This window comes from Hetaerina americana, unplaced genomic scaffold (assembly GCF_022747635.1).
Source record: "Hetaerina americana unplaced genomic scaffold, ioHetAmer1.1.p SCAF_2, whole genome shotgun sequence".
Classification (NCBI taxonomy): Eukaryota; Metazoa; Arthropoda; class Insecta; order Odonata; family Calopterygidae; genus Hetaerina; species Hetaerina americana.
The window spans coordinates 10,401,690-10,545,868 of NW_027286763.1; the positions used below are offsets into that span (position 1 = coordinate 10,401,690).

A 144,179-nucleotide genomic window follows, 5' to 3' on the forward strand; every position below is an offset into this window, starting at 1 on the left:
GTTATAATGGACAGCCTTGTGTTACTCCTCTTCCTAATACTTCCCATTCAGACCCTCCATCCGCCACTCATACCTGAGCAGTCTGAGACTTAGACTTACACATTGTGTAACAGGCTGCTGTTACATATCGTTTAAGTTCCCTATCTCTACAATCTACACCTATTTTCTGAAACACAATCATTAAGTCGATACAACTTACTCTAATAAAAAGCTTTTTAAAATCTACAAAACAGACATATATATCCTAATTGTATTCTATGTTCCTCTCTATTATTGATCTTGTTACTACAATGGCATCATGCGTGCTTCTCTCCTTCCTGAACCCAAACTGATCAGCCCCCTAGTAATCATTTGCTCTGCTCTCCATCCACTTGTTGATGATCCTGATAAACACTTTAGGTCCTTGTGGAATCAGACTTATCATTCTAAAGTCCTCACATATTGCTACTTTTTCCTTTTTGGAATAGGAGCAAACACTGATCTAACTAAGTCTTCCAGCCAAATTCTTCTATTAAAAATGCTACAAATTAGTTCATAAAAACTCTTCCTCCCACATTTGCCTAAACTTTTAAGTTGTTCTGCAGGAATTTTGTCAATCCCTATGACCTTATTTGGTTTTCATTCTCTCAATGTCCTTTTATCTCACCATCGAGTAAGCCTGGACCTAAGCTATCCTTATCTGCATCATATCCTCTGATCTCACCTTGCACATATTTATTTCCTCTTTCAATCTCTTACTTAATATTCTCTAATTTTCCTGTCCTCAGCATTGTCCATAACATTCCAAGTTCCTGTGCTAACTAATTTGGTCTTCTTCTTCTGCATCTTCAGTGCTGCTGCTGTTGATTTTGCTTTGAAAGGATTTTCGAAGATGACGACCATGGATGCCTTGCCTCTCCCGCTGCCAGGCATGAAAAAGGCCAATTGGGCTGAGTCTCTTAGTTGTAAGGACTCATTTTCTCTATAATGCCCATCATAAAAATCTTAAGATCAATAATTAAAGAAGTTTCCTGTTGCCTTCCTCAAGAGTGTTTTTATGTGACACCATCACTCAATGGCTGCCCCACTGGGGTCAGATGCCTTTTTTGCAGCCACCTTACTGAGAAACATGCTGGGTGGACTATGATTCATCTGGCCCCTTCCCTCCAACCTATCTGGCATCGATGACCCTACGAGGAGCAAATATCATTGCTCCTGCAAGTCCTAGAAGCCATCAGAATACACAAACCCTCCCACCACATCAAGGTTGTAGTTCATGGGGAGGGATTATTTACAAAATAAATAATATTAACAATCATAAACTTTCTTTTGCAATCATAGCACATTATATGGGTGATTTTTTCATAAATATAATATGTTTTGCAGCTCTTAGAAAAGGTAGGGGGCCATTTAATGAAAGGAGCAACACGAGGAACTGTTATGACAAATCCTCACTTTTTTACAAATTTCAAGCACAAAAACTTCCATTCTTAAGGTATGATAAACACAATTTATTTTTTGCTGTATTACTCTTTAAACCATCCTTAAAATTTCATTCTTAGATATAACTAATGCTTGGGTGAACTGATCTCTCTGAAATCTTGACCCTCAAGGATCATCTCGGACCCTCCCTCGGGCATGGATGTGCTCTCTAGATTTCCGAGAGAATTCATATTTTGAAATAATTGGTAAGGGGGAAGGGATTGTCAGGGTTGTCACATAAAAAGTCATTTCAATGATTTCGTTTAAACTCATTCAATCAACACCTAGCACATAAACAGGTAACAGACATGGCAGGTACATTTTTAATAGTATTGTCATTAACAACATGCTTTATTTCAAAGGAGAGAATACTTCAGGCGCAAAGTGTTCCTCTGCACCTGATATTTGGGAAATATTTGGCAGTGATGTCACAATTAGGACCAATGACACAGGGTTGGTGGGAAGAAAGATTGGGTGAAGAACGTCCACCTCCTTTAAATGAACTATACCTGGCCTCCAAGAGAAGTATTGCTTGGCACTGTAACAAATTAATTCCTTGGGTTTCCAGAATCATATTAACACATTACTTTTTGTCCTTCCATAGGACAATTGAGCATTTTTTCTGTCCCAGTTCTGGTGATATGGAGCCATACAAATATTTTTTGTCATATCTATGAGAATAACTCAGTTCATATTCAGCAGAGGCACATGTTTATCACAGGTTTTGGTTTTACAGTCTATCTGAGAGGCAAGGCTGTGCAAATGACACTATCGGAGGCAACCAGAGTTAGACAAACGACACAATACAGGATTTAAACCCTTGTCATTTGAGCCGGCCTGAATCAGGGGAATTGCTCACCATGCTAACTTCTTCAGCTTCATCAGTCACACTCACAGTTGGGTCAGTTTATTCCACATTTTGAAATTCTCCATTTATTGACTCCGCACCATTCTTTGGAGATCAAGAGATGGGCATTAGCTTCCCAGGTGCTGCATGAGCAACGACATCCAGTGTGAAACAGGAGGACGACATGACCTCCTCTCCCCCCCTCACTTGATCAGAGGCCTTCTCCACTCCCTCCTCCTGCTTCTTCTCCGTCGGCTCCTTCTCCTCTAGGTCACGTACGTAGAGGAAACGGGCAAGGAAGCACAGCGCTGCCATCTCAGCTATCATCATTGTGTTGTAGATTACTGTGAAATTTAAAAAAAAATCATTGATTCCAAATAATAGCAAGAGTTAATCCTTTTCCAAAATTCATCTGCTTTTGGAGTAATTAACAACCTTTGGACTATATCACTACTTTAGGCTTCACTGGACAGGAGTTCTGAATGTACACAAGAGAGTGATTTCACTATTCTATGGAATTAATGGCAAGGTGATGGATATTTTCACTGAAGAGTGTGAGAACATGTGGTGGTTCTCTTTTGGGATTTCAGCATTCCCTTGAGCGGAGAAGATATTGATAGGATTGAGGATAGGAAGTAGATGTGGAGGTGGTGTCATTGTTGCTTGAGTTCAAGGGGTAAGAGTGATGCAGGTACCAATAGAATTGTGAGCCTGAGAAAAGTGCAATACACACACGTACACATGTGGGTCATTCAATAAGTCCATAGAAAAAACTAGAAAACTAATTATTTTGAGTAAATTTTTTTCTATTTTTCAACATATTCTCCTTTTAGCTTGATACACTCTTCCTTGCATTTCTCCAACTTTTCTAAGTCGTCCAAAAAGTAGACTTTCAGGTCTTCAAAATTGGCATTGATTGGTATAGGTAATGGTAAGGGATGACCTCCTCGTTTAATATGATTCATTTTCTACTGAACCATTTTTTCCCTCTTGGAAATAAAAAAATATTACTGGGTGCCAAATGTGGTGAATACAGTGGATGTTGTAATGATTCGAACTTTAATTCATAATTTTTGTCATCAAAACTGCGGAGGTACACACCCGTGCATTGTCTCGATGGAATTTAATTTTTTCTTTGCCAAATGACATTTTTTCTAGACTTCTTCACTTAATCCATTCAATAAAGATGCATAATACTCTTCAGTTATCATTTGCCATTTTTGCAAGTAATTGATGCAGATGCTGATAATGTAAACCACCTGAAACCCAAACAACTGTGGCCACCACCTTGTCAGCTGATTCCATAGTCTTCACTTCCTTTGGAGCTGGATCATCTTTGTAAACCAACCGTTTCAACTGTTTCCTTTGTCTCTGGAGTGTAGAAGTGCATCCACATTTATGTATTGAGGCAGGAATTCTTCAGGATTGTGATGCAAAGGTATCAAACCAGCCTCCAAATCGACCTCATGGTTGAGTTTATTCTCCACAGAGAGCAAATGCAGCACCCATTTTTCCGAGATTCTTTTCACACCCAATCATTCATGCATGCAAAATTGAAAACACTTTGCTTTGTGATATGACTGTGCCCTCCACTATTTTTAAAACATTAATTCATCGATGACTCTAAGCCATATCTCGGGCATTGACAACTAATGCGGATGAAGTTACTTTCACTAGACATCCAAACAATTTTCATTTGTGGATGTATAGCCACATTTTAACTCATTTACCCAATTGTAAACAGCAGAAAACACAGGAGCAGATGTGCCATGAACTTCATTTAACTTCCCACTTTTATTTTGCTGGTAAGCCTTTTAAATGGAAGTGTTTAATCCCAGCATGAAACTCATTTTTTTTCCATTTTTCTAAGTAAACATAAGTTTGTAACTTCAATTGACTATGAAAGTAAAACCATGAAATGGATATGGCTGAAACTTTAACAGCAGTTGAGTGACAGATGAGGCTCACTAAAAGCAAACCTTTTCCAATACTATGACTGCCATCTCTTGGATTTTCTATGGACTCATTGACGAAACCGCAAATGACCTTATTTATACAAGAACACTTAGAATGCAGAATTTAAGTACACATGTATCAAGAGATAACTTCTTTATGTGTATCTAATAAATAAATCCACTTACACATCACCGCAATGAATATTACAATCCTATTGGTGACCTCAATTCCAGAGGATATCCACAAATGGAGGGAGAGATAGTATCAGAATAAGATTAATGAGGCCTTAGGACTATAGCTATGGGAACCTCATTTATATTGCAATTTGACAATGAGGGGTAAAATATCCCTACGATGACATGAACTGTTAGTATATTGCTATGCCAAGTGCTTCCTCAAAAATTTTTGAAAAAGTCATTTATACATAGCTGGTATGTTATCTTGGGAAATACAATCTATTTTCCACTTCCCAGCAGAGTTTTCTTTAAGGAAAGTCCACCTCATCTGTTGTTTATTGAGCACTGAATATGATATTAAAGTCTCTTAATAGGAGAAAGGAAACGCTTGAACTATTTTCTGACCTGTCAAAAGCATTTGATGAAGTCAATGATGACAGGCCAATCGCCTAACCTGAAAGAGTGGCAGTTAGAAAACTTCCACTAGAATATTTTAAGTCGTATTTCACCTTATTCCCAAGTTGTTATGCTTGTTATTGATGGATTAAAATACGATTTTCCTTCAAAGTAAAAATAAAAGAATACTTAACACAGAAAATGTATTATTCTGTGCAGAAATTCTTCACAGTGAGTTGTCATTGTTAATATCACATCTGATGTATTTTGTAAAATGTGTTCTGCTCTACAGCGTGTTAGGAGCTTTGAAATTTAAGTGCAATAATTGACTTTTTCTGATTCTTTCCATTATTTGACACCCATTATTTCAAATGTAATTGTGACAAGGTTACCAAGCAAATTAATATTATTATCTACAGTGTATAATAGCCAAAAGTTGTCCACAACTTGGTTTTGCAGCTGCCAAAACAACAAAATAAATAAAAAACAAAAGTTATGTAGCACCTACCATTTACATAAACAGTCGGACTGATCGGAGGCTTGCAAGGGAGAATATTTGACCAGAGAATAATTCTTGTGATAAGTCCCTGCAGCTTGGACAGCAAAAGCACCATTTGCAAGACCAAGAATTTTAAATTCAGCTTGTGTGAGGTCAAAAACGTAGACAGCATTTTAATCATCATGGTCATTCCCCACATGCCACAGAGAATTGATACTGCTATCAAAGGCTGAAAATACATATAGTTCACGTGGTACAGACTCTGAAACAGAGAAAGCAGAGAAATTAAATTAATGAATGGGCCACTACCTCAGCCAATCTAAAAAAATATCAATTCCAATGCTAATGAAATTCATTAGATAAATTTGCAGATGAACTTGATAGGTAGGTATATCAGTGAAGGAAAATTACCTCTTCCTCGGCCCACATGACAAGCAACACCATATGCACTAATGCTTGAATGACTGGAAGCTGAAGAACCAGTATCCTTAGCATCTGTATGTGTCTTCTAAATAAATAAAAAAATGCAACATTTATTGTCAGGTCAAACAATACTATTAACAATGTAAAATAACAATTTTAATTTACGAGGATTTGAAACTGACTCTAAAAAGTGTTGATTGTGAGTATTCCCTCTTTCAATTGCATATTTACATACTTCAACTCTTTCCATCCCATTTTTATCTAAAACAATTACTCTGGGTGTGATTGGGCAGAAACCTTACCATTGATGCAAGAATTAGAGAGGGGCAGAGAGTGGGGAAAGATGTTAACAGCCAGTGTGCTTTGGCGTAGAGGGCTGAGGCATGGGTGCTGTCTCTCCTGAACACTGATCAATAGTTGCACACTTAAGGGTTTTTTTTGGAAGACTTTGAATAGAAAAAGAAGGACATGCAAAGGGAGAAGATTTATGAATGGAAAAATGAAGGGTATTTACTGGTGGAAGGAAGATGGAATGCATTAGATTTGCCTATGACATGGTGACACAGAAAGGGAACAAATAATTAAGATAATGTATTATTATTTGGCAGTGTACTGCTTAAGGCAGGTTTTGGATGGACACAGGCTAAACACATTGGCATTTCTTGACACTGCCTAATAAGACACAACCTGTCATCCCACCCCTAAAATGAACCGTTTCTCAATTCCACATACATATGTTCTATCTCCCTTAATTCCACCCAGTGTGCCTCTCCATTTATTCTGGTCTCCAGCATCTTCCACAGTGATCCCCATCCAGCCTATGTCTTTCCTTTCTAGACTTGCTTTTTCAAGATGTTGTCCTCACTCATTATTATGAGGTCCACCCATCCTTACTCCACTTCCTGCTATGTGTGGCACTCTCCAAAACTCCCTCATCTCTCCGTACTTCATTTAATCCTCCTCATGTGCTCTTCCTTTTCTGGTCACAAATTATTCCTCAAGAATTCTTTTTCCTGAGTCATTATATATTCTCCACTCTTCTATACTTTACCCATGTTTTGGCTCCACACAAAAAAGAACTGGTGTGGCGATGGTTCTTGTTGACAGTTTATTATGACATTGTAATAGAATTAGTTTTAGCAAACTGCTTAGAGCATAGATACTTTTATTTTCTGAGCCAATTCTATCCAGTGTCTCAGAGATGTATCTGCTATGTGGGCCAGTTAGCTCTCCGAAGATATTTTAACACTTCAACTTTTTCCAAAAACGTAATCTAAAACATTGAGTGCCTCCCATTCATCATTGCTGCATCCCAAATAATTTTGTTTTTGTGTTATCGATGATTAATTATACTGGCTGGGTTTCTCCACCATGTGTTATTTGGCATTTATTTCAGTATTTTTTGGTTTCTATCTGTATTATTATGTCATTTTCACAGTCAGGATTTATTTATCTTTTGTCCAATTTTTATACCAAAGACAGTTATTCTAATTTCCTTCACTGCACCCTCTAGTTCAAGGACGTGCAAGAGGGGCAGTCTACCTGTCTTACCACAGTTTATACTTTAAAAGATGAAGAATATTCGTTTTCTCCTGTAATGTTGCAATTAGCCTCCAAGACTGTTAATTTTGCTCGTGTAATTAGTATTTTTGGCATGCCATTGCTCTCAAATTTTTCCGATTATTTATTCCTTAATGGACCACAGAATTTCTTGACGAATTCCCAGTATCTTTTGTTGGCTTTTTAATTAAGTATACAAGGTTTGTACAAAAAGTAACGGGAAAAGTTCCGGAAAAATACATTTATTATAGATATTAGTACAATTCCTCAAAAGTCTTCAAAGGACATCCTGTGAGTATCAACACACTTTTTTCTGTGCCTTTTCCATGACTCAAAGGCTCCCTAGTAGGTGGATTCCAGAAGGTCCATAAGGGTATGCATGGAAGCTTCTTTGATGGCACTTAAGGTAGTTTCCTTTTAGGGAGGATTTCACTTTTGGGAATGGGATATAGTCTGCTGGTGCCAAATCGGAGCTGTCAGGGTATTCTTCAATATGTTGCAGAAGGTCTTCGCAAGCAGGCGATATACTCAGCTTCTGGTCATCCATCAAGACCTTCAGGACGAGTCTAGGGCGGCTCTTCCACATTGCCAAATTTTCAGTGATAATGGTGTGCACTGTAACCGTCTCATCAATGCCAATAGGATCCGCGATCATGGGGGCACTTAACTGATGGTCTGAATTCAGCACTTGACTCACACACATTAAATGTTTTTGACGGTTCTTGACATTGACCACTATCCAGCTCAGGTCTCGTCCTTCACACTCTTTTGGGCATCTTAAAAGAGCATATGCCACTTTAAAATTGCAGTTTGTGACATGCTTTCATCCTTGAACACTTGGCAAAATATGCATAGCATCTCCATATCTGATTTCCCCAGTCTAACATAAATTTAATGGTATACTTCTGCCCAATTGTTCGCTGCATTTTGCACTTGCACCAAGTCAATCAATAGGGATCCACTAAAAACACAATCTAGCCTAAACGAAAGCTCGCAGGCGATTGGCACTTGACGCGTGTTGGGGGTCAGACCCCCCACCTCCAAGAAAGCATGGTACGAGCACACTACGATGTACAGTGATGTCCAGAAAACATTTTTCCAGATACTTTTTATCCATACAATGTATTTCATCTGTTGGCGGCTTACCTTTTTAAGAACCCAATTGATGATCTTCTGTTATTTCCTCAGTGTAGGTTTCTGGCCTTATATGCACTATTTTTCACCAAATTTTAAACATCAAGTTCCACATTGCAATCTTTTGATAGTTACTGGAGCTCTGTCTACTTCCTTTTTTGTGAAGTGATGAAATTAATTATTGCTTCTATCCATCCTTTTAGCATTTCTTCTTTTTCCCAAACTAGTAGAAAAAGCTTGCATATATTTGTGTGAATATTTCTTTGCCTGCAGCCTTTAGTGCATTACTACTGATCAGTAGCCCCCCTCCCTCTCTCTCAGAGCCATGCTGGGCTTTTTCACTTTGAATTGCACATTAATATATACTTGTATATGGACATCAATTGTTTCCATAAATCCATCTTCTTCATTTAACAGCAGCTTGGAATACTTTTTCCATATTTCAAAGTCTTATGGCTTCTTCATTACAAATTTTTCATTCTGTTTAATACCAAAACAGTTTGGATTATAGTATCTTTTAAAAATATAAATCAGTCCTATTACAAGTCTTTTGGGTTGCTATTAGATTCTGATTTATGAATTTCCTCTTTGAAGATAATGTATATTATACAGTTTGGAAATTAAGGCCAAGATACAGTTAGCTAAGGAAGCCTTCAATAAGAATGAAAGAGAAGATTACTTTGCGGACTGCTGGAAAGAGGATTAAAGACAAGAATGTTAAAATTTAGAGTTTGGAGTATGGCATTCTATGGATCAGAAACATGGGCTCTTAGAAAGCCAGGGGAAACATTTGAAAGGTGTAAGGAATATTATTTGAGCAGAAAGAGTGAGGAATACGGATATAAGTACTAGAGAGAAATGTTGGAATAGGAAGAACCAGATAAAAAGCAGTAGAAAAGAGTAAGAGGAACTGGATTGGTAATGGCTAAGATGGAAATTCAAACTGCCCTGGAGGAGAAAGGGGTCAAAGGGGAAAGAGAGGGAGGATTCAGGATTTGCAAGGTGTTGCTTCCAGGAGGAAGGGGTATGTGGGAACTTTGCCTCTGCAGAATGGGCCAAACACTCACCATAATCAGCATCATTAGCATATATTAAATGGTTGCCAAAAATCTTTTCAGTGCTTAAGTCAATTTCAAAATCCCAGGCAGTACAGTTCCCCTTGGAGGATCTCCACCGAGCCCCTCCCCCCTGTTGTTCTCCCCCCCTTACATGCTGGCACACTCACTTGTTAACCTGGAGGTTGGGGAGGCAGCAGCAGGGCCAGCAGCAGCAAGGCCCCACACGGAGCGAGAGGGAGTCACTGGACATTGCGGATATCATATGTGCCTCACCCCCTCCATATGACATGCAGAGGCAGAACAGCTGGTAGAGTGCTGCCGTGAATATACCCTGGGTCACCGCCTCAGCCAAGAGGTGTGCCCTGGGAACAACCATGGCACAGTAGGTGGACATGGCTACCACCTGCACAGAAAAACACAAACTATCAACCTTGTAAGGCCATGGGGGCACATCCCTGGAGTATATGTTTGAGGGACCAAGGGAAGATTGGGCTACTATGCAGCATATTATGTGGTAGGCTCCAATTTATGAAAATTAATCCTCAAATGAAAACAGAAATTTTATTACTCCACTCACCTCTTTATAGCTATGTTAGAATACATTTCAACATTCAAGATGTCACCCTCAGGAACAATACAAGCTTGAGTTTGGGTACTAGTAGAGTACTTAAACAGTAAATGGTCCTTAGCCCTTCGACAAGATGATAAACAAGCAATTGACAAAGAAAACTATTTCTGATACCCCTTCAATCCCTCCATCTGCAAAGTACATACGTTTACATTAATTTAACCAATGCTGTAATGTATCCTTCCACAGAAAAAATTCTTCTACTCATATCATATTCATTGCTAACCATTTCTCTAAATAAAGTTTGAAAGCAACTTTCTCTGAATGCTTAGGTATCTGATCACCATCAAGGATCCCCTTCAAAGCAACTTGGAGCAGTGAGAGGGCAGTAGTGGTTGAATGGTAGGGATGCCCAGAGCTATGCCTATTACTACTGATAGGGCCTTCCCTGTGGGACAGGTCAAAGATAGAGACTTGAGACAAAGAGAGTGAGTGGCTATGGTTCTCCAGAGGATTGGATTTGGTAGAAAATGGGCTGAATCTCCTTACTCATACCATAAAAAATGTCAGAAAATAATCAGCACCTTTCGAACATATAATGGCCAAGGTATAACACAGGAAATAAATTAAGTACTAAATGAAATCAACATATTACTGCTAGATAGTGCCATCATCACAAAAGTAATAGAAAAGGAAAAGGCTTAGAAGACCCTGGCAAATATTAAAATTTCTACAGCAGAGTATATTTAGCATATTCAAGCTAAATTTGGGGTTACATCTTAGTCTGTTGATCCTAGGTCGTCCAACCAGTGTTGGGATAGAGGTGGTACACTACATTGATAGATGAAGGTGTCATTGTTCTCAGGCCAGTCAACAATTGAGAGAGAGAGAGGGATCTGGAGTATGTGGTAAATAAAAGCAAAGGAGAGAACAAACCTGTAACTGAGAACCAGAAGAAGGGAGTGGCAGAGGAAGTCGCAGGTTATTGGGAGCAGCTTCACAAACTTCCAACTCCTGGATGGGAAACATAACACAGGCTATAACTGACAAGGGTGGAGTTGAAGATGGGAGGTGCCTACTATGGTTTTATATAGCAGACTTATGCATGGAAAAAATATTATGCATGTTTTTTGAGCTTCCATCTGATCCCAGGAACTGATTGGAAGGGGAGGGAGGACAATGAGGGACTCGAGACCACCATTGCCACCTGGTTCAATTCCCAGACAGCAAACTTCTATGCAGTGAGAGATCAAAGAAGCTGGTGCAGCATAAAGAAAAGTGTTTAGAAGTGAACGGCGATTACGTAGAAAAGTGAAGGATTGCAGGAAACTGAAACCATCAATAAAAACTTTTTATAATTAATGTATTTTTAATGACCAAATGGACATAAGATAAAAAATAACTCTTGTTCAAGAAAGAGCAATCTGATGTTTGTTATATTGTTGAGAAGATGCCTGAACAAACAGACAAAACTGGAAAGATTTCTTGTGTTTTCCCTTTTCGAGTTAGGCAAAAACTACATAATGCACCTGCCTTTTAACCCAAAAGTCATGGGTTTGAGTCCTAACTCTGGAATGGGGTTCCTCAACCATGGTAGTTGAGATGCTGGTAAACTTGAAGATAACCTGAAAGTGGTATTTAGGATTCCAGGGGTACACCAGGGGCTGCCTACCAGAGGCATTGGGAGAAGACACAACATATTTTCAACTAAATAGATCAAAAGCAGAAATTAATATCTAACTTTGCTAAATGCAGAATATCTCATGTGTAGACACAAAAGATATTCTGCTGGGCAACAAAACATTTGTAATAATTTTCCCACATCCTTGAGTTTTATTTAGATTCACTGCTAGAGATAATGTGGGTAAGTAGTTATATATTAAGTTTTTGTTCATCATTTACTTCTATTTAATCGTTAATGTATATTGTTCAGTACTTGAATGTTGAAATAAACTCTTAAGGGTTTAAAAAGGTGTCAAAATGGACAAGTAATTTTACACCAGAACATTTGATTTTGGATTCCAGGACATTACCCGTTGATGGCACAACTCTACAAATATTCATCTAATTGTTTTCATTATGTCTTTATTTCATGTATATTTACAAACACGTGAAGGCAGGTGCCAGGTACTTACAGGATAAACACTTAGGACAAATGCTGAATTAGTTTTTGCTGAAGATGGTGCCTTCCTCATAATGTGCTTCAGAGTGTCAGCATACAACAACACCACGCAAACAACAGCAACCCCACAAACTGCGAAGAGTGTAACTCCAGCTATATTTATGGCTGTGGAAAAAGAATCAGCTTATTAAAAAGTTAGCAAATGACAATCTCCTTAATTTGAATATAGCACATCTATTGAAAATGTATATTTTTAGTTAGAGAATACTTTTACTCACAATAAGAAATAATATCCAAACATCATACAATATATTATATTCTAGTAACTATAAGAAATATTACTAAATTAACTATTGCTACAATAACTATTATTGTGAAAATATTGGAACTTCTGTGATAATAATCAAGTTTGATGGAAAGACCATTTGCATAAAATTAGCTCTATTGTTTATAAAATAAATGAGAATTTTCAAAAAACATGTGAAACCTCAAACAGAAGTAGTGATCACTGAAAGCATGATTCTGTGGCATGGATGTATCATATTTCGTCAATACAAGTCTACACCAGGTAAATGACATAATTATGGAGTCAAACTTTATAACCTTTGCCTTTGAAGTAAAAGCTGAAAGAAAGAACTTGGCCATTCTTAGGGTCTACACCCTACCAAGCAAAATGTGCAGTAGGGGACTATGGTTTACAAAATGGATTAACCGCAAGGAGTAAGCAATGGTATTATGATGGAGACAGGGTAAGAAACAATTGGCTTGAACTCCACAACAGGCATGTATACATATGGAAAATGCCCAAGGATTCAGGGAAATATCAGTTAGACAACATTATGGTTAGGCACAGATTTAGGAACAGCATGATAAATTTTTACTGTTTTCTGGGAGTTGATGTAAACTCATATCACATTTTAATAATTATGTGGTGTAGCATTGAATCCAAAAAGATAAAAAAGGCAAGACTGTTTAGGAAAGGGAATTTGGACACATCAACAGGAACAACAAGAAAGGAGTATTGGCAGGCTTTGGGGAAAATTATGCATGAGGAAAGGGAGCTGGTGATATGGAGGAAAAATGGGAACATACCAAGAAACAGATATCTGAAGTCACAAACAACTTTATATGAACTATAAACAGGAAAAGAACAAGGAAACCACTGATTACAAACATGTTTGAGGAATTCCATAATTAATTCCATAGAAATACCACTTATATCTTCATACATCCGATGGTGTCACTTTATTTCTTTATACCGGGAGATTTAGTCAGACCAATGGTAGGTTGGATTTTACTTTTTTGGCTAAATATGTATGTACGTTGGTAGGTCTCCTTTTCAGTCTTCTGCGACCAGACTCCAAAATGCTAGTGAATTTGTGGCTCTTGGGCCCCCATAACACCACGTTGGAGAGAATGGTGTGGGGGCTTTGATCGGAGATCAAAGGTGGAGAGGCTGCTGCCAAGGGGAATAGGGCTCACTCAGGGTGGGCATTTGAAAGCTTACCATGCCACTAATTAGGTTGCGCGGGTCCATCCGAATGCTATAAGTGGCAGGGTGATCGCAGACCTACCTCATGTTCCATCCCCAAAGGAAGGAGTGTGGACTCTCCAAACGACTGAAGGGTAAAAGGGAAGGTCACACTGTGACAGGGATTGGAATCTAATGTGGGCAGTTTCCACCCATGCCTCCAACAGGTGCTGCCCTGTAAGAGCACCATCGCATCTGCCACCCCAACCTTTACTCCAAGGCCTCTGCCTCGGTGAAGACGTCAGCAAATGGGGAGGGAGGGAATTATTATTTTACTAAAAAATTGTGCAGCAATGAAATTTTGGAAAAATGGGCAATACCCTCCTGAATGCCTACTGCATCAGGAACACCGAAATGGAATGTGTAGACTCGATCAAATACCTCAGCATTACCCTCACTCGTGACCTCTCCTGATTGATACACAAACAGGAATATGTGGACAAGCTAACAATAAATTAGAATTTATTAGAAGAGTCCTGGGTAAATGTGATGAAAAGGGTAAAGAGAAATATTACCTTTCACAGGATAGGCCTGATTTAGAATATGCTGCTGGTATATGGGATACTTATTAAGTTGGAATTATTGCTGAGCTGGATCGCTTGCAGTGAAGAGGAGCTGGATTCGTAAAGCATTGTTATGATAAACTGAGTAGCAAATCAAAATTATTAGAGAAGCTAGTTTGGGAATCACTCACAGGGTGAAGGTTGAATTACAGATTAAATCTCCTGCATAAATTGGAAGGAAGTTTCTGTCGCAGTGATTTTGAAATATTATTACCCCCATCGTACTATGGTAGGAGAGGTAATGTTAATAAAGTATATAGATTAAGTGTATAACAGATAGATTTAAGATGTCATTTTATCCACGAACGATAAGGTAATAGAATAACTTTGTCCGACCGCGGCAGGGGTCATATTCGGGTGAAAATTAGTCTGGTGTGTATTCACCCCCACCTTGGCGGTGGCTTGCAGGGTAATAACAATTACGAAAAACGACGCTACGCACCGCGGATCCGAAGAAATTCCGTGTTCCTTCGAGAAATTGAATTTAGAGGAGAAGTGGGCTGAGTGCAGTTTAAACTCTCTTGAAATTAAAGAATTTGTCCAATTGTTCCACGAGTTGACCGTGGTAGCATGATTTGGAGGCGAATAGTAGGGTTACATAATAGATTTGGAAATGTTTGTTGCGAATTTAGAGATTTGTATCGGTGAGTTAAGAAGAACTTCAAGGCAAAAAACAAATTTCAATTCGTCCCGTCGGTCGTTTCAGATCTTCAGGCTTAGGAAGTCGTTTTGTGCGAGCGTTGCTAACGGGCGAGCAAGGTCTCCTCTTCCGCGATCATTTTAATTGATGACTAAGTCAACTGCGGAATGCTCCAGTGTTTTTCCTTGTACTAATGGGAAAGGTGGACACTTCAACTTTAAGTTGGAGATCGATTTCAAGACTAACCTTGGTTCGTTGGAGTGCCTCATGGAGAGGGATGGAATTGCACTCAAGGGTGTTTCATGCGGTTAAGGGGTCCAGTGATTTGACATACGGGTGTGTAACTTAAGCCTTGCCGAATATACTTGGAGATTTTTCTGCAAGGGGCATTTTTAAGTTATTTCCTCAGAAGAAGACCTACACTCTTTAACTACCAACTAAACTAAAATAGGACAGGCCCATTAGTCAATACATCCAAATACAAATCTCTAAATTCGCAACAAACATTTCCCAATCTATTATGTAACCCTACTATTCGCCTCCAAATCATGCTACCACGGTCAACTCGTTGAACAATTGGACAAATTCTTTAATTTCAAGAGAGTTTACACTGCACTCAGCCCACTTCTCCTCTAAATTCAATTTCTCGAAGGAACACGGAATTTCTTCGGATCCGCGGTGCGTAGCGTCGTTTTTCGTAATTGTTATTACCCTGTAAGCCACCGCCAAGGTGGGGGTGAATACACACCAGACTAATTTTCACCCGAATATGACCCCTGCCGCGGTCGGACAAAGTTATTCTATTACCTTATCGTTCGTGGATAAAATGACATCTTAAATCTATCTGTTATCACTTAATCTATATACTTTATTAACATTACCTCTCCTACCATATTACGATGGGGGTAATAATATTTCAAAATCACTGCGACACAGACTTCCTTCCAATTTATGCAGGAAATTTAATCTGTAATTCAACCTTCACCCTGTGAGTGATTCCCAAACTAGCTTCTCTAATAATTTTGATATTGATACTCAGTTTATCATAACAACTTTTTACAAATGTAGCTCCTCTACGCTCCACGCAATCCAATTCGGCAATCAATCCAACTTTATGAAGATCCTGTATACTAACAGCATGAGGCTTAATTAGTGAAACATTACGCTGCTATTTGACCTTTTCATCGCATTTACAAGGTAATCTTCTAATAAATCCTAATTTTTGTTAGCTTTTCCACATGTGTTTTAGTCAGTAGAGGTTGTGAGTGAGGGTAACGCCTAGGTATTTAATCGAGTCTACACATTCCATTTCGGTGTTCCCGATGCAGTCGACGTTCGGGAGGGCATTGCTCTTTTTACGAAAAATCATCACTACTCACCTTTTTAAGTTTAATTCTAATTGCCGAGTGTCGCGCCATCATTGCATAGCATTAAGATCATCTGATAAAGCTGCTGCTTTAACATCAGGATTACGGATATCACGGTAAACCGTCGGCAAATAAATGTATCTTACTAGTGACTACGGAGTCGTCGTTAAGTAAGAATAAAAGAGGTCCGATGACACTTCCCTGGGGCACACCTGAGGTAACTTCTATTGCATTTGAGCAAACTCCATCTACGACTACTCTTTGTACCCGACCATTCAAAAAGTCTGGATTCTCTTTCAAAATTTGCGCTAATCTTATCCTTTAGGATTCCCTTAACGCTTTCCGAAATGCCTATAGGCATTTGGCCAAGACATTTTGTAATCATAAGCGATCTCATTCCTTTTTTCGCTAGAGATATCATCCCTAATATTTTTTTATCTTGGCGTGACATAGCCTTTGACGTCACAATGCTTTTCTAACATCCGCGTTGTGCCATCTAGATTCCGTGTTATCTTTTATAAATTTAATGGGAAAGAACTTGCTGACTGCTGAGCGCGTGATTTTAAGGAAGTGATTCCACGCATCCTCAGTATTTCGGTGATTACTATATTTCTTATAACTTGTAAATTGACTCAGTTACACGGATTTCAGGCCATAATAGTCCCCTTCTTTAAACAAGTAAAATTTTCTTTTCGGCTTCTTATTTCTGACCCCAAATAGCGAAAACTTAGCATTTATTGCCCTGTGGCCACTAATTCCTTATATAGTTTCTATAGTTCCGACTTTTTTCCGGTATATTCGTGGCTAACAAATGAAGAGATTATCGCCCATACTTGGAGAAGTGACAAGTTGATGCGAATGAGTTCGACGTAAAAGAATTCAATGGCGATTTGCAGCTATATTTGTCTTTATCCCCCCCCCCCCGTTTTAAAACTGTATGTGCTTTAGTCAATAGATGGGAGATAGAAATCTCCAGCGATTATAAAGCCACGATCATTGTCTTGTGATAAGAAACCTTGGATTTGCTCATCTAATTCTATTATGGAATTATCCTTATCGTTTGGCGGCCAGTAAAATGCGCACACATAAATTCTTTTAAATTTTGGACATTTAATTGAGCACCAAATGCTTTCGAAAGCATTACCTGGAATCACCTCAGCCCTGATGACGTAAGAATTTTTTACTGCAATAAAGACACCGCCCCGCTTCTGTTTGCTCAGTCATTTCTGTAAACGGAAAAGGAATATGACGCTTTTCATTCTTTCAAGTTAACATAGCACAAATCAGGCGCCCCTTCTCTGTGAATTGTTCAATTCTGTAATTGTTACGTCAGCCAAGGATACTATACCTGCAAGGTTTGTATAAAAAGTATCGGGAACATTTTTTTCCTGACGTGACTGTGTGTCGCAGCGCGTAGGCTCGGCGGAGTGAGATCAGACTTTAAACACCCGCCAAGCGCCAATCGCCTACGATCGGTTGTTCAGGCTAGATCGTGTTTTTATTGGACCCCTGTCGAGTGACTCGATGCAAGTGCAAAACGCAGCGAACGATTAGACAGCGGTACGCCATTAAATGTATTGTTTGACTGGGGAGTTCGGGTACAGAGACGATGAGCATGATTCGCCAAGTGCTTAAGGATGAAATAATGTCACAAACTGCAGTTCTTAAGGAGAGCATGCTCTTCAAAGATGCCCGAGAGAAGGATGAGACCTGCGCTAGACAGCGGTCAGCGTCAAGAACCGACGACAGCGTTCAATGTGTGCGTGAAGTGCTGATTCAGACCGTTGGCTCCCATGATCGCAGACCCTATTGGCACTGATGAGACGGTTACAGCGCAAACACCATTATCACCATTACCAAAAGAGCTGCACTTCAATCGTCCCGGAGGTCTTGACGGACGATCAAACGAATTGCCAAGTGTCTGCTTGCGAAGAACTGCAACCTGCTGAAGAAGACCCTGACTTTTTGGACAGTCCCAACTTGGCACCAGCAGACTATATACTATTCCCAGAAGTGAAATCCTCCCTCAAACCACCATGGGACCCTAAGTGCCGTCAAAGAAGCTTGCACGCGTACCCTTATGGATCTTACGGAATCCGCCTACCAGGGAGCCTTCGAGTAGTAGTAGTAGTATTGAGGGGAGGCGACCGACTGCTGAGGTCATTTGCGCCATAGGGGATGGACAGGAAAGGATGAAGGGTGGAGATAAACCCGGCGTCGGCATTAGCCTACTCTTAACGAAAGGCGCCAAGGGGTCAACAGCTTAACGTCCCATCCGACGGACGGCGTACTCACTCAAAGTGCCCTCCACAAAGCACCTCAAGTAGGGATCGAGATACCTCCGAAAAATATTCAACACCGCCGGGATTTGAACCCGGGCTCTCTGGGTGGAAAGACAGTACGTTAGCCCCCGCACCATCTCGATCCCCGGGAGCCTTCGAGTCATGGAAAAGCCGTAAGGGCAAAAGTGTATGTTGACGCTCAAGGGATGTCCTTAGAAGAATTTTGAGGCATTGTAGCAATATCTGAAGTAAATGTATTTTTTACGAAACTTTTCCCGGTACTTTGGTACAAACCTTGTAGGTCTGATGAATGCCAGCTTCTTTCGGGTCACTCCACAATTGGTGCGTATGTTATTTCCCACCGTTATACACACGTATTTTTACATGTCGGCAACGTTAATCCGAGTGCGTAAGTTGGTCAAGCCAGCTGGTGTTTATTTTTTAAGAAATGCATTACCGTATTTTTTTATTATTAAAACCGAACCCTATTCTGTGCATCATCTTTGACTGATGTATAAGTCAATGTTTAGCATTTAAAAATCTCTATCGTTTGCAATTTCCCTGTATATTTCAGTGTCGTCGGTAGGTTAATGGTCGCTCAAGCCCTCGTCAAAAGCAACAACACTCAGCATATGCTCTGGAGTGTTTGCCGGGAATAAGTCTAACGTATTTTTTCACATGTTGACATGCGAACAGCTTGATGAATTGAGTTTCTCGGCGCTAGCTCTAAAAATGCACGTCATATCACCTTTTTTCCATGCCAGAATGATGATTTCGTCATACTTTGAACGAGTAATCTGATAATCTAGACAATAGCTGCAATGTACGACGTCGGAGAGAAATTGATAAATATCAGGTGAGGCATGATAAATATTTTCTCTCTCTAAGTCACTCACCCAAGTGGCTAGCAGGTCATAGTCTTGATATTGTGGTAGCAAGTGGTGTCGCAGTGTTCCATGTTGTTGTGGCCAATGTTGTTTAAACCCCGAGGCAGGATGAATGCTAAGTTGGGTGAAATTTTGACAGCGCTCGTACGCAATCTAAAACTAATTCCCAATAAAACTATTTCATCTACGCAAATATCCCGCAATCCACCGAAAAGGTGTGCGGTAGGGATAGGTGCAAGCATCACGGTAAAGGTAAAGAATGAGGGAGGCGGGGGCTGTTCCAAGGGTCAGAGAATGGGCAAAAAATCATGGTAACATCTCTGAGAAGAACGTGCATGGTGGTTCGCGCATATCTGCATACATGCTAAAGGGAAACGTAATCCCACACAAATGTTATTCCCAACCACTGCAGAAGTTCTCAGATACGCGTATATCAAACAGGAGGGGATAAACATGAACCAGGGCCCACGGCTTTGGCTTTATAACCACGGCCACGGCTTATATAAACTTATATGGCACCCCACCATCGTACCAAGATAGGTCATGCCGAACAGGAGAGCAAGAAGGGGAAAATTCTATTAACCCAACGGCCATATCCGACTTACGATCCCCACCCCTGACGCCACCGATAGAAATTGTGCCGCTCTGCTGACGGCAGCGGACGCCGCAGTGGTTTGGAGGTATCAGGAGTCTAGCCAACATAAGAAAAAGTGTTGCGATTTGGATTAGAATGTGTATATCTACATCTTTGGGGTCGTACATTACAAATATGTACTGAAGATTTGTCAAAGTATTGTGCAAATAAGAATATTTGCGATTTTATTTGCAAAAATGGCTAAATAGTGTATTAATATAACTGCAAATGAGATAAAACATGTTGTTCAAATCAGTAATAAAGAGTGATAATTCATATTCGTACAAATGTTTGGAAAAATGTGTACATTTTTGCTTATCTTTAGAAATATTGCATTGGTTGAATTGAAACTGAGAAAATATATTTTCTTTTTGTATCTGACGATAAATCTGCCTTAAGATTTGTAAAATTCACTCTGCAAATCAATATATCCGTGAATTTGATTCCTTATTCTGCGATTATGTAATTTACTAATAAAACTTATAATCAGCACAATATGAATTTGAATATACAAAAGAAATTTGCGAATGAATTCTTTTAACTTATTTTAAATATTAATGCTCAAATAACGCTGTAAATATGCATACAGGGTTCGTCCGGAAAATAAGTGTACTGATTTTTTCCCGCCGCTCCAGGCGCGCCCAGCACCGCTCTGACGGGCTGCGATTGGAGGGGGGTATGTTGGCAAGCGACGCTGAAAAATGCAGTCGGCTCTGAGCTGTGGTGTAGTGAGGAGCTCTGTTAACGCGAACCTCCACGCTCGACCCACGTCACGGAACGCGATGCCGAAGTTTTTGGAGCAGCGTTATTCCATCAAATTTGCGGTAAAGCTTGGGAAATCGTCTACCGAAACTGTCGGTATGATTAACCAGGCTTACGGGGAGTCAGCCATGTCCAGAAACATGATCTTTAGGTGGCACAAGATGTTCGTGGAGGGCAGAGAAGAGGTCGACGACGAACCACGGCCTGGACGCCCATCAACGATACTCACCGACGAAAATGTGCGAAAAGTTCGCGATGTACTGAACTCTGATCGTCGTCTTAGTGTTCGGATGATAGCAGGCTTCGAAAACGAGTCGCCCGCGTCCGGCCAGCGATCAAAAACATCTGGCGGCTGCATCACGACAATGCGCCGTCTCACACCGCGCTTGTCGTGTCGGACTTCTTGGCCAAGCACGGCGTGGCAACGCTGCCGCACCCGCCCTACAGCCCGGACTTGGCACCACCGGACTTCTTTCTGTTCCCGAAGATAAAGAGGAGTTTGAAAGGAACGCGATACGGGACTTTGGACGCCGTCAAAGAGGCCGTGACGACGTGTCTTCGAGAGGTTCCCGATGATGCCTTCGCGGGAGAGTTCCAGGAATGGGAACGCCGCTGGAACAAGTGTATCGACTCACAAGGGTCCTATTTTGAGGAATATTAGCTTAAGATATGTAAAAGTGTAATAAATTTTTTTTCCTGAGCTCAGTACACTTATTTTCCGGACGAACCCTGTATATATGCCTTTGAATTCGAATAACAAATACCAAAACGAAACTCATATTTTATAAATTTATTCTGCTAAAAAAGTTCTGAATTATTTTGAGGCGTCCGCATATATATGTATATCTATATACATATAATATAATATATAGCATATTATAACATAATAAAGCAATTACAACATATGGATAACAAAATGTAACATAATAGAACAATTGTTGATTGGAACAGTTTACCTGTAAAACTATTCGAGCCCCTTCCTAACAGGGTAAATACTTTTAAAGAAAAGATGCAAACAATTTATATAATAATTTGATTGATGTGTTGTGTAAAATTGTATGTAACAGCTTAGTTTTAATTTTTTCTTGTTGATTGGGAAACTGACCTTGATGAGGAGGGGATTTTTTGTGTGTTAGAGATTGGTGTTCGGAAGTTTCCTTTAAGTGTATTTTTTATGACTGATTTTATTTATTATCTTTTGTGATATTGATTGGATTTGAGATGTCATGTTATTTTTCCAAGGCAAGTTTGATTGTAATACTTGGGACTCATGTGGCACCTGACATTGTCTATCTGCACACATGAATTTTAATAATGAAATAATATGTATGCATGTATGTATATCGTATATCTATGCATATACTCGCACAGACTCGTCTTCTCCTTGTTCGGAGCACCGTGAGGCAACGGGCCCCACGGAGAGGAACCAAGTGTGGAAGGATGAGCTTGAAAGTACAACAAAAGACGGTCAGGGAGGGTTTGACCCTACTTTTGATGTATTTCAGTAATAATCGGTAATGCGGAAAGGGATTTGACAACAAAACATGCGAGATAAGTGTAAAATTCATGAATCGTATTTTTTCATTAGGCATTTCGGGTGGCAAACGTCATTCTCGTTATCGCTAACCCTACAGTTACTATCCCGCGCTGCCCTTGGTTCTGCTGGTTATTACTTCTTTTTTTCGAACTTCATATTCACGATCCAAACGAAAATGAGTTTGAATTCCGAATAATTGACGAGACCTCGGTGCTGAAACATGCGGCTTTGAATTGATTTAATAAGTTCAACCTAGCATTAAACCGTCTTTGTTCTAATGATTCCAAACCAAACCATAGAAAGAAGTAATTATGAAAGAAGAGTTGTCACATTTAATGTTATTCGAAGTTTCAACTCGTGGTGTTGATGCGTAGAATACGCTTGGTACGATATTCTAAAAGTTTGACGCACCTTGAAACAAACTTGTTCGTTTAGCAAACTTCAATGTTTTGAAAATACCGTAGGTCTCATTGGCCGCTTAGAGAGTGATCCAGGAATCTAACGCTATACACCTCGCGAGTTCACCTAAGGACGAGTGGCAGGAGTTGTTAGGTCCCCAGGTATAATACATTCACCGTACGGGCAATCGCATTTGAATTTTCAGTAGAAGAATTCCCAGTTTTAAACTCTTCATTGCATGATTCACGGCATATATCTGTTAACTAGACACGATACCGTTACTGCCAAATGACGTATCATTCTACTCCACTATACATATAAGGTGCTTGACAACTTTTCCGGTACGTTAAAGATTTGTTGAACTGCTCGAGCTTATCATAAAATTTCTTGAAGAAAAGGACAAATATTATTCGCAACTCCTGGCTGTATAAATATATTGTTACAGGATTTAAAGTTGCCAACTGATATAATGGAACACTTGCAGTTTTTTAATCGTGGCGATGCGATGCGATGCACGGAATGAGAAAAAAATCTTCTGGTTCGAATGAAAAAATATTTAGTTTTCTGGAGAATATTGCAAACTCTTCAGAATGACATGATCATACACAAATCAAGCATTTTCCGTCTACATCTGCATGTATATCGCAAGCCGACGCAAGGACATGGAGGCGGTGTTAGGTCACCAGCCACACTGCACCTAGTCCAATACTACATCCACAAATACATGACACCCTGTGATCCACCGAAAGGTAACGTGGAAGGGAAGGGCCGCTCATACCATTCATGAGTTATTCATATGAATTGTCAAGTAACTACTCCAATAACTATACAAAGACAAAAATGAAACCCATTGAAGAGTGCGGACTAGCATACAATGCCGTCGCCAACTATCAGGTAGCATTCCATTCTTGCAGGACGTAAAATTCGAATGCAAAATACAAAATGAATTAGATCGACAAATTTATTCGGCCTCGGCCAAAGGGAGCGAGGTGGGGGGTGTTAGGGCTCCAGATTAGACGAGAGTAGTGCGGGAAAAACGAATCCTCGAATCTAACCGTTCGGCAGTCTATTATTATACGTCTTATTTTGAGACATTGTCTGTCCCACCGATGTGAGTGGGGGGGGGAGAGAATAATTATTTCTTCCAAGTGCAAAGGATGAAAAATCGTATGATTTATTGATTCGTTTCAATAAAACAATAATCAATATGCTAGGCCATAATTAATACACATTTTTAACATTCGGGAAACCTGGAAAATATATTCGTATTTTCCGAGGGATTGGTACGTGATTATTTCAAATGTGGACGCGCATTCGTGCATCTCGAAGAGTCTCTTCGCTTTCTTTACAGATTCCTTGATTTTTTTATCATCGCAAATCAATATGTCCTTTAAAGTTTTGATCAAATTAAAAAAACAAGGATATTTCTTAAAATAGCAGATGTGGAATGGATTCACCACACGGAGCTAATATTAATTTGTCCCGATGCAATTTCGGCATTCGTCTCGCTATTCAATTGGGAAAATCTGGAACCTCTGTCTTCATCCGAGGTATAGAAAAACAGCGTTCTTAGCGGCTAAAATCAGCGAAGTTATCAAATAATAATAAAAAACATGTAATGTGTAACTTGTGCATAAATCAATACTTAAATTCCCACTAAATTATGCCAGCGGTCATGACAGTCTTTGGATGGTCTCTTGAGAACTATGTACGGCGTTTCTATGCCTCGCCTAACAAGTAACTAAATATCTTGAAAATACGCATCAAAATTACCATCCCTCAAGCTCCAAATCATTCCTGTATCCCTTCATTCCGTCCAATATGCATATAATTCGTTTCCCTGCGTTTCCATATTCTTCCAGTCTTCCAAATCCCATTATCACTCCATTATCCCCGCATCGACCTTCTTCGAAATTCCTCGAAACCTTTCTCCTCAGTTACGGCCGGCATCAACTCTTTTTTCTTTTCCTCTTGGCCCACTTAAGTTTAACACGCAATCTAATCTCAAATTTCTTCAATCGACGACCATCTTCTTGCTTCAATGGCCAACTTGCAGTCATGCAAAGCCACGCTCCACACCAAAGTTACGCAAATCTTTTCTTTGTGACTCCACTTAAAAGTCTACGTCAGCAACTCCCTTCTTTTTCTTAGAGCCACTGTAAATAATGCAATTAATCATATAATTTAACGTCATCATTAATTACTTGTTCTCGTCTAATTTACTCCCAAAAGAGTAACGTAAGTCATCACAAGATTTGTAAAAATGTGAATGGTTCAACAACTCCACGAAAATTACCGCGACATTTAGAAAATTCCGCAGTTTATTTAGGCAACTTAGGCGTACACATACATAGAGTTAACAGAAATTGTTGTAATTGAGGAAGGAGTGACCGGCAGCTAAGGTTATTGTGGCACTCACCTGCCAAGTACTCATGGATGGTGGGCAGGGAGTCCTCCTGACAGGAATGGACGGCGGTCTCGCTTCCGTTGTGACTTCCTGTGGTGGCGGCGGCCAGGCCCCAGGGTTTGGTAGCGGGTCGGACCAACGGGGGCAGGGCCCCCGGCAGTGAGGCATCCGTGAGGGCCATCATCTAAGTCCAGAGTCCTCCTACTTTCGGGAGATCGATCGCCATCGGCAGGTCGTTAGGGCGACCCCTCCGCCGAATGCGGTGCGCTCCATCGGCAGCGATGCTCGCGGCAACTGAAATCGATCTCCGGTGCACGAGACGATTGCCCTCGCCGGCCACAAAAGCGGAAGATTAGTGCGCGTGCTGCGCTGCCCTCCGGCTGTGCGGTATCACCGCGTGGGGAGGGACGGGACGAAGCCTTGCTCTGCCCCCACCCCGAACTGGGGCGCCGGCGCCTACCCCTCTTCGGCTAACACTCTGGATGGGTCAGTGATCTGGTGTTATTGAAACCACCTCAATGTTTGTCATTCGGGAACACTAAATAATTAGGAATTTCCGAGGTCGCGGCCGCAATAATGTCGAGGAACGACTAATTGCAGACCATGCAAGTGAAAGGGCGTCTCAGCTCCTCCCGTGTCCCACCAGCTTTCGCAAGTGATACGATGGAGTGACCGAAAACGACGTCTGCGAGTCCCTTCGACGCGGCGTGTTGGGTGAAAGAAAGCGAGAGGGAGATGGAGCAGGTGATATGAATAGACCTCTGTGTTGGTCAAGCGTCCACTCCTTATCTCGACGATTCGCCCTGCTAGCCCGACACCACTCTCTCTCTCTCTCAAACCCTGTCTGCAGCCGGGGAGGAGGTGGTGGGGGGTGGGCCCGAGGAGAAGAAAGTGGTGACGGCGAGCGTGGTGGGTCGAAAGGCCCCCCCTGCTTCCCCGGAATGAGGAAAGAGGCGCCGCCCGCCCGCCGCTGAAAAGGAAAGTAGTCGTAGCTGCGCACTCTCCATTTCACTTCCGAGAGAGCTTGCGTGTGTATGCGTGTGTGTGCTGCACCGTTGAGGCGCCCTCATTCCAAATACTAGCTTTGCCCCGGAGGAGAAATCGACAGGGAATTCTTCTATGAATCACTCCGCCCATTGAGGGAACGGGAATGTGACACTGAACCGCGGGGCGGACGAAAGCACGGAAGTTTCCGATCCATTGACGGTGATCTGCTATTAAGTAAAGTTTTGATGTCCTCGGTGACTGAGCACTGCACAGCTTCCAAACCCCGAAAAGCAAAACACTAAACATCTTAAAACCAAATGCCAACCAACTATTCTTCAGCGACCCATCATCCTTCCAGCTTCCCTTCATCTTGCCCGTCTTTTCCTCCTTCCACATCTCCAACCCAGGACAGCCTCTCCTCAGCGTCACAGTATTCAACATTTCATTACCTAGCTCCATGAGACCTGAATCCACTTCTTTTTCCTTCTCAGAATTCCTCCCAACAACCTTCCCTTTTCCCCTTCATCAGGAAGAGCACCTCCGTTTGTTTTTTTTCAACCGTACGTTTCATGTTAAAGGGCGCCCATTGTTGTCGAATGTCGCACCTCATTGCTTTTCGCTCGAGGTGGTGAATTGAAGATTTTTTTCAGCACTGGCTGCAATTTAACCGGTACCATACCACCACAGTGCAAGAAACTCTTACAGTTAGTAAGTTAATTTCATGAGGGAGAGAGTAAAGCTGAATTTATACTCAAGGCATATATGACGAAATTCACACATCAATAGGATGGTAAGGGGGCTCTTGGTTCATATGTGGACTAAGATTTCCACGAAAAATCTGACATCCACTTGGGTGGACCGGAAGGAAATCGGAATGTAACCCAGCCAGCAGATCCAGTCGGGCAAGTGTGTCTGCCCACTGAACTACCACACCTCCAAAAATACTACCAATATGGGTGCACAGGCAACATCATTGCTGCTGTCTGCCGTTGTGCGCCGTTTTTTTGCGATCGAGGAAGCGCACACGGTTTTCGGAGTCAGAAGACGACGCACGGCATCAATTGAAAATTAAAGATTCCGATGCCGCCGTCCGAAAGTAAATATTATGGATTACCTTATCAATCGTGAGAAAATATCTGGCCACCGTTTTGAAGCGTGATTGCTACCGCTTGGGAAACAAATATCAGCGTAACTATTTCACTTCAAGGTGAACCACTGACTGGGAGGAAAATTCTAGGATTAGGGAAATTGTTCGGACGACCAATCACGCGCGAAATAAAACTAGTGATCACATTCCGATGGTTCGAGACGATTTCACTATTTCGCAAGTGTTTCTAATTCGACGTAAACTAAAGAAACGAAAACCAATAACCAGTTCCTAAAATAAAAACAGTGTGCATATAACATAAGACGTGCCGGCAGAAAAGGCGTTCAAAGGCATCTATAAATGTCTTTGAACGTCAATTTGGGTCACGGTTGGAAGCCGAAAAAATATGGAATTTTTATGATCTTAAAGTAAAATACGTAATACTCGAGTTACTTTTGGCAACATGAACTAATATGACATCGCCTTATGTTCTTCTGCTTACGCGACATTATTCTTTATTAATTACAAGTTGTAAAATGTTCACAAAGAAGCAATTATTTTTGCTTAAAACCACGAGGCATGACTGTATTATGAAACACACATCAACTACACCTAACGAGATAAAAACAAATCTTTACGAAAGATATTGATAACATGAAACTAATATAAGTATTTTGGGGCAAAAAGAGTGTTTTCTGGAGGGTTCACTATTCATCAATATTTTTTATATAAGGTCACCACGTCATCCACCAAAAAGGAATTTCTTCCGATTAATTACCACTGCCTTTGCATCCATCCCCTGATTCCTGTCCAAGCGATCAGAATATTTACGGGCAGTGCCTGATGGGTGCGTCTTTTGGTTGAAGACATATTGGGATCCAAACTCTTGGCACCCAATTCCATCTAGGGCACGGATTTCGTGGCAGTCTGGAATGTATTCCCTCCTGGACATTTTCAATGGAATTGCATATAAACTGTCGCAGACTTCATTTGTTTCCATGTAAATTACAATTTCCTCCGGAATACCATGAGGTCATCGAGACGATTTCCAGGTTGGAAAACTGAAGGCGAAACATGCAAAAGGACTTGCCACTTCCCTTTCGTGATGCGTAATACCCTTTCATCGTGCATAGCACCCCGCGGCGTGTGAAACTGTGTCCGCGAGACGAGTTGTATGCTTGCCAACACAATCCAACGCTAGATCAGGTCGATTGCTATCGTGGTTCCGAGGACTATTCTATTATCAGCTCTAATACCCATCGCTTCTGTTCGAAATCCTATGAGCATGGACAGTCGCGATGAATTCATGAAATTTCTCCCAAGTAACTCATCAGATATTCAAGTTTTAAAAAGCTTTAGAAATGGTAATTATATCCCTTAGAAGCCAAAAACACGGTGTAATAGTTTTCTCATTCATGTAAATCGACCTCTGATTAGTCAAATAACCGCGATCAAAGAAGAGAATTCCGTCCCGAAAACATTGATCCTCACTCCCCTCGAGCTTAAGGCCGTGTAGTACACGTAGTCGTGGCTTATACTAAATCCATTTCCTACCATCTAAGGAACGCATCTACAAAACGAGTAAAGGGGGCGTTAGGTGAGGGAGAGAAATTCGAAAGTATCAACTCGGGGAAATTACCGTGCACGGTGAAGAGAGGAGTAACATTGGGAATACTTGGCGGAGAGAATTGAGGTCACAATCAACTATTGCGTAAACATCTCATTGTTGAAGCGGTGACACCCGCTATTCACGATACTATAATTATTACGCGCGAACTACTAAAAATTGATTATATTTGGCTTGCCTTTAAGCATAACATGGTCCCACTAAAATTTGCGGAAGCGATTTAGGAGTTCGTACATTCGGGAAAATTAATGAAGTGGTTTGTCTGCAAGGTTCGCCCTAATTGCCGCAAAATTAACCTGCTGAACCAATTCCTATGAAGCAAAAAATGAGGTTTAATCATGAGAACGAGATAGCCGAGACTGTAAACTTGATTGGCACTAGGTTGTAAAGGGGGGGGGGGTAATAAAACAAAGTAAGTGGAAGGATAGGGAACACACGCTAGGTCATGTGGGTGTGTTTGGGAAACAGTGACCCACGCATACCTCAATCACACACCAAAAAGGCAAAATAAATAATAAAAAATTTAAACAAACTTAGAACCACTCGATCACTATGGTGTGTGTTAAGGAATAACAGCCACTCTCGTGAATGGCATTCACACACACACTCAGGGTTTACAAGGATTCCTCCTATGCTAGGGACCCGTCAATCACACAAACAAAACATATGGAAATAAGTATCGGGCTTAGGTAAGTACCTAGAGGAAACCTGACACCACGTGTTTCACCTGCTAAGCAGGCCTCTTCAGAGAAGAATTTCTCTGAAGAGGCCTGCCCGGCCTGATGTGATTTCCAGAGAATTATTGGGCATGCAACAAAATCTGATTAATACCTGTTTATGATGGGTCGGGACCTCATCCCAGGACCTGGATGGGCACATGAATAATAATACCCGACGACATTTCACATAGTTCAAATAGTCTTTGCAAATAAGTTAATTCTGAATACAATAACCATGAATCACCTAAGAGTATGTACATTTGCACACCTTAATGGGTGAGGAGGATCCTTACAGCAGGAACATACTTACATCTCATTTCTCTCCAGTGTGCGTACAGACTCAAGTCCTGATATTCTTCACAAATAAAATCTTTCTATTCATACAGGGTCGCACCCAAATGTGGTAGGACTGATTTTTTTACAAGAATTTTATTGACGATATACTTACATCGACTTAATAATCTTCAAAGTATGCTCCTTGAGCTGCTACACACTTATTATAACGTTGCTCCCATTCCCCGTACGCCCGCTGGAAATTTTCTTTAGGGATGCCGTTGATGACCTTCGTCGAAGCCTCTTGAACGGCCTTCATCGAGTCAAAACGTCGTCCCTTGAGCTGTCTTTTCATCAGGGGGAAGATGAAGAAGTCCGGTGGTGCCAGATCGGGAGAATAGGGCGGGTGCGGCAACGTGGCAACGCCGTATTTGGCCAGGAGCTGTCTGACGACGAGCGCGCCAGGGCAGAATTTTCGGCACCATCATGGCGCACACCTTGCGCATGGCCAAATCCTGTGAAATAATGCGTTGGACGTTGGATGCAGACAGACCCAACTGGCCTGCAATTTCTTCACTGGTTAAGCGTCGGTCTGTGTTCAGCAGTGTCCTCACTCTGTCCACATTAGCGTCGGTTCTTGCCATCGTCGGCCGTCCGGAGCGATGGTCGTCTTCAACGAGCTCCCTACCCTCTTTAAACAACTTGTGCCACTCAAATACTGTGGAACGGCTTAAGGCAGTGTCCCCATAAGCCTGCTTGATCATATCGAGGGTCTCAGTTGCCGTCTTCCCGAGTTTCGCACAAAACTTCACGGAATAACGTTGCTCTAAATTCAGATTCATTTTGAAATGTAATGAAATATTTGACTTTGTAATTCCACACACTTTATTTAAAAACACACGACCCAGGTTTCGACGTTGAACGTCATCATCAGGTGGTCCTCATAGAAGCACGCTGGCTATATATACCTTCTGATCATAGGAGGGGGGGGGTTGGTCAGAGAGGGAGGTCGGAGGGGTAAAAAGGTTACAATGTAGCTGGGAACACCCCCTCCACTGCTCCGTTCGCGCCAGAGAAAATCAGTTCTACCACTTTTGGGTGCGACCCTGTATTAATTTTGGTTCTTCACCAAATACAGTGAAATAAATTGAGAAAAAACTGATATGCCTTACCTAAGATATAGATGGGATGGAGTCTTAATGATGTACAAGCTTTCATTAGCAGCAGTCTGGTGGGTTAGGGTATGTTTTTGATTGACTCCAGCACTACACAAGACTCAAGGTCAGCAAATCAAATGAATTCCTGGCAATTTTGACGTACGCGAGGAGTCACAGCACACCCTGATGAAGGTGGCCGGGAACTCAAAATAGTGATGCAAGTTGTTTTCCTTTTGGTTCATCTCGTTTAAAAATACCACTTTTTCTTAGAATAGATTAGAAAAAGAGAGTATGATGTAGATGAGGATAGCTTAGATCTAGGCTTACTCGATGCCGAGATGGTAAGGGCATTAAGGGAAATGAAATCAAATAAGGCCATGCAGATATAAAACATTCCCATGGAACAACTTAGAAGTTTAGGATGAGGTGAGTGGAAAAGATACTATGGACTAGAATAAGGCCATGCAGATATAAAACATTCCCATGGAACAACTTAGAAGTTTAGGATGAGGTGAGTGGAAAAGATACTATGGACGTAGCAGTGATGAGGGAGGGATTTGATTAGAAGAATCTGTCACATCAGTTTTAGTTCAAATCTACAAAAAAAAGGTAAAGGCTAAATTATGTGAGAACTACAGAACAATAGGTTCCATTTTGCATGCAGATAAATTGGTTCTCAGGACCATCAACAAAAGGTTGGAGAGTAGGACAAATAAATACTAAGTGGATGATCAGTTCAGGTTCAAGAAGGGGAGAGAGGAATATAGAATACAATCAGAATGTATTTGCCTATTTCGTAGTTTTCAAAAAGGCATGAAATAGTGTGCATTGGGTAGAATTAATAAATTCATTGCACAAAATAGGAGTAGATTGGAGGGATAGGAGACTTCTCCATAACCTGTACGTGTCTCAGATAGCTCAGGTACGAGTAACGGATGGAGAGTCCAGATGGGCTGTGTTAGGAAGAGGATTAAGGCAGGGTTGTCCATTATCACTTCTGATGTTCTACGTATATCTGGAGGAAATGGTTAAAGATGCAAGAGAAGAACTGAAGACAGGAATGAAAGTCGGTGGGGAGTTCATAAAATCAGGTTTGCAGATGACCAATTTTTAGTTGGTCAGTCAGCAAAGGGGCAGCAAGCATTGATGAGTGAATTGAAGAGTCGATGTGATAGGGACGAGAATCAATAAATAAAACAAAGGCTATGAGGTTTTATAGGAAGAGGTAAGCTAATTTAAACATTAAAATAGAAGGCAAAAACTAGAGCAGGTGGAACCATTTAGCTATCTTGCAGGTGTTTTGGAGCAAAATGGTCAAAGTAATAGGGACATGAGGAGAATAATTATGCTAGGCAAAGAAGTTATCTCGAGGAAAAAATTGATGACAGGGATTTTGAGTAAGGATAATAAGAAAAGGCTTGTTCAAACTTTGATATGGAGCATATTTATGTACAGTGCGCAAACATGGCCACTAAAGCAGGATGATAGGTGTAGATTGGAGGCTTTTGAAATGAGGATAAGGATGGAGAAGGTGAAGTGGACAGAGAGACGAAAAAATAAGGAAGTGCTACCCATTATGTGAGAGGAGACGGTATTGTTGGGGGAAATCAAAAGGAGGTGGGAAAGATAGATTTAGAGTGTTTTGATTGCGATGGGACATAGAAGACTGTGATATAGGGGAGAAAATTCTGCAAACGAGGAAGGGGTAGGAATAAGATGGGAATGTTGGATGGAATGAAGGGAGGAAGGAAGTAAGCCAAATTGAGCAGGGACTTACTGTTGTGCCTGATATTAGGTTGTGTTTTTGGCTAGGAGAAATGTATGCATAGCATGTGGAGTAACTACGGTTACTCCCTGTAATCTGATTAAGGTGGGTAGGACCACTGAACTGGAAAAAAATCTATTTATTTTTCAACAGAATCTCTTATCAGCTCTATACACTTTTCCCAGCGATGCTCAATAATTTTGATACCCTTTTTATGATAAGAACTGTCTTGCTCCTCAAAATAGCCATTAACTGCTGACATCACTTCTTCACGGTTGGAGAATCTTTGACCACTGAGCCATTTTCTCAAGTTTGCGAACAGAAAATAATCCGAGGGGGCTAAATCTGGTGAAAAGGGTGAGGCATGAGCAATTCAAACTTAAATTCATGAATTTTGGCCATTACAATAGTGGATTTGTGAGCTGGTGCATTGTCTTCATGAAACAACACTTTCTTCTTAGCCAAATGCAGCCACTTTTGCTTGATTTCTTTGTTGAAACGCTGCAATAAGTTTGCATAATACTCGCCGTTGATAGTTTTTCCTTTTTCAAGATAGCCAATGAAAATTATCCCACTCGCATCCCAAAAAACCAACTCCATGACCTCGCTTGCAGATGAAATGGTCTTTGCCTTCTTTGGAGCTGGTTCTCCCTTTTGAGTCCATTGTTTTGATTGGTCTTTGGTCTTGGGTGTGTCTGGACCCATGTTGTGACTCCTACTGAGATTCATAGTCATTAAAAGGCTGTTTATGGTGATGATGCTGTTGATATGTATATTGTAAATCTTTGGGTAGTAAAATTTCGTGGTTGTTAGCCTGGAAAAGCCATTTTTGTTGATGATACTTCTTTTGAATGTGTTTTGGGATGCTCAAAGAGTTTACATGACCAATTTTCTGGAACGAGGGGCAACGGTAAATTCTTCTCAGTATATACAGACTATAGTCAGAGTATATAGTGAACATAGAACAGGTAACGGATAGAATATTATTAGAAGAGATAAAAGCAGAACCGACGAACTTGGTTATTATTCAGGTATACATGCCACCGAGCAACCATACGGAGGAAGAGATCGATAGGATATACGACCAGTTAGAGGACATAATAGTGTGTGTTCCCAGAGGGAATCATTTGATTGTGTTGGGGGACTGGAATGCGACGTTAGGCAAAGGAAGAGATGGTGATGAGGTTTAGGCACGAGGAATGACCACGGGGAGAAAGCAGTTGAGTTCTGCAGGAGTCAGGGTTTAGTCATCAACAAAACTTGGTTTGACACCACAAAAGACGCAGGTATACATGGAAAATGCCAGATGACTCAGAAAGGTATCAGCTAGATTATATCCTGGTTAGACACAGGTTTAGGAACAGTGTGATAAATTCGCACAGCTTCCCAGGGGCGGATGCAGACTCTGACCACAATTTAGTTGTTATGAAATGTAGCGTTCGTTTCAAAAAGATAAGGCAGGGGCGGCGAGCTAAAAAATGGAACGTAGAAGCATTAAATGGATTAAAAAGGAAGGAGTACCAACATGCTGTAGAGGAAATTATGGAGGATGGTAAAGGGCTAAGTACTTCAGAAGAAAAATGGGAATGTATCAAGAAAGGGTTATCTAAAGCCGCAAAAGACACTATTGGAACCATTAATGCGAAAAGGACTAGGAAACCATGGATCACGGATGAGATGATTACAAAGATGGATGAGAGGAGAAAATGGAAGAATGTAAATACAGAGATAGGCAAAATAAAGTACAAAGAGTTAAACAATAAATTGAGGCGTAATAGTTGACACAGGAAAGATCCGAGATAGATGGAAGGAATATATAGAAGAACTGTATAGTAAAGAACTTAGACCAACAAAGTTAGACATAGAAAAGGAACATGACGTAGAGAAAGATAGCTTCGGTCCAGGCATACTCGACGATGAGATGGAAAGGGCATTAAGGGAGATGAAACTAAATAAGGCCGTGGGGGTGGATAACATTCCTGCGGAACTAATGAAATATTTAGGAAAATGTGGGAGGAAGAGGCTATAGGGGCTGATTCGTAGTATCTATGAGGAAGGAATCTGGCCGGAAGACTTTGTGAGATCAGTTTTAGTTCCTATTCCGAAAAAGGTAAAGGCTACATCATGTGAGGACTACAGGGCAATAAGTTTGATATCCCACGTAGCTTAAGTTGTCCTCAGGATCATAAACAAAAGGATAGAGAGTAGGGCAAATGATTATTTAGGGGATGATCAGTTTCTGTTTAGGAAAGGGAGAGGTACGCGTGATGCCATTGCAGTAATGAGATAATTAATCGAGAGGAATATAGAATACAACCAGGAGGTATTTGCCTGTTTCGTAGATTTCGAAAAAGCATTTGATGGATTGAATTGAGGAAAACTAATGAGTATATTGAAGAAAATAAGAATAGATTGGAGGGAAAGGAGGCTAATCCGCAACCTGTACATATCTCAGACTGCTCAGGTGCGAGTGGGGAACGGGGAGTCCAGATGGGCAGTGTTAGGAAGAGATGTAAGGCAGGGTTGCCCATTATCGCCGTTGCTGTTCAACCTGTATGCAGAGGAAATGATTAAAGAGGCATGGGAAGAACTGGAAGTAGGAATGAAAGTGGTTGGGGAATTCATGAAATCAGTTATGTTCGCTGATGACTAAGCTTTAGTTTGTCAGTCAGCCAAGGAGTTGCAAGCATTGCTGAGTGAATTGGAAATTCAGTGCGACAGGTATGGGATGAGAATCAATATTAATAAAACAAAGGTTATGCGATTTTCTAGAAAGAAAAAGGCTAAGTTTAACATTAAAATAGGAGGGCAAAAACTAGAGAAGGTAGAACAGCTTATGTATCTTGGTAGTGTTTTGGACCAACACGGTCAAAGTAGTACGGACGTAAGGAGAAGAATTGCACTAGGCAAAGAGGCCTTCACAAGGAGGAGAGTGTTGATAACAGGGACCTTGAGTAAGGATATTAACAAAGGACTCGTAAAAACTTTGATATGGAGCGTAGCTATGTACGGCGTGGAAACGTGGTCATTGAAGCAGGAGGATAGACTTAGACTGGAGGCTTTTGAAATGTGGGTGTGGAGAAGAATGGAGAAGGTGAAATGGACCGAGAAGAAAACAAATGAGGAAGTACTTGGGATGGTGGATGAAGAGAGAGGTTTGTTGGGAGAAATCCTATGGAGGCAGGAAAAGTGGATGAAGGGGGTATTGACTGGCAGCGGGATGTTGAAGACTGTAATAGAGGGGAGAATGTTAGGCAAACGAGGAAAGGGAAGGAACAGGATAGGGTTGTTGGACGGGATGAAGGGTGGAAGAAGGTTCTTCGAGATGAAGAGGGACCTGATATAGAGTAGGATGCTGGATTTTGTATTGTGTTAGGAGTCACAAAATGTTTTGTTTAGTAGATGTGTCCATCCAAAAACCTACCTTAACCGGTAGATTACCTAATAATAAATAATATACAGACTATTAATAACCTCTGACGTCGAGTTTGTCGTGTAAAAGGCCGCCAAGCGCCAATAATCTTGCAACATGACAACGCTCGTCCACACATCTCGCGTGTAACTGGAGAGGCTCTGCGAAACCTGATAATTGAACCAATTCCACACCATCCTTATTCCCCCGATCTTGCGCCTTGCGATTTTAATTTTTTTCCTCAACTCAAGAGACACTTCAAGGGTAATAATTACACCTCAGACGATGAGGTGAAGGCAGCTGTAGAGTCCTGGATTCGAGAATCGTCGGAAGAGTTGTTCAGTGACGAAATGATAAAAACTTGTTACATGTTGGGAGAAATGTGTTAGCCTTAATGGTGACTATGTTGAAAAATAAATATATGATTTTGAAACTTAAGCATTGTACTTTTTGCCCGATCTTGCCATTTGTTTCTGTTCCCGCTCCACAAGCATGTGCGCCTAACTTTTCAACCAACCCTCATTTGTGCATCAAACATTGGTGAATGCCATAAAGGTGTTATCTGTTCACCTGTGGTTTGGATGTTTGCAATTTTGTGTTATTTTCAAATTTCAAAATCTCATAAAAAGGCCAAATAATGTCTTTTTTGGATAAATGATAAATAAATAGCTATAAATATATATATATATAATTTTTTTATTGCTCATCACCTTAGCTAAATAATTTCAACACTGCATTTATATTGCACAAGGAAAATTAGAGGGCTCCAGTCAACCGATCAATGGATTGAAGAATTAATCATGATGATGCCTAACAGTATTGTTTCATTACAAATAATTAAGAATGGATAAAATCACTTTATGATTATTAGTAGTCTTGGATGGAAGCCACTTTCTCCATTAAGATTGTGCAATAATGATCGACACTGTCTGAACTGCGTCTAACGTCAATGTCGATCATTTGAAAAAAATATACAATGCCTATGTTTCAAGATATAATTGTAATTTTCAACATTATTTCACTACACTGTCAACCACTGTTCATTATTAAGTCAATGTTGGAGAAATGCGTGGAGAAAAAAACGAAGCATCATTCATTCAACTTTATGGAGTTCCAAAAAGAAAAGTCAAATACCACAGCCAAAACAAATCTAATGCTTCACCTTGACAATGAATGAATAATTACTGACTGCCAAATCTTGTATGGTTACATTAAAAATGGATGCGAGTAAATATGAGGAAATAGACTGTTTATTTAAATAAAATTTTTCCAACCACAAGTCACAATCAAACAGCAGAAAATATTTGATAAAACTACTCAAACCACTCATTTACTATACAACTATTTTCCTTTGTAATCACAAGATTAAACCAGCAAATTTTCCTAAATGGTAGGCGTCCTCATGAACCCCTAGCCACACCAACCTGTGGCAGCTTGTGCACAGAGTACTATGTAAATGGTGATAGAGACCCACAACAGGGATTTTGAAAGGGTTCTCTCCTCCTATCCCAATCAGGTCCCTCTCCTTGATGAATACCCACAACCTGAGATCATCACCGATTAGCTGCATTGTTCTGATAAGAAAACTCCTGCTTTTTTAGAGATTTGGATTGATAAGACTTCATTACATTTCTATTTTCCTGAATTATGTATTATATCAGTATCAGGAAAAAAATCCATTTATTTCAGACTGCAGTAAAATTTCATTTTAAAAATCTGTAACCTGAAATGATTTTAATATTTAAATTCCTAACAACCTTCTCAGGTTATAGCAACAATGAATGAACCACAATTACATAAACATTACCATTGTCACTAGAAACCAACCGAGGAAATTTTTTTGTGCTATGCATATGCACCCATAAAATGGCTCATTGTATTGAAATTTCAACACATATTCTATGATTATTTAATAACAGTCTCTAAAGAATGAGAATGCAATGAGACGATAAACCCCTGCTAGGTCTTCAGTTCTGTTTTCCATGCCTTTTGTTTGAGTTCATTATCCAAACAATGGATAAACCAAGAATATATGACTCTCAGTTCTGACTTTCTCCATGAGTCCCTTTGAGATCACAAGCAGGCTAGAGATGAAGCTAGATGATACCAGGGCCATTCATTCATCAGTGCCAGTTCACAAACACAGAGGAGGTGGTCTCCACCTCACATTTGTCTACACACAACTCACATTCTATTCACGCGACTCACTTTATCCAACCATTACTGCTTTCTTCACTGCAAAATCTTCATATGTTCTAGAGGCAAAAATGTTTAAACAGCAGTATCACAAAACTATAGAAACCTGGCCCAAATACATATGTATAGGATGATTAGATTCATACTTCAAAAACAATCAGTGGACCTAAATCATATATGCACCTCTCAAGACAGGAAAGAGACATGTGGATCCTAAGAGCAAAATTCATCACGAAACCCAAAGATTTGAGTTAAACGTAAAAAACAGCGAATAATCTTGCATGCAATAGCCACAGGCCATTAGTATGTCCATTATTGCGAGGATGATTGGAAATGATGAATTGAACACCTCTGATCACATTCGAAACTGCTGGCATAAAGAACATGAACAGCACCAGTCAAATGGAATGTAAACACAACTTGAGATTTTATGATTATGTGCAACGAATGAGGGCATTAGCCTCACATCTCCCCATGCCACGATCATCCATGGTTCAACAAATAAGCCAGAGAGTCATCACGGCAGCCGAGCAAATGGTGTTCCTTGGGAGAGGGGGCGGTGGTGAGGCATCCCCCTCCTGCCAAGCCCCAATGCCCCAATCACCTCCGCCTCTTCTTGTTGGGCAAGGAGTCCACTGCCAAGGATGCCGTTGCCTCGACAGGAGCAGCCAACACGACGTCACTCACCACCGGGCTCCCCCGCTCCCCATCCCCCTCACCCTCCAAAAACGAATCCTCTGCAAGAGAGAATCAATGGGGGGCACACATCAAGAGCTGCATCCAAATGACGTTCCATTCAGAATACCCACCCCACAAAAACAACCATGGGTGCACACAGTGGAGGGTACAATCAGCTAAACGTGGAAGGCTTTAGAGGAAGGGAGTGGAAGTCTTGAGGCTTGATTGATTGAAACTACAATTTGAGGATTGAACAATTCATGTGTGAAAAAGGTTCCCTGAATTTCCTCGACATATCCATTTCTAAAGGAAAAGATGGGTTACAGTACTCAATTTTTTGGAAGGAAATGTATACAAACCAAATAATTAACTCTACTTCTAGGCATTGCTTTGCCCAAAAGTTTTTGGCATTTCATGCAATGATACATGATTAACCCCCATGCCAGATTCAAATATAAATAAGGAACTGAACATTATTAAAACGATGCTAGTTAACAATGGCTATCCAGAAGAACTAATAAATAAACTTAAGCGGAAGAAACTTGCCAAATGTTGCTTGAAACTTGAAGAATGTTACTTATGGCTAAAATAGTCATAAGCAACATTTGCAACCTGGAATATATAAAAGATCCCACTGCCAAATGGCGACAAATTCTCTGTTTAGGGAATATTTCTCAAAAAGTAAACAATAATTTGCCATAAGAAAAAATTAAATTTATGCCTTAAGAACCTGATCTCACGTACTAAAGACAAAGTTCCCAAAGACGAGAGGAGTAGGGCGTATGAATGGAAGTACTTCGACATTTAAAGAAAGAATTGAAGATCGCATAATGTGTAAAGAATAGAAACATAACATTCTTCTTTGCAAATCACCACAAAAGTGACTTTGAGACTGAAATTCTCCATTTTGAAAATAAATACCATTGATTTGATGAATTGGAGCCATTAGAAATTTTAAAGTGTCCTTTGCAAGGATGACTTGCTAATGAAATTTCGTATCTCTCCCACTCCACCACTCGTTTACGCCCAGGGCTCCCCACAGGAGGTATCCCCCTCCCAAACAAGCTCCCAATAACAGCCAATGATTAACAATGAAAGCTGTACTCCCCTTTCCCTCCCATCCAGATTTGAACCTTTTTACCCCTTCCCTTCCCCTCCCACTCTGACCAACTCCTCCACCACTCTGAAGGTATACAAAGTTGTCTCCTGTGAGAACCACCTGATGAAGACGTCCAATGACAAATCTAAGACATGATCTAAACCAAGTGTGCATGGAATTACGAAGTTACCCATTTTATTTCAATAAAAGAGGCTTTTTTTCTTTTCAGGCACTCCAAGGGATTGGAATAATGCAGTGGCTAGCATACCGGCTTCCCAACCAGCTTCATATCCTGGAGATAGCAGATCTTTTTCAATGGCATCCTGATCACTACTTGAGGTGCTTTGTGGAGAGCAAAAAGCTGCTGCTACTACTACTACTACTGAGACTGCAACATCGGCTGTAAACTTAAATTAATATTTGTATTGATTAGGGTGATGCAAAAATGTAAAATTAAACGGATTTAATGCAGGCCAAAAATTATAATAGCTAAGGCTATAAGTCATTTTAAAAATAATTATTTTATTTTGCAGTTATTTATACCTTCCACAGGGGGCCCATTTGTACAGCTACAAGTATTTTATAAATCTTCTGAAAACAATTGTAAATGTAATTTGAAGCATTATAAACCATGCATTTTCTAAAAATTAGCCATGTTAAGTGTTTGAGCATATTAATTTCCATTAGAAGGCCCTTTCTGAATGAGCTACGATGACTTATAAATTAAATGGTAGCTTTGAGAAATCCAGCTCAGATGTTTCACTGTCAATATTTCTTCAGAGGCTAAGTTTTGCCTTTGCCCACAGGGCTCTCAAGAGTCTTCAGGTCACTCACCACTTTATAGGCAGTAGGGAGCTCATGCTCTTACCACCTATAAAGTGATATTAGACCTTAGATAAACACCACTTATAATATGTGAGGACTATAGAAAAAAAGTTTGATTTCACAAGCAGCGAAAGCAGTTCTCCCGATCATCAATAAGAGGATGAAGTACATGGACAAATGACTACTCACGGGATGATCAATCTGGTTTTAGGAAGGGGAGAGGTATGCATTATTCCATTGCAGTAATCAGATAAATAATAGAGAGGAACATAGAATACAGGCAATGGGAGGGGCATGGGGTGAATGGGTGCAGGAGAGGGAGGTTTTAGGGTAGAGATCGACAAGGTTGGGGGTCAATGTGAAGAAGGGTATATCCAATAGAGGGTTAGGGCTCTCAGAACGGTGTCCGCGCAGGCTTCCAGAAGCCAAATCCGTGGTTACCCATCTAAGATGGAAAGTATTTTGGAATAATCAAACCCAGCCTCAATTACTATCCGTACCCAAATAAATTATGTACTCCTTGTACAATGCACTCTGGCACTTATGCACTCCTTATATTCTCAGACCCCTGCCATCATCTCATGCTCCTAAACCACTTCCCTTGAATCACCCTGCTTAAATCTTTTCCTCTCTTAGGTCTCTGGTTCCTCTTTCCTTAACTCTCCAGAACACAAATCCAAAAATTTGGAGGGCAGCCTTGAAAAACTCACCCACAATTCTAAAGTGGTTGTCACTTTGGGTGAATAGAGGCTTATTGTAGTCAGCCTGTCACGAATGACAACTATGGGGTGGTCATTCTTAACACGGTGACATTAAAAAAGCAAAGAAACTATTATCTGACACCTCCTCTTACAAGCCCATACCTAACAATCCAAATGCATAAGTCCAGGCAGAGATTATATCCTTTCTCAGAGATTGTTTCCCCTCAAGAGGGCCTTTCCTCCATAGACATCCCAAACCGACCAATTCTTTCATCCCGTAACTCACAACAGAGAGAATCTCCTCCTTTATCAACCACTACCTCCAACTGCTGGTCTACTCCCTACATCCCATATAAAAGACATCACTTTCTCAACTGTCTCCACTCAATCTCTTTCCCTCCAACCACCCAAATCATAATGGCCACAATGGACATCGCACCCCTTTACACTGCAACCCCTCACTCTGAGGGTCTCCATCTTTCAGCTTCCATTTATACAAACCCCCCATACCACATGGTTGGAGAACTGAGTTTTTCCTGAATCTCTTTCACCTCATCCTAACCCACAAATCTTTCATTCATGATAAACATTACCTGCAGGTCTAAGGCAGTACAATGGCAAAATAATTCAGTCCCTCATGCGCAAACCTCCACCTTAGCCTCCTTGAAAGGAACTTCTTTTCCGTTTACCCCCTGCAACCTCCTTTGAGGGCTAGTTATATAGATGATATATTCATTCCAAGGCCACATTGTACGGATACCCTCATAAAACATTCATTTCCTCCCTTAATACTTTCTCTTCTCTATCCGTCACCTCCATCAACTCTTCCTCACATAAGACTTTCCTCGATGTTAACTTTTCTCTCACTAATCAATAATTCTACACCTGTATAATTTTCTTTGATGAGTCATATATTTGTAAAACAAATCCTTGGACAAAATAAATTGATTGATTGATATGTCTACTTCAATTCCACTAACACATGACAATACCTCTACTATACCTCCAGCTGCCACCAATCACACACTAAACACTCTCTCCCAAACTCACTCTCCATATCTGTAATAACCCTAACTCCCTGGACACATTCCCTCACAATTTTTCTAAATCTTTTGCTTTCCACAAATCCACACCAGGACCCTGCAATAGACCAAAATGTAAAAACATGTCCCTTCTTCACCATTCCTACCTTGCCTCCCCTACGTGGTTTAAATTGTATGAGTATATGATGGGAATGGAGAAGAATCACTTCTTTGGAGGTATGAAGAATGGAGATGGAGGAGGAAGCAGCCCAACTGCATGGGAGGGAGTGCAGGGTGGGAAGATGGCCTTCTTGATGAAAGCAGAGAACTAGAGGGGTGGGAGGATGCTAAGGGCAGAGGTAACTGTGATTGCCAGCAAGCACTGAGCTCACCTTGTGATGGTGAGTTCTTGCCACGATTTCGCCGTCCAAGCGTGATGTTGGGCCGCGGCTTGTAAAGGTCATCGCTGCTGTACCGCTGCTGGACTCGGCTCGAAGATCTGGTGCCCCGCATGCGGCGTGTCCCCAAGGAGGCAGGAGACTCATCGTGTCTTCTCTGCTCCCCATCATCCAATCGACAGCTGGGATGCCCTCCGACCCTGCAGAGAGTATCGGCTGTTACACAATGCAAACAAATAAACCGCAATCCCTCACCCACATGCCGGATACCTTTTCTCAGAATGGCCTACTATAACACTAAAATTTATATGGAAATAAGAAACTAATCTAAGACTTAATGCTATAGAACTAAAAATATATTCCGTCTTGTAAAAATAGCTACATACATAATTGCTGAAGCCTGGTATATTCAACTACCAGCAGGGTATGAAATATCATTGTATTGACCAATGAAAATAAACAGTACGCCAGCTAGACAGAGTAGAAAAAGACACAGTGCATACATGGTGTTGTCAGACAAAATTAATAAGAAATTCCTGCTGCTTTATACCACATGTAGCTGCGGTTTATGGTACCCAATTAAGTTTCATGTATATACTGAAGTCATAACCTCAAAACGGTGACAATGGTGAGAACAAGTGCAGAGTATACCTGCAGATTATTAATGATTATTATTGGAAGTGTGCGCGCTGTAGCTTGGCTACAGAAATTACTTGGTTCTCAAATTTTCAGAAATTATTCGTTTTGGTACCCAAGGGGGACAGTTTATGATGTCGTCAGAGAGTATAATGAGTCGAAAAAGTCTGACAATGGTTTTGCTACACCGGCAAGAAAAACGTACTCCTGGGATGCCCCAAAGGACTCATTTTCCAGGATCCAGGGAAACCAATTCCAAAATTGTGATTGGTTGCCAATCTGAGTGAAGGATTATGCATTGAATCATCGAGGAGGACCTCCGTCACAAGTCTTATTTCACCATTACAATAAGGCATATGCTTTTCGAAGCTGCCAGGGCAAAAGCAAGTTGAACATTGCAACCTGCTTTTGTGTTACTTAAAAAAAAGGCTGCGGGACAAATCAAATTTTTTCTGGCAAAAAGCTTTCACTATGGATGATAAAACAAATGGTGGAAACAATCGCTGGCTTGCCCACGACGACTAATGATGTCCCCATTGTTTCCAGAACAAAATTTCAGGCAAATGTTTACATGCTAGGAGTTAGTGTCCAGTGAGGGTGATGTCATGCTGCTGCATTTCTTCAACAAAGAGAAAAAATCAACAAAGAAGTTTATTTGTATGATCTGACAAATCTAATAAAGCCATGGATGGATATTGTGTCATTTGGAAGGCTGTATGTTTTACAGAAGTATGGTGCGCCAGCCCATATGAGTCATTTGGTGCATAATTGGTTGACGGACAACGCCGATACGTTTTGGTCCAAAGAATTCTGGCCTCCCAATAGCCCAGATTAAATCCTTTGAACTACTATGAGAGGGGCATGGTCAAAAGAATCACCAACAAGTCCAGACATTCAAACGTAGTATCATTGAGTCTTTATTGAAATGACATTTGCCAATATGGACTGCAAACACGTTAAAGTGGGCCTGTGAATGCTTCAGATGAATAATGGAGACCATCTTTCAAGCAAGTAGGGGTTGCCAGACCATCAATAGCAAATAGTACATTGAATAAGTTTGTTGTTTATGATCATACAAACAATTTAGTACAAAAAATTTTGTAAATATTGTCATTTCTTGCAATGGAAAAATGTTTGGAAAAATTGTTTAATTTGTCTGGATTTTCCCTCCACAACCTGTACATAAACAATTTAAACCACAGTTATCAATTCATTCCACCAAATTATTCACTAATAGACTATTTCTACATGTGGTGAGTAAAGAGGACTTGACTCAAGAAATAACCAGTGAGTGGCATGGCATATAGTAACTCACCCGCCCATGATGCCCTCAGCTGGGGCCTTGTCGCATTCTGCAGCCGGGTGCTGGTATCCATCACCGACTCCCATCACCATGAGGAGTGGGGGCGGTTGGGGGTGCCTACTCTCCGACTCAAAGTCCTCCAGCACTAGCTCAGCATCTGCATGGCTTTCTGTCACTCAAGTGAAAGAGATAAGTTGAGCATGGGGGTGTCACACATGCACGTGTACTTGGAAATTTCACAAATATAATATTCACAATAAAAGCTTTTTAGCACACTAAGTAAATACAGTAAACTCTCGATTATGCACGTGCGGATTATCCATTTTGCAGATTATCCGTACTACTCTTCCCAGCCCCTTTAAATTTTAATAAAATTAAAATATTATAATAATTAAATGTTTTGAAACTGTCACGCATGAGGGGCATATCTTGTACTTACAAAATACATGTTTGAAATACCTTGGCTTTCCTAAAACCTTTTAATTTTGATGAAATCAAAAGTAGTGATAGTATTCAATGCTTTTATTTAAACATTTTGGTACCATCCATACCTTCCCATTATTGTTACCCTCACATTCATTAGCCCCGAGAATTCCATATTCTTCTTAATGGCAAGAAAATCTTTATAGTTTTACTAAGTAACAAATAAGTCATTAATAATCTACTCAGCATTATTTTAATAGATGTCACACGATGAATATGAATCTGCATTATCAATCCTTTGCAAAATTCATTCTTTGCAAGTCCTTTGTTTTTTCCTGGCTATGTGATTGGTGTAACTTTCTGAGGAAAATATGTTCAGCTATTCGTTTGATCAGATAGTTTTGCACTCTGTGAAACCCAAATTTCCACCTTTATAAAATGGCTGAAAATTGAAAAATGTGCTTACCATTGCCAAAAGACAAGAATTAATATAACAATGAAAAAAGGTCTTTCCATTGAAATGGTGTTCATATCACAATAATATTTTGCAATTATTTTGGTTAACAGTGCTTTTCAATTACCCTTGCATCATCATGAATTTATTTGCATGGATAATTGAGAGTTTACTGCATTAACAAAAAGACTAAGTAGCAATAATTTAAAATTTCAGCCACACTATTTGTACATCAATTAAAATTCTGTACATGGTATTCAGTCAATCAGCATCAGTTATTATTGACTGCTTTACAAGAACAATGTGAGAGGTATGGGATGAGAATCAACTGCAAGATTATTATAAACCAATTAGATTCATAGGGATAGTACTGTAAAGAAGCGAAACTTGGCCTTTGAGGTCTGAGAATGACTGCAAGTTGGAGGCTTTTGAAATGTGGGTATGCCAGAGAAGGAAGAAAATTAGTTTGGCTTAAAGGAAGGACAACAGTGAGTGTTCAAGTACATAGATAGATAAATATTTTTCTTTATTTTGGGGCAAGATTGACACTACTCTTCTACGAGCTAACCCATAAGCTTGGATGGAGAGATGCATAAGTAGCTTGGATGAAGAGGAGCAGTTGTTGGGGGACATTTAAAAAGGCAGAGATCGTAATGGAGGTAATATTGAACGGCAGAGGTATGTTGAAGGCCATGATAGAAGGGAAAGGAAGAGAGCACACATTTTTGAGGGAATGGAAGCTAATAGTAGTTATGGAGATAAAAAAAGGACCATTCCACAACCTATTTGCTTGCTTGCTGCATTATGAGCCACTGAAAGTTGTTAGATACAGAACATTATGATAAATCATTGTTATTAGTTCCCTGGATCCAAATATTCCTTACACTTGTCATATAACACCCATAGATATGATTATACTATCCTCTAAGTTACAGGAATTACCTAATAAGTGATTAAATGATCACAATTGGCAAATAAGAACTTGATACAGTTGGTGGTGTAAGATAGATTATGAAATATCATTATATCAAGATTTCCTTCCATTGCCATTCAAATCACCTTTGCTGACTGGCAGAGCTTTCCTACCAGCTTCTCCAGAGGCTGTGGAGACATCACTCTCAGGGCTCAGCGGCATCACAAATGCATCTGGGGTGACCACCCTCCGCAGGGGACCCCTGACACCCAGGCGACGGCCCACCACTGGCCCCCTTCTCCGCCTCTGGCCCCCCGACAGCCCTCCTGCCTCCCCTCCATCCGGGCCCATGTCGATTGGGGGATGGCCCTCAACTAAAGAGGAGGGTACTGACTCCTGTGGCTGACGGCCCAAATCATCCTCCTCCTCTTCCCCCTCGGATTCCTGCTCCCCTTCCAGCAGCCCTCCTTCTTCATCCGAGTATGTACTGTACTCCCCACTGTTGTACCTTGGGTTGGGGCGGCGGGGGCGCTTCCCACTGCTGCTGCCTTCCTCCTCCACCTGGCTCTTGGCCACCAAAGGAACGGGAGATGCCTTAATGGCCTCAATCTTGGCCTCCTCCCTCTGCTTCCTCTCCACGCAGGCACCTAGCCTCGTGAGGGTCTCCTGCTCCTCCCGGGAGAGATCAACGTCTGAGAGTTCCAGGTAGTCTGCAGAAGAGGACCCCTCCTCACCACTGTCCTGAGGAGGGACCCCAACAATGAGTACTCTGGAATAATCACCCCCTTCCGCATCCTGGGTGAGGCCATGCACGTATGACACGAATCCATTATCTGCCGATTCCTTCAAATACAGCACCTCCCCCATGGAGTCTGTGCTGCTCTCGGATAGGCACTCATCACCTCCCAGAAGGCATGCCCCCTCCTGCTTCTGCTCCCCCCCCTCAGCTGCCGCCTTCACCGCCGCCGCGGCCGCCTCCTCTGCCTCAGCCTTCTCCCGCTCAAGCCTCTTCCGCTCCTGGATGATCTTCTTCACCTCAAAGACATTAGCCGCAATCTTCGGCTTTTTCATCTTGGTGAGGGGAGGCGGCACCCCCGTGGCAATGCCGCCTCCGGTGCTTTCCTGGCCGGCCGCCTTCTCCACCGGGGGCGGCTTTCGCTCTCCCTCGCTCCCCGCCTCCCTCTTCCGGCTCCTCTCCCCCTCGCCACACTCGGATGCCCCGCCGCCCCCGTCGCCCTTGCCCGTCCCCCCTCCCGATGATGACGACGAAGCCCCTGATGCCATGGGCTGCTTGCTCCCGCTTCCCTGCTCGCCACAGCCCCCTCTGCCCTCCCTGGACCTCTCCCGGTCCCACCTTCGGTGCCCATCTCGCCCCTTCTTGTCCCTTTCGTACCGGTGGTCATCCGTGCTCTTCTTCTTGCTGCCACTCCTCTCCTTTCCCTCATCTTTCCTCTCGCCACTGTGGCGGTGCCCCCCGCCGCTGCTGCTGCTGCGATGGCTGCTGCTGCCACTGCCTCCGTGGTGGTGATGGTGGCTGCCGTGGTGCGAAGCCTTCTCCCCGCCGGGGCGGCGTGCCGTGGACGTGGGCACGGTGACACCGGCCTTGTCCTTCGAGCCGGATGATGATGAATGCCCGCGCTCCTTGCTCTTCTTCTGCTTCCAATGCTCATCCTCCTTGCCGCTGCCCTCTGCCCTACGGCTGCCTTCTGTCCTCTTGCTGCTACTGCTGCTGTGGTGGTGGTGGTGCTCATCCCGCCTCTCGCGCCTCTTGTCCTCGCTGCTGCGCGACTTGTCCCTTCGGCTGGACGAAGACGACTGGCTACCACCTCCGCCCTCCTTCCGCTCCCCCCTGCTTCCCTCCTCCCGCCTCTTCCCCTCCTTCTCCCTCCGCCCCACCTCGCCCCCCCTGGCCTTCTCCTCGCCCCCCTTGCCTCCGGCCTCCTCCCTTATCCCACCCTCCTCCCTCCGCCTCTTCTCCTCCCTACGCTCCTCCTCCTTCTCGGCAGGCGCCACGGGTGGAGACGGCCCCCTCCGATCCTCGCCCTTGGGCGACCCCACCACTTTAGGCACCTCCACAAATGGCGGTGGCACCCCCCTCGGGGCCTCTGCGAACTGCAGCGGCACCTCCTTTGCCTCGGACGCAGAGGAGGAGGAGGAAGAAGAGGAGGACGTGATGTTGTCCAGCATGTCAGAAGCCACAGCGGCCAGTGACACCGTGGGCTTGGGCTCTGCGTCCAGGCTCTCAAATGGCGGTGAGGCTTCATCTTCCTCCTCCTCTTCTTCCTCATCCTCCTCCTCTTCCTCCAGCGCACCATTTCCTTCCGCCGTGCTGTTTACCCGGGGCCCCCACTCCACCCCAACTTCCTCCTCCTTTTTCGGCCTCGGAGCGACCACCTCCGCTACCTTGGCGGTGGCATCGAAGTCCTCCTGCGAGGTGTGCTGCGCTTCCTCCATCTCCCCTTCATCGCTCTCCAACTTCTCTGGGGATATTGGGTCCAGGTCGGTCGGCAGGAGATCCTTGAGGCTGACGAACTTCTTCTCCGGTTTCGATTCATCTGGCTTTGGAATGCCATAATGAAGACCTGGAAATCGAGGGCCTCATTAAACAACATCAAAGGAAGGATGAAAGTATAATCAATGAAGTGCATGGTCGAATCAATAAACACTAATATTCACAGAAAGATTATCTATTTCAGAGGCATTTTTAAGCATCAGGATAGATTGAAACAGAGGAATATGTAGTGGGTGAGCTTTGAACAAGACAAGAGAGGATTTTCTGAGGACTTGGTCATCATAGGCAGAAAGAGTAATGAAACTTATGCATACACTTCATGTCATTCATTTTTGGGGTGTGCAAAGTCTAGAGCCCCTGATTTCAATCTATCCCAGCGGACTTACTCACTTTCACCATACTGCTCTGCGCCATATTGTGTACTATGTACTTCTTTCCCCTCTGGGACAATTGTACATAGATTTGGAAACTCTCCTCCTTGTGAAAGCTTCTCAGACTAATGCAATTATTCTTATTATGTCCCTGCTCCTCTAACAATTTTGATCGTGAACATTACCGAGATAGGTAAACTGTTCCTACCAGTTCTAGTTTATGAATTCCTATTGTTATATTAAGCTTAACCTTTCTCTTTCCTAAAAACCCACATTACCTTTGTTTTGTTTGTATTTAATCCCATCCCATACCCATCGCACTGACTTCCCAATGCATTAAGCAATGCCTGCAACCCCTTGACTAACTAAAACTTGATCATTCACAAACATAACTCATTTTATGAATTCTTTACCAACATCCATTTCTATCTCCTGTTCATCCTATGCCTCTTTAACCATTTCCTCCACAAGTAACTTAAACCCTCTAGGCGATATTGGAAACCCTTGTCTTACCCCTGTTTCTAACACTGCCCATCTGTACTCTCCATCCCTCATCCGCACTTAAAAAGTCTGAAACATGTACAGCATGCAGATAAGTCTCCTATCCCTCCAATCTAATACAATTTTCTGAAATGGATCTGTTCTTGACATGCACCTCCAAGTTGCTCCTTTCCCCTAAAAGGCAAGTCATGAGTACCACAAAACATGACTGCCCCTCGTTATATCAAAAAGGAGAGTATCAACAGCAAGATGTTCTTGTGTTCTTCTATTAGTTTCTTGTAACTGTATACCATCTGAACATTGACAAACACTTCTTCCATGAATGCTTTGCTGGCACTGACTTAAGCCTTGTGCCAGTGGCTGGAACTACGATTTTTGCAATACTCATGTAAATGCCAGTATTATGTGAAATGCCTTGTATAAAACGAGCCTAGGACACCCCAACTGCTGGTAGTTGGTTGACACAAAACCCAAAATTTGGAGAGTCCATCTTTTAGCCACTTTGAATGTGGTAGCCAAGGGAAGTAAGCCTATAGCCAACAACGATTCAATTTTCTTTTTGACAGACTCACATCATTAGCAAAGTCATGGGTACCAGGTGCAGCCAACATGCTTCAACAACTTTGACAGCTGTCTCCCCTGCATACACACCCATGCATCTCTAACCTAATGAACTGTAAGCAAATTGTTAAATAAAAATGCCGTATGAGAATAAACTTTTAAATCTATTAAACTTGAATCAAATGGTGGTGTTCAATTTTAGGATCTCTGTTATTCATACTTTTAATAAGTAATCTCCTTTATTTGCTTGATTGCAATGCAATTTTGTAGACAGATGATACTTCCTCTTTAAATTTTGAAAGGATTTAAGCTAAGCTCTAAGAGAAAGCAAAACCATTAGCACAAAGCTTATCTTAACAAATATGTCAAATTGGTGCCCAAGATTACTTGAATTGGAACAACAAAAAAACTTTCATGCAATTTCACAGTCAAATATCTCCTCCTCCAACCAAATTCTTACTTAAAATCAACAATGAAACCATAAAATGTTCCCTTTCATTAAAATTCTTCAACCTACACCTTAGAGAGGATCTTGACTGGTCTCTTAGTGTGAACAATATTATTCTTAAAATGTTCACAGGCATTTATATGATAAGGAACTTTCACCAATCACTTCAAATTAAACATTAAATATTTTCTACTAGGATTCACTACCACCTTTCTAAAGGGATAATTCTCTGGGGAAACAAGTGCAGCAAATAATGCACAAATTCTTCCCAAAATAATTAGTACAGGCCATAATGAAACTATCCACCAGATGACCTTGAGGACCAATATTCAAATCATTAAGAGTACTCCCTCTCCTCAACTATACATCAGCACTCAAAATCATTTTGTAGTTGAACTTATATGAATTAATACCCATCTAAACTGCTATGGTTTGACAACTATTAAGCATAGACCACATAATTCTCTCTCTCTCACACATGTAATACATGATGATTTGATACTACTGATATTATCTTAATTCTGCTGGCTTTTAAAACTAACTTTCCAAAGTCCACCATTGGCCAATCACCACCTTCCAACCTTTGTAGCCACTCAATTGGGTACTCCAACAGGTTTGCGTTATATGTTTGTGCATATTGAAATAATTTCTGTATAGCCTCTATCTTTTACTAAGTAGTATTAAGAGTTATATACGTACTGTGCAAGACATCAGTGCCTTTCTTTGGTTTTTCCAGTCGAAGAAAATCATATACGACATCTTCAACTTTAGGGAAGAATACTGTATACATTTTTGGATTCACCACTTGATCAACTATTCTTTCCACTCCAATATCCAGAAATCCAGACCTAAAACAGGTTTCAGAGTAAATACAATTCAGTCATTAAAGCCAAGCATGAATCACCCTCCAGACACCATTGTACGTACTCATGGATGTGCTTCCTTAAACTGTCACGAAGCTGATTTTTATTTAGGTCTGGTTTCCATTCCTGGTTTGAAAGAAAACTGGACACCGAACCTTCAACTCTTTGCCTCAAGTTTTGATAGGCGGGCTAGAAAAAAAAAGACTAATTATCAACAAACTCTCTGAAGTTTCACCTGATTAAACACAAGATTTTTTTTAATACAGTGAACATGTTTACCATGCATCAAATATATGAGTGACAGTTTATAACTTTGTAATATTAATAAGAAAAGCTGCTTTTAACTGACTAAACACCATATGCATTCTATAGCAAAACCTACTGGCAATGGCAGGTTTCAATGTCCCCAGGGTCTAAGCACTACTACACTTTTAAATGCTGCCCTATGCAACGACAAATACCCTCACCACCTATATAAAGATAAACCATTCTTGAACACCACAGACGTCCTGCCTATTTTTATTTAATTCAAATTGACTACTTTTTTCCTTGCTTCACCATATCTGCCCATTAAAATCTCCCCTCTATTTGTCAGTCTTCAACATTCTATTATCACTCAATATATTCTGCGATCACTTTACCTTCAATCTTTGAACATTTCTCAAAACCCTTCTCTTGTCCCTAATCATGTATATTTTCATTTTCTTTTCTGTTCATTTTATTTTTTCTATTCTTCTCCACCTCAACATATCAAAAACCTACAATTTATTCTTGTGTTCTTGCCTAAACAACTATATTTTAAAGTGGAAAAGAATTTGAAATTTTCCTGGCACATGATGTACATCGTCTTCTTGAATTTTTTTTTAGGTAAGATATTCTGCTGCCTACATTTAAAATGCCAACTCTACCATCATTCTAAGAGTATTGTGTTAATGGCACCGACAAAGTTAGCCTTCCAAATTACAGATGACATGAAATATCTTACCAGGTGAAAAGCTCCAGAAGACTTCAAGTACAAGTTTTTGAGTATCCAATAGCAGTTTATATTCTTCTTGTGAATGGAAAAATTTCTAATTCCTCTATTAGCCCTATAAAACTTACTTTTGTCTCATTAACAGTTTTCACACTCCAAGGGATTCATATTAAACCTTAACCAATACCTTAATTAACATTTTCTTACATGCATTATACATAACTTCAGCATATTTTACAGATGGTCTAAATACCATCAAATTATGCCTCTTTTTTCATTCTTTAATCTGCCATCCATCCAATGAATTCATGCATGAATAACTGATCTTAACACTTTTCCGCTTGATAAACATTTTTATTTTACGACCGGGTTTCGATGAATTACATCATCATCACCTGAGCTACTCAATTTGAATTCATGTATTTTGAGGTGAACCTAAATTCTTCGAATGCATGCCACCCATAACATCCTGAAGGGTAGGAGTGACTACTTAGCTTTGAAACAGCTGGAGTTATGAATCAAAATCCATATTTTTTTATATAATGTCAATATTTTTTTTAACTTCAAGACATCATTAATGTGAATTTGACAAGATTAGGAAGTTGGAATTGAAAATATATTTCAATAAACACCGGAATGAGCACTCAAACATCATGGGCAATAAGGATGTTTATAAATCTAAATTGGATACAAAAACATCTTAGGGGAAGACCATAGACCAAGCCATGAAACCACTCAACTGTGGATTCCATGGTATTTGCTCTGGACAGACACCTTGCTCACGATAGGCACGCAGTCAAATTTTATCCTTTAACACGAAATGATTTCTGAAGCAACTTTGGGTTCAATACCATAGACATCATATACTGCATGTGCAACGAATTAAAGATTTCAACAATAATTAACTTTTATTGAATTAAAACATTCGGAAACTTCATAATAAAAAAATGATGACACAAACCGTCTAAACATGGTTTTTTGATTTAAAATAATAGCATGACAAATTTAAATTGCAGTTTTTAATCATGGATATCACAAATGTTCACCTAGTGATGAATTATTTCTTATCTTTCATTCTGAAACTTTTTCCCATTGTTAATTTTGAGCGCAGATCTTAGAATTGTCTTTTGTTTTCTTTGGGGTGAATTTTTAACATTGCACTAAATTTGTTTCTGTAAACAATTCAGGACTGCAAGTTTCACTTTATGTCATACACTGAAAAGGTATTGTGTTCTCACCTTACAACATTGATTCAAATAATCCTCAATTCTTTAGCAACCATTCCAGAAAAAAGCTTACAAGTCCAGCGGTGCTTTGGGGAAAAATAATAAACATGCCAATATTCATGCTACAAGTTAGCATTTCATGGTCATTTGTGGATTAAAACAATTCTCTAGGGATTGGAACTACATGATTCATACTGCATTACTTAAATTTTGCTAAAGAAATTTAAATTAGGAATCTTGTATTTATATCAATGTATTGTTATTATTGCTCCTTAGGTTGATACATCGCATTCAAATTGCATAGTTTCAGCCGTGATGTCGTGGAAATCAAGCATAATAATGAACAAAGAGTAGCACCTTTCCACTAGATATTTATTTAAACCACATTCAGCTTCAAAGTCCTACATCATCCTAATGTCTCCATCCATATTCACCTCAAGATGATGAACTATAACGAAACCGGTCATGGTTTAAATAAATATCTAGTGCAAAAATTCACCTATTTGTTCATTATTACCTTGCATTCAGTGATGACGAAAAGGAAAAATTTAAACTGAAAAAGGCATTAATGCCACAGTTTGAAATGCAAGATTTAAGTAAGGTGAAATATTGTGTTGGCATGAGAATTCGAGGTATATAAACAAATACTTGATTTAAATTGATAAGAAAAAGTATACCGAGGAATTTTTTTCCAAATTCAAGATTTCTTAATGCATACCAACAGTAACTCTTCTTGATTCAAATGTAAAACTTTTTAGAAAAAAATCTAAGGGAATTCACACAAAATTATTATGGAAACTAAATGTTTCTTATCAGAGTTTGATATAATGTTTAAAGCATCTTTCAGTTAATAAGCATCCTCATACAGCCAGAGCTACTGGCGCATTAAGGGAATTAAGCAACAATTTCAATGGTGAGCAATGCCTTCATGCTCAAAGAGTACTAAGATATCTGAAAGGTTATAAAGTCATTTCATCAACAAAGCAAAGATAGCCAATGCACTTCCAAAAACAAATTCAGGATCTCATTCTACACACCCTTAAACATGTCCAAAATATTATGTGAAAACAAAGATGCCATCAACAAGATAGGTACATAGTACATAATAGTGGTGTTTATGAAGTATCCTGTGCATGCAAAGCTACCTAAATTGGGCAGATGGGGAAACATTTTTCCAACCTGAGTGAAAGAACATAAGAAATGCACAACACTAGAGAACACCAAATCAAAGGTCACCAAAACGTATTAGAGATAGACCATGTCAGGGACTTAAAATTGCAAAAGCAATATCTGTAAAAAAATAAGATGCACTGGAAAAGTTGGAAACTGGCCAACAAGAAAAGAACATCTCCCTCCTTTATATGACAAGCAGTTCACCTCCAGCTCACTCCTCATTTCCATTAACTTCCCTAAGTGCATAACAAACGAATCATGCACCACCATTTTTTCATTTGTGAAGCTTGGATTTTCGCATGTTTTTCACACTTCTGCCAATCCTTCCCTCTCAATCAAAATATGCGTAAGACGGCAGTCATTCTCTTTCTGTACCCGAAGGGAAATGTAGTAAATTGAAATCAGGTTAGTAATAAGATTTTACTGAATGGCAAACTGCCATTGTTAGTTATATTTTTAAGTTGGTAGAGACTTCATTACCATTGGAAAGTAAAATACTGTATCTTTGAGTACTGCAGATGCAGAATACATGGCACTATCAGACTCAGCTAAAGAGAGCATAACCTTGCCAAATTTAATGGTAGAGTTAACTGATAAAAAGAAATGTGCTGTACTTAAGGAATATAAAGATACTCCAAAACTTGCAATAAATATTTTGTTCCACGACAAGAGTAAACAAATGTCATTTTGGGTGTGCAGTTATGAATAGAAAGGGGATAATGTTGAATAATGTACCTAAGGAGTAGTTGGTGGCAGATATTTTATCTAAGAACCATAATGACCCGAGCACAAGAGATACGTGAATGGTATTGGTTCTGGGAATATTTTCAGAAGTGATTTTGATTTAGGGTACAAGTTGGTTATATTATATTAAATTATTGCATTGGTTTGAATTTGTTCTTGTTTTTTGTTTCACTTTTTTTTAAGATTCTCATGACTCAGTATATCTAAGTCTCCCTACACATTTTGCCTGTCTCTGTAAGATAGCTGATCAAGTTGGTTGTCTGCAATTAATCTGTTCCTTGCAATTACGTTCATTTTTGTTAATATTTCTAACTTCACCACTTAAAATAAGTGCAACTGTAAATATTTTGCAGCAAAAATTGTGTAACTGCAACAATACTTGAGGGTTGTCAAAAGGATTTATTTTTCAATTTCTATGTCTTTTCTTCGACTGTGTGCCTGATGCTGCATGGGTTTTGGTGCTCCACCACGCATGCTGCCTTTTAGGTATCTCATCCATGACTTTCATCCCAAGGAATATCCTCAAAGGTCAACAGAACTGTTGCTCTTATAGGACAACATACTTGGTGGCTCACCAGGCAGCATCAAGCAATGAAGTACCATGGAAACTAACATTACAACTTATACTCACTGAAAATTTCCATTACTTCAAATAACAAGGCTTTAAGCTCAGAGATAAGAATGATGCAAATAACTAAAAGAAATGTACAACTCTACATTTCAAATTGCAATTAGGGGAATTCCGGAAAATTCTTCTTATAACTAAGGAATACAAGAAATAACACTTTAACATTGTACTATTATGAATAACTGATAGTGGCACTATTATAGCTGGTAAAAACACCTGATGATCATGTGATACATCGATATTCGATCCTATAATAAATTTTACCCAGGGGAATAGTGCTAATATCGGTAATGAGGGCCGGTCATTCCTCATTATGAAGGAATTCCACAACGTTTCACCTGAAACTGTTATGTCTACTATCGGTTAGTCAATGTTCGATTTCCACCACATCACACATGAAACTACTCAATTTGATTGTAATATTAGTATGTAAGATTTAATTCTTTCGCGACAAGCTGTAAAATCAAAATGCTTGGGCTTATAGTGATATTTTGGATTAGCAACAAATATACAATAACAAAAGTTTGCCGCACCACATAAAAAAATTGAGTAAATAAATGATGGAATAAGTTCTAGGATGGCAAATTTCAGTGCTGGGGATGATAAAACGTTTCTTGGGACATTATTAACTGTTCCGACTTTGTTTAAATCATAATTCTCCTTTCACCATACATATAAACAGATGAATGTAATATTTTACTACTAAACATTTCATTTGTATGGTACGCAAAGGACCCAACAACAATCTCACAAGATTTAATGAAGTAATAAGATTTTCAGCAGTGAGCGTATATAAACATATATATATATATATATATATATATATATATATATATATATATATATATATATATACACACACACACACACAAACCTACCTTAATCGGTATTTTACCTAACAATATAGACACACATTAATTACGAATCATGTGGTGGGCACTGGATTAGAAGATACATTTTTGATATCAGTAATAGTTGTTTCTGCAGAACATTTTCGTTCATCGTTTTTAAAATTAATGAGCATTACTACATGCACCTCAATTTGCATTTCTGTCAAATTTGAACAAGATTAATATAAGAGTTGAAAACTAAACTGGCATAGCAAAAAAGGACCCAAAGAAAGGAATATCAATGATTCATTGCATCTGGCCCCTTCTAATGAATATGAAGTCATCGTTATTTTATAAAACTTTTAAATAATAGCTTTAAAGAAATTACTGAATGACACCATTTCTGAAGTTATTTTTTTTCGCTGCTCAGTTGCTAAAATTATTTTAAACTAAACCGTCTTCTTACCTTTGTATCAACATCAGCTATACATTCCTTCCTAAATTGATCAAATATGCCATTGGATTTCAGCTGGCAAACTATTTTATCAATAAGTCCGGGATCTCCAGGTGGCAAATGTATCATTGAAACATCCATATTTTGCTGCTTTAAACGAATCTGACAAGTAGCAAATAAAATGTAATATCTTACGATACAACGATCAAATTATACAATAAGTCACTTCATTTCCTCATGTGTACAATTTTCCTATCGCCACAGAGTATTCATCATTATCGCTTTTCGTTCATAACAACTGCACACTTCCGTGAAGCACGTACAACCCAAACACAAAATAGCTACCTTAGAATTGGGTTGGAATGATTGGAACGGAACTGATTGGAATAAAACAATGTTTAGAACTTCGGTTCCAGTAGTACCTCAAAGTGATGAATAAAATGTAAACTATCGTACGGTTCTTAAGGCTATGAAATAACGAATAATGTAACTGCTCGAGTCCGTAATCTTCGGTCTCGAAAGATTACGGACGTTCGATGTAAATGCATTTTGGAATCATTGGAACGTTGACCCTGGAGGAACGTATGAATGAATAGCTAAGACTTGGGTTAGATTGTTGGTTGGAAAATGCGTAAATTCATTCATGAGAAATATGTGGGTCACTTATTTTCAGTTTGAAAGATATTTTTGTTGATTCTTGACACAGAACTGTAGGACAAATCCGAATCCATATGTAGGCTGAGTCATTCATTGTAGCTCGTCATAAGAATCGGTCGCTGTAGCGAGCCATATAAGAGAGAAAACATCTTTTGATTAGCTGTGGATAAGGAAAGACCTTTAATACGCATCTTATACGATGTAGGGTGCCAATTATTTATAAAGACGTACATATCTGCCTTGAAATTCATGTCTTCCATGCCAGTCTCATTTGGAGAAAGTGTTGCCCGACCCATTTCTCATCATTACTGAGTCGTTCCTTAGTAGTGATTCATAAGGCCTCCTCACTCATCATAAGATATTTAGATGGTTGGAACGGTGTGGAGTTGGTGTTGTTTAATGCGTTATTGTGAGGGCAACGATTGCCCCTATAACAACAAAGTTTCCTTTTTGCAATGTGCTTTTTAAATATGTTTTACTTGAAATATTCCTGACATACTGAAGTTTCATATTCATCAACATGAATCGACGAAGGACTCCCAACAACTTCACCTATGTCAGCCCTTGTGTGAAGTACATGATATTTCTCCTGAATTTCATTTTTTGGGTAATTATCATTGAGTATTTTCCTTTTGTATATACTTTATGATTGGTTTATAATGTCTCAGTTTGTAATCAAAAGTATTTCCGCATTGTTGAATACTGTTTCCCTGTTTTTTTACGCGTATGGCGATGGACTATTAAGAGCAATCGAGAGTAGGTTTGGGATTATAGTTATTTTACTATATTCAGTACGAGGAGGACTGAGCATAACCCTAAATTCTACTGGTATTACTGTTGTTTTTAAGTTGTCGTATTTCCTTTAAATTAAGATTCAATTGGCATTCAATTACGTATTATCATTACGTACCCATATGCGCTTTGAAGGTGATATTGGAGGCCGAAATTCAGGTTCTAGGTAGTAGTAAATTGATTGGTTCATTTTGCAAGCAATTAGTTGAGACTTATTTCTTCATAGAAGATCTTAAGCATTGGTTTATTTGTAATAATGTACACTACAAATCTGTAAGTCTAATAAAAAAATAACCAACATTTCCTACTGTTACAAGTCAACTATTAGCATAGGTAGGCGGTATCCATAGGGTTTAATATCTTATTAACTGTTCATCTGAGTTCAAGTACCCAGTGAGTACCAAATAACGTTCCCTTAATGATAGATAATTTGAATTAAATAGGGCAGTTTTCTTTGTATGATAATTCCAATCAGCTTATCTTTTACCAATAATTTAAAGTTTAATGCCCAACCCTGGATATGCAATCTGGGAGATAGGTCTATACGTATGAATAACTGCAGTGGAAGCAGTACAATAAAGTCTAATTGAGGTATTAAAACAAGAAACACCACCACGTTTGCAATTTGAACTTAAAAAAAATGCTGCTTGTTCATTTGTGCTATATAAAAAATTAACTCGGAATTACCTTTTCCATTGTGGCATGTATGAATCTTTGGTTTCTCAAGTATACTTTTTAAGGGTCTGTCATTAGTGTTTTGATAATAATTTTAATATAATGACATCTGCATGTTTATTGGGTTTATTGGCTCAAGCATATTGATAGAGTACCTGAAGGTATCACGGGGAATGTTGGTGAAACTTTGGTCTGCTCAATCCAATAGACGTAGTAAAAACCTGAAAAATATACAGAGCTCATGAAATCCCCACCACTGAAATCTCTGAGTGAACAAAATAAATTTATTGGTTACTGAAGGCTTACAAATGCTACTGACCACGTCAAGACATGCATAGGAAGTTTTGTAAACATATATAAATGCTAGTTTTCCCTAAGTCGCGTGGTTTAATGCTAGAGCATCTTTTAATGTAAAATAACTGGTTTCAAATAAGTCATGAACTCAATTTACTTGTCAGCCTTACTTTACCAGAAGGGCAAGTTGGTGCAGTGACTCTTCCTCGTATTTTACTTGAGGATGTCATTCCTCATACTACTATTAACTTTCTTTGTCGAGTTGTAGACTAATGCTTCTAGAATCTACAAAGTAATTACATTGATTATTTGTTCTCTAATGTTTTTCTGTAATCGCAGAACAGTCCCGCATCGTAAGCATTGCCCATCACATGAATACCATAGCTACTAGCTCTGTAAAAGAGCTAGATACATTCAGTAGATGTAATCTTTTGTCAATCTATCCTTGTGCTTTCTTAAAAGGTGAACTTAAAAGATCCATATTTTTTCAAGTTGGCTCTATGAAATGAATGATTTTTGCTGATTTGTCCCACCGTAAGACACAAATTAGCCACCTTCCATTCAGTGCTCCGTATGCTCATGGGCTTATTCTTATTGAATGCCAAGTTCATTCATGAACTGGATACCTTACAAATGATCACAAGTTCTACTGACTAAGAGCAGGATTTCATTGTTAAAGTTTGCATTACAAAACTCTCTAAAGAGGTAATTTATCGAACTTTTGCTTTGCTTTTTTCACAACCCACGCAATGCAAGTGGTGTAAATAATTGATTTCAGGAGATAAATCCTACATGCTCATGAGGAAGTCGATGAAGGACAAATATAAGTAGTATATCCATGTACAATCTTGGAACTTGGACAAACTAGTCATGTTTCTCAACAAAGAATATTGTAAAAGTTTCTAGACAAAGAATATTAATACGCTTATTCAATCAGGCATGTATAAAGTATTGTGATTTTTGTGACTAATGCTACATTGGCATGGCTGGTTGAAACTTAATTGTTATAATCTAAGAACACAGGAGCTGCTGGAAACCCAAGCATGTCCAGCCAAACACCTCATAAACACTGCTTAAGACAGATTTAGGAATAATTGAAAATTATTCAGCATGACCCATGCTCATTTCTTAATGAAGAAGCATTTCTTAACTAATTTCTTCCTCTTGCCATTCCTTTTCTCTAGAAATAGCCGAATAGTTCCCAAAGCCAGTATGCCACTACATCCTTAAACCTCTTGTTATACCCACTGATGGCTGAGGAATGTTGAGTTAGAATGCTAGGAAAAGACTAATGAAAAACTAGATTTGGAAACTTGGTCGTTGAAGCATGATGATAGGGATAGATGGAAGGCTTCTGTGACGTGGATGTGGAGAAGATGAAAAGGCAGGAAGGAAAATAAACAAGGAAGTACTAGGTATGCTGGGGAAGGAGAGGGGATAATTGTGAGAAATAATAAGGAGACAGGTAAGGTGGATGTGTAACATTGAGAGTGGCAATAGAATGTTGAAGACTGTGGTAGAGGGTAGAATGTAAGGCAAACAAGGAAGGGGAAATTCCAAAGAAACTGCAGGAGATGCCGCTACAGTAACTTTTAACAGAGTCATCCACTAATGTGCATTTAAATGCAACAATTCTAGCTGTCCCAGTCAAGGCGAATGATTTTTACACTCTGAAATTGTTGCATTGAAGGAAGGGGAAGTGAAAGGGCTGGTACATTGAACAGATTGAAGGTGTGTGGGGTGTCAGGTTGTTACATTTGGTGAGACTAATAAATATGCGAGTGTTAAGTTTGTGTTAATGTAAAAATGTAGACTGAGAAATAACAATATTCTAATTCTACCGTAAGACATTTGTGCCTGGCAAACTGTTGATCATTGCGTTTAACTCACATGAAGACTCAGTCACCCTAAATACCTCTTTAATTTTAACATTATGCCAGTATTAATAGTATACTCGTTAGCAATATAGAGGGTAAATTCTGTTGGGCTATTCTTTTCTCATGAATGAGTCTTTAAACTCTTGGTTTTTAAAATTTGTTTTACTGGGCATATGAATTAATGGTGTATTTGAGAATTAAACTTCTACTGCACACACAGATATAAGTGTGCTTAATTACACAGGCATGTCTAGTTTTACCAGAGAATGTTTCCTTGAACACATATCATTAAATGATTCGGGGTTACACGAAAGATAATTTTACAGATATTGCTCTGATAAAATGATCTATTTTTTCCTTGAAAATTGCTACTCGTGGATATGGATTTCAATATATGTATTTCATAATCTTTCTTAGCATCAGTAACGAGTATAAAATGACTTTATGTCATAATACAGTATTGGTTAATGTAATGCTCTGAACTTCACTCTGTGGATATTCTATCAATAAAGAAGTTAAGCAAACTTTTTAATAATCCCTCCAAGATTTCAAAATATTTAAATAGAATTAATATAATAATATTATGGTGACCCAGGTCTTGTCATCTTCAGCTCTAGGCCTCAAGGTGACACCAAGTATCAAAGTATGAGTCACATTTAAAAATATTTGAATAGAAATTATAAGGTTTGTATCAATTCTTCTGGGTAGAAATAATTAATTTGCTAATTTTTTGTAAGCAATTATTATGATTACATTATGAAGCATGTGTATTGATTATGCAAAATATGTACAATGAAATATTGTGTGATATCTCAAAATATGACCATGTTAGGATTTTAAATTCCCCACCATTTGTTGATTTTGCCATGCAATGCTCAGCTGTACGAAGTGGAATCTTTGAATGTCAACCTCTCTCTTTTCTCAGTTGTTTGGAGGTCTGCTCATTGGTGTGGGTTTGTATGCATTTGTTGACAAGTGGCAAGCAACAGGATGGGTGAAAGTGGAAACAGTGTACGACATTATCCTGAACATCTCCCTTGTTATGATCATCAGTGGTGGAGTCATCTTTGTTGTCAGCTTTGCTGGATGCGTTGGAGCCCTTAGGGAAAATACCTGTCTGCTTAAGTTTGTGAGTATTGAATGCTATACTCATACAATTGTCACACTATACACCACATCATTCGCTTTACAGTGAAATCTGTGAGTTCACAACATCAATTTTGTATACGGGCCGCGGTGGCGGTGGGGTAACGTACCAACGCAGAGGTCGCGGGTTCGATTCCCGCCTAGGTGGATTTTCCTGCATCTAGGGCTTGGTTGTATGTGATTGTCTTCAATGTAATGTCTGTAATGTAATGGTTAGGTGGAAGAAAGGGCTATAGGTCTCAACCTTGCCCAATTAAGTCAATAAATAAATAAAGGGATTGTTGTGAATTTTTTGTACAAATCTGCAATGTGGCCACACTGTACATCATCATCGAGTTTAACTTAATTTTGGTGGCCAAGGAGCTACTTCCAGGCAAATTATTAATTTTGAACATTTGGAGTTTCTGTTACATTTAAAATATTGGTGCTTACCTAGTAATTTTAACGTTTCAATAGAATCAGTGGTCAAGGATATTGCTGCTTATGTAGTGTCATTTTCATGTTAGATTTACCTTAAATTAGTGTCCTCATACTGCATTTAACTGAGGGTCAGGGTGTCTAGTGCCCAGTAGAACTGGGAATCTTGTGGGAATTTCATTTTCTTTGGGAAAACTGGGAATTTGTAATCACTCTGGGTATTTTTCAAATGCATATCTCCTGCAATAATACCTCATTCAAAAATACCTGATGATGTTGCCTGTGCATCAGAATGCTTCGAAACCGGTAGAAGTGTATTAACGTTGTTGTGCAAAGTTTATTTATTCAGTGAAATATCTCGTCACTGGAATGGCACTCATCTATGCATTACCAGCATGTGTATGTAATATGCATGCAATGGATGTGAACTGAAATTAAGCATGGATATTGCTGTATAATGGTACTAATTAAAGAATGAATCATCATTGATTAATTACTGAATTAGCATGGACATTATTACTATATCCCAGAGGCTTGATGGGCCATGGGTAGTGTATATTATCCTCAATATCCACCTCGTAAGATGTCATTTTTAACCTTATTAAATTCTACGGTGGAATGCATAAATTGCCCTGTGGTAACCAGATTCTGGTTAAGTAATCTAACACATTTCTTTTCCATATAATTTTTGTTTGGCTTTGTTTTCAAAAATATCTTGAACGTAATTTGTTAGCTGGTATGAACTGGGATATAGTGTTATTATAATGAGGTAATAAGGAGTATATGGGGATCAGAATGGTGCAGTGGCTAACGGACTGACTTCCCATTCAGAGGGTCTGGGTTTGACTCCTGGAGATGACACCTATTTCTCAGTGGTATCTTGATCCCTACTTGAGGTGCTTTGTGGAGGGCACTTTGAGTGAGTGTGCCGTACTTCAGATGGGACATTAAGCATTAGACCCCTTGGCACCTTTCATTAAGAGTAGACTAATGCCAAAGCAGAGTTTTTCTACACCCTTGAACCTTTCTGTCCAGCCCTAATGGTGCAACTGACCTCGGCTATGTGTTGCCTCCCCTAAAAAAAGCTACCATGATTAGTATATTGGCTTAATGGTTTATGTTCTATGGTTCTAAAACTGCTGTGGGTACCAATTTAGATGGAACTTTGGTTGATTGATTAATCATAATCTCTGGGTTGTTAAAGGCTGTATGTCATTTGCACTTTCTCATCAGTAGGCTGAGCAGTGATTTAAAATTTTGGATAAATCAGAGAAAAAAATCACTCGCACAGCCTAAGACTGAATATGCTGGATAAAATGCTTGAGATAATGATGTAATACTTGGATAATATACCTTAATTAAGCCTCTTATTAGTTGGCGAGGATCATGGATCCAAGCCCTCAGAAATAATATTATTTTAGTTATAATGAACCTTTTATTATGAAATTTATAATTGAAGCACATATGGTTAAAATACACTGCTATAATAGTACAACACATAGGACAAATAGGACTATATATTATTTGACCATTGTTTCCACATTTTAATTCTTCTCTTTGCAAGCATATATACTGCTTTCAAAGATAAGTACTAAATCAATTCTTTCCCTGTTAAATGTCCAACCTCCTTACATCCCCCACTAAAACATGCGCATATTTTTTCTCTTTTTTGTATGACGCAGTATTCTTTGTGCTTGTTGATCTTCTTCCTACTGGAAATGGCAGTTGCTATCATTGGATTTGTGTTTCCACACACCATGCAGTCCATGCTGGAAGAATCCTTCACAGACAAGATAATTGACAGTTATCGGGAAGACCCAGATCTGCAAAACTTCATCGACTTCGCCCAGCAAGAGGTGAGTTAGCGATTTGTTTATTGCGACCAGAACCTCTTTGTTTTGATAATATGCTGCTGCTCCTTTCATCAGTCTTGATTAGTGCCGCATTTCATCTGAGACCCAATGGAGATAGAGCAAACTCTTGTAGGTTTATCAGTGGTTGCATGCAGATCAAATGAAGCTAATAAATCCAACAAATCGTGTTTTGTTTTGGAGTTGTCAATAAGATTACAGTTAAAATCACCAGTTGTGATTAATAAAGGATTTTGAACATAATAATGCATGATTGCCAACAGTGTAGTCATTTTATCTAGGACCAGTTGAAAGTTGAACGGTAAATAGTAGCAATGTACAGGTCAGAATCCTTTGGAATTTATTTATTTTGGATTAGTACAAAAACAGCACTTTGCATCGGACTTTGAGCGATGATATGACAATTTGACAATTACATACACCCAAACCCTAGGTGGGGAAAAACCACCTAGGTGGGAATCAAACCCATGACCTCTGAGTTTGCAGGTGAGGACATTACCCTGCCGCCACCGGGGCCGGCAAATGAATGCAATGAAGTGCAGTAGATTCAAGCATCTGCTGCTCCTTATGGAAGTTGTGAATGAAATTAACTGAAGAACTTTGCAAACTTTCAGATACTAGAATTAAAACTCCGCCGTCTTTATGCCCTGAATGACAGAAAGAGTCAGCTAACGAATAGTTTGATACTTAAAAAGAAATTTATTCAATGAAAACGAGCCAGGGTTCATTTACACATCACATCTGATTTTAGTTCACTCCCAAGAATTTCCATTTCTAGTGCTTTATTGTGCGCCCACTGAATGTTTACATGAAGCACTGTCAAGCATAGGACTTTTCAGCCTGTCTTGGTAGGGGAAGCCTCAGAAAAGAATACTTTCCAAAATAAACATACTTAGGCCAAAGATCTCAATGCAAATTTTTTCACGAAGATCTTCATCTGCAGTTACACAGAAGGATGCATCACTGCCGTGAGACACTTTTAGCTGTTCAATTTCAGGGGATGAGTCCTCAATTTCTGGGGCATGCCTTTTAAATCCCATTACACCTTCTTTAGTTGTTTCTGGTTTGAAGTTCCACTGGGGATGATTCAAACTTTGTGATACTCCTTAAAGAGAGCACTTTTCTTGTCCGAGGAAGTCTTAGTTGGATTAGGACGTCTTATGTTTATGTCTTACAAAAGTGAAGTCATTATTTTTGATGCCAGAATCCTTATCTACTGTTTGTTCACTAGAAGCTTTAGATAGGGTATTGGAAACACTATTAAATGCAAAGGCAGAGAGGAGGTTTTCTGAGCTTTCAGGCATTGCCAGAACAGTAGTCATGCTTTAATGTTTTGAATGACTAGTCACTGGTCACTCATATGATGCAGTTGCCACAAGTGAAGATTACACAGAAGGAATATTAGTACAATCTTAATCTTGTTTGGGTTTAGCAACTGTTGGTGGAAGAGTTATGTCCCTGTTCAGGTTGGTTGAAATACCAGGCTGATTTTGGTTGAGTTATTTCTCCCAGAAGAAACCCAGTGTCCTCCTCCATATTGCATTGCTTGAAAAATGATGCTTGGCAGAGAAAACACTCAAAATTTGTCTTGGCTCTCAATTAGTGCTTTGAATGAAAATTCATACAGACCCAAGCATTTAGTGAGAAAATTGTGCAAGCAAAACTCACTTATTATTATTTTCTCCTTTAGATCAATGATTAATTTGCAATAGACACTCAAAGGTGTGTAATCACTGGATGCCATTTTAAAAATAGCCATGAGTGCAGTAACCAACTTGAGAGGGCCTTTGTCTCCTAATTGAAATGTAGCATGTGAGGGGAGTGAAGAGAAGAAGGGATGCCCTCTTTGTCAGCACTCTCTTGCCGGTCAGCATTTCCTGCCAACTGAGTTGAAACATTCACTCCCGCCCTTAATGAGACATTGATGAGATGCAATTCTCGCTCTTAAGGCAGCAAACATTTTTCCAGTGACACTAGTAAACTGCAGGGAATTGATTTCAAACAATGCCCAATTGTGGCCTCTCTTTTGGCAGCGTGTCTAATCGTTTTCTGTCTGCACTTTGCTGTATAACTGAATTCTAATGCTGGATTAATTAATCAATGAGCAGGCAGTGTGCATTTGTTTGCTTGCACTTGCAGTCATGTTCTCTTGTGAATGCATGTAATCTCTTTTTTTTATTTCAGTTCCGTTGCTGTGGCCTCAGCACCGAGGGATTTATGGACTGGTCCAAAAACGAGTACTTCAACTGCAGCTCCCCAAGTGTGGAGAGGTGTGGGGTCCCATTCTCATGTTGCATGAATGCTACGGACATATCAGTAAGTACATCCCTGGTCTCATGCTCTCAATCATATGATCAACAATAAATAATACTATTGAATAGATTATTGCTTCATATAATGCTAGACAATAATGTTACTCTCTTGTCATACAACTTTGTTAATGGTAAATGTTTTTTTTCACTCTGTTTAATTATGAAAAAGTTCCTTCAGAGTCAAAATGCTAATCATCGATGACATTTCCCCTTAAGGTTGCATGGGAAGGCTTGCATTAAGCATGGTTGGCGGCATGCAGTTGCCTTGACTAATTAATGATGATCCTCTTTGTAAATCCTTGGCAGTGTTTGCTCATGATTGCCTTGATTGGTGATGCATAAAAATAGTTTATTGCTAAGTGAACGGAGTGCAGCGAATAATTATCCATGTGTGGTCTATGTACACTTTTTACTATGTACATTTAACTGTAATTGGTGCATTCTGATCCTATCCATTTTTAGTTTGCTCATAAGTCTCCTGTGGTATGCATATCCTTAAGTTAACCACCAAACCACATTCTTCACTGTGCCATGCTGGGTGTGGAAGGGGAAGGAGGGGTTTGTCTATTATTCAAGATGTATATTTTATAGAGGGATTTTGGTGATCTCGAAATAAATGGTAGAAGTGTGTAATAGACTGCGGTTTTCCTCTAACATGTATATATGTGTGCACCGCCATGCACGTCTTCTCCTAGATTTTGAATTAAGGGTTCCTCCTCTTTTAAACACCCTTCCTCTGCTTATCCCTCACCTTTTTCACCTGTTGTTTGCATCCCATGCCACGCACCTTTCTGGTGTATCACGGAGCATGTAGATGTGCTAACTAGACACTTCATATGATAAGAGTGAAGTTAACTGAAGTTTTTCCATCTCTTCTTTCAGGGTGGATTGATGAACATAATGTGTGGCTATGGAGTTCAAGAGCTCCCGGTAAGTACTCATTATTTTTTCAGTTTTTCAAAAACAGTTTACTTTGTCACCCATGTAGAATGCATGGATTTCCCTGACATTTGGTGCTAATAAGGCTAATTGGTGCTTTTTTCAAAATTGAGATGATGAAAAGTGAGCTATTTACGCATCTCTGGTTGTATTATGGAGGCATAAATGCATGTCGCTCTGCATCCCACACAGGTTGCAGAGGCTGGGAAAAAGGTTTGGACCAGTGGCTGCATTGAGATGGTTCGCAACTGGGCAGAAAGAAATCTCTACACCATAGCAGGGGTGGCACTGGGTGTGGCCCTGGCACAGGTGAGCCACTCATTTATAGCAAATCAATTTATTTATGTGTTCACAGTTGAACATTCCCATGGCACACAGACACTCTTGGTGGAGTTATAAGTGTCCACTGTTGAGAGGAAGACTATAAACCAGTCTGTTTCTGTGTCAGACCCTCACTCAACATGTTCACTATCAATTATGTGCCATGAGAAAATCCTATTGTTTGACCAACATTAAAGCCTTCCTCATTTCTGCATATGAGTGTAGACTGGAGACGTTTGAAATGTAGATGTGGTGAAGAATGGAAAATAATATGTGAACAGAGAGGAAGACAAACACTAGAGTTTTACATATGGTTGGCATAAGTGAGTGGAAGAGGAAATACTGAAAGGTAAAAAGTGGGATAAAGAAACTATGTATTGGAAGACAGTGGGCCATGTTGGAGGCCATGATAGAAGGGAGAATGTTTGGTGAGTAGGGTGGAGGAAAAAAGAGAAGAGCTTTTACTTTGGATGGCTTTGAAGACGGAGAAGTTGAGACAAAATGGAGAAGGAAATGACATAGGGCAAATGAAAGAGTAGTCTTGTGATACATAGATGATTGTGTTTGGGGACTTTCCAAAACCTATGTTAATAGATAAGAATACCTAGCAGTAAATGTATGCATAACTACTGTTGGCTTTCAAGCTCTTAAAAACACCTACTCTCCTCCTTTCTTTCCCAAATATTCTCACTTATATTATGGCCTTCAACATGCCTGTAATGTTCAATAGTGTTCACTTTCTTTGCCTTTTTCAGATTTTCCCTTAGACTTTATTTCTTTGCCCAAACTACTTGAACACTCAGTGTTTGCCTTCTTTGAAGTCTAACTTATTTTCTTGGTGGGGGAGGAGAGAGGATTGTTGGAAGAAATCAAAAGGAGGCAGGAAAGATGGATTCAGAGCATTTTTATTGGCGATGAGATGTTGAAGGAAGACTTTGATAGAGGAGAGAGTGTTTGGAAAACAAGGAAGGGGAAGGAATAAGATGGGAAGTTAAGCTGGAATGAAGGTTGGGAGGAAGTATGCAGAATTGAAGAGGGACTTATCATAGTGCCTGATTTCAGGATGTGTTTTTTGTTAGGAGAGGCAATTAAAATGTATTTTTGCACCCTTGATTAGGCTGTGCCCATCCAAAACCTACACTAACCGGTAGAATACCAATAGTAATAATAATTACCATGGTATGAATACCTCTTACAATTTTGTGAACCTTAATTTTACCATTCAGTCCTGCCCATGTTAATTTTAAGCCCACAAGGGACTTGGCAGTTTTTGATGATATTACTACAAATAATGCAAGGGATCAATACAGGGTGTTATTGACCCTGAGCTATCAGATCATAGTTGACTATTAATGGTAAATATAATTGATAAAATCATTTATGATGATGATGATGAAATAAATTGGATTGACTGAGGCCCCTTTCTGATGAGATATTAGATGACTTCATTATTTTATTATTCAATGTACCCTGGTCTGACCACCTAATCCTTTTAAGCTCAAAGGATAGCTCCCATATTACTCTGTTTTTTCTTGGACCTCTATGATCAGTTTCCCTGTGATATTCATAAGGGAATTTTCAAGAAATATTTGAAGATAGGTGAAATGGCATTAAAAAATCTAGTAGATATGAAGAACAAGCTAATAGGTCTTAACAATCCACCCAAGGTTTGTCCAAGGATAAGGGTGCAAGTGTAAAATAAAGAAATAATTATAGGTGGGCCATTGCACGAGTAGAACTAAATGCAAATAGGGATCAAATTAATAAGGCCTACCACAAATGCAGGATGCTTGGAAAATACGAGGGTAGGCTGAAGGGTAATGCACGCATGCTTGTACGTAGAGCACGAGCAAAAACAAATAGCAAGATCAGGCAAAAAGTATATTAAAGTGCAAATCTTCAGTTTCCAAATCATATATTTATTTTATACGAAATAGTCATAATTAAGGCTAACACATTTCTCCCAACATGTAACCAGTTTTTTCTTTCCGTCACTGAAAAACTTCTGACATTTCTCGAATCCAGGACTTGACAGCTGCCTACACCTCATCGTCTGAGGTGTAATGATAACCCTCGAGGTGTCTCTTGAGTTGAGGAAAAAAATAAAAATCACGAGGCACAAGATCAGGGGAATAAGGAGGGTTGGCCTCTCCAGGTTGTTAGCCTCAGTTGTGCGTGAGGGGTGTGGATGAGCGTAGTCATGTTGCAAGATTATTGGTGCCAGGCTGCCTTTAACATGACAAACTCGACCAATATGGTTTGCAATACACTTTTGAGTGATTCATCGCTCATTTTGAATGCGATCTCGACGAAATTGCAATCTGTGCCAGTGATTGGATGTCCACTGCGTGTTTCATCAACAAACATGACTTTTTCAGGCTTGCAACCACGACATTTTACTACCCATCGATTTATAGTAGACCTATCAACAGCATCGTCACCATAAACTGCCTTTAAATAACGATGAATCTCAGTAGGAGTCACTTTTTCAACAGTTGAAAATTCAATAACAGCATGCTGTTTAACTCGTGTTGACGAAGCACTAGAGCACGTCTCCATACTTCCACTTCTCAAAATACATTGGATTAATGTAATGACCTCAAATCTGGGCATGTGTGTTGAGGGGGAATGTTACTTCCACTTGCCACCTAAAGTGCTTCTGAAGGTCATTTTGTTTGTGGTCTACAAGCATGTGCCCATTAGTTTTCAGCCTACCCTCGTAATTAATCAATTTTTAAATAATATCATTTCATCAAAAAAAGTCATTTCTCTGAGTTAAAGGCACAATGGACACCCCTTCATCTCTCATTTTCAGCCTGTGATTGTGGCCAACTTTGCAGGTTTTCTGTGAAGGAATTCTGCTCCAAAATTAAGTAATTAAGAGGGTCATCCGGAAAGTAGTACCCGTTCGTGCCGCATGAAGTGCTGACGACGCGAGTAGCCGCTGGACGAGGTCAGATAGCTTCAGTGGCTTGTCTGCCTTCTCTGAGCCAAGTTGCGTGACGCTAGCATTGCCTGTGTTGTTTCTGTGATTGTTTACAATGTTTAAAAAAATTGAGAACGCCGCCAGTTGTGAAGTGAGGGCAGTGATTAAATTCCTCAATGCAAGAAACGTTCGCCCATGTGATATTCATCGCCAATTAAAGGAGGTGTATGGAGACAATGTAATGGACGAGTCGTCTGTTCGGCGGTGGTGTCGCAACTTCAACATGGGGAGGGGGAACACACACGACGATGAGCGTTCGGGGAGACCGTCTGTCATTACAGACCAACTGGTGAGCTCAGTTGACGAATTCGTGAGGAACGATCGGCGCGTCACAATTGATGACATCTGTGAGCATTTTCCCAATGTTTCTCGAACAATTGTTCATGAAATTGTTAAACACCATCTGCATTATGCAAAAATTTGTGCAAGATGGGTCCCTCGCGTATCTCAATGAGCTGGCGGCGAAGGACTATGCAGCAGGAATACAGAATTCCAAAGAAACTGCGGGAGATGCCGCAACAGTAACTTTTAACGGAGTCATCCGCTAATGTGCATTTCAATGCAACAATTTCAGAGCGTAAAAATCATTCGCCTTGACTGGGACTCGAACCCAGATCCCTCAATATCCGGTCGAGTGCTTTAGCCACTTAAGCTACCGAGGCGTCCTCCACTTAGCTTAAGTGGCTAAAGCACTCGACTGGATATTGAGGGATCTGGGTTCGAGTCCCAGTCAAGGCGAATGATTTTTACGCTCTGAAATTGTTGCATTAGGAATACAGAAACTTGTCACACGTTATGACAAATGCCTTAATTTGCTTGGAGATTATGTTGAGAAGTAGTTTAAAGTATCCTCTTTCAAATAAAATTTTTTATGTTTGTTAATATTTACTTTTGTGTCTTTATTTCACGAACGGGTACTACTTTCCGGATGACCCTCGTAAATGACTCCATCAACAAATACATTAATCTGGTTTCAAGTCACTCCTTCGTATATTTCCACAAAGTCAGAATACATGAAATGATCTGAAATTAGGGACATCTATGAAGTGTCAAAAATCTTATTAAATCTGTCATCAATTACACTGCAGAGCCTCTAGTTTGTATACCAGATCAACTGAAAATGTCCAAAGTAGTTCCTAGTACCTGAAAAGGGTGATATAAATAGTGTAAGAAATTACAGACCTATCTCTATTGTACCAGTTTTGTAAAAAAATCAGTTATTAATGGTCTAGTTCTAGAGTCAAATAATAATATTGGTGAACTTTAGATTGGTTTCAGACGTGGTAACGTTACTGCAGAAGCCCTGACCAGGCTAATTTCTTTTGTAATAGATGAATTTGAACAATATAAGAGAACTAAAATTCTCGTGCTTTAGTAGAAATTAAGGCTTTTTTGGCAAGGGGGAAAACGAGCAAAAATATTTAATATCTTTCTAGATTAGCTGAAATCATTATTGTGAACATTAAAGCCATGTTAAATGTCTCTGTCTCTTAAGGCATCCCTCTAAGGTCTCTGGTGGGCCCTCTTCTTTTTTATTACAATGGTTAATGACTTTGATTTAAATTATTATTTAAATCCCTTCCTTATGCCAATGGTTTAACTCTTTACCTCTCTGGTATGACATCCCATGATCTAAATTCTCCAGGTATGCAAGCCCTTGAGGAAGCCAATAATTGGTTCTCTGCAAATGGGTATTTGTTAAATGAAAATAAAACAATCATTATTACTAAGCCTAAAGGTTTCTGATTTAGAAGTGATGCCAGCAAAACTATTGGGTGTTCATTTGGGCCCAAAACTGTCCTGGAACACCTAAAGGGTTAAGAGGACTGTAGTTGATTCCAAAGGTGATGCACACTGTAAGACACTATTTGTTAAAGACAATATTAATATGTCTGTTATAAACGTAGATATTTATGATGTTCTGGTGTGCACAAAAAGCAAGTTGCTTGATCTTAAAGATATGGATGATGTTCACTCTGATGAAACCTGCAATAGACTTCATCTGGATTTGCCTTCCAGATCACAATATTCAATAAACAGCCATTTTGTGGTGAGAAAACAATAAATGAATTTGATAAAAATATTCAGAATATTTTGCTGTAAAAATTTAAGTCGTCTTTCCATTAATGGCTGCTTAAAAAAACCCTTTTTATTCATTGAAGTAGTGTGCTCATAAGGAAACTTCGGTGTTATCATTTCCAAATAAATTGGTGTATGTTCTATGTATTTATCTATGCCTGAATTGACAAGGTCTATGTAAGGGCTCTTTTTGTCTAGTAAGTGTATTATTATTATTTTATGTTGCATTAATCCTAATTGATTTCATTAAAGGAAGTAGGCACTACTTTGATTAAATGTCAAGTAAGAATGTGCTGTTGTTTATTGTTACTAAAATGTCGTGCATTTATGTTCGTATATTTGCAATCCTTGGTAATAATATTAACGTCTTTGTATTCAATTTTTTTTAATGCCTCGGGGATATTAATGAAAGAGGTTCTAATGAATTCAGTGTAGACGTCAATGCATTGCAATAATTAGTGGTAGGTGCACCTATGAGTTCTCTAATTAAACCTCCCATATTTTGTTTGCAGCTGCTGGTGATATACTTGGCCAAGACACTCGAGGGCCAAATTGAGCTCCAGAAGTCGAGGTGGAACACGTGAGAGGGGAGCTCCGGTGTCAACTCTATCCTGCACCCACCCACTTGCATCATGGAGTGCCAAAGGCTCCTCTGCTCTTAATATATGCTCTCCTGTAATTAAATTCCCACTCTGTTCAATGTGTTTTTTAGGGATGTCTATTTCAGGATTGCATTTCGTATTACAATGTTTCCCCCTGTGAAAATCAACTTTCATTTGAATGAGAAATGTGATTTTAATGTACTGTAATTGAAAACTGCCTAAATTTCAGTTTAAAATTATTTTAATTTGTGTGGATATTTTTGAAAATAATTCTTTATTTGATTTAATGTGATCATCTCATTTTTGTGTTTATTCGTCTGTGTATGTTTTTATAACAAGTTTTCTTAGGATTTACACTCTCACTCATATTATGGTAGTATCTGTGCGTGTGTTGGTCCCTGTGCTGTTTCCTTTGTGTTTTTAATGTCATGCTAATTTGGGTTCCAAATATGTCGCACCTCATAATGTGTATTAATTGAAGAAAGACTGTAAATGTGCCAAAAGTCTTATTAAGTGATTGTGATGTGAAACAAAGATTTTCTGTGCATTCATAATTTTTTAAAGGGCTTGATGAAATGGGTGCTTATGGATTTGGAGGAGTTTAGAAAAAATCTCACGGTTACTTTGAAGGAAGACAGCACACACACGCGCGCACACACCCCCTTCTCTTAACAAGCTCTTACTGCACAGGCATATTGACACACATGTAATGTATGCGTGCCCATTATACATTTGCTTTTAATGCTTAACTCTCGATGGCCTTTTATGTTTGCATCACGTTCCAGTATATACTCATTCCACAGCATGGAAGTGGCAAAGTGAACATTCCTAATGTTTTAATATTTAGGATCTGTATTAATCGACGTGTACATTGTTCTACTCAATATTTTGGAGGTAATTTTAGTATCTTTGGTAATACACCTGTTCAAATCTTTTGATGCAATTGAGTTGAAACTATTAATGGTTCAGTGCATAATTAGTACAGTAAAAAGTGTATAAGGTCAAACAATAAGTGATGCCATTTGTGAAATTTAATTTTTAATAAAGAATTGTACATAAATAGCTAATTGAAAACAAATGTTTACTTTATTGTACTCTTTCACAGAGTAAATGCATGAATTTACCAATAGAGTGAAAAAAACAAAGTTTTCATCCCTGACTGAACCTTAGGTCAACTTGATTCGCTTCTTCTTTGCCCTGAGTGGCAATGGGGCGGCCGTCTTGAACACGGTGCTGGAATGAAAACGGAAATGAAAATGCATGAATGAGTGGCAGGGGGGGGGGGCTTGAAATAAGGAAGCTATTTCATTCCCTGATGAGGGGGATAAACAAAAATCCTCCTGATTTCTCAACTCTTCAATGGAAAGCTGGACTTCCAAAGGAAAGGTGTCAGAGAAGATTGTCAAATGTGCAAAGAGAACATGCGACATCAAGGGTAGTTGCATGCACATGTCACTCTATTTATTCTAAATTAACATTCCATCAAGGCATCTGCTCTTTGAATTGTAGAAAGTGGAAAACTAGATTAAATCTGTTCAGCATTGTGCCTAAAAATATGAAGAGATATTTTCAGATAGTGCTGGACCACTTATTTTAACACAAATTGACATCGTCCATTGGGATGTCTTAAGGACCCAAAAACTTTTTAAGATTATAGTGAAAACTTGTGGAACTCTTAATCCACTCAAATTTGATAAAATAAATCGTAAATGAGGCATTGTGGCTGAGAAACATTTCATATATATATATATATGACATGAACTACACCTAAAACCTTAAAATAATTCTGAGAATGTTAACCACCAAAAACCTCCAACTGATTCAGAGAATGCTGGATGTCCAATAACAAATTTAACCTTGCATATGTTAAATACCTCATTTTATCAAAATATATGATCAAGAGGTTTTTTTAATCGAGTGATAAGTTGGATGAACTGAAATAGGTTGCATTACCCAATTGTCCGAGAAATGGTTTAGCCAGATTTTTTGTACTGCTAAGTAAAAAGTCAGCCTATGAAATAGTAAATAATTAGTGAACTTACTGACAGGTGGTGCAGATGGGACTGAATTTGCAGAACACTGTAAGAGAATGCCAATATTTATTAAGAGGGTGATGGATAAGCACAGAGTAACAGCAATTGATCATGAACTGATAATGCAGTCTACTCACCAGATAAACAGATGGAGCAAACATAGCCAATATCAATCAGCTCTCGATGACAGAAGCATGCAGCTCTGTAATCAACTTTGACAGGCGGGGGGAGGACTAATTTTTTCCGTATAGGTGGCTCAGGAAGGAAAACCCACTATAAAGCAACAGAGGATAGATATTGGGTCACGATAAGTATAAATGCCAAAAGCAGTGCATGATAGATTACATTACAGTAGTGCCTTATACCTAAAATGATCCTAACTTTGCAGAGTTTAGATGCGAATACAGGGAGAAATCTAACTTAAATTGATCTGGAGGTTGAAAAATGCTTCCATAATAGAACTACATGTGTAGTGAAAAAATGCATTCCCTGATTAAACAATCTCATGAGACAAACTTGCATTACACTTGTATCCCATTATAGCATGTAAAGAACTTCAACTCAGTGGACACAGATGTCTTAGGCTGGCAAGAATAATACATTAGAGACTTCTTAAATAATATGTTAAAGTGCACTAACAGCACAGCAAATAAATTCAATTTTAACTGTTTATCAAAAAGAAATTAGAAGAACATTTATCTTAAAAAATTATGGCCTAGGTATGTGACTTACATTACTGTACAACTTCTTTCATCTCGTAGTTTGAAGATAAGAGAACACATTCCATTAAATAAAATGTGCCAATAGTATTGTTACACTACCACGACTTTGGTAAGTCTACGTATTTTCATAGTTAACTAAGCCAACTTAAAGTTCAAAAGTCTATTAATGATTTGTGGAAATCAAGACTAAAAGACTGAAAAATGATTCAATAATAAATGAGCTATTAAGGTTCATTTAGTTTACAAAGAACAAAAAATAAATCAGCCAACTAGGCTCAAGTGTGAATCAAATTTCAAAGTTGGAATTGTAATTTCAGATACGAGATGAAGAAGTAGCTTGATTAAACTATATAAATGAAGAAATTGATTATTCTTAGGGAAAACTGTTACTAATACTTTAAAAGTTTAAAATATAAGATTTTTATTCTGAAAATGCACATCAGCTTTGATCATAAGATCATAATGAATAACAGACACCATATGAAGGAGAGTACTGCCACCATTAGCCATGGATCATGTCAGTTAAACAAAAAAGCTGAAAATGTTGAAATGATTACATGAAAAGATGATCTGTATGATCTAAAATGTTGGTCTTCAGAAAAGTGATTTGAAAAAAAGGAATATGCAACAGTATTAATGGAATTGCTCAAAATGTCTATTTAATAGTTATTTATACCCATATGTTTACTCATTTGAGGGTATAGAATTTAGCTACTTTCGTTTGGTCAAAACTTTGCATCACATACTGGATACTTGACAAGTCCTATAAAGAATACTTAAAGACATTTTAATAATTTTACATAAGCAGTTTTTTGTAGCTCTTATAAATCAGTATTTCACATTAAAGTCATGGTGTGTGTGTATTACAATCTATTTACATTTTCATGCTTGGCACACTTATTTAAAACTATTTTTTAGACATTTAACAATTTTTGTGACCACATTTCATACATTTACGGCACTCCCTTGAGATCATTCAGAGCAGTTTGTTGAAAGCATATATCTAAGTTATTTGAACAACTTGTTCACTTTACCATTAAATATCTTTTTGAATATCTGTTGCCATGTAATCTCAAATTTGGAGGATATTAAGGGAAAGGAAGGGTTGTATAGTTGATCATCAAGGATGTGTTACAGACAAATATTGGGAAATTCATCAGGACATTAAAGAAAGTATTATAGTAAAAAAAAATGTTTATAAAGTGAAGAGTCAATGTTAAGGAACTTAATTAAAATTGCTTTGAATTGTTTGTAAACTAGTTCATTAAGCCACCAGGATAAAAATGGACTGGGGGCTTATAAGATGTGGGCAGAGAGTGAATGGACAGAAAGTGAGATGGAGAGAAAGAAAAACAAATGAATAAATGCGATGCATAATGGGGATGAGAGAAGTTTTTGGGAGCAAGACAACTTTGGATGTAAATATGGATGCAGGGCAGATTAAATGGAAGTTGAAAATTGAATACCATGATAGAGAGAGGGAGGTTGGGTAACTGGGTCAAAGGGAGGGAACAATGTGAATAATTAAATGAAGAATAGAAATTATCTTTCCACTGTCGGAAAGATACATTGTATTCTTCATTTAATTAACATGCATTTCCACAAAGTTGAGCCGGGAACAATTGAACAATGAGAATCTTGGTCCGAGTGCAGGGTGGAAAAAAGTATGTATGTCAACCAATATTTTTTTAGAAAATCCAAGAGATGATGGCACTCATAGTATTGGAAAAGATTTAGCAAGCCACATCTCTCACTAGAATGCTGTAAAGTTTCAGCTACATCATCACATGGTTTCATTTTCATACTCGATTGAAGCAATTGACTTTTTTTATTTGGAAATATAGAAAAGTATGATGGGTTGATTAAACGTTTCCATTAAAAAGGCTAAACATCAAAAGAAATTAAAGCAGAGTTGGATGAAGTTCATTTCACAATTACTCCGGTGTTTGCGACTGTATATGTACAGTTGGATGAGTTTAATCAAGACCGTATCTGATGACCATCATATGGGACATCTATTAGAATTTTCTTCCTCCAAATTGATTGACAAAAACCACAATAAAGTTTTTAGTGATACAGTGATTCTATTTCAAAATTCATCCTTCCCCAATTGTTTGTTTTTTCCTGGCTGCATGAATGGTTCAGCTTTAAAAAAAAATATGTTCTGCAATCCACTTAATGATAGTTGTGTTCTTTTAAAACTATAATTCCACCCTTATAAAAATGGCTGAAAAAAATACAATTTTGATTGATAAAAAAACTCAATCACACTGAATGTAAAAGGAGAGTTTCCTCATAAATTTGCCGATATCACGACCATAGTTTTCACATACATGGTTATCTGTGTGTTTTTCTTAATATGTGTGATTCATCATGCATACATCAGAACATGTATCATATTGAGGGAGTTTACTGCATTAATGATTCCTATCACATCATTTCCCCCTGCTTTGCTTTAGTTTAAGTGGAGAGTACACATACCAGGAGGTATTGCAGGAGTCCCTGCATCTGTGGTATCTTCAAGTACAATCCCCCCGTGATGTCACAGCCCTGCTGAAGCAAACCATGATCTTGGTCCAGACTGCATACGTCCATCACCACATTCTGTCAGCACAAATATGAGGCATTAAGCATTAAATATAATAATACAGAGATATTTATAAATACCAAGTATTACATACACTAATGAGGATGCACAGCAAAGGTGGAGAAAATGACCCGTATTAAATTTATATTATGATATGGGAATCAGTCAACATAAGATTGCAAGAGCATATGAGTGTGGGTGTGAAATCTGCATATTGTGTGCATGTGCATGTATACATACAAACACATACATACACAACATTGTTATTGTTAAAGAGTTATCCCGAGGGAGATCAGGGTAACAATTGTAAAAACGTAGATAAGGGGAATAATTATCTTACAGTAGATCTTTAAGGGATTCAGCACCTAAGCCATGAAGGAGATGCATCATTGGAGCAGTGATAATAATCTCACATTTCATAGAGACTTACTTAGAGAAACCTACTCTACCTCTTCCAAACCTCTTTCCACATAATAAAAGTATTCATGCAATGAATGCAACCGCCACCTCAGGCTCATAGCTTCTGATTGCTTCAAATGCTCATCATCATCATGTCATGCTACAGTCAATAAAATAATCAATGGGACATACGAGATGTGTCTGAAAAGTATCCGACCTACGTTTATTTTTTTTGATTGTGATGTTGTTGTGCACTACGAATTTACTCCAAGAGGTCAGACTATCAACAAAGAATATTACATTGAATTTCTGGAAAGATTGGGTGATGCCGTGAGAAGAAAACGACCGCGTCTCTGGTCAAGCGGTGACTGGCTTCTTCAACACGATAACGCACCAGCACATTCATCTGACATTGTGCAGCAATTTTTGGCAAAACACAAGATTGTACAGCTTTGCCAGCCTCCATACGGTCCCAACATTTTCGGCTAGGAAGCAAGCTATGTATTGAGTTCCTGTCTGCACCCAGGGTAATCCCCTTTTAGCTAGAGCCAGTATCTTTACACTCCCTTCACCGTACATACTAAAATGTGTCTGTTTCTCTGAGTAACCTTGATAAATTTTCAACCAATGCTGATTACCATAATTACCCCAACAGTTCAATAAATAATACAAACATGTATATACATACTATTATACACACTATTCAATACTCAGGCTCTCTTTTGTCTATAAGGTCCCTACCATTCTGCCTCTGTACCATCCAACAAAATTCCCAATGTAACCAAAGGTGTCACTTTTCCTGCAATATTTAAAATGAGGAGCAAATTATTTCTTGCGAAAGTGTTGATGTCCATCAGTGATTTTATGGAAGACTCATTGGTTAATATGAAGTGTAATCCATTTCTTTATTTTTTGTTTCTAATTTTGAACAAACATTAGTCGTAGCTACACAAATGTAGCTTGTCCATGGTTAAATAAATAAATTATTATCATTGGTTTTTCTAGTGAAATCAAGACTAATTTATGAAACTTGATGATGTTTGTCTTTACATATACATTAATTAATTTTTAAATATTAGCCGGCATTTCAATCCTAGGGTTGGTTTGCTGCAGCACATATCTTTCCATTCTACTACATTTAAATGCGAGACGAGGCAGCATATTCTAGGGAGAATAATGTGGTGGTTTCCCGTTACCTTCCACATCGCAGTACTGCGGCCAATACTGTTCACTTCACTGTCGCCCACAGCAGTGGCAGCTGATGCCGGGCCAACCCAATCGGTCTGCACCACCAGTGCCTAATGATGAAACTTCTGCCTTTCACCATGGGTTCAGGGGTCTATTTTTCTCGTTGCCTCTTTCCAAAAACCACTATTGTGGTTTTCCTGTTAATGTATAGTTGCCTCGACCACCATTAACCATTAACAAATTTTTTCTACGCCAAAAAATTTGTAAATATACATGCATTAAATAAATTGTAGGTGTGTAGAAGGTGAAATGGACAGAAAGGAAATCAAATGAAGTACTGGGTATAATGGGCAAGGAGAGGGAGATGGATGCAGAGCATATTGATCAGCAGTGGGACGTTGAAGACCGTGATAGAGGGGAGAATGTTTTCTTATTGTTTTACAATGTTGCTAGAATGAGAAAGGGACAGAAATAGGATTGGGATGTTGGACGGAGTGAAGGAAGTACTTGGGATTGAAGAGGGACTTACTATATTGCCAGATGCCAGGTTGTGTTTGTTATTAGGAGAGGCAAGGAAATCGTCTCTGTATCCTTTTAAGTAGCTCATGTCCATCCGAAACCTACCTTAACCAGTAGATTACTGATGATTATGCATTGCATTTAATAGAAGAAGAATGTTAAATAAGATTTCATCAAATCATTTCTAGTTAAAATATATTCCAATATGTATTATGATGGATGAAGTCAGATTTAAAATGTTAAGTAAGTCAATGATGGAAAACCACTCCCTTAATTCTTCATTCCACCTTGTTGAGTACATTTTTACCCGCATGTGGCAAAGATAATGGTTGCCTTTACTACAAATTCCAACAAATTGAATGGGAAAGGAAGAATGATATGACCATCATTCTCTAGCGTACATTATTGGTTGAAATATTCCTGGCAGAAAATTAAAAGTGAGACGACAGCGTGCATGAGGAAAGTGAAATATCTGTGGAAATGATTTAGCAGTAGTAATGACAAATTTCTGGGATTCTAAAAATGAATAAATGTTTACACAGTTGCTTATTTTTTCATGCATCAATTCCATTTTCTTCGTATTATGTGTTAACATTAAAATACTTTGATTCTTTTCTATCTTATCTATGTATTTTTTGTAAATTCTAACCTATAAAATCACAGTGGGTCTTATGCACTGAGTGGGCTGGGAAAAACTGCAAATCACACTCTCCAAAATATCAGTGATTGTTATTTTGCCCACCTGGATACCCATTATACTGCCATATTATTTAGAAAATGTTCCACATGGAGAACTATAGTGAATGAAAATTTCCGTGGGTCCTTCAATAATTCCTTAGAAAATCCAAGAGATGGTGGTTATAGCGTTGGAAAAGGCTTTTAGTGAGCCGCATCTACCACTCAACTGCCATTAAAAGGTCAGCTATACCCATCATGCAGTTTCATTTTCATAGTCAATTGAAGCAACAAGCAATAGTTTATTTAGAAAAATTGAAAAAAATTGATTTCATGAAGTGATTATTTTCGTACTTACTAAACAATTCTATTAAATAGGATTAACACTGAAAGAGATCAAAGCCAAGTTGGATGAAGTTCATGGCACATCTGCTCCTGTGTCTGTTTACAAATGGGTGAATAAGTTTAAATGTGACTGTATATCCACAAATGATGAACACTGTTTGGGTGCAGTGGAAGTTACTTCCTCCAAAATGATTGACAATGTCCACAATATGGTTTAGTGTCCAGTGAATCAAAATTTGCAAAATTATTATTATTATTACTTTTTATTTGCCCAGAGATCACAATACAAAAATACCAGGTAGGTGGTGTATGTACATGATATAAGGCACGTCAAAAAGGAGCAAAGACACAGGCTCAATTAAGATGCATAAAAGAAATGATGCTCATAGTTACATAAATGTTTGGCATAAACCCATGAACATTGGCTGTAACATGCACATGCAATATCAAATTCAGAAAAATCATTGATCACCAACATGAAACAGACCATGACCATTGCTATAAACTAAAAGTATGAACTTACCGGTTGGGAATATTATTGAGATATTCGTCAACCGAGAAGAACATTGATATCTTTTTAATTTATGCCTGAATGCCACAGTTCCCTTTGTATCCTTGATACTTTAGGGTAGATTGTTATATAATCTGATGCCCATTTCATTGGATCCTAATTTCAATGCTTTAGTTCTTATATTCCCATAATGAATGTCATTCCTTCCTCTGGTGTTATGATGATGATAGGCAGAGTTAAGAGAATAGTTGCCAATGTTATTTTTTATGTATAGAATTAAAAACATAATGTAGATGCACGGGAGTGGTAGCAAATTTAATTCATGGAAAATAGGCCTTGATGGAGCATTGTGAGGTTTCCTGGAGATGATTCTAATAGCTTTCTTTTGCATTTTAAAGATGGTTTGAGAAATAGCAGCTGATCCCCATAATATTATACCATAAGTTATATTTGAATACATTTCACCATAGTATAAATTGACTAGTACAGTTTTACTTGTAGTTTCATACAGGTGTCTTAATAAATAGCAAGTTGAACTGAGCTTGTGTTGAAGGGCTTTCACATGAGTATTCCAAGAAATATTGGCACATAGAGAAATACCTAGAAATTAGCATTCTGTCGCATGCTCAATTGATTGGTCATTGATTTTTACCAGCAGATCATCTGACACGTTCTTATTGCGTGTAAAGTATACTATTTTACTTTTATTTACATTTAAGTCTAGAAGGTTGTCTGTACACCACTTGTTTATTGCAAGTATGACAGACTTAGATTTTTCCACAAGGCTGGGATATGTTTGTGTTGATATTATTACATTAGTGTCCTCAGCATACAGCATGCTGCTATTATTTCATCATTATTTGGTAAGCAGTTAGGTAGGGTATTGATGTATATCTGAAAGAGGAGTGGCCCAAGGGTTGAGCCTTGTGGAACACCTTTGTTAACTTGGTATGCTTCAGATGAATATTTTGACCCATCAACTAATAACACTAGTAAATGGAGAGTATTATGAGTTGCTATTGCACAAGCTGATCAAAGAAATCAAGGGAAAACATCCTCATTTGGCAAAAGAAAAAAATTCTCTTTCATCAAGACAATCCATATGTGAAGTTTTGATGACAAAAAATATGGAATTAAAGTTTGAATTATTACAAAATCCACTGTATTCACCAGATTTGACCCCAATGACTTTTTTATTATTTACAAAAATGACTCAGCGGAAAATGATTCAAGTCGAACAAGGAGGTCATTATTCCTTTAGAAGCCCCAAAATTTCAGAGTTTCAGAGGATGCCTCGATAGCTTAACTGGCTAAAGCACTCGACCGGATATTGGGTGATCTGGGTTCGGATCCCAGTCAAGGCAAATTATTTTTACACTGAATTTGTTGCATTGAATTGTACACTAGTGGATGACTCCGTCAAAGGTTACTGTTGCGGCATCTTCTGCAGTTTCTTTGCCATATTTCTAATTCCTTTATTATTCATCTTTTATTGATGACGTCTGAATATTATGTCATCGCACCATCACATCACCACTCTTCCTCCTTCCGGTGGGAAGAGGTGAGATGGAACATCATGAGGAAAGGGTATGTAATTCTTAGATTTTGGGAAGTAGCAGTTCAGGAAATGCAGTGATATGGAGAGAGTATAGAATGATATAGGTTAATAGCGAGAGAAACTGCTAAGGAATATAAGACTCTGGTTAAATACTGGAGAGCTCTCTTGTGCATTTACAATTATTTGATTAAAAAAGTTATATGAAGTACTGGCCTTAATTCATTGAGTCAGTAAATGTAAAATCATAAATGCACCATCTTGCTAAAGCCTTGGGGATGGTTCCCTCTCACCTGAAAGAAATACTCCACCATTAGCAGCAAAGAACCTCTAGTCTCAGCAGCATGGTTTTCTATGGGTGAGGCAGGTTGATTAGTCTCACTACTTCAAACCTGGCTATTTCTCACAATCATAGCACGGTGTTATTCTGTGCATGTTCTAATGACATTAAGATCTTGGAGCATAACACTTATCAATAAAGTATGAAGTTCTGTATTTAGATGTGTGCAGTGTCTCCATAATCATATTACATTTGACATATGAGTCCTTTTTGGTCCAGATGAAGTTGCCCAGTCACATATGCAAGTTGGATTGATAATTTTGCTGACTAAGGGGAACATTATCATATGTCAACTTCAATTACCCAGATTTTCTCCTGGGAAACTGCAAGCACTGATCATACATCGGGGCTTCACCCTACTGATATCTTTCTGAGTCACTGGGCACTTATCATGTGTGCAAACACTTGTTCTTGTGTTTAAACCAAGGGCTCATTAAGATTAGTCCTTAAGATCCACATTAAGATCTCCTACAGTACTCTATTGCTTTCTCCCAGAGGTTGTTCGTTGTTCCTAAACCATAGTCCCCTACCTCAATACAATCTCTACCTTTGCCTACCATTGCATTCCAAACCACCCCACCACTATTAAATTCCAGAAACACTAGCTTTCATTTCTTTTCATTGATCATATATCCTATTTCTTTCTTTCTATGATTGTTCCGTGGCATGCAGACCTGAACAAATGGCCAAGTTCATGCAAGCAGGTGGAACAGTTTATGTATCTTGGGCCGAGATGGTCACAGTAGAAGGTATAAGAGAGGAAGAATTTCATTAAAGGATGCTTTCACAAGAAGGAGGGAATTAATGACAGGGACATTAAGGGAAGTTAAGAAATGATGTGAAACTTTCGGTATGGAGTGTAGTTTTGTACAATATGGAAACATGATGGTTGAAGGAGGATGATAGGAATAGATCAGAGACTTTAGAGATGTGTGTAGAGAAGGATGGCTAAGCTAAAATGAATTGACAGCAAATCGTATGAAAAAGTACTAGGTATGATAGGAGAGGAAAGAGGGTCATTTTGAGAAATTCAAAGATGACAAAAAAGGTGGATACAGGGTATTTAGATTGGTGATGGAATGCTGAAGGAATGTGACAGAGGGGAGAACATTATGCCAACAAGGCAGGGGAAGCAAAAGGATAGGGATGTTGGATGGAATGAAGCTGAAGAATGGAATGCATTTTCAATTGAAGAAGTGTTTATTGTAGTGTGGGGTGCCAGGTTATGTCTTGTTGGCGAGGTTAACAAATGTAGGAGTTTACAATCTGTGTCCATCCAAAATTTACTTTAAACAGTAGACCAACAAATATGCAATATTGATAGTCTAACAATATCATATTGACTATGAGGTTAACTAATGTAGAAGTGATGTGTACTTGTAGACTACCAAATATGTACTATTGTTAGTCTACATCCCTTTTGCACACTTTGAACCCGCTCATTTCGTTACAGCAAGCCAGTACCACACCAATATTCAGCTTAATATTCCTCTTTATCTTAGTGAAAAATAATTTTTTATTTCTTTCAAACATATGCTTCAGCTCTTTAACTCAAGACAATGTAAGCACCATTCTCTCAACAGTGAAGTCAGTTTAAGATAGATGTACTTTGAAACAATGGCTCAGGCAAAACTAACTATTCTATTATCCAGTTTGCATTAACACTTAAAAGGAAATATTCAAAATGGACCAGAATGAACTTTTTCCTGATTGGTGAACACACATTAACAGGTAATGAAACTGTTTAATACTACATCATTCAACCAATAATTTTCATATTGCTCAAAAATCATATATAATCTATTTATACAATTAAACATTGAAAAGTTTGATAAAAAACCATGCATGCACATTCCATGAAATTTATAAAGAAGAAAAAAAATACTTGTCAGAGAGATGTTTCATTTAAGGGGACTTGTGTTCCTACGAACTTTCAATTAAATCGAGAACTTACACATTTTTGAGCTGTGAAGAATACATTCATGAAATTCATGTACTGAGAGGCACTGTCTCCACTTGCTGTGATGACCAAAATTCGAGAGTTCATCTTTCTGCTTGATGGGTTTTCTTTGTTGAGCCTTGATGGGAATTCAATAGTAGATACATACATCACACAGCATTCATATCCATTTGTATTTCCTTTGCAATGACTTCTTTAAGTCATTTTGCCATTACAGTCAACTTAAGATCATTAGCAACAAAATTTTTTATATTATAGATCTCTGGCACTTAGCTAAGAAGATGAGAAGGCAATAAAAGGAATGTATGATAAAACACTAATAACACTGATCTTAAATGGTAAGGATGCAATAACTGAACACAGAATTTTGAAAAAAGGAACAGAGTGTAATCAGTATAATTTAAATTTTTTGATATCATTCATTGCAACACCTTTCTACATTTGAAGTTCAAAGAATCACACAAGAAATGCAGGTTACCACTAATTCTTCTTCTGGTGAACACACTGTAATTCCTCCCATGAGCTAAGAAATATTGTACCCAAAATATGCCCATCAGAAATGCCCATGTGTGCACTTTTAATAGCAGTGGTTGTTGCTATGTTGGTCGCTTCTCCCTAGACACCAAATGTGCTATTGATTCCACACATTGGTGTGAAATTTGAATCATAATTATAAATCATAAAGATCAATTCTTGAAACAAGAAAGAAAATTGGAAACAAAAACAATACTAGGGCATTAAGTGCTAATGCAATGATTGGGTGATTGGGGTATCGCATTCACCAATTTAAAATGTAGAACACAGACTGCAACTGTAGAAGGTAAATTAAGTTCATATTACTGCATTTACAGGTGACTCCAACAGCACAAGGAATCTGTGTGTGTGTGGTGCTGTTGAGCCACATGATAGAGTGAGGAAAATGTCTCACAACATGGTTTATGGTAGTGCTTTTGGGTGCCAGGCAAAGGTATATTTGCACCAGATTTCAGAGTGAGAGAAGAGTTTCAATTTAAGGTTGGTTGCAATGGATAAGTGTTGGTAACCTACAGTATATAGAACTCAATCAGGATTTATCTGTTTCCTAGATTTTGAAAAGGCTTTTGATGGAGTGAGGTAGAATTAATGAATTTACTGCAGAAAAAGAAGTAGATAGGAGGGAGAAGAGATATATCACAACCAGTACATGTCTTGCTAGCAGATAAAAGAACCTTGTTCATGTGGTAGCTGGATGGACAAGGTGGGAAGGGTTTGGAAGAGGGTATACCACATGGCTAACCATTATTATCCATACTCTTCAACATATAAGCTGAGGAAATAGTAAATGAGGCATGGGAAGGGTTGGAAATAGGGATGAGATTTGGTGGAGAGTTCAAAAAATCAGAATTGCGGCCTTTCAAGCTACAGTTAGCCAGTCAGCAAAGGGGTTACAACCACAGCTGAGCACATCAGAAAATCAGAGTGATAGGTTTGGAATGAGAATCAATATAAACTAAGCTTAGGAGGTTTTAAGATAAAGGAAAGCTAAATTAAAAGTTTAAATATGAGGAAAAAACTAGAGCAGGTTGAACAGTTTATCTTTCTTGGATGTGTTTTGCACCAATGCGATCAAAATAGCAGGGACGGAAGGAAGAATTGTGCTAGGCAAAGAAGCTTTCATGATGAGGGAAATGATGACAGGGACATTTTGGTAAGGATGTTAAGATAAGCCCCATACAAACTTTGATATACTGGAGCACTGTTTTGTAAGGCATTGAAACATGGCTTTTGAGACATGGGTTTGGAAAAGGATGGAAAGAGTAAAATGGATAGAACAGAATACAAATGAAGTTCTGCAGGAAAGATGCTGAGAATTTCGGTATGCAATGACATGTTGAAGATTGTGAGGGGAGAACATGCACCAGTGAGGCAGGGAGAGGGAAAGGACAGGCATGTTGGATGGATTGCAGGGGGGAAGATAGTCTGCAAAATTGAAGATTGTGCTAGGCTTAAAAATACAGCTGAGTTCAGTCCGTGCCCATTCAAAACCTACCATTAATAGTAGATTAATAAAAGAATAATGATAAAAATAGGGAATTAGAATTTATTTTGCCAACTTTAAACTCAAGAGAATGAAGTGCAGATAAACATGGCGAATTTTCTCCTGTATACTTATTATAATGTGATAATTGTTTGTGTATGCAGAACATCCACCAGTGAAAGACAATTATTTTTAAGTTTAAGGAAACTCTTTGCAAAAACATCTTGGAAAAATGTGAGTTGATAATCATTTTTGGATATGTAAATCTAAATGTATCAACAAATATGAAGTGAGTTCAAATGTTGGAGAAAATATTATATATATTTCACAATTCATTCCCCAACTACGGGAAAAGTATGCTTAGACAATATTATTGCGCAAAGGAATTAAATTTATGTAACTGATATTCATATCAGACAAACTCCTTTGGATGAAGACTTATTGCATAGTTCATGTAAAACTGTAAGTCAATTCATTAAGATTGCATTAATTATAATGTCAGATTGACGAGGGCAAAGGCATTTCAGACTATGGGAATATGTAGCCCGAGGTACCATGGCAGAGTGTAACTGCATATGATGATGTAAATATAGATTTTAATTTTCTTAAATTTCAATATAAGATTCATACAATCACTGTTTTTGTGAGAAACACTGAGAAAATAAATCTATATCAAATGGCTGATTTAATATTAATACCTTTGGCATAACATACATAGGTTTCTCTCTGATTTTCCACAAACTTTTGAAATATCCAAAATAAATACTATCCCATAAAAAATGATCTAACAAATGTATCTGGTACCTGTGTACGTAGCATAGAGCCATTGCCAGGGAGCCGGCAAGCAGTGAATCTCCACCAGAGCAAGAGCTACCATTGCCTTGCAAACTCTCTACCTCATCATGGTCGGAACTAGATATCAGCTTGTGGATGGCCTTGCGCACAGTCTTCTCAACAAGAGTGAACATTTCATATTGTCCATCCACCTGCTGCATGTTCCTAAAATCGCCATCATCGGCCATTTCTTCATCTCCGGCATTTACAGATGGATATAGGTATTTACTACATGAGAAAATAGACGGCAATAAAAATGTTTTAAAATGAAATTTTCCACGAACCTTTATAATTACAGTCAAAACACTCTAGGAAATGTTTTCATTTGAGATCATTTTCAATTCTGGTTGGGAATAAAATGGGAAATCATTATTGTAGGGAAAAGGTGGTGGGTAATATTGAACGTCAGAGAAATAGTCACAGGGTCACATAAATGCTCGAAATACAAATAAAATGAGGGAAATATATGATTTCATTCATTCGAAAATAACAACATAAAACTGTTTTGAGGATTACTTTTCCACAAGAAAATGATACAAAGTGTAAGACTTAGGTTGGGTGGAAGGTGTTATTTGGGGAATGTAACCGATGGCTGACTTCATTTGTGCCAGTAGGAATGGGAGGATGATTTGGAATTGTTGAATTTACAGGGAATGAGGAAAGGCAGGAATGAACCCGACGTCTTAACGAAAGACGCCAATGGATCCTAACTTTATGTACCAGCTGACGGACAGCTTCTACGACTTTAATTTTCAAAGTAGGGGTCTGGGTAACACTGAAAACTTCTAACACCGCTGGGATTCAAACTCGGGTGCTTTAAGCGGGAAAGCATTACACTAGCCACCTCAATTTGATCCAACGGCTTGCCGGATTCCGACTTACCTGCACTGACTATGGCAAGCAATTATTGCCAATTTATTATTACATTTCATCATCAAGTGGGAGTTAGAAAAGGCAATCACAGATTCAAGGATCTGAGTTAAAGTTTGGCTGCCATCCCTGAAGATTCTCTGAGATGGGTTCGTATCTATTATCACAATAAGTAAACTGCTTTCCACCTCTATAATGAAAAATGAATACATCAAAAACAATAAGTTCTACTACATAAAGGGATATTATGGCTATTTTCGCGAGTGACATACTATTTGACGACTCACGAACTATAAAGCTATGCATACATTCAGCTATCCAATCAATGATTCACAAAATGTTACGTTAACAGTTAAACCCCATTTAGTCGTAAGTGCAACTTACCATCAGCCATATTAATTTATTTTCACAATGGACTTTCGTGACTCAAATATTATCCTTGCGAAGATCAGGGTTTAGGTCATAAACCATTCGTATCACCCATCACAATTATGTGGCATACAGAACAAATATTAAACATAAACAAACCCTGTGAATCAGTACTCTGCTCAACAAGACACAACAACAGCCATCAGCGCAAGGTCCAGCCCGGTGTCTTGAGCTGTGTCGTTCATGAACGAATCATTCGTTATAAACGAACCATATCCCTTACGCCTGCAATTCGTTCCTGGCTCAAAAAGAACGAAATGAATGAAGAGTCCATTTTCCAAGAACATATTTTTAATGGAAATACTTGGTCAATCAAGTTTACTGAAATTGGCCCACGACTATTTACCGGCCTTTGGAGCTCTGGATTTTTCAGTCATACCAACGTAAATATTTTTGCACGAAGTAACTAAGTAAATCCCCTAAACCATGGAAGTAATCTCACTACAACGGACATATTAAACTCAGTGATACTCCCTGTTATCACTTGCAATTGTAAGACCGGGATGAGTTATGTAGTATATGATATACGGCCCTAGGAAGACATTTACACTGAAGTACACCAACCACTGGAACCAGTGGAATGGATACTCAATTGTTCCTGGCTCAACCTTGTGGAAATTCATTTTAATTAAATGAAGAATAGGTACCTGATGATGACGCTTGAGCGTTGAAACCAGTTGTACGCAAATAAAGGACAGTGGAAAGATACAATGTATTCTTCATTTAATTAATATGATTGATACCTCTGAGGCAGGAATTTTACAATTACAATGGATAGTAACCCTCTTGCCACTATGGATAACCCCTCTAAGGCTGCAACTTCAATTGCTGCAGATGGGTTACAGAGATGGCATTGATGATAGCTAATTATAACTATGATGTTAAGTATGGAACATTCATTTTACCAGTTTTTACGTAGGCATTTGACATGAATTGAGACGTTGGCTAAACATTTAAAGCAAATAGACCGAAATTGATCTAATGCTTGTAATGTGTAACTCAGTTGTTGATGGATACATTACTGTGCTGGTTAAAACTCATCCCAATGACGTTGTAGCTTAAAATTTCAAGTATACTCCTTAAAGGACATTTGAGAGTAGTAAAAATGAATACTGAGGTAGATTGAATTATAAAAATATTTAGAGAAACTAAAATCAAGCAGAGGGCATCAGGCTACTCAAAACTGTCCTAGTTATTCCAAAGAGTCTTTGCTAGCTGGCTACCTGGGAGTGGCCAAACTTCCTTGAAATAGGATAGAATTTAGATTAAATGAAGAACACAATGTATTTTTCAACTGTTCTTTATTTTGGTACCGCTAGTTGCAATGCTTAGGCATCATCATCAGGTACAATTTAGTCAAGTTGCGGTCCATTTATATACCATTCATGTGGGTGAGAGAGGGGGGAAGGAGGGAGGGGAAAGAGATGGAGTTGTGATCAACGACTAGCCGCCAGGAAGGATGGACAAGTGGGAAGAGCTGGAAATCAAAAAGAATTTGACAAAGGGTCATTTGGTCAACAGTTCATTGTTTGAATACCTCTCCCCAATCCTGAAAGCAGCCCTTTCCTTCACGGAAAGGCCTAATCCCCCCCACTGTGAGCCCCAACAATCACCTTTCCTGACACTTAACACCCCTCTCCTTCCCATCAATGCCGATCACAACACAAAATGAAAAAATTACTAATGAGAGTGAAGGTGATGGTACACACTATTTTCCAGATGGGGCATTCACAAATTGGTTATAAATGATGAAAGGCCACAATTTAATGCAAGTAAATTTGGTCTATTTGGAATTGATCATGAATTGTAACAACTGGAAGGAGAGACAAATACAAGATATGGACCTAAAAAGGATCTCAGAGGAGAAATGCTATGCTACCATTCCATATATGTATCCATGGTGGCATGGAAACATCCTCACATGCCAACCCAGAGGTTGTGGGATCAATTCCCGCTTAGATGGGTTCCTGCCTATCCTCCACCAAGGATTTGGATGTTTGTAATTGTGTAATGTACAGGGGTTAGGTGGGACTATGAAGTCTTTATCTCGCCCCAACAAAGTCGTAAAATAAATAAATGTATCAGGAACCATGGAGATGATTGCTAGGATACTACATGACACACTTTAATGTGCCAAGAAAATGGGTAACATCCTATACAAACCAAATGACCCCAAATTTACTCATAAATATGTTTATATGACAATTAAAAAAGCTTCATCTCCTCTGATACAATGATTGAACACGAGGATTTGTCAGTATTTATTGATTCATTACTGTTGTGGAAATTTGCAGAGTAAGAGGATGCATTTATATGTCTATATTGTGAATGGAACAGCCAGTTAAAGCTTGGATGTACATTCAGTAACAACAAATTCTTCCGAATGCATTTGGAAACATTCAGATAAAATTGGAAGATAGAACTGGTGTCAAGTATCCAACAGCTGCAGCCATTGTAGAGAGCAATACATATTTCAGTGAACCCCATCTGTATCAGCATAACTATCTTCCACAATGTTGGTGGAAAAATTAAGGGTTGTATCCAAGACTTTTTCAGACATGAAAAAAAGCTGGTCTAGTTTGGTCCTCTGTATCCTGTGAAAGAAAGGGGAGTTTCTTTTAGGAGTCATCTAAAGCCTGGAGGCTGTCCTAAATATTTTTCATTTTAACCTTTGAACAACTTTGACAAAATATTATACATTATTTGACAGCTAATTGTTACAACTATTTGATTACACTGGACATTTTACAATTGATTTTTCTATTTTTTCTGTAATTGTCAAAAATATTCTGTGAATGGTTATGGAAATATCATAAACAGATACCAATGATTTACATTTGTACGCAGAATAGGTATTAGTTAAAAATATTATGGCTCTCAATATTTGCTCTCTAATTTATCACTAAGAAAATTGACTGTCCTAAACTGCAAGAGAAACAAAACATGAAATCAGTGTATAGCAAATTAATAACTTTGAAACATACGTACAAAATAATTGCTTCAAATAAGGTTCTAATTAATATTGTCGAATTATCAGTCGCTTTCAGCACTTCGCTAAATTTCTCTTCACAATTGTTTCTTATTAATTTTGTGGCCAGCTTCACTTTGAAATGCTGATGAATTACACCAATCGAAAATAAACAAAAAAATCCCATTAACTGTCGGTCAGGTACCCTCGACTTGCACTCAATAAGAAATATTAGATGAATTAGTACAGTACGTATATTTCCATTCATTCCTGTGTTTTTTTCTCACACGTTCCGCATATTTTCGTGTACTACATACACTAATGATTCTCTTTCTTTTACTTCTGAATGAGAGATACATGATAGAATTGCCCTGAATCAGCCGTTGATGATGGTGATGCTTGCATAGTTCTCAGAATCGCGCTCAACTTCATTTGCAAGAAGTAAACACGTGATGTCATATGTAGAAGTCAATGTTAAAATAATTTCTGCAGTGAACAGGTTCACCAGGGGTACGGATTGGTACTTTGTACATAACGTTAAGGGCTTGTTGTTGAGCAGAGAAGGCTTTGCTTCCATCATGAGTAATTCTAGATCCACACCGGCGAATATGCATATTATGTTCGTACTTATAATACTCATGTATAGTAATGATATGCCTATCCTCTAAGGCCGTATGTGACATGGGTGCCAACCTCTTCCAGAGTAGCTGTTATTCTTTCATGGTACAGTTTTCAAAGGAGATATCTTTGCTTGAATTTATTCGGTGTATTATGTTAACTCTCCACGGTAATTTTACAAGTCCTGAGACATGATTTTAACAAATGACCATATTTATAGTTTAAGATATCTGCATTGAAATTTCCTACTAATCACGATATGGGTCTTTTCACATCCACTAAAGTTGCGTAACAATAATAAAAAAACAAGTTGCATCCTGATAAGACCAAGGATTTGAATTCAAAGGCTGTTGTATTCGTGGCCTTTCCATGCTGTAACTTACTCAACCCGCCAAAGAAAGCAATCCAGCCGCCATGGACAATTACCAAGGTGAGAGAGAGAATTGGTGAGAACGTCTAACAAAATTGGATTTTTAGGCTCCTAACATATTTAATTTATTTTAACAGAGAAAAAACTCTTCACTCCCGGACCTCTGGGAGTTAGTAATGAAGTGAAAGAGGCGATGCTTCGAGATTTCGGTTCAAGGGATTCTGAATTTATTGCGATCGTAAAAGAGGTCCGCGAAGAAATTTTAAAAATCGCAGGTAAGTGATTTCCTTACTCTGGTTAAACAGGACGTTCGGGCGTGAGCGTCCTCGGGTACCAAATCAGAGGGTTATGAAATGTAGACATTCTGGATGTGGCTATATTAAGTTGAATATAATATATTCAATACCTAGGTTGCAAATTATTAAAAACCTGGACATTGAAAGCACCCATAAATATGGCGACACTTGATACGTCAATTTGCAGACCTCTTTACAATCTTCAGTTCCCACACTTCTTAAAAGTATTGTACTTGAGGGTATGATATTATAGTTTTGAAATGTTATTGGTTCTTATACCACGGTGTTCACCCAAGGTTCTTCTATTTCGATAAACTTATTAATGTTTAGAGACCCCATCCTTGATGCATTTCTTAATAATAGGTCACCGGGCAGCATTTTACTTAAATCCGTGTAATGTGTTCAATCTAGTATACTATACTCTAAATTTAAGCTGAATATACATTTGAACCAATGAAGTTGGTGTCAAGAGTATGTTTAATCATTGCCTAGCAGAAAATTTTTAACATCCAGTTTTGTACTAGATTTGATGTTCCACAGAAGTCATATCTTGGCCACTTGTTTTATTGTCATGTCAATAGTGTGTTTTGAGAATGTAAATATTCCCACTCTTCATATCAACTTCGCTGATGATGTGGAGATTTGTCTAGTGTACAATATGATGGTTTATTTAGTGTAAAAGATTATAAAAACTATAAGATATGTGATAGGCTATTTTTAAATAGATTGCAATTGAATTACATGAGTGCTCAGCAGTTGTTGGAGTAGGCTCAAATCAGTTATGTCCTAATCTCAAATCAGCAATGTTGTTTTATTGCTCTAAGTGAGGTGAAAGGTCTTGGTGTTAATTTAAAGCTTGCTTTCATTAGCCATTGCATTCTGATGTAGATTATCTTTCCTTGTTCCATCTCTACCTCCAATCTTGTTCATGTTGAGGTTGTACTTATGCATCTCCTGCTACAGAATGGCTAGTATTCTTGTCAGGTCTTCTGTTTTCTCTGCACATGCAGCTATGTCATCTGCAGATCTCAACATGCATTTCCTATCTCCATGTGTTTATTTGACACCTCTTACATTTTCTTCGATCTTTAGTTAATTGCCATATAAATGTGCTCAATAATTATCAAGGACAATAATGACCTATCATATTGTTAATCATAACTCAGTTCTCTATTTTAGCTTCTTCCTTGCTTTTACTACATGCTGCTTGTTCTCAATATAGGGTGAATCTATCTCCTTTTTTAGTTTGTTCAGATTTCTTTTGGGGCATGTAATAACACCATATTCAAGTCCTCATAGTCTAAGGATTTCTCCAGGTTAATAAAGGCATGATATCATAGATTGGTTGATCTTTCTGTTTTCTCTTGTGCATCATTAGTCAGGGAGAGAGCAGAGCTTCTATTGTTCCTCTATTTCTTCTAAATCCACATTAGTCCACAATTAAATACTCGATCCCTCTTTTATCCATTCTTTGGTAAAGTTTTCTTGCCATAAAATTGGATGCATGGGTCATCGGACATTCTTATAAAGTTTTCACCAAATTAAGAAGCCTTTTTTGGTATAGGAACAATTCTATTCTTATTGTCCATTGGCCCAGAGGGCCTCTCATGTCAGTATTTAGTTGCGAAGTGACATCAAAGCCTTTTTCTGGAAATTTTCATTAGTTTTGGATGTATTCCATGGATCCCAGGTGACTTGTTTCATTTCATGTTCCAGTCTTCATCAAATTTGGACCTGAGATGTTGTCTCCTTTCTGATCAACAACAATTCTTCTAGCATTGTTGTATGAATTTCTTTTTCATCAAAACATTCTCAAATACTGTTTCCATCTCTTTCCATTGCCTTCATACTTAGGGAGAATTTCACCATTGTTATTCAACATGGTATGATATTTGCCCTCTTCATTGAGTGCAAATATCGTGCCATAGCGTCATCTGCCAGGTTGTATTTTGTTAGGAGAGGAAATGAAATGTGTTGCTCTACAATTTTTTAGTCTATCTCCATCCAAAATCTGTGTTAGTATGTAGAATACCTGTAAAAATAATAAATATTTCAGTTAAATCAAGTCACTAGTTAATGTTTTTCGCAATGAGGTCCAATGCGTAACTGAAGATGCCATCACAGCTGTAAACACTTGTTGTGATTTTTTCCATATTTTGGTTGCTATACTGTGCATCATTAGGTCAGTGATCTTCTTTTCTCAGTTTCCGTTGTCCCAACTCTCATTCTCTCACCCTCTGAATAGCTCCCAATGCCATAAGAGGTGAATTGGCGATCTGCTATGATGATGAAAATAACTCAATGCTGCCACTTGCACTGTATTTTGGATGCACATGGTGGTTGAGACTACCACTTAGCTATGTTCTTGGTAACATTCCAGGGAAATCTCACCAGAAAGCAACGCTGTGGCTCATATGAAGAATAGGGGAATGGGGTGGCCATTATTTTCATGATGGGGACTTACCTGATCAATTCACATAGGTCCCCGGGGCAAGGTGTTGTTGGAAGAAATTGCCTTTATGATTCCCTTGTGAGCATTTGAAAACTAAACATTTCAATTTTTAATGAGGGTAAAGAAGAAACTTTACGCTTCCACAATAAAGATTTAACATTTCACAACCATGGTTTCGATGCTGTGCATCATCAGGTGATGATGATGCGTAGAATCGAAACCATGATCATGTGGAGTATTAAATCTATATTGTGGAAGCGTAAAGTATTTTTTTTTACCATCATCATGAAGGAATTCCATAAAGTTAAACCAGAAACTGTTACACTTCAATTTTCACTGATAAAATCTCATTATGAAAATATCTTCATCACATTCCTTACAATAGTCTGGTTATTTAACACCAAATGACATACAAACCCACTGTCTTATCCTTAATAAGCCTTAGAGGAAATATTCTCATGAAAAGAGGATGAAACAAATAATGATGGTGAAGGTGACAGTTGGACAAGAAAAAGGAAAGGTAATAGAAACACGAAGAAGAGAGGAAGGGAAGGGTAGAAGAAAGAAAACTGGAGTTGAAAAGATAGAGGAAGGATGTAAAATGGGAAAAGGATAAAATGTAGGAATAAACCATTGGTAATTCAAGAAAATGAGGGCAATAGTGGTTTGGCAACATAGAATATATGAGTCAACTAGTTATTTCTGAGAAGGAAAAAAGCAGGAAAGCTTGTGTGATGACCACCAACTTTAGTATGATGGGATCTATTTTTTCAGGAATAACATGGGAAACAAAGATGATGTCAATTATGACCAATGTATGCTTTGAGAAGGAATGGTGAACATTAATGGAGTATTGAATAAGGATATTTATTTGGGATTATGCACATATATATCTATTCTAGATGAACACATTCCATGCTTCAACTGTTTGTGTTGCTTGCACCCTGCAACCAAAATGATTTTTTTGTTTCAGTTAAGACTTTCTGAAAAACTTTTGGTTTATTGCGTGGTTATAAACCACATTTTATTCCCAGTGCTTTTGGTATGGACATGGTTCAGTTACGTGAACAAAGTATTACTCTGGACAGAACACTCTTCAAAGTTTTACATAAAATTAATATCTGTTATATTTCATCACCATACTTACCGGTAAGTATCTTGATCCAGCACTTGAATGGCAGTGCAGTAAAATGCCTTGTGTTATAGACTGCCTTTTCCATGCTATTAATGACAATGAATTTTCAAATACATTTACATTCCCTTAATGACATACAATTTTTGTAGTGCCAAACTTATGGATTAACATCAGCCTTATTTTCTGAAAGGCATCTTGGGACTATTTTACATTAAAATTGTGTGTGTGTGTGTATCTATGAGGATGGATCATTTTTAATGGCAGTACATAAAGTCACTATTGTCTTTATCTTTATTATGAATAATGGTCTATCAAAGTGAGTTGCTGCTAAGCTAGAGACATTTTTATGAATTGATAAATGATGGAAATGTACATATTTTTTGTAGGCGTTTCCTCAGAAATATATACCACTGTATTGCTTCAAGGGAGTGGTACTTTTGCTGTTGAGTCTGTCTTTCAGACTGTTCAACCTGATTCAAATGGAAGAGTATGTAATATTTTCCATGGGATATCAAAGGGTTTGATGTGTTGTCCGATTCTACTTTAAATTATTGGTTAACATGGGAACATACATAATGAGGCTGAAATCTTATTGCACCATGCCTGTGTAATTGAAGTGTGGGTGGCTTTCTTGAGCACTGTCAATCCAGTGTCCCCTAATGCAGTTACTGTGAATTGTCTACATGTAAGGAGCCTGAGAAAAATATTCAAAGTAACATAACTTTTTTGAATCAAATGGCTCATAGAAAAGCATGTAAAGCATGAGTTTCATCCTAGGGCATTAAAAATGAATTGATATTTTCCAAGCATGGCCTAAAATATGGTAATATTTTCAACAGGATATATATTAATGAAATTAAGAATACAAAGTAACTTTTTATTATTTTATCAAAATTATTACCAATTTATGAAACAATTATGCATGTAGGATAATCAGTAGGGTGACAGGTATGGTACTGTTCCACAGTACATATTTAATTGAAAAAATGCAACGAGCTTCTTAATAAGAATCTTATGCACTATATCTGTCACTTTGAATGTACATCTTTTCCAAGAAGTTAAGCCTGGAACTGCCAATTGTATGAATGGTAATGCTAAAATAATAATGATAATAATAATTATTTGCCGAGGGACCATGGTAATGGGTAAAAATACGTGATCTTAGACGCATCACCTGGATGTGACAGAAATAAATAGAAAAAAGGATATTATGGGGAAGAAATTAGTGTACAGGCAGTTGAATAATGCAAAAATCATATATAGTTGCACACAAAAAATTATACAGTAAATTATAGTAATAATAATATACTTTATTCATCTTATAATCATATTCACATATGATAGATGTCATCATTTTTCACATTTGTAGAATTTGTTACATATATTGTGACTTTTTTATAGGAACATACAGTTGTTCATAGATAATATACTATACAGCACAATATACAATCACATAAAATACTTGTATTGAAAATATTTGTATACATACCTGTAGACCTAATATTCTAATCACACTAGACCTTAAAGTTTTAGGCTAGTAAAGTTGAGCTCATAATACTCCTCTATTGAGTATAAAGGATTGGAGGTAAGCCAATCACGCAGCACCCTGCGGAACCCCACATTGCGGGCTGACTTTACAGAATTTGGAAGCATGCTAAACAATTTGATAGGTAGACCTTCAACTTTGTAAGTCCTTTCTAGCCTACAGTATGGAAAATCCATATTAGACTTTGCTCTGGTATTATGGCTGTGAATGTCAGCCCTAGTGGAGTACATACTCATATTTTCTTTTACATGAACTAATGAATAGAATATATATAAATTGTAGACAGTCATAATTTTTAAATTTAAAAAGAGAGGTCTACAGTGTTCAAGTGAACATGAATTAGATAAGGTACGGACTGCCTTTTTCTGCATCACAAAGATTAGCTTAATATCAGATGCATGCCCCCAAAGTCTAATGCCATAAGTGATATGTGAGTGAAAGAATGCATAGTAGGCATTAATTAAGTAGTCCTTACTCACATATAATTTCAATTTCCTGAGCAGAAATAAGGCTCGTGCAAGTTTCTTCCTCATGTGTAGAATATGAGCACTCCATGTTAACTTGGAGTCTAAATAAAATCCCAGCAGTTTCACTGGGACACTATCTGGTGTAGCAGATTTTAGTGTACAGATAAGATGCTGAGTTTTATCGGGATTCATAAGGAGATTGTTGGCAGAAAACCAATCCAGTGCCTTTTTAAGTATAATAGGAACTCTATTCATCGCATCAGAATGATGGGGGAACTATGTAGAAAAGGAGTATCATCTGCATAGAGGACACAGTCAGTAATCATATTGGGGCGCAAGTCATTAATCATGACCAGAAATAAAAGAGGTCCTAGCGCAGAGCCCTGAGGTACACCATATTTAATTTTGATGGTTTGGACTGTTTACCATTTACATACACTGACTGCTTACAATCGGATAAGTAGGAAGAAATAAATTTTAGTTCAGTATCCTTAAAACCATAATATTTCAACTTATTTATGAGAATTGTGTGATTAACACAGTCAAAAGCCGAAGAGAGGTCACATAGTGAGAGCCAAACATTGATTACCTTCAAAAGCCTTAATTATTTGCTTCATAACATATTCAATGGCTTGAGTTGAGTTTGTTGGGTCTGAAACCAAACTGAGTCGGTGAAAATAGATTTAAAGATTCAAAATGGTCCAGGATTTGGGTAATTACAACTGATTCAATGGTTTTTGCAAGCGGAGAAATGATTGTAATAGGATGATAATTGTTGGAGAACTGATATCACTACGTTTGTGAATAGGAATGACCTTGGAAAACTTCAACTGATCAGGAAAATAAACAGACTGGAGACAAGAGTTAATGACAATGGCAAGGGGGTATGCTAACCAGTCAATTACAGATTTGATTGAATTATTTGAAAGCCCAAACATATCTTTACAATTAGAATTCTTGAACTTTTTCACTACTTTAATTATATCTATCTGAGAAACTTCTTTCCATCTAAATGTAGAATTGGTGGTGGGAGTATTACATAATAGGTTATTATTATTATTAAAAATACACATGTGCTAATAGACATTGTCAGGTGGCACACAAGTCCCAAATAATTGCAAAAGATAGTACATAAAACCAGACTTCAAAACACAAATCTCTTTAACAAAACAAGTGAATCCCCATCCCATTTACAGCCATTAATCAGCAAGAAAAAAAAAAGATAAATTAAAAATAAAATTAAGCTATTACATATAATACATTACACCACACATCAATCAAATTATTACATATATGCCTTACATCTATTCTTAAAAGTATGCACCCTGTTAGGAAAGGGCTCGAATATTTTTGCAGGTAAGGTGTTCCACTCAACAATTGTTCTATTTAGAAAAGAAAATTTTTTTTTATTTGTTCTCTGTGCCCGGCATTTTATCTTAAATTTGTGATCATTTCTGCCTATAAAATTTGGGTTCCCCGCCTCTTTCCTAAGATCTGCCCAAGCTTTCTCCCCCTTCAGAATTCGGAACATTCCACAAAGTCTGCTTACTTTCCTTCTAGTTTCTAGAGGTTCCCAGCCCAGCGTTTCTAGCATGTCAGACACACTCTCCATCCTCCTATGCTTCCCCAGAACATATCGGGCAGCCTTTCTTTGCACCTTTTCCGGTTTTTTTAATATGACCTTCTTCATGAGGGTCCCATACAAGAGAAGCGTACTCTAAAATTGGTCTTACTAGGGTCTGATAAGCCTTCTCCTTGGTTGCTCTAACGCTTCCTTTGAGGTTTCTCATTACCCAATGAAGAGTTTTGAAAGCTTTCTTATAGATGTACTCCACATTTAGCCCTCACCATAAGTCCTTAGTTAAATATACACCTAAGTATTTGACAGTATCACTTCTAGGAATGACATTTTCTGAGAATTTATATTCCCTATTGTTTCCATTTACCTTATTGCTAAAAGTGATGGATTTACATTTGCTAACATTAATATCCATCCCTTTTTTTGTCACCCAATCTGCCATTTTATTAATGTCCCTTTGAAGTTTGTCACGGTCTCTGTCATTTTCGACTTTCCTGTAGATAATACAGTCGTCTGCAAAAAGTCTAATCTGAGAATTAATATTTATTGGGAGATCATTTATATATATTAAAAACAAGAGCGGGCCAAGTACGCTTCCTTGTGGGACTCCCGATGTTACCCTTGCTTTTTCAGAATACACTTCTCCTAATTTGACCCTTTGTGTTCGACCTTCTATGAAATTTCTGACCCAAGAGATTACTCTTCCATCTGTGTGTAGTGGCAATTGGCCCATCTTAAGCATTAAGCGATCGTGGTCAACTTTGTCAAAGGCTTTTGACAGGTCGACTATTATAGCATCCACCTCTATTCCCGTATCCATAGAGTCGAACATTTCTTGGCAGAACCCTAATAGCTGAGTTTCGCAAGAGTGCCCTTTTCTAAAACCGTATTGGCGACTAAACAACCAATTCTCACTCTCCCACAAGTCCCAGAGATAATCAGCCATTATCTTTTCTAATAGCTTGCATACAACTGATGTCAAGCTTACCAGTCTATAATTATCAACTAGTGCCTTATCTCCTCCTTTGAAAATTGGCGTAACATATGCCTCCTTCCAAGCATTTGGCAGGGCATTATTGTTTAAGGTAACATTGAATAAATGATTTATATAATTTGAAACTACACTACCACCCAATTTAAGCAAGTCAATTGAGATACCATCTGGTCCTTTTGATTTGTTTGCCCTCATTTTCATAATTTTTTTATAAATTTCTGCGCTCGTCGTTTTAATACTTTTGGTATTTAATATTTTTTTGCCTCCTTGTTGATTCAGAGATGAATCTACAGGATCCTTTTTATTTACCATAACCTTAAATACACTTGCATACCAATTATTAAACGTATTAGCCTTTTCCTTATCATCAACGATTAGTGTCCCATCCTCTTTTTTTAAAGCTGTTATGTTTTCCCTGTTGTCTTTCCTCCTCTGGAGGTACTTGTAAAATTTATTTCCATTATCTATCCCGATTATTTTCTGTAGAAAACTATCTTTGGCTATTTTCTTTTCTCTATTCAATTCACGAACTAATTTTTTGTAATTAGTTCAATAGTTTCAGCCTCAACTTTGTGGAAGTTCATTTATTAATTTTTTGTAAATTATGAGCCATTCCGAGCTCTCGTTCCGTTTTTTGTGAATCACTCTCAGTTTTAGCAGTGTTAGCTGAGGTTTGATTAATATTATTTATATCAGCTATAATATTGTCAACCGAACTAATTAAGTAATTATTAAAAGATTCAGAGTCTATAGGAACATCATTATGTAGTGATAAACAGTGCATACTAATGAAATACTATATTCATACAATTTTGGAAGTATTTACAAATAATCTGATGACTGCAAAATGCAACTTCTTAGAATATTTCAACCCTACTCCCCTTTTTCAATGCAAATGAATTAGATTGAACCGGTTATAGTTATTGATATGTAGATATAATATCCTAAGTACGTAATTTATTGGTAGACTGTTTGGTTATTGGCTGGAGGGTTCAGGATTTTGAATCCAGAATCCTCCAGCCAGTAAGGCATCTGGAAGAATCATTTACTATCAAATAGGCATGATTTTGTGGTTACCGTATTGATTAGGTAGCAGGAGAAAAAGAAACTCTGATATCACATGAGAAGATATCCATTAAAAGCATTATGCTTGAATAGAAAGTCAATGGCTCAATTCTTCAGCCTTGTGGTTACCAAAATATCCTTGTGCATAATAAGACTGGGAAAACTATTGAAAAAATAAGAGTAATCTTAAGGATCAGGCAGTAAAATCTGAAATTAAATGCATGATTTATTAATTCAAGATTAGGATAAATATTTTTAACTAGCTATAAAGGAAAAACCACTTTTATTTATTTTATTTTATGACTTCATTGAGGCAAGATTGAGACTTTTGATAGTCCCTTCTGCCACCTAACCCCTGCATATTACATTAAAGATAATTACAGACACCCAAGCCCTTGGTGGGGGAAAATCCACCTAGGCAGGAATCGAACCATGACCTCTCAGTTGGCAGGTGAGGACGTTTCCTCATCACCACAGTGAGACTTATAATGCTAGGTAGTTTAAATAAGAAAGGGGAGTTATTATCCCAGGAAAGATGTGTCACATATAATTAATTGCATTTGTATCAACTGCATTGTATCAGTTGACGCAATTCATTTGTGCTCATTTGATAAAATATATAAGTTTCTATCAATAAATGCATGGATATTACGAAATGCACCATTTTTGTAATTGACTCTTATTTTTGTGGCTGATTTTAATTTAATAACAATAGTAATAATACTTTATTCATTTTGAAAAATGGCACAATCATATTAAATGTTGTCAATATAAATATTTCTAAATATATAAACATTAGTTCCCTAAATGTGATGAAGATTGTCACAAAAGAATTCATCAAATAAGTCAAATGGGTTAGCAAGTAACCAGGTACGTACCCTATTCTTGAAATTTGGGATACAGTCCAATTTCAGCTGAATAGGCAGCCAGTTTTACAGTCGAATGTTTGTGTTATGAAAAGAGTTGTAAGTAGAGGACAGTCTACAAAGAGTTATATTTAGATTCACTTTACCCCTTGTTGTGAAGTTTTGGATATGAGATCTTAATTGGTTAGTTTCTAGATTTTCTATTTTCCTTACATGAGTCAGAGCATTAAAGATATGTAAACTAAATACAGTCATGATTCCATACCTAATAAAAAAAGGGTTTGCAGAATTCACGTAGTGGTATATTAGCAAGACAACGAATAGAGGTCTCTTTTATAGTTGCAAAATTTGTTTTACATGTGGGGAATGACACCATAACTCAACACCATAATTCAAATGACATTGAAAGAAGACATGGTAAAGTCTTAAACGATGCTCATTTGAAATGAGAAAGTTGAGCTTTCTTAATATATAAAAGCTTTAATCAGTTTATTACAGATCTGACTGATGTAGGTCTCCCTGTTAAGTTTTGTATCAATATAAATTAATAGTATTTTAGCAGTTTAAACATTGGTTATTTTTGGTTTAAGACTGCATACAATATGCTGAGTTTTTTTAAGTATTTTAATCTAAATGATTAATATCAAACCATTCCTTAGCCTGTCTTTGGATAGCGCTAGATCGTATCTTTGCATCTTATAAATGTTGACAGTGTTGCACAAAAGTGGTGTAATCAGCTTATAAAACAGATGGAGATTCCCTATTACAAGGCAAATCATTAATCATGATGATGAAAAGTACTGGGCCAAACACAGGGCCCTGTGGGATACCACATTTTACTTAAAGAGCTGCAGATCGACAGCCATCAAGTTCAACCAATTGGTGGCGATCATCCAAATATGACTTCATTAGTTTCAGTGCAACACTCTTAACACCATAATAGTCTAGCTTTGATGGTAGTATTGAATGATTAGCACAATATCGCAGAGACTGATTCCTTCTCTTCAAATGCATTAATGACATAATTAACTATGGACTCTACGGCCAAAATTGTAGATTTCTCAACTCGAAAGCCACACTGTGATTTGGGAAACACATTATTTGGTTTCAAAAAATCACATATTTGATCTTTCATGATAGCTTCAAAAATTTTACCATAATGGATATTACCATGGTGGATATTTTTGACGTGGCATTAAAAATTAGCACTATTTGGATTTTTATTGTAGCTTGCTGTGATGTTGGTTATGCATTGTGTTTGGAAGTTGAATTGGGTGTGAAGTACTTCCATCTTGTGCATGCTGGGATTATAGAGTTGGTCATTTGTTGAGGAGTCAGCATGTTTTAATTCCATCTCAATATTTTTTTGTGTTTGCATGATCGCATTTCCAGGGATGGGCATAAGAAGAAACTCAGCAAAGGTCAATTTAAAAAGGCATTAACTGTAATTCAATTTAACTGCCAAAATTATTGATTAGTATTGGTTTGTTGTTTAGGGGCTTATTTTGAGCAACGGTGCTTATGGAAATAGAATGAAGAAGATTTGTGATGTCGCCCGAATTCCTGCTGACATATTGGAATTCCCTGAAGATGGAGAATTGCAGTTATCATTGGTGAGTTTTTGTTTCACATTTTATCTTGAAGTTAATGTGTTTTGTGATAATGCTGCAAGTAGATTATATGTAACTAGGTAAGTAGATATTTCCTAGAAGCCATGATGTGTTTCTGGTAAGACTTATGAGGTGACATTTCGAGTAGGAAAGGAATGATTTAATCGAGGCATACAAAATGACTGGTCATGTTATTTCCCTTTCCCTGAAAAAACTCTTATGCAAATGGAGTAAACCGGGTTTCATCTGAAGGAGGGATGAAAGAGAATCAAAAGATGAAATTATTTTAACTCATCTGACATCCTTCATTAATGAGTTCTTTCCATTTCATTTGTGTGGGAGCACAGTTACAAGAGACTCTGAGACGTTCTGCTTATGTGCTGGTTGCTGTAGTGCACTGTGAAACAAGCAGTGGCATCATTAATCCTGTTGAGGAAATTGGCTCTCTGGTGAAGTCAGTTCTTCCAGGGGCCATGTTCTTTGTGGATGCCATGAGTAGCTTTGGGGCAATTCCTATTGACTTTGAGGCTGGGCACATTGATTTCTTGGTCACCTCAGCCAACAAATGCCTTCAAGGAGTGCCAGGGTTTGGAGTGGTCTTGGCCAAAAGACGAGTCCTTTTCCAGTGCAGAGGTAAGTGGTATTTCTTTTCTCACAAGATTATTTGTTTATGTGCGTGTTTTCTCAAAAATGGATTTCTACTCCGGGAGACTTTGCTCTCTTCTCAGCCTATTATAGTTTTGTTCCCAAGAGATTGATACATTCTAAAGGTTAGTAATACAGGAAGCTAATATGATCTCAAACAAGATAATTTCTCTGTAGATAAGAGAAAAAATGCTATCTTCTTATTATGTAAAAATACAATCACAGTAATCAATCCAAAGATTGGTTTGATAGGCAAGTTTAAAGCTCACTACATACCAGCCCAGCAGCATGCAGATACCAAAACAAAGCAACTTGGAGAGTAAGCTCTTCCTCATCTTGCAATTTTGTTTTGAATCTTCAGATTAGAATGGTGGCCCCTGATCTGGAGAAACTCCTCCTTGGAAAACTCCAAGAAACCCTAGGGAAAATTATCCACTGAAAAAATAAAGTTTTGCCAGCATAAAGATTACCCAGTCCATGATTGCATAGTAACATTTATAGTTGGCTGGCATGCAGCATATGGTTATGTTGAATTTCTCTGGTATCATGAATGCACTCATCATCCCAATCAACTAAAGCGAAACAGATTCTCAATTTTATCTATGAATAGGATTCACATTCAGGCAACTTTGTAAGCCATAATATTATGTATTTCAAAATATGTGGCATATAATGATGACACTTGAAGAAAACATTTTTGTCATGAATGAAGTAGGTATGTATTTTAGTATTTTTGATGGAATAGGATCTTAGTATAAAAAATGGAATAAATTTCATATAATTAGTAGATTTGCTTTTGGTATTTAGTTAAGAAAAACTGTTTGCATTTAAATTATGAGGTGAGTCTATGAACCCAAGAATATGATGGTAAAAAAGTGCATGCTAGAATTTATTAGAGGCAAATGGAATGATACTTTGACAGAATAGGTATATATATAGGATCTTCCCCTCAATGCCAAAATTACATTAAGTTTTGGTGTTTACTTTCATAAAAATAATATGATGCATTTCCGGGGAACGAAACAGATTAATGCTAAAATGTTACAAAAAATTAATTATTTTCAAATAATAATTCTCTAAGAACAATCAGAAATTGCCTGGGACTGCTTATTTTCTTGTGCAAAATCAAATTTCAGGAAATCACTAAATGTTTTCTTAATTAATCAAAAATTAATTAAGATTTTACTCTACATATATGACTATACTTTGCATTAGAACCATCTCCTCCTTCAGTTCTTTATACTTTCTACCTCTCTTCATGGAGTCTAAAGTGATCATTCTTTCCCGACCTCTTAAAGGAACTCTTGAACTTTTCAGGCATTTAAACTAATTCCCCAAGACTTCTAGCATGACTATGGCAAAGGTTTAAGATTGTCCAAGTTCAAGATTTTGCTTTGCCACCCAGCAGTTGGAATTATCTTTTGCTGCAATTTTTTTCTAAGCACATTTTAATTCGACTTTTCGTACTACTTGTGGACCATTGCCTAAAGGGTCCAGGCTTGATGCCACGTGAAACTTTTGGGCGCCCTCAGCTTTAGCCAAACTGTGTGATCATTTGGGAACCAGATGTTCTTGGGAAACTATAACTGGCTCAGGGAAATGAACTGCTTCCCCTTATTACCCTCATGTGTTAACTTCACATGCCATCACTTTTCTTAGGGTTTTCCAAGGTGGGGTTTCTCCAGATCAGGGGCCACTGATTCTGAACCGTAGACTCAAAACAAAATTGCAAGATGAGGAAGTGCTTACTCCTTCAGTTTCTTTGTATTTAACTGAGTTTCTCTTTCCATCCACCCATAGTTGTATTCATTTATTTAAGTTATCTACATAATATGGATGAAGTGCTGGCCAAAAATCATAAAGGCCTGTTTCCCCCAAGGAGGAATTGGAGATGATGGAAGAGTATGACAAGGAACAGGAAAATATGTCAGAATTGGTAGCCCACTTCAATATGTCTGGGTGAACTCTATGTTGAACTATGTTGAGAGGGAGAGAGAAAATCAAAACTGCAACTCATTCAAGGATGTGTTTTTTTACATGTTGGGATACAAACATCACCCTAAGTGATCCAATCCTGACACAGAAAGCTGAAAAATCTCTGTTAAAATAAATATTAACGGCTTCGAGGAATCCATTGGCTGGTTTGCCAATTTTAAGAATAGAGATAACAATAGTGTGTCCTTAAAGATGTATGGTGAGGAAGAGGAGGTCAAGGTCATGACCTCCTCTTCTTGGTATAGTGAATGAATGGAGTAGTAAAATAGGATAATTTTAGATCAGTATAGTCGTGTTGAAGCTATTAAACATCCTTCAAGCCATACTTTACCTTTAACCTTTCAAATGAAATTGAAAATGATTTTAAGAGCATTTGGAAAAGATGTAATTAGTTAATTCCAAAATGAAGGAATTGAAAGTCCAAAAATATTTGCACATTTTTAAAAGAAATTATAATTTTTTTTAATTGTCATTCTATGTGAAGAGATGGTTTTTGAAACCACATAGAATTTTTTTACTTGTTAATGTTTCTCTGAAATTTTATTGTTTTTTGTCAAGTTCTTTTTAAGCTATACTTTTTCACACCTATAATTTTTTAAATTAGTTTACTAGAGCATTTTGGAAGTTAGATTAAATTGCTCATCAAAATTTGTATTTTCACATGAAATGGCATTTGTATTTGTTAATCTTTTTAAGTTTTATGTCCATTTATAATTCCTGAAGAAATACTTAAATAATCTCATTTGTGATCAAAGTAGTAATTACAAAGAATTATCGTGGAGCTACGCCTTCATAAATATGAAAACCACAGTTCATTCATAATCATGGAAAATAATTTTGATTTTACATAATTTAATTTTATATATATACAGTAAAATCAAAATTCAACTGTATTCTGATAATTTTACAGCCCATCCAAGAGCTGCCTCTAGTTAATGGATTAACTTGAAAGATAAAAATTCCACTTGAAAAAAATGGAAACGATAATGCAACGTATGTGGACTTCATTGCAAATGAGAAGCTGTAGTTTGTGTCAGCTGTTTAATAAATACTGTGCAGGCTTATCCAGTGGAGACATAATCTGAATGCTTAAATTGTATATTTATTTTGAGAATATGTTTCCCAGGTTCCTCCTCAAAAGTGCTTGCCATGCGATTGATTTTCCCATTGTGTCCTTAGGGATATGATGGGCTAGTCATAGTTGTTCTCCTCTCTGCACCCCTGCAGGGCGGTCAAAGAGTCTCAGTATGGACCTGGTGGATCAGTATGAAGGCTTGGAAAAGAATGGCCAGTTCCGCTTCACTCCTCCCACCCACGCTTTGCTAGCATTTCAAAGGGCCTTGCAAGAGCTCTCTGCTGAAGGAGGAATACGCAGCCGAGCTGAGAGGTTTGTGCTGACATCGTTTGCCCTTCTTCTCCCCCAACCTTGTCGAAACCTGGTTAGATGTTCTTCCTATAGGGAGATATCAATCAGGGTGCCCCTCAGAATCTGGTGACACAGCATTTTCAGCTTTTCTTACCTATTGCTCCCATCCCATTTAATTTTCTTATGTGAAGTTTCACCTTTTGTCTATATTATTATTATTTAGTAATCTACTGGTTAAGGTAGGTTTGGGATGGACACAACTACCAAATAAATATTTTGTGACTCCAAAAAGAATACAATCCAGCAACCTAGTTTACATCAGGTCCCTCTTCACCTCTGAGTACTTCCTTCCTCCCTTCATCCCGTCCAACATCCCTATCCTGTTCCTTCCCTTTCCTTGCTTGCCTAACATTCTCCCCTCTATTACAGTCTCTAACATGTGTTGACTTGATTGACAGTCTTTTTATATATGTTGACTTAAATAGCAGGTTTGAGTGCATGTTGCAGAATGAACACAAGTGTATACCAGTCTGTATTCCAGGTACAAGAAGAACAGTTTGATTGTTCTAAGTGGAATGAGGGATCTTGGCTTCAAAACGCTGCTGACTGTGGAAAAGCAAGGTGCCATCATTACTTCTTTTCTCTATCCAACGCATCCAAATTTTAACTTTGATGAGTTTTACAGGAGACTGAGCAACCTAGGTAGGTCACTTTACCTACACTCAAGTATTTAGAGGAAAGTAGGGTTATGGTACAATATGTCAATGCCAGTAAGTTGGTGTTCATAAGCATGAATTAATTCCTATAGCCAATAATAAGAAAACTTTAGAAAGCTCCAATATTGTTAATTTGGTCAGCTGGTGACCATCAATGGGGAGAGGCACGTTAATGGTATGCTGGCATAAAGGGATCCTTTTTGAAACAAAGATGTGGACTGCTGTATTACATGCACCCTCTGTCTTTGTCTTGTAGCATAACAATGGATACTCTCATTTTTTAAATAGATACATGTTTTCTTGAACAAACACGCATGAATGATATATGTACAAACATGTGACAGGTAAGATTTCAAGATTTATAAAATGAGGTCAACATGATTCTCTTTTTGGAATTTTGGCCTTGTACTTGTACTCTTTTTTGCATGATAAACACTTTTTTGACACCCATAGCAGAGCCCCAAAAGATCATTCCATTACACACTTGAGATTGGAAATTACCAAATTAGGCTGTTTTTGAAACTGCTTGATCTACAGCTTTCACTAGGTTTCTTAGGGTATAGGAAATTCTGAAAATTTTACTGCTTAAATACCTAATATGTTCATTCCAGTTTAAGCTTTCAACATTTATTAAACCTAAAAAGTTGGAACTGCTAACTTTCTTCAGAAGATTATCTTTGATGTAAAGATCCATTCCTGTTGCATCTCCAATGGTGTAAATAAAGTTTTCTCTCTGTCAAGTGTTTTATTCTGGGTACACTTGGAATCGTATTGCTCAATTGATTGAATACCCTATCTGCTTCTTTCCCCTATTACTGCTTGTTGGCGTGTGCATTGGATTATCTCTAGATTGACTGGGTCTGCTTTTATATCTATTATTAATATTGTCACTCACTTATTCTGTGTGGCTTTGCAAGGAATTTATTATTATAATGTTTGAGGATGCCTTGTCCTCTCTGCTGCCAGGCACTACCCTTGGCCCAATGGGACAAGCCCCGTAGTTGCCAGGGGACTCAATTTCTTATTCGCTTCCACTGTATTTTCTTGGGATAAATAATTGAGGTGGTTTCCCATCGCCTTCCTCAATAGCACTTTTATTGTGACACCACCAGTCAAATGGCCTCTAAGAAAAGGATTTTATATTAGTTATTTTAATTATCTTAATATATACAGGGTTCGTCCGGAAAATAAGTGTACTGAGCTCAGGAAAAAAAATTTATTACACTTTTACATATCTTAAGCTAATATTCCTCAAAATAGGACCCTTGTGAGTCGATACACTTGTTCCAGCGGCGGTCCCATTCCTGGAACGCTCCCGCGAAGGCATCATCAGGAACCTCTCGAAGACTGGTCGTCGACCTCTTCTCTGCCCTCCACGAACATCTTGTGCCACCGAAAGATCATGTTTCTGGACATGGCTGACTCCCCGTAAGCCTGGTTAATCATACCGACAGTTTCTGTAGACGATTTCCCAAGCTTTACTGCAAATTTGATGGAATAACGCTGCTTTGGCATCGTGTTCCGTGACGTGGGTCGAGCGTGGAGGTTCGCATTAACAGAGCTCCTCACTACACCACAGCTCAGAGCCGACTGCCTTTTTCAGCGTCGCTTGCCAACATACCCCCCTCCAATCGCAGCCCGCCAGAGCGGTGCTGGGCGCGCCTGCAGCGGCGCGCCCAGCCCAGGAGTCAGTACACTTATTTTCCGGACGAACCCTGTATGTGTATTTCCAGTCATGAAAAGTTGATCTGTGAGACATGACATGAATATTAAATGGGGTCTCTGAGAGTGTGTTGTTCACTGATGAAGTGAAAATTAAGGTAGTTTTGCAATGAGTTTTCATCATGGATTTACCTCCAACCTTTCTAAGTAATGCTTGTGCCCGCTGAAGCACACAGCATGGAACTGGTTCACACCCTGGAGAAGATATTTGGAGAAAAATGCATGCATTTGATTGGTAATGTGCCCAATGGGATGTGTGATGCCTTCCTGCAGAGAGCCTTCTGCTGGAATTCGTGACACTTCTTGGGAGAACATTCTCTTGTTTGGCACATTGTGGCTCTCTCTAGTGGAGACAGAAGTAATTGGGAGAATAGCAATTACTAATGATTCTGTGGCAACATTTGGTGAAGACACTTGACATGATATGCACTATTGCCACTTGGTCTCAATTCATCCATTGTGCAGTCAACACTAAATGCGATTGTATATACTGCTCTTTTATTCATAAAAAGACATTTATATTTAGACCCAAAAGTATGCTATATTTTTGTATCCTAAATCATTACGTTTATTCAGAGGGAAGAAATGAATAATTAAGGCTTGTTTGAAAATGTCCTGGAGCATATATTTTTATATGACTTGGGAGAACACAGTACCACCACCAATTGAAGAAAGAAAACACCTGGGAGAAAATCCTCACAAGGTACTACTGCTCAATGAAATGCAGTATTTGTCATTCTGTCTTAGTTTTCAGAAGATTGAACGGTTTGATCTAATTTTTGAATATCATTCAATAATATTTAAAAAATTGCCCAACCTTGAGTAAGCCAGGGTATAATTGGTAAAACTCTCCAAAGATTTCTCTCTTCATGCTGATATAATTTAACCACACCATTATATTTGTCTCTCCTGAACTTGTAATTACAGCTAGTGCAAAGGCATCATCTTCTGAACTACTTGAATTCATTTGAAAGATAGAGAAGCCCTCAAATGTCACTCTTGGAATTAAACAATCTGGTAAAGGCATTGTTTTGAATCATGAGCACCTGCCAACCGTCCCCTAAGGATGAAGTGTTTCAGTTCACCCAAGTGGGCTGACAGTTGCCCCCAAACCAATGCTGCCACTCCATCTTGTTCTGCATGGAAGGTGTGATGCATTTCATTGTGTGATAAACTTGTTATTATTTTTTTTACAGTATAATGTTGCAGAGAGGGAAAGACATAAGCCATGCAAATCAGTTCACTTTTTCCCGGGTGTCCTAAAAGGCATGCTTATGGAGTGGGAACAATATGGTGAACCAAAGAGATTCTTTTTAAAATTATTGCCCTATTTTGACAGGCATTGTGGGTGATTCGACAATTTCGACTAAATTGGGAACCCTTGATTTATCTGAGTATCGAAGACTTAAGAATGTCCAAGGTGTGCAAAAATTTGCTGCATGTTGGGACAAAATGTAACTACTACATTTTAAAAGCATAACTAAAGCATATGTAACCCAGTCTGTGTGACTCAGATACCCCAATGATCTGTTAAAGTACGTCCTCAAGGCTTATTTCTCATTTATTGGATTTTCTTAATAATATCCCTTACCTCTTTTCTGCCTGAACCATGGTCCACTTTTAGTCAAGGCATTGCCTTGTGGAGAGATTTATATAGAGATAAATGAATAGAATTAATAAATAGTCCCTTGTTTTGTTTCTTTTAGGTAATTCTGTTTGTCTTTGTATAATTTATACACTTAAAAATGTACTGACCTAGGGTCTGTTTTGCATCTTGTCTATTTTTACATGTACTCATGTATTTCTAAACTCTGCATCTGTAGCATTACAAAGTAGTGACCGTAAATTAGGCACTCCATAAAAGAGGCTAATCAGTTCCAGTCTCAACCAAAAAATAAAGATGATTATCATGAAATGAGGTGACAGGCCATTTTTTAACAGTTTTTCACTACTTCTTCAATACAATATAACAATAGAGTGTAGTAACTGAAGTCACCCTACACTAAGGAGTAACTTTGGTTGCCACACAAAACATTTTGCCTAATAAATTCGTTATTTATTTTCTCTGTGTGGAGATATTTTTAAAATAGACCCCGGACAACATTTTTGCCACTTTATTTCAAAATTTTAAAAAGCGACATTGTATCACTCTCTTACTGCGCATTTGAGAAAACCAGTCATTCTCTTCTAATTTCTCTAGTTTTTTTTAGTTTAATGAGCCGTATGATTCATTAATAAAAGTGTCTTCAATTTCCAGGAATACAAAATAAGTATTCTTCACATATTTTAGTGTGTCCTTTCAAAAGAAACCCTGATGGAATCGCTTTCTGGCGTGGATATTACTTTGCCTAAAATTTTCGCTTATTGGTTGCAAATCCTTTGTAAAAAAATGGCCAGCCTGTCCTACATGTTGAAGGCAACTTAAAACTTTCACCCACCACAGTACCTGTCGTTGGGTTGGCCCCATTTCCCCACTATTTTCATTGGAGTTTGTTCCAATGCCTCATATGCAGACACTTGCCTGCTACTACAGGTATTTGTGGCGGTTCATTTGTTGATGTGGCGGTTCATTTGTTTGTTCGATTCAGGGGTGTGCCACGAGGTGTCACCCTAGGCATGACCCATGAGGAGGCATTTTGACCCATGCGGAAGGAGTCACGTCTCAACCCCAGCCGAGTGTTCATCCCTCATGTGCACATTGCGCCCATGGCATATATCTTACCACGTTGACCTTGATCTGTTATCCACAGCACTCGGAATGAATCTGCTTTTTATTCAAACGCTTTATATGTGCTTCATTAGTATTTCCTAGCAACGCCTGCGCTAAAATAATTTCCAGCACTCCGAATGAATCTGCTTTTTATTCAAACGCTTTATATGTGCTTCATTAGTATTTACTAGCAACGCCTGCGCTAAAATAATTTCCAGCACTCCCACAGTATTCTTCCAGGATTATTTTATGCAGAGATTTTCAATAGCCTGGCATCTTGAAGAATTTGAACAAATGCATTCATTCAAGACTGATTAGATTCTTGGGTCTGTGTAGACTCCTCAAAATTTGGAATTTTGTTGGGAATTTTCTCAGATTGAAAGGCACCATTCCTGTACCCCTTACTTCACCTGGTATAAATGTTATCCATAAGGGATGGTCGATTCTCCTCTAATGCTGATTTCAGCATTCTCAGGAATTGACAGTTGAGTAGAATACCAAAATTTTGTTTTTTTCCAGTTGTCAAGGCATTTTCTCCACTGGAAAGTTTGGTAGAGCTGCGCTGAGTTTGGGTAAAATAACGCATAGTAAAAACTGAATCAAATTCCTCACATAATGTAAAAACTTTTGCTCACAAATGGATGGAGAGATCGTCTCCAAACAATACTTTAGGGTGAAAAGGTGTTTCTCGAAGGCAAACATTTATTGACGAACTGATTCTCAAAAATCACCTTGTCAAACCACCCAGCTGTATTTCTGTTGTAGTGACCCCCAGAAATTCCTCCTTGGATCCCGATAGGGGAGAGTTATCCTCTCTTATTTGCAGTGTACGTATGGAGGCAAAAATACAACACTTGTAGAAACAGCCATCAGGACCTACATGCTCACTTCTAAAGCACCTTTCACAACATTTGGATGCAATTTTCTCCTTTATTAATGATTTGGTTTTTCCAGAATCAACAACAAAATTGGTTTTGTCATGTACAAAAATATTATATGGAGGCTCCCCATAATGACACTTCTGAATGATTAAAATAATCTCTATTCGCTGCCTCTGGAACAATTTTAAGATTGTCTCCAAACCTAAGCATATGTGTTTTGTTTCTGTTCATGAAACCACATACTCAATCTAGTCCTGGCCAATTTTTGTTCATACACTTAGTTACTTCTTTAGTGATCAAATATTTTTGTGCTATAAATATTATTTGTGTATCACAAACACTTATTGGAAACCCCAACTTGACATGCTTTTAGACCCAATCCACAAATTTTACCTCTTATTCATGATGAAGTGGGGTAATGTTTGACCTCTTGACTTTCATCGGGCGTTTTCCTTAAAGCTGATGTTGCTGAGTGCTCCTTAGGGCCTGGTACTCCTCTAGTGCCCTTTGGATTGTCATTTTCCCTCTCTTGACTTCATTCAGGTTCATATACTCCATTCAGGCTCATATGCTTTATGATGTTCTTCATTACCTTAGTATAGCTGCACCCACCATAGACTTTACAATGGTACCTGGGCATGGCTGTAATAGTAGTGGCAGTATTTAGGGGAGGCGACCAACATCTGAGGTAATTTGTGCCATTAGGGATGGACAGGAAAGGGTGGAGGGAAACCTGGCGTCGGCATTAGCCTTCTCTGTACAAAAGGCGCCAAGGGGTCGGCAGCTTAACGTCCCATTCGAAGGATGGTGTACTCACTCAGAGTGCCCTCCACAAAGCAGGGCAAGTAGCGATCGTGATACCACTGAAAAATATTCAACACTGCCAGGATTTGAACCCAGGCTCTGGGTGGGAAGCCAGTACCATCTCGATCCCCGCATGGCTGTAGTCAATCCATATTATTTCAATTTTTTTCCTAAAAAGCTGCTATATCCCAATTTTGATCAAACCATCTTACATTTTTTATAATTTGGTTATGAATGAAATAATTGCATTATATAATCATTTTCTCTTGCCTGAATTTAGCAGAAAGAATGTCAGCTGAGGTTTTTTGCACGCTTGTTTCAATAGTACAAGAGTTACAATTAAGCTCCAAAATACAGTGCGCCATAACTATTGCTGAAGGCCAGCAATATATCCTGGCAATGTTGTAAGAGGTGGGCATGAATAGCTGACTCATAAAATTTAAGACATTTTCCTACAAAGTTTCAATTTGTGGAGCAATGTGCATGTGGCCAAAGTCATCCCATGTGGTTGAAGTCACCCCATCTTACAGTATCTATTGATCAAAACTGAAACAATAGATCAACATGTATATCTGTAAATCTGAAGATTATTAACTATTATTAGGGGTAATATGATATCAGTTTGACATTATATGCTGTGATTTGAAATCCATTCCATTTGTCTTCTCATATAGGTTATTTCATCATGAGGTCCTTTAGGCTAGTAGTCATTGTACTAACTTGGTTAATGTACTTTCTTTATAGGACAACTGATATATCCAGGGAAAGTCACCAAAACTGACAGTTTCCGGATTGGCAACATAGGACACCTCTTCCCGCCAGATATGAGGTATCTAATAAAATGCATAGAGAGGACTCTTCATGAAATGTGCATACCAATTCCTATCAAATAAATTATTGCTCTCTGAGTAAGCAACTCAATGTACTTTTCCTAATTAATTTGCAATAAAGAGTTGTATGTTACAATTTCCGTGTTATGTATTTAATTAATGTGACTGATAGTATTTATTATTAGCAAATATAGTTATCACAAGTTATCAATCCAAAGATTGATTGGAGCAGTTGTACAATTGATATCCTGTTCCCTGCCAATCACTTTCTTTCATAGTTGCTTGCCCCAAAATTTTCCATTATCTGCTTTCTGCAGTATACCCATGGCCTTCCTCTATAATTCTCCTCATCTTTTTCCTTCAATTATTGTCTTCAGTAAGATGTTGTGTCTTAAGATGCATCCAATGAATTTCCTTCTTCCTTTGAGTGCCCTTCATTGGCTTCTCACCCTCTGAGGTACCCAATTCTCCATTTGTTACTCTATATATCTATGCATCTATATTTCCCGCATTCTTCAACGACAGTTAACAAAAAGGACTTAGAAATGTACACAGCAACAACCTGTGAAGTGACAACTCTTTGTTACATTACAGTATGCATCTGGACTACGGTTTTCTGATGTGGTGGTATCTTTCTTGTTTTATTGTATACAGAGCATATTTTGACTCAATTTTCATCACATGTTGCGACAAGGAGTGAAGTCTATGATTGTCTCTTTTGCTTACTTCACACTTCTTTCAGGATGGAAGACAAAAGAATGTGAGCACTAACAACTGGTGCCATTATTTTATGAGAGGAATGAACAAGGGTAGTAGCCCAGCTGCCACATGATTGACAGTATGATATGGTACAATAGGAGCTTTGAGAATGGAAAATACTTGAGTTCACCCGAGGAGAAATAGGATTCAAGTTTAAGATTTGAAGGGCTTTACTCTGTCAACCTTATGATGATGATCTCTCCAGTTTACATCTCATAGTAGTAGTTTTGAGGGGAGGCGACCGACAGCTAAGGTCATTTGCGCCATAGGGGAAGGACAGGAAAGGATGAAGGGTGGAGAGAAACCCGGCGTCGGCATTAGCCTACTCTTTACGAAAGGCGCCAAGGGGTCCGCGGCTTAACGTCCCATCCGACGGACGGCGTACTAACTCAAAGTGCCCTCCACAAAGCACCTCAAGTAGGGATCAAGATACCTCTGAAAAATATTCAACACCGCCGGGATTTGAACCCGCGCCCTCAGGGTGGGAAGCCAGTACGTTAGCCCCCGCACCATCTCGATCCCCTTACATCTCATTAACTTATTATAACACCGTCTATAAAATTTATTTTCAAACCGTTACATGCATATCCTGCAAACCACAGGAGGAGATGAGAAAACTATCTGGAATTCCATGTCAGCTGTTTAGTACGAGTGTAATGTGAAAGGTTCTTGGAATGGAATAGAAATAAACGACTTACTTCAGTGAAACTTTTTTATTTTTCAGTGTAGCCTCCTTGTACACTTATTCACTTGGTCCAACTATGTTCCAATGTCTTAATCCCATCTTGAAAATTAAATTCCTTCAGGTTTGCAAAATACCCGTCTACTTCGGCTCTTAGTTCTTTGTTTGAAGAGAATATCTGTCCACCGGGGAAAATTTTGAGCTCAGGGAAGAGGGAAGGGAAGATATCACTTGAAAATGCAAATTCTACAAAAAACACCATTAAGACATATTATAAACCCCACACCACCTCAACTCTCATTCGGAGTATCACATAAATATCACTAGTGGAGGTTTTTAGTGTCATTCTTCTGGCACTCTTGAAATATATGCCAGCATCCAAGGTATCATGTAACTTTTACAGATGAACAGAACAGAATTTTGTTGTGTTATTTTTATATTTTTATAAACCCTATAATTGTACATATTTACATGGGTATTCTGGGTATACATACCAATTTATAGATTGAATTTTCGGCAAGGTAGATTTTGATTCTCTAATTCCTCTGGTATTTTGCGTGTTGAGATAATGAATGTTTCTTATTTATCATGGCCATGTGATGAAGAGGAACTCATTACAGTTGACCAAGAATTATTGTAGGGGAACTAGCAGAGTGTACATTAGCCCAGTTTTGATCCTTTTCTTAGTGAAATAATGGCCCATGGGAATAACTTGTTGGTGTTGGAATTGATATTTTCGCGTAAGTTGTAAGACTGTGTACTAACGAATATCAATTCAATTATCCCAGCTGCTTTCCTAGGTCATGGAAAGAGTAATTTGTAAACATCTGATCAGTTGCAGCCGTGGACCTTGAACAGAGGTAAGACAAACAGACCTAATAGCTGTGGGTTATTGATGGAAGGAATTAAAAAGTATTAATTATTTCTGTAACCATAGTCTAAGTGCATCGAAATCTACTTTATCTCTACTGCAGGTTTAAATATGAGAAAATGCTGTCTTTGGCTTCATGCAGCATTCCATATTATAATAATTTGAAAGCATAGAATCATCCCTTCCACTTCCCAGACTCCCTCAGTAAGCTCCCGACCCCTTCCACCCAATCCTTCATCTTGTAACTCATGTTTCATTGTTGTAAGGATAGGATATTTTGAATGAAAATACATACATAAATGTGCCCAAAAGACTTCATTTATTCCAATTTCAACAACTACCTTATACAACATGGCAACAGAAGCAATTGAACAATGAATGTAAAATAAAAAAGCAAAATTCGCCTTAAAAAATGTTGCCTGAAATAGAAGTTAATCACCAACAGAAAACTGTAATGACATTACATACCAATATATCTTTTATCTATAATACTTTTCAACCCGTGACAATGAGCACATTTTGGAAAGAAGACATTGCCATATCAATGTTATACCTGTAATTAATTCACATCTGTGATATTGCATGAATGCTTGTGAAGTCTTAAATCTACTAGATAGGTTACAAAAAATCGAAGAAATGAATGTTCACTTTTATGAAGAATTTCCTATGATCACAGCCACCCATATCAGTGTGAGAATATATAAGACATACACAAACATGGGGTCACTAAAGCCAGATAGGTGAAAGGGTAGGAGCCACACAAGAGGTAGTCCATGCAGCATCTGTTCCTCAGTGAAGTGGCTGCTTAGGCACCTGACCCCAGGGTAAGGTGAAAAGTTCTCGCCCTTGCAATTACTCCCTTGACTTCAACTCACTTGATCCAGCATTTCTACAACATCAGTATTCCTTTCTGAAAGTAAAAGTCTGGAAGGCTGAGAAAATATCCACCTACGGCCCTCTCATCTTCTTCATTGGACGCGAAGCGCTGCCCAGAAACAAATTTCTTAAAGTTTGGGAATGGATGGAAGTCTGAGGGTGCTAAATCAGGAGAATAGGGGGGATGGCCAAGCAAATCGTACCCCCAAATTCCATAGTTTTCCCATTGCCAACTCCTTTGTGAGCAGGTGACAGCAGGTTGTCCTGGTGAAAGATGATTTTTTCTTCTACAAGCCAGGCCTCTTCTTGCAAATTTTGGCATCCAGCTCGTCAAGAAGGTTGGAGTAATATTTGCCTGTAGTTGGCCTGCCATTTTCAAGGAAATCAATGAAAAGGATCCCTTTTGCATCTCGAGGCACACTGGCCATGACTTTTCTGGCAGATTCAATCGACTTAACTTTCTTTGGCGCTGAACCACCGGCTTCCACCCACTGCTTCGACTGCTGTTTCATTTCTGGCATGCAGTGGTGGACTAATGTCTCATCCATGGTGGCAAATTGTCGCAAAAAATCGGTCAGTTCCCTCTTGAATTGGTCCAAACATTGCTGTGAAAATCATTTGCTTTTGATCGGCATTCAGCAAATTTGTTATTGTCCAACACAATATCGCGCACCTTTTCAATGGTTTCCGGTGTGGTTACAATTGTGGGTCATCTTTGAGGGATGTGCCACCACGTTTAAATCCAGCTACCCACTTGGTTGGTATTGAAGGAACAGAATCCCCGTTAACTTCAGATGAATTTCCTTAGGGGTTAATCCATCCAAAACGAAGAATTTTATGACACACAATATTCAAGTTTTTCCATTTAAATGTAAAACACGAAAGACGTCTACTGCAACAATACGTGTAAACAAACTACTTGAGAGAACAAGTTGAAACTTGTCTTACGTACTAATGACACGTGCACCCTGGCAGGAATCATAAATTTTTGCTAATTGGAATGCCATCTCTGGGTCAGGCTGAGAACCTTACCTCTTAGGGTGGCCATCTGTGTGATGGTGTCAGTTTTAAAACTATTGATGAAGGCAACAGGAAATTACATCATATTATATAGTCCATGCTTCTGTAATGGACAAAGATCTAAGGATGTGTCCTGACAACTGAGGGTTGTGCCTGGCAGGAGGAGAGGCAAGGCTTCCGTGGTCGTCATCTCGCAAAATCTTTGCACAGAGAAAGCAGCAGCACAGAACACACAGAGGAGCAGCAAAATAATTAGAATAGAGACTTGGAATGAAAGTAAAATGGTGAAGACAGGGAAATTAGAGAATAAAAAGTGTGAGATGGAGAGAAGAAATATAGGTATTTCAGGTCTATGGGAGGTGAGATGGAAGGATAGCGGGGATCACTGGAGCAATAGTTACAGATGCTATAGTTTGCAGAGGGGATGAGAGCAAGTGAGGGATGGCAATAGTATAGGGCCATTGTTCTTCTTAACAAGATAGGAAGAAGCATGGTAAACATGGAGTAAGTTAGTGATAGAATATTAATAGAAGAAATAAAATCTGAACCATCAAACTTGGTCATTGTTAAGGTCTACAGGCCCATAATCAATCATAGGGAGGGATTAGCAGAGAGGATATATGATCAGATAGAGGACATAATTGAGGGTACATATTCATGGAAGCTATGATATTGGGCACAGCTTTTCTCATCTCACTCATAGGCAGTTCTTTCACTTTTCTGTGGAGTGTACCCATTTCTCCCTCCTATTTAAATTTTCCTGATACACTGGGTCCTCGACCATGCTTTTTTCACTTTGTAAGTTTACCAACTCAGTTCAATATTTGTCTCTTTTTACATACTTCCTCCTTCTGTTCTGTCACATGGTGCCATTTCCTTCTCTTGTCCAAACATCTTGCCTATAATCCAGGAGCACTAAATAGCAAAAGTACAAGGAAACCATGGACCTGCAAGTCTGGTCACTGGCTGACTTACCATTGTTTCCAGCCTGTATTTATATCACTCACTAAGATACCATAGTGTGCGTATAAGTTCTGTCTGGAAAGGATGCAACTATGCAACATTTTGAGAAAAATAGCCTACCTAGAACAATGAGGCCTTACTCCCCTACGAATTACTACCCTTGGGACCTCACCCACTTATCCCAGTCCCTTTTTCACTCAAAAAAAAATCGGCAGTCCTTTTCCGGAATGGTCATCAGCTCCCTTATCACATGCTCTTTTATCTTGTCAATATCAAGACTTTTGCGCTACAGTTGCAGGGGACTTGCTACAAGCTGCAAGAAAATCACCCATGTTTTCTAAAAAAGGTCATAACTAGAGATGAGTCTTGGGTCTGCGGCTAAAACAAAGTATTCCCAACAGTCAGCTGATATGATAAGAAGAAGAATGCGATGAGGCAGTTGATGACCATTATTGAAAAGAACTTTGCCGATTGTTTTGAACAGTGGAAGATACACAAGGATATCTGCGAGGTCCTAAGGAGAGAACTACGAAGAGGACTTAGGCCTACTTGTTCTAGGTAGGCTATGTTTCTCAAAATAATGCGTGGCTGGATAGTTTCCGGACATACCTCTAAACTGTTGATCTATATTTTTAATAGTCAAAATAAATTAATACAAAAATAATTTTTGATGCAGCATGCCCCAAAAAACTTAACTTTTGCTAAAATTTTAATTTACCTTTCTTTAACTCTCGATGTCCTGCACTTGATTATTTATAGAGCAATAAGTACCACAATATATGAAGGCATTTTCAAAATATCTTTCATTGATACCTATGGATGCACTCCTATTGAGACTTCATCAATATACCGAATTACAACATATACTAGAAATTCCAAAAGTTGGCCAGACTGGTAACCTTTGTCATTTTTCTAAACAGAAGAAAATCGATATGTTTGAAATGGTAAAATACACAATAGTGACAAGAGCCCACAAGATGTAATTTGGGTATGCAAATAGTTATGTATTTAAGACTTTTATCCCGAACTGAGATTCCTTTTATATCCATATGACGGAGAAAGCCAAGGAATATATTCAGCCGTACGTTCGGTCATTACTCAAATGCATCGCTCACGTCGAGGCAAGTATTATGTGTAAGATTATGGATCGATGACTAATCTGTATGGATCTATCACTATCTTAAAGTTGTACCTGTTCAATCTGAAAGAGGTTTCGTATCCTTAGTTTGAGTAGTCCAGTAGATTTTTTTTAAAAGTTTTGTCAATGTGAAATTGGAAATCCATTCGCCAGATTTCCAGTTTAACTCTTTCGGTTGTTATATAAGGTATTTTCAAGTCTCAGAATTTTAACCGTGCCTTGTTAACGTTTTCATCTCCAGCCTGGAGATGATAGGTATTCTCACCTGGAGCAGTATGTTTCCTCAAACATTTGGAGTGATAAGTTCAATGCAGTTGATCGTCATGCGGTCAAAAAGTCATTCGATGGTGTTATCAAAAAATTTTTCATCCATGGCCACTCTGCGGAAGCTGAGAAGTTACAGACACTCTTGGATAAATACCTGAGCAGTGCGGAGTGGGAAAACGATCAGCAGGTAGTACAATGATGTTAATAATGCGTATTGCAATGAATAAACTATTTTACAAATGTAAAAGTACAATGCAATTTGTTATAGATTACGCGGTACAACTAAATAAAATAAATTGCACCTACAGAAGGTCTATGTTATTGCATAACAGAACATTTAGAACTGAAGATCAAAATTATTCATCTCCATGCAGAAATATTGATATAATAAATCATTTCAAATTTAATAAAATTTTCATGGCAGAAAAAGTACGAAACGGTAGTTGAATCATTTGCGAATACCTCACAATAATTAATTTCTAATTTTGCTAACAAAATTTACCCAAAAGGCATTTAGAAGATTCCCTAATGGTGTAAATTTATAACACAAGTTCGGAGATGTCAAACAAGAGTATGGTCCTGGTAGATTGTAATCAACGTGATAATGTTTACCAGTTCTTTTAGAATCATCCTCCAAAGGTCCAACAATTGAATTTAATTACTGCAACTATAATTGATGGGAATGATCCTTTACAATGCATTTAACTTAAAAACAAGAAGTAAATATTTTCAAGCTATAAATTGTATGAAATATGTGTGAAAGGTATAAAAAGTAGAGAAAAAATATGACCTTAAAGGAAAATATCATCTGTTAGGCATATACCATGAAGAAATTCATTTGTGATGATGCAATTCTTTCAAATTCATTAAGATATAGGTCTAAAATATGTCTGCTTTAGCAGCACTTACATTGTAATTTCCCTTCATTCTTGGTAGAGGAGAGTAAAATATTACTGATTACTGAATAATGTAAATGAAACTGGCCTACAATACTAGTGTGAACTGTTGCAATATGCTTTGTTAAAATTTCTATTTAATTAGGGAAATCACTATATGTTACAACATTAATTTTAATGCAGTGTGGCAATTGTTAAGTGAAGGTAAGTTTATCCTCTCACTAATCATATACGTCAGCTCTTTTATATTGGGCCATCATTTTAGAATAATCAGACTTAAAAATTTCTTTCAGCTCTTTTAAATTGTGAAGAGAATTCCACAAAAACGATTTGTACTCTAGTATTGACCTAACTAGACCACATCATGCAGTTTTGCAGACTTGAATATTTTTAGCACCCCTAGTCTATCAGCATATGCAGCCAGAGAATATAATGCTTCTGCTGATTATGGTTTCATTATGGTACTCAAACTATAAAGAAGTGCCTACAAATATTTCTTCAGCTTTGTCAATGTTCGATTCAAGAATTGTCTCATTAGTGATGCGATATTTATATGGGATTGCATGGTTCTGGTGTATAAATAATATTGTATTGCACTTATATTTTACAACCACCATGATAATAATAATTGGTATTATTTATTTGGCCTTGTGGCCTTTTTTGAGCATAATGAGCAAAAGATATTTTTGCTCATTATGCAAATTACAAGTATGCGAGGTGCTCGTTAAGCAAAGTTCCACTGATCAGTTTGTGATACAAACTGATCTTAGCTATCAGGACACCCACAAATCCTAATAAATACTAGCATACATGTTTAACTTCAATTTTCATAATAAATACACTATATAAGACCACTCTGAAGCATTGACATATTAATATTCTTAAATTATTATTTATATACAAGAAATTCCACATGTTTCAGAGAAAAATAGTTCACAAGGAAAATCTCTGTGGCCCTCATAAGTGAATGCCATTGACGAATCCAATGGGTGTAGTCTGGTTTATTCAAATTTTAAGCTCTTCTGTATGTTACATATTAATGACAGATGTGCTGTTATGCATACAGCATATCAAATTTCCATCCTGTCATATGAGTATTTATTTTTACAATACTTTCACAAACACTTGTTAAAATGATGATGTAATTAATGTAGGTCAATTTTTAAGGCATCACTGTTTTTTCTATGCCAAAAAGTGTTCCATTTTGCAGAGAATGTCCATGTTCTACCATCTAAAAAATAATACACTACATATTGGCAATGAATGTGGAGTTACTTGGCTGATATTGGCTTATTGAAATCTATGTACATTGGGAGCCTGATGTAATGATTATGATATATAATGGGAACCATGATATAAATAAAAATGCGCCCTTAGTGATCTTTTGATGTTAGGAGTAATTTACAAGCAATCTACTTCTGCGCAAACATTGAACTCATGGAATTTGTTTCTTCATTTTGTGGTTAAGGGGTTAAGGGTGCAAACCTCTTTTACGAACTCAGCCTGCTGTTTATAATTTACAAGCAAATGTGACTTTTGGTGCCTGATTTTTTTCTGGGGGTAAATATGTAGGGCACTTCATGGTACTGTTATTACTTGTAAATGAATTTGAATTTTAATTTTATAATTCACAGACACATCCTTTTTCAATTATTTTTGTCAGCAGATATCAGTAACGGGATAAGGTACTTGATACCAAGTATGTCACCTGTATAAGTGTAAGGGCATCTTGACACACAAAATTTTCTGACGGCCCTCACTTGGAAAAAACATAGCTTGGTTGCCATAGTCTAATCATATCCAAAGACGATATTAAAATAAATAAATTCAATATTGTGTAAATTAAGGAGATGAAATAGGAGTTTTGTATAACTTCCTTCCTCATGGAACTCTTGCTAGATAATGTGTAGCCAAACGGTGGTGGATGTGGAGGATTGCTGTGACATTCAAACAAGGAAAACCTGTCAACCACCATTCTGCCATACATTTCCTCTTAAAAGAAATTGTCAACGCAACAGATGTGAGATTTATTTAGTTGTTTGTGCTTATGGTCTAATCAGGGCCAGTCAGCTGGCAACATTCAAGAAGTACATAGGTTTTTTGCCAGAAAGTTTGACAGCAATGATGAAAATATAAAGTAATGGCTGGGATCTGGTCAGTTGAAACAATGGGCTTTTCAATTTGTTTGCATGCACTTTTTAGTTCTATGGTTTTTTTGCATGTTAATGACAGTTTTCCATATTTACTTTTATTAAAGGCACATCAGCAAAAGTAGAATTGAGTGATTTTTCACTCAAAATATGGCTATAAACATGTCACCTCATGAAAATATTAAAAAAACCTTTAATTTTCATTTATTGTGTGTATTTCAGAATGACCTGCAGTGGAGTGTGCTCTCACTCCTCCTCCACCTCTCCTACAACCCAACAGGCGCTGCTTCCACTGAACTCCAGGTGGTGCAACCTCCTCCCGTTGAAAAGAAGGATGATTTTGATTGGCCTGCGTATTTGCTGGAGGACCAACCAGATTTTATCTCTCTTGGCAGTGGTGGCAGTGAAACTGTGAGTGTTCCACCTTGCTTACTGGAATATTCCTCGTTCATGGATTTTTATTCATCAAAATTTATAAATTCCCCTGCAGGTCACTGTTGTTTGTTAGGAATTTATTTTTGTATTTGGTTACTTTGATTGCGCCTATGATTTTCTTATTTTGTGAGCACACTTTGTGCCTGTGGAAAATACCCTATATAAGTTTGTTAAAAGAGTAATTCCCCCAAGATTCAATGTGATGTGATGTTAGAATTATTCCTTCCGTGTCTGTTTTGAAACTGTATATTTCTAATTAGTTAAGCTTCAGTTGGTAAAAGTGATTATCCAATTATAACTCACATTCATGATAAGACCTAGCCATGTTTCCTTGAGTAAAAATTGAAAATGTGCACTTAACCAACCAATTATAATGCACACCCCATTTTTACTTCCGCACTTGCATTCCTTCGCCCAACACCCTCTGAACAGCAGGTCTGAGTGCTCAGTGGGAAATTTTCAGTTATTGCTCAGCTGCGAGGTCATACCAATGGAATAAACTGAGATGGGGCTTTGTGTGGTATGTGTTCTTGTATTTTAATAACTTTAAAATGGGTGGCCTATTAATGAACGGTATTAATATTAATCTAAGATATTTCATTGAAATGACTTTGAATTCATTGAATGGAATAGAGGGAAGAAGAAAGTACACAGTATTTGAAAAGGGGCTTATTGCTGATTTTCATGTCAGGTTGTGCTTTGTTAGGTGAGACAAGTGAATATTACACATAAATGTGTCTACGTGCGTCTACCTTATATTCTACTTTGACTGCATTGCAGGAGGATGAATGCCTCAGCTTTGATGATGAACTCCAAGGCGAGAGCTCAAGTTTGATTGATGACATCACAGTGAGTGAAAATGGTGAGGGGGAAATTCACTGTAATATTTGTTGCCCTTTTTACTGCGTTACATTTTGTAAATGCTTTTGGACCATGGGTACCTCACTTATTTAGAATCCCAGGGAATTTATGCATGGATCAAAGTTGAACTAGTGCTGCACTTGAAAAAATAATCAATAATAATACCAATACATTTTATTCATCCAGTGATCAAGTTATTGCAACTTTTACACTTGATATAGGACACGTCAGGGTAAAGTAACAAAATACATACAATTGACACAAGACACAAATCAGGCATTATCAAGAAATTCAGCAATTGAATAAAATATTTTTAATTTTAAGAACCTAAGCAGATTGACTAAAAATGCAGCCACACTTTTGTTGGCCTTAATCTCAGCTAGGAGTTTTATTTCAAAGTTGAAAGCCCTTAAAATTTGGGCCAGCACCTGCATTTTTTGTAAGGACATATAAAACGTGCAGCTGCTCATTCTGCCTTGTAGAATATTTGTGGATATCACAATTTTTCACATACTCAGATAGATTTCTTTTTGTATGTACCACTACATGAAAAATGTAAATACATAGCACTGGCAATACATCCAATTATTTAAACTGGGGATGGCAAGGGGCATTTTGTTTGGTAAAACTCATGAGCCAAATGGCTCTCTTTTGAACCCTGAAAATGTTCAAGGCCTTAGATGATGAACCCAGTTAAGGGTACTATAGGCTATGTGAGAATAAAATTCTCTGTAGTATAGTGCCCAGAGAATGTCTACTGAAACAGTTGATCTAATGGCCCTTATTAAGAAGCAAGCTGAGCTGAGCTTAGCAATTTTCATTTTCCCCAAGGTGACTGTAATTGGCTGATTGCATCCAGTTAACGACCTACCAATCTAGGACTTCTGAAGTAGAATATGTCTTAATTTTAATTTTTGAATACCCCACAGAGTGCACTCTTGTTCTCTGAGTTATGCTTAAATTTACTTGTGCAGCAAATGAAAATGGATGTATATAATTTTAAAAATATTAGGTTTTGCAAATTTCATCATAAAAATTAAGCATCATAAATAACTTAATAAAATTTGAAAATTTTGCAAATAGATGCATGGATGTACATGTATTTTACATAATTTCACGTGGTGTAAAAGATTTGTGCCTCAACTCACTGTTATCTCCTTTATGTGTTTACAAATAAGAGCCGATAGATGGAAGAGGAGGAGGGATGGGAGGCCTAGTATCCAAGGCCGCTGTGAACGAGTCCTGCAGGGAACAGATATGGACGTACATTGAAGGCACAATGGCATCTGCCCATAAGTGGCTGGGAGGGAATGTTCAGCTCCCATGGTCGCAAGGCTGTCAGGTGCCAAGTAAATTTGCCTCAGCCAACCTGATTGAATTCTGGTGAGCATCAAGCATTTGTAGCGAATGAATTCATCTCAATATTTTTCCCTGTTGATGTAGGTCATTCATTATTGTTCACATTAATGGGAAAAATAGTTTTTCATCTTCATTGATCACTGTGGCTGACATATTTTAAATTTAACAATAATATTGATGCTTTATAAAAAAATATTTTTTATCTAATTAAATGTTATATATTCAGTCTCAACTAGAAGTAAGGTGAATAAATATTAAAACCAAAGTTCAAATTCTGTTCATTAACATTTACTACTTAAAAGTATCGGAAATGTCCCTTAGAGTTTGATCTTTATATGCCAATATATCTATTATAAAGATAGGGCCGGCCCCGGTGGCGGCGGGGTAATGTCCTCGTCTGCCATTCCAAGGGTCGCGGGTTCGATTCCCGCCTGGGTGAGTTTCCCTCCATCTAGGGCTTGGGTGTTTGTAAATGTGACATTGTTATCGTTGTTAATAGTTCGATGTAAAGGCCAAAATGTGCTGTTTTCGGACTTATTCTGAATAAATAAATAAATAAATTATTATATTATTGGGATTCTACCTGTTAAGGTAGGTTTTCGTCAAACACAGCATATATCCCAGTGCAAATGATATATTTACTTGCCTCTCCTAACAAAACACAACCTTACAGGCTACACTACAATAATCCCCTCTTCAATTCTGCATGTTTAAATCTTCCATTCTTTTCAACCTACCTATCCAATTCCTACCCCTTCCTTCCTCGTTCACTCAATATTCTCCTCTCTATCACAGTCTTCAACATCCCATTGCTCATCAGAATGCCCTGCATCCATCCTTCATCCCTCATTATGATTTCTCCCCACAATCCTCTCTCTTCCCCCACCATATCTAGCACTTTCACATTTTCTTCCTTTCTGTCCTCTTCACCTTCTCCATCCTTCCCTACACCCGCATTTCAAAAGCCTCCAATACACATATGCATGCCTATCACCTTTCTTCAATGGGCAAGGGGGATCGAGATGGTGCGGGGGCTAACGTACTGGCTTCCCACCCTGAGGGCGCGGGTTCAAATCCCGGCGGTGTTGAATATTTTTCAGAGGTATCTCGATCCCTACTTGAGGTGCTTTGTGGAGGGCACTTTGAGGGAGTACGCCGTCCGTCGGATGGGACGTTAAACTGCGGACCCCTTGGCGCCTTTCGTAAAGAGTAGGCTAATGCCGACGCCGGGTTTCTCTCCACCCTTCATCCTTTCCTGTCCATCCCCTATGGCGCAAATGACCTTAGCTGTCGGTCGCCTCCCCTCAAAACTACTACTACTTCAATGGGCAAGGTTCCTGGGCCTCACAAAAATATGCTTCATATCAAGTTTTTATTGAGGTTTTTCTTGACATCCTTGTTCAATGTCCCTATCATTTATTCCCTCTTTGTGAATGCTTAGCCTTAAGCAATTCTTATTTTTATGTCTCTGCTAATTTGACCATTTAAGTCCAGAGTACTTCCAAGATAGGTAAACTGCCCCACTTACTCTAGTGTATGAACTCTTATTTCAATATATAACTTAGATTATCTCTTTCTTCAAAACTGCATAGCCATTGATTTGTTTACATTTATTGTCATTTCTCAGTTCTCATCTCATACCTATTACACTTATTTTCCAAAGAGCTCAGCAATCCTTACAATCTCTTGGCTGGCTGGCCAATTAAAGCTTGGTCATGTGCAAACCTTAACTTAAAAATATCGGGAATTGGAATGAGAAATAAAATATAGGGCATCCATGATAAATTTTTCTGTGAATGTAGAGATCATGGTAATTTGCACTTTACTGTAATAGTTTAGCCGTGGTTTTATCCAGTATATATTAATTAATACAACAATTGATGGAATGGCATCATTTTGGTAATGTTATCAAAAGAAAAATGGAAATATAATGAAGTTAATGTAATCTTACACTTGTTTTACAAAATTATGGTTAATATATTTTAACAGCTTTTACAGCACCCACTTGCCCTTATTCTCCAAATCCAATTCTCAAGGTGCATCTAAAGAGTGATGAAATGTACTCTTTTGACTGACAAATCAAGTTGAATGATGTTGAGGGTAGAAAAAGAAGCTTTGCACTTCCACATAAAGTTAATTTAATACTTCAAACGGCCATGGTTTCGATGCTGTGCATCATCGAAACCATGGTCGTGTGAAGTATTAAATCTTTATGTGGAAGTGCAAAGTTTCTTTTTCTACCCTCATCATGAAGGAATTCCACAAAGTTAAGCCTGAAACCGTTATGCTTGAATGATGTTGTTTTGATCTACTTTTATCTCATAAGAAGATATGAAACTTCCTTATTTCTGTCTAGTTGCTTTTGTTTTTGTGATCTAGTTCTCATTTTGTAAAATAGTTGCTTGAAAAAGAAGGAGACAACTAATAAATCACCAAAATAACTGTAATATTGATGACTATTCACCTTGAATTGCAAATTCCTTAGAGTTGAATCTATATTTAATTTTCCTATTTTGATGGTCATTTGTATATAAGATTGCCATATTGGCAATTGCTTACCTTCTCTTCACATGTGTTGATGAAATGTAAGCAATTTTTACTTAAGATTCACTTAATGCATTAGTAGTATGCTATGTTTAATGTTTGTATGTCTATAGTGGCTTAATTGAAAATATACCATAAGCTAATGGATATGGATGATATTTGAAATTAAAAAATCAATCTTTTGAGCTCAGAATTGAATTGAATAATTCAATCAATTCACTTATCAAATCAAATCTTGAAACTTCCCAAGTTCCCCAGTCAAGAATGATTGCAATTTTTTAAAATTGAATACCTCTATTCATCCTCCAAATTTTAATTGGATACAATCCTCTTTGCCTCAACTTTTTTCCAGTCTTTGAAGACATACTGGAAATTATTTTATGGTAGGTCCTTCAAAATAGTCCCACAGCATTCCCAACTGCCTCTGGTGATAAGATATGCATTCCTTTGGATCAAGAAACATTAGGGATCTGGAAAAAGTAATTTTGATAATTACTTCCGAAAGTATTTCTATTTTAACTGCTTTTGTAAAATTTGGCCGCATTACACCACAAGTCATTACTGAAGTGTTCAATTTGATGTAGTGTATAAAATATGAAACGTATTTGACATCCAGAGGTAAAAACATTATAACCGGAATGAATGACTGCCCTCTCCCATTGGTGGATGCTGAACTTTCACAGATAGGCAACCAATTTAGCATAGCAAGTGACACCGTTTACTGTTTAATTGGCAATGAAAAAATTTCCCCCACTAAGAAAGGAAATTACTGATGAAATCAGAAAGCTAGAAAATCTATTTAGAAGTTTAATGGATATTTGTCAATGGACAATTGGGAAATTGGAAGCCAAGTGAGCTGTAATGCTGTTATAATTTGGGAAATTGTAGGAGAGGAATTAAAATCATGCTGCTCTAAACTCTTAACAACACAGTCAATTGCAGATATAATAGCCACCCATAAAAAAGATAAGATCAACAAAATAACATTTCCAGGTGGGAAAAAAATTTTCATGGAATGCCGTACAGCAATAATTATTTACCTCTCAGAAGACAACATAAACCTAGAAACCGGTTAGGGCACAAAAAAAGAATAAATGAAGTTTGTAGATCCATGCAAAACAGGAATAAAAATCACAAAATCACTAGAATAAAAAATAAAGGAATTAAAGGCCTAAAGCTGAAAATCCAGTCCCTGAACAAAAGTTACAAAGGTAAAAATGTGTTAAGGAGATCAAATTGAAGACACGCAAAGAAGAAAAGAACAAACCAATGATGTACATTACAGGCATCAAGTCAACTCTAAATGAAGGGGGTGTACTGAAATGCCTCAAGAAACAAATTGACCTTCGGGAATTTTGCCACGTGAAAGTGCTCATTAAGTGTGGAATAATAGACAGTAATAGACTGAATTATGTCATTGAAGTGGACCATATTACTGGAAAATTTGTAAACAAACTAAAGAGAATACTTGGTCTGTGTAATAAATGCGCGACCTGGTGCAATCTGGCGGCCATGACGCAGACTAATATAGCCCCGCCCCCTAGTGGTGCTAGTTACCTGAGACCCAATGAGCCATCTGTGCTCGGCGGATCGTTGAGCTGTGCGTATGGTGCCAGTTATGTTAGTTTCTGTTCTCCTTACTGTTTTTACCGTTTGTCAAAAATGGATATTGATGAAATCGTGGAGCAACAAATCAACATCAAATCAACATCAAGTTTATTGGTGAAGTGTGTTAAAAGTTATCAAGAAATTACTGAAATGTTGACAGCTGTTTACTGTGTTAATGCTCCGAAGAATCCGTTGCCAAAGAGGTAGTATATATCAAGTTTCAAGTGGATTTAAGCATTTTAAAGATGGCTGATAAGATACGACGGATGATGCAAGGCCAGGATGACCTTCAACCACCTATGTTGATGAAAGCATTGATCGTGTCCGGTCCCTTGCCCTTATCGATCATCTAAAAACTGTCCGAATGATAGCTGATGAAACTGAATTTAGGAAAATCAACAGTGCACCCTATTTTAACCAAACCTGATGGATGGATCCTTCACCATGACAACACACCTGCACATTCAACATTGATTGTTCGCCAGTTAATGGCAAAAAATTCAATCACCATCCTTGATCATCATCCTTATTCGCCAGATCTCGCCCTTTGAGACTTTTTCCTATTCCTAAAATGCATAAATGTGATGAGGGGACATCACTGGGAAGATGTGGACACAATGAAGCAAGAAACGCCGAGAAAACTAAAAAGCCTAACTGCCTTGAGGACTTCCAAGGGTGCTTTAAACAGTGGAAAAGAAAATGGAATAAGTGCATTACAACGAATGGGGAGTACTTTGAAAAGGGACAAAATCGATTTAGACTAAATTTTGCTCTATAAAATTTTTATGGCTTCAGTTCGCATGTTTATTAGACCGGGTAGTATACATAGGCTATGATTCACGTAATTTTGCACTATAAGACAAAGAAGGAAACCAAAATATGCAAAATCTTACTGTTTTGCCTAGAACACAATTGTAACCAATTGTATAATACGGTAACCTGAAGTTTTCCTACTATGTTGTATTAACTTGAAAAACTTGTTTGTAAAATATAATTTAAATAAGTTATAAAAAAATGTTTAAGCCTGAAATTAAACAAATTTTGTATACAATTCGCAGCTTGGTTTTATTGGTGGTCCAAGGATATCACTTGGATATCAACCTCAAGTACTCTCTGGTTGCTACTCATTGGCAGTTGTGCCATGATAAATCTATGTAGAGGGTGAGGTTATGAATGGAAATTGTTGCGGGGGTTGATATAATTGGTGAGAAGAGTTTTGATTCCAACCAATTAGTGAAAGGGTCTAATGTGCTTGCACTTTGCCTGCTCTCCAGTGATGTGGGGGAGAATGAGCAGCCCTCCATGGTCATGAGTGAGTACAGGGTGTTAAGGGAGGTGCTGTGTGCCCTCCATGCACCACCAGACCTCAAGGTGACTCCCCAGCATGGCAAAGGGCTGTTCTTCACGGACCACCAGAGGTGCATCGACTATGCCCAGGGGACAGTGGCAATCCCGAGTCTCACCAAGGTGCGTGCGCTGAGCCGATGGGGATAGGAAGTGGATGGTGTATTAATTTGTGCCTAACAGTGATGGGCATTGAAATATTGAAAAAATGGGAATATTTATATATAGTATGCATACACCAGTGTCAATACATGCACACACGCATAAAAATATTTGTTTGTGTGTGTGCATGTTTGTGCATGTGGCCATGTGCATGTGTGTGCACAAAAATACAAATATATGTAGTTATAAAATGGTCACTTTAATATACTATCATTAAGATCCTCACTAAAAGAGTGATACGATTTTCCTAGCAGGAATTTTTTCTAATAATGGTTCAAGAATGTGATACTGCTAGCATCTTTTACAAAAATACGTGTGTATCAAAAAGTCTCCTACCCCTCTTTTGGCCCATGAGAGGGTTTTTTAAAGATTTATTGGAACTAAGCACAAGTCATTTTTCCTTTGTGTAGAGTAATTGTGGATAGCTTATTTTTCAAGGAGTGAGTTACTGTTTTCCCAGATAAGCACTATTCTGCTCATAATATAAATGCATGTAAAGGGCAGAAGCTTTAGAGGTTCAAATATGGGCTGACAAAGAGGGTAAAGAGATTTTCTTGTAAGAATTCTTACAACTCTTTTTTGTACTTGGAAAATATTTAGAGTATATACAGAGGTACCCCAGAAAGGGATATCATAAGTTAGCTGTGGATGAAAAATACCAAAGTACGTGGTATTTAGTACATCTTGATGAGCAGTTTGATTGAAACACTGACCATGAAGCATAGCATATTCAATTTATTGGCTAAATTACAACCAAATATCTCACAGTTAAAATTGGCATCTAAAAATAAACTTATGAATTTTGTATGCTGAACCTGTGTAACAGATTGTATGTTCAGCCAACATAAGAAACTATTAAAATTTGATTTTGGTACAAAATATATCATTTGTGATTTTTCTGTGTAACCGTCCATGCAGTTGGCTGCAAACGTAAGTGCTCTCTGCTGCATACCTTGATTACTTGCACATACTAATTTTTTTTAAAGATTATCCTGATGTATGTATATGGTATCATCATCAGCATAAAGAATTATGTGCTTGAAGATCATTGACACAGAGATGAGGTAATCAGGCCAATCAATAATATATAAAGAGAGCAATTCTGGTCCAAATATGGATCCCTGTGGTACCCCAGTATCGATGTTATCATTATTGCATTTTAAGGGTAAAAAGAAACTACAATTCCACCTAAAAGATTTTAATATTTCACGACCATGGGTTCGATGCTGCATATCATCATCAGGTGATGATGATGCGCAGCATCGAAACCATGGTCGTGAAATATTAAAATCATTTTGGTGGAATCGTTAAGTTTCTTTTTATCCTCATAATGAAGGAATTCCGCATAGTTAAACCTGAAACTGTTATGGTTATTGTATTGGTACGATTCAATCCAGTGAAGTACTCATCCACTTACCCCATATCTATTAAGAGGTAGTCACAGGCCTATGTGAGTGGGGGGAGAATCCACCTTGTGTGTGCGTCAGGTGACATATATGTGCATGTTCAACACATACTTTGTAATGGATGAACCCATATTACTGTAAAATGTGTTCTACCAAATATTAACAATTTTGGAAAGTACATTTTTCATCCAATGTTTTGGACCTATCTGTTTTCTACAGAATCGCACAAATCATTCCAGATAGCTGTCTATTTACAACAAAAACAGCATAATTGGTTATGTATGATGACAATATATGAGCAGAGAATTATTTATTTTTATTAATTGAAGGATTATGTTATTAAATATCTAAATGCGGTTTAACATATTATGCAGTGTCATTATTGTCATAGAACAGTATGCTGAATTTTTTGCATATATTTTTACGTTGCTGAAAAATTTTACCCTTTTATAAGTGTACTTTTTGTTTTCTCAGGGATCACTTCAGTCGCACCTTATTTGGATTGGCAGCTATGTGTCGATGGTGAGGGTGATTGAGGACTTCATAGAAGAGATGTCGGAGATGAACAGTGGAAAAGATGACAGTTTTGAGGCACCCCAAGAAGAAGGGAATGGCAATCGTCTCCCTCCGCTCACTTATGAGGCGTATGCATCTGCTTTGAAGGAATTTCTTTTGTCTTTCAAAGGAAAGGTTCTCACCGTTGAGGAAAAAGTGAAATCCCAAGGTATGGCTGTTGAATAACCAGCATTGGTTTCTTCATTCTTTAATATTTCAATATAGAGTTGGTGTTCTTGTAATTACACCACTATGAGGAATGTTTTTTTAAAAATATGTAATGAAAAATCTTTATTCAGCATAAGTTTGACCGTCAGAAAATAAATAATTCAATATCTATGAGCAATACAGGTTATTATAGAGAAAGAAATTTATATGACTTTTGATTAGATATAGAAGAACTTTTAATTAATGTTATATTTAAAAGAAAAGAAGAGGGAATTACCTTGGTGACATAAGTTGAAGTTACGGAGTATCACTCTAGCAACGCTTTCTCTTAATAAGAGAAATAAAGGGAGGCTTGGACACAGAGTATACAGGAAGCCCACTCACACCGACCGCTACCTTAATGCTGCATCGCACCACCATCCCAGTCAGAAGACCTCACTGGTAGACACACTTGTCAACCGAGCATATAAAATATGACTTGGATTCTATTGCCAACGAGAAGAAACACTTGACAACTGCCCTGCAAAGGAATGGATACAGCGCTCATATGATCCGAAAAAGGGCCGAGAAGGAAGAAAAGAAGAGACAAACCACCGCTGTTCCTGACAGGGAGGAAGACTCCAGATCACAACCGAAGGCTTACATCATCGCAAGGACTTCGGAAAGAATCGTGAGGGCTTTAAGGAAGCATAATGTGGTGGCCAGATTCAACTGCATCACCAAGATAGCTGACACCCTACCCGGACCCAAGGATGAAATTTCACCGTTACTATCAGAAGGCGTGTACCAAGTGCCATGCTCTTGCGGCAAATGGTACATCGGTGAAACATGCAGAGCGCTGAAAACAAGCATGAGTGAACATCAGAGAGCAACCAAGACCAAACAGTTCAGAGCATCGGCCATCGCTGAGCATGCCTGGAGTGAACCCAGACACTCTATTCTGTTCGACGACACTAAAATAATAGCGAAAGAAGAAAAATACTTCCCGAGGATAATTAGAGAGGCCATTGAAATTGTTAAAAGGCCAGAAATCTTTAACAGAGAGGATATCCACTCCACAGTGCGTGGAAAAGAATTATTCCACGCAAATATGAGGACGTTCCCTGATTGGCCGAAGAAATTTCCTGTTATTGGCGCCGGATTTTCCCTATATAAGACGGGACAACGAGCTTCTTTCCATCCTTGACCTGAGGACGCCAGCAGGATAGCTGGCGAAACTGTTGTGAAATTTAAATGACATACGCGGACGCAGCCAGAAAAATGTGGAAATCACCTACTCATCGCCGCGGAAACCTGGGAACGAACAAGGTTATGTCATATTTTTGAACGACAGGGTTTGAGTTGTTTGGGGTGGCTTGAGGCAGTAAGGAGAAAAGGTTTGCTAGGTCAGGTTTGAATAGGTTAAGGGATGGACAAGGAGGAGGGTTTAGGATTGAGAAATGCAGTGATATTGTTAGACCATAGGGAAGATGGAAGGTGTACATAGCTTTACTAAAGATTTTGTTTGGTGACTTTCAAGGGAGCCAAGTGCTCTCTTTAGAATTTTTCTGAAAGCTGAGAGGAGATGGCGGGAAAACCCTTCTGTTAGGGAACACATTCACAAGGATATAAACATAAGGAAAAGTGATAGAAACACGTATAAAAAATAAACAAAGGATTGTTGGGGAATGTAATACGGTTATGACCACTAGCAGAAAAATGTTTCCTTGACCAGGACTTGAACCATGGACCTTTGACAGTACTTTTGACCAATGAAGATTTACTACCAACCATTGATAGAATTTATAAACATCATTTACTATTTCTTTTGTATGCATGCTCGTGCAAATTTTCATTATTTTAGTTAGATTTTCCTGTAAAAGAGGTAAAACAATGGAGGGGTTGAATGTTTCCATTTCTATTTAGGTATAAAATGAGCCTGTCCAATTTGGTAGTCTGAAATTGATTGATTGATGTTTATTGGTTCCTAAAAGACATGTTTGAGACATGCATGGAGCACGTCACATCACAAATATTCCATACACATACAATACAAATGCAATAGGAGTTTGAGTACAAATGATATTCACAAATAAAAAAGAAAATGCTAAACAGGAGCAGTAACTGCTTACATATGAATAAAATTATTCATCAACAGAGAGAGACATGAATTCATCCACAGTATGGAATTAATGTTTGTACAGAAACTGATAAATCTTAGTTTTAAATCATGACAAGTTTCCTATTTCCCTTAGTTTTCTAGGTAACGATTTCAGGAATTAGACACCTGCATAAAAAGGGTTCTTAGCAAACATAGCAATGCATTATGGGCAGTTATCTTCAAGTCACTTTATCCTCTTTTGCTATGCCTATGTACATGAGCATAGGTTATCATATTGGGCATGTCTTTGTTTTGCTGTGCAATAATAATAGTATGGGAAATATACGTACAGGGAATAGCACAAATTAAAATTTTTTAAAGTTAGGTCTGATACTACATGCCCTTGGAACTTTACCTATCATAGAGAACCATGGTGAACCAACCTGCTGGTTGATAACTGTGTTTTTTTCCTTGGTTCACAATTGGCCTTGGACTTAAGGAGAAAGAATGGGTTTTACTTTTTTTTTAAATATGTTTAGTTTTGAAAAAATGAATGTATCTGAGGTCCATATCAGAGAGTTACTCTCTTCTCTGAGTACCTGGCTAATTTTAGCTGACATGAAGGTTACTTATTCTGCAAATTGTTGTCATTGACTAAACGTTTTCTGAGACATTTAATTTTGAGAATGTTATATTTGACCTCATGAATGTGGAAAGCTTAAGGTACTGTTTTTGCGTGTGGTTGGATATCCATCCTGAAAATATCTGCTTCTGCGTGGGAATATTATTGAAGTTTCAGTCTGAATTTCCATGCAAATTTAAAATAAATTTTTTACGAAGGTTAAGCTTAAAATGTCTTATGATAGTTGTCATGAAGTGTTTAAATGTGTGCTGGAAAAATTGAGTTGGATGCCTGTTTTTAGTATGTTTTGAATTTGAAGATTTTTGTTTATTTTATTATGAGAAATGGTAGCTAATTTACTGGCTTGTAATCATTGAGACCACCAAAAGTTTCCATCCAATTTTATGTTAGTTCTTGTATTTAAACATTGCATTAAATTATAGAATGGTTGTAATAATTATTATTATGTTTACATTACAGTATTCAGGCAGTGGTTTTAAACAGACTCTGTTTTGAGAATGGAATGCATGGATTACAGTCAGATCATTGCTAAATATTCTGGCCACTTCCATTCAGTAATATCCATTTTTTTTTCACCACCGCACAAAAAATCATATTTCCTGACAAAATGAAACATCAGCACCCACATTCACAGCGCCATAGTGGTAGTTTCTGTTTCTGACTGTTAACACTTACAGGAATAGCGTGCACCCTGCTGTCAGTGGCACAAGAGCTGAGACCTGCCTTCAAGGAGCTGGCTTTGATACACAGGCTGCATCTCAGTGCTGTCAGCTGCTGGAGGAAGAGCAAGAACTGGCTCTGCTCTTGCAGGTGATGAATTTCAAACTCCTCAGTAATCAGGGGAGGGGGGTCAGAGATGAGAATGTGTGTGAAATTGCTTCCATATTTGTGCAAGTTTATCCTTGCTCTGTACGATTTTTTTCAAACAAAAGAGAAGGAAACGTTAAAACAACTAATATGTGGTCATTTGATAAAGAGTTAAGGTTTAGGGAAGAATAAAGTGTAGAGGCATGTGGATAGCAAATGGGGAAGGTCGAGCAAGTAGGGACCATTTATGTCGTGACAGTAAGTTTCAACAGATGAGTATGTATCATCCCACTGATCGTGCACCTAAAGCTCTTACTTTATTCAATATATGTATGCATAAATTCAAGTTTAAAAAGTTCTCTAACAAATTTTGCTGATTGCATTTCATGTGGACTTCCTCTTGTTTATTTCATCATATTTCCGTATTCCACTCTTGTTGCTTTCCTTCTACCTTCGTGCTATTTCATTGATCTATTTTCTTCTTTGCTCTTCCCTTCTCACCAAACATTATTATCTCTTTATTCCAGCCTTTAACATCCCACTGTACCTCTTATCTTCCCCAACTCTTATTTTCTTCTTTGAATCTTACCTGGCAACTTCATCTTTTAACCCATCATACTTCAAATTTAGTAGTCAGTCTTATTATCTGTCCAACTTATTTTCTCCGTTCCTCTTCATGCACACATCTCAGAAGCCTCCAATCTACACTCATATCCATACTGTAAGACCAGGCTTTGGATTCATACAGTGCTGTATTCCTTATTAAAGCTTTGGCTAATCTCTTTTTTTGTGCTTTTGATGACCTTTAGGGTAAATGCACTGTAATTTTA

General features: G+C 38.1%; 6 protein-coding genes and 1 long non-coding RNA gene across 11 annotated transcripts in view; 3 read left to right on the top strand and 4 right to left on the bottom strand.

Moving 5' to 3' along the window:
• Positions 1–1,927: 1,927 nt before the first annotated feature.
• Positions 1,928–25,390, bottom strand: LOC139687543 (organic solute transporter subunit alpha). The gene is made up of 6 exons (XM_071584755.1): positions 25,222–25,390; positions 12,214–12,365; positions 9,678–9,913; positions 5,747–5,843; positions 5,345–5,597; positions 1,928–2,652 (listed from the first exon to the last, which is right to left on the bottom strand). Exons 1-6 carry the CDS (start codon positions 25,388–25,390, stop codon positions 2,423–2,425), a joined length of 1,137 nt encoding a protein of 378 aa, XP_071440856.1. The 3' UTR covers positions 1,928–2,422.
• Positions 25,391–37,468: 12,078 nt separating this feature from the next.
• On the bottom strand, positions 37,469–58,571 carry LOC139687545 (biorientation of chromosomes in cell division protein 1-like 1). Its single transcript, XM_071584756.1, has 7 exons — positions 58,181–58,571; positions 52,205–52,329; positions 51,977–52,125; positions 47,031–49,466; positions 45,107–45,263; positions 43,150–43,355; positions 37,469–39,169 (listed from the first exon to the last, which is right to left on the bottom strand). Exons 1-7 carry the CDS (start codon positions 58,307–58,309, stop codon positions 39,033–39,035), a joined length of 3,339 nt encoding a protein of 1,112 aa, XP_071440857.1. The 5' UTR covers positions 58,310–58,571; the 3' UTR covers positions 37,469–39,032.
• A 594-nt stretch (positions 58,572–59,165) lies between these two features.
• Positions 59,166–76,164, top strand: LOC139687674 (tetraspanin-33-like). Its single transcript, XM_071584919.1, has 7 exons — positions 59,166–59,432; positions 63,389–63,592; positions 65,709–65,882; positions 68,082–68,213; positions 69,092–69,139; positions 69,341–69,457; positions 75,047–76,164. The coding sequence occupies exons 1-7, from the start codon at positions 59,346–59,348 to the stop codon at positions 75,116–75,118; spliced, it is 834 nt and encodes a 277-aa protein (XP_071441020.1). The 5' UTR covers positions 59,166–59,345; the 3' UTR covers positions 75,119–76,164.
• Positions 76,165–76,192: 28 nt separating this feature from the next.
• Positions 76,193–92,382, bottom strand: Tfb4 (transcription factor B4). 2 transcript variants are annotated; one of them, XM_071584917.1, is made up of 9 exons: positions 92,076–92,382; positions 91,704–91,881; positions 90,792–91,049; positions 87,965–88,088; positions 82,074–82,175; positions 80,373–80,495; positions 77,307–77,442; positions 77,179–77,215; positions 76,193–76,369 (listed from the first exon to the last, which is right to left on the bottom strand). In XM_071584917.1, the coding sequence occupies exons 1-9, from the start codon at positions 92,083–92,085 to the stop codon at positions 76,303–76,305; spliced, it is 1,035 nt and encodes a 344-aa protein (XP_071441018.1). In that variant the 5' UTR covers positions 92,086–92,382; the 3' UTR covers positions 76,193–76,302. The 2 variants fall into 2 exon arrangements, with proteins under 2 accessions (XP_071441018.1, XP_071441019.1); XM_071584918.1 differs by lacking the exon at positions 82,074–82,175 and having other exon boundaries at positions 76,202–76,369; positions 92,076–92,326.
• A 1,022-nt stretch (positions 92,383–93,404) lies between these two features.
• LOC139687549 (uncharacterized) lies at positions 93,405–95,457 on the bottom strand. Its single transcript, XR_011700645.1, has 2 exons — positions 95,109–95,457; positions 93,405–94,714 (listed from the first exon to the last, which is right to left on the bottom strand). It is a non-coding gene; the product is annotated as an uncharacterized lncRNA (long non-coding RNA).
• Positions 95,458–95,831: 374 nt separating this feature from the next.
• LOC139687548 (2-aminoethylphosphonate--pyruvate transaminase-like) lies at positions 95,832–119,845 on the top strand. The gene is made up of 9 exons (XM_071584761.1): positions 95,832–95,875; positions 95,991–96,136; positions 96,214–96,351; positions 100,346–100,446; positions 107,973–108,089; positions 108,434–108,719; positions 111,954–112,113; positions 112,634–112,794; positions 119,670–119,845. The coding sequence occupies exons 2-9, from the start codon at positions 96,121–96,123 to the stop codon at positions 119,816–119,818; spliced, it is 1,128 nt and encodes a 375-aa protein (XP_071440862.1). The 5' UTR covers positions 95,832–95,875; positions 95,991–96,120; the 3' UTR covers positions 119,819–119,845.
• A 6,018-nt stretch (positions 119,846–125,863) lies between these two features.
• The window catches only part of Grip128 (gamma-tubulin complex component 5), a 62,075-nt gene continuing 43,759 nt past the window's right edge, over positions 125,864–144,179 (top strand). For all 4 annotated transcript variants that reach the window (XR_011700696.1, XR_011700697.1, XM_071585282.1 and 1 more), the window contains exons 1-8: positions 125,864–126,047; positions 126,306–126,518; positions 129,600–129,788; positions 130,593–130,674; positions 131,852–132,056; positions 137,459–137,651; positions 139,571–139,820; positions 143,220–143,352. Coding sequence is in view for 2 of the 4 variants with exons in the window: in XM_071585282.1 (XP_071441383.1) it covers positions 125,976–126,047; positions 126,306–126,518; positions 129,600–129,788; positions 130,593–130,674; positions 131,852–132,056; positions 137,459–137,651; positions 139,571–139,820; positions 143,220–143,352 (1,337 nt within the window). In the remaining 2 variants the exon portion in view is untranslated. The remainder of the gene's footprint in view (positions 126,048–126,305; positions 126,519–129,599; positions 129,789–130,592; positions 130,675–131,851; positions 132,057–137,458; positions 137,652–139,570; positions 139,821–143,219; positions 143,353–144,179) is intronic.

Excerpts from the sequence above, each read along its gene's own strand:
- LOC139687543 (XM_071584755.1), bottom strand. The coding sequence starts at position 25,390 with ATGGCCCTCACGGATGCCTCACTGCCGGGGGCCCTGCCCCCGTTGGTC. Across the intron at positions 9,914-12,213 it reads TTGTCCTAAGTGTTTATCCT|GTGGTAGCCATGTCCACCTA; the intron begins GTAAGTACCTGG and ends TTTTCTGTGCAG. Across the intron at positions 2,653-5,344 it reads TCCGACTGTTTATGTAAATG|TAATCTACAACACAATGATG; the intron begins GTAGGTGCTACA and ends TAAATTTCACAG.
- LOC139687545 (XM_071584756.1), bottom strand. The coding sequence starts at position 58,309 with ATGGATGTTTCAATGATACATTTGCCACCTGGAGATCCCGGACTTATT. Across the intron at positions 49,467-51,976 it reads AGGCACTGATGTCTTGCACA|GTCTTCATTATGGCATTCCA; the intron begins GTACGTATATAA and ends CTCGATTTCCAG. Across the intron at positions 43,356-45,106 it reads GCTGAGGGCATCATGGGCGG|GGTCGGAGGGCATCCCAGCT; the intron begins GTGAGTTACTAT and ends TACTCTCTGCAG.
- LOC139687674 (XM_071584919.1), top strand. The coding sequence starts at position 59,346 with ATGAATCGACGAAGGACTCCCAACAACTTCACCTATGTCAGCCCTTGT. Across the intron at positions 65,883-68,081 it reads TCGACTTCGCCCAGCAAGAG|TTCCGTTGCTGTGGCCTCAG; the intron begins GTGAGTTAGCGA and ends TTTTTATTTCAG. Across the intron at positions 68,214-69,091 it reads TGAATGCTACGGACATATCA|GGTGGATTGATGAACATAAT; the intron begins GTAAGTACATCC and ends CTCTTCTTTCAG.
- Tfb4 (XM_071584917.1), bottom strand. Across the intron at positions 91,050-91,703 it reads GCTTGCCATAGTCAGTGCAG|TAAATACCTATATCCATCTG; the intron begins GTAAGTCGGAAT and ends TTTCTCATGTAG. Across the intron at positions 77,216-77,306 it reads TTGCTCCATCTGTTTATCTG|TGTTCTGCAAATTCAGTCCC; the intron begins GTGAGTAGACTG and ends ATTCTCTTACAG.
- LOC139687548 (XM_071584761.1), top strand. Across the intron at positions 112,114-112,633 it reads ATACGCAGCCGAGCTGAGAG|GTACAAGAAGAACAGTTTGA; the intron begins GTTTGTGCTGAC and ends TCTGTATTCCAG. Across the intron at positions 112,795-119,669 it reads CAGGAGACTGAGCAACCTAG|GACAACTGATATATCCAGGG; the intron begins GTAGGTCACTTT and ends CTTTCTTTATAG.